The 121,896-nt window shown below is 38.2% G+C and overlaps 11 protein-coding genes and 3 pseudogenes across 12 annotated transcripts; 10 read left to right on the top strand and 4 right to left on the bottom strand.

Moving 5' to 3' along the window:
- Positions 1–3,277: 3,277 nt before the first annotated feature.
- On the top strand, positions 3,278–6,781 carry LOC149040253 (uncharacterized). The gene is made up of 2 exons (XM_089183086.1): positions 3,278–3,293; positions 4,501–6,781. Exons 1-2 carry the CDS (start codon positions 3,278–3,280, stop codon positions 5,604–5,606), a joined length of 1,122 nt encoding a protein of 373 aa, XP_089039212.1. The 3' UTR covers positions 5,607–6,781.
- A 2,235-nt stretch (positions 6,782–9,016) lies between these two features.
- LOC149040252 (ZP domain-containing protein-like) lies at positions 9,017–14,419 on the bottom strand. Its single transcript, XM_089183027.1, has 4 exons — positions 14,282–14,419; positions 11,900–12,482; positions 11,372–11,673; positions 9,017–10,454 (listed from the first exon to the last, which is right to left on the bottom strand). The coding sequence occupies exons 1-3, from the start codon at positions 14,304–14,306 to the stop codon at positions 11,376–11,378; spliced, it is 906 nt and encodes a 301-aa protein (XP_089039153.1). The 5' UTR covers positions 14,307–14,419; the 3' UTR covers positions 9,017–10,454; positions 11,372–11,375.
- Positions 14,420–28,518: 14,099 nt separating this feature from the next.
- LOC149040251 (EGF-like repeat and discoidin I-like domain-containing protein 3) lies at positions 28,519–35,320 on the bottom strand (the record flags this gene model as incomplete). Its single annotated transcript, XM_089181538.1, has 4 exons — positions 28,519–28,713; positions 29,032–29,357; positions 29,650–29,791; positions 34,934–35,320. Coding segments are annotated over 4 exons (1,050 nt in total), but the record flags the coding sequence as incomplete, so codon positions are not given.
- Positions 35,321–40,721: 5,401 nt separating this feature from the next.
- Positions 40,722–42,705, top strand: LOC149040250 (zinc finger MYM-type protein 1-like). Its single transcript, XM_089183016.1, has one exon. The coding sequence runs from the start codon at positions 41,354–41,356 to the stop codon at positions 42,512–42,514; it is 1,161 nt and encodes a 386-aa protein (XP_089039142.1). The 5' UTR covers positions 40,722–41,353; the 3' UTR covers positions 42,515–42,705.
- Positions 42,706–49,618: 6,913 nt separating this feature from the next.
- Positions 49,619–50,056, top strand: LOC149040249 (low molecular weight phosphotyrosine protein phosphatase-like). Its single transcript, XM_089181537.1, has one exon. The coding sequence runs from the start codon at positions 49,619–49,621 to the stop codon at positions 50,054–50,056; it is 438 nt and encodes a 145-aa protein (XP_089037663.1).
- A 3,478-nt stretch (positions 50,057–53,534) lies between these two features.
- Positions 53,535–57,096, top strand: LOC149040248 (uncharacterized). Its single transcript, XM_089182998.1, has one exon. It carries the CDS (start codon positions 54,364–54,366, stop codon positions 56,059–56,061), a length of 1,698 nt encoding a protein of 565 aa, XP_089039124.1. The 5' UTR covers positions 53,535–54,363; the 3' UTR covers positions 56,062–57,096.
- A 1,142-nt stretch (positions 57,097–58,238) lies between these two features.
- On the top strand, positions 58,239–59,696 carry LOC149040247 (low molecular weight phosphotyrosine protein phosphatase pseudogene; annotated as a pseudogene). Its single transcript, XR_016179900.1, has one exon. The product of XR_016179900.1 is annotated as a low molecular weight phosphotyrosine protein phosphatase pseudogene (transcript).
- Positions 59,697–65,215: 5,519 nt separating this feature from the next.
- On the top strand, positions 65,216–66,913 carry LOC149040246 (uncharacterized). The gene has a single exon (XM_089183017.1). The coding sequence runs from the start codon at positions 65,219–65,221 to the stop codon at positions 66,911–66,913; it is 1,695 nt and encodes a 564-aa protein (XP_089039143.1). The 5' UTR covers positions 65,216–65,218.
- Positions 66,914–74,933: 8,020 nt separating this feature from the next.
- On the top strand, positions 74,934–78,401 carry LOC113677148 (uncharacterized; annotated as a pseudogene).
- Positions 78,402–79,695: 1,294 nt separating this feature from the next.
- LOC149040244 (low molecular weight phosphotyrosine protein phosphatase-like) lies at positions 79,696–90,637 on the top strand. Its single transcript, XM_089183045.1, has 2 exons — positions 79,696–80,009; positions 89,698–90,637. Exons 1-2 carry the CDS (start codon positions 79,696–79,698, stop codon positions 89,858–89,860), a joined length of 477 nt encoding a protein of 158 aa, XP_089039171.1. The 3' UTR covers positions 89,861–90,637.
- LOC149040245 (uncharacterized) lies at positions 86,610–89,452 on the top strand. Its single transcript, XM_089182997.1, has one exon. It carries the CDS (start codon positions 86,715–86,717, stop codon positions 88,413–88,415), a length of 1,701 nt encoding a protein of 566 aa, XP_089039123.1. The 5' UTR covers positions 86,610–86,714; the 3' UTR covers positions 88,416–89,452.
- A 13,887-nt stretch (positions 90,638–104,524) lies between the features above and the next one.
- LOC149040243 (uncharacterized) lies at positions 104,525–106,529 on the top strand (annotated as a pseudogene).
- Positions 106,530–110,416: 3,887 nt separating this feature from the next.
- LOC149040242 (ZP domain-containing protein-like) lies at positions 110,417–115,988 on the bottom strand. The gene is made up of 5 exons (XM_089183022.1): positions 115,610–115,988; positions 115,102–115,243; positions 112,718–113,300; positions 112,189–112,490; positions 110,417–111,854 (listed from the first exon to the last, which is right to left on the bottom strand). The coding sequence occupies exons 2-5, from the start codon at positions 115,124–115,126 to the stop codon at positions 111,802–111,804; spliced, it is 963 nt and encodes a 320-aa protein (XP_089039148.1). The 5' UTR covers positions 115,127–115,243; positions 115,610–115,988; the 3' UTR covers positions 110,417–111,801.
- Positions 115,989–117,047: 1,059 nt separating this feature from the next.
- Positions 117,048–120,608, bottom strand: LOC149040241 (EGF-like repeat and discoidin I-like domain-containing protein 3). Its single transcript, XM_089181536.1, has 6 exons — positions 120,569–120,608; positions 119,957–120,282; positions 119,492–119,588; positions 117,783–118,108; positions 117,302–117,443; positions 117,048–117,109 (listed from the first exon to the last, which is right to left on the bottom strand). The coding sequence occupies exons 1-6, from the start codon at positions 120,591–120,593 to the stop codon at positions 117,048–117,050; spliced, it is 978 nt and encodes a 325-aa protein (XP_089037662.1). The 5' UTR covers positions 120,594–120,608.
- Positions 120,609–121,896: the final 1,288 nt, after the last annotated feature.

Here is a 121,896-nt window from a genome sequence, read left to right as displayed (position 1 = left end):
CACATCAATTGTTGAACAGTTTGCATTTTTGAGCGTTCACTTTAAGCGCTGATAGACCGTTATGGCACATGATTGTGCGGCTGCTCTCAGAGTCACATTTTTAAAACCACTCGAATTTCTTTGAGAAGTTGAAGTGTTTTAAAACCTCTCCGGAAAGGTTTAAAAGTTGTTCATACAGTCTACGATACATTTATTCACTAGCAGTATGATTTAGCTCTGTGATTTAGTGATTTTAACAGAAGCATTTGCAGAAATGAGGTCTGATTTCTCATTGCCACACACAAATTACTGAGGCTGATCAATATGGCCTTGGACGACGTAGGACCTGACTCGCTTTGCTCGCTGAATAATTCCAACTGCTTCGACTGCTGACACTGTGTACATGTTTCATGTTATCTTATTCATGACATATGACGTAACCGGCTTTGATAGGTATCGAATTACACTGACTGATTACAATTTTATGTTTCTACACGTATGGCTTGACTTGCTAGGAACAGGTTTTAGGCTGGATGATAAGTGGTAAGAAACAACAAAAGAGTGTCTCTTCAATTTCTGCTCCTGCTTCCCGCCCTCGTGTGGATCCCCTCTCCCGCCCTCTTCTGACCTCAATTTTCCCGAGCTCCTGTCTCTCTGTCTCCCTTTACGTTAGTGGTGCAAGGTATTCTTATCCAATAAATATCCTTCATTTGAAAAGAAGCACAGACTTTTCGTTGGTTACAACATCACAGGATTCAAACAATTTAATAAAATTCGGTGTTTATAGCTTCGTTAGCCAAGAACTTGAAAGAAAGATCGTCGAGATGTTCTCAAGTTGGTTGATTCCCAATGCGCGTGTGCGATGAATAAGTTGTATGGTAACCGGTCAAGTCGCCCGAAGTCATGTCGTCCGAAACCAGAGTCATATCGCCCGAAATTCATAGTCATGTCGCCCGAAATCCTAAGTCATGTCGCCCGAAATTTTATCGAGTGTTTAATCTTGAAGAAAAGTAACAATCGCAAGGAATAAACTCATAAAATGTTTTCGTCCGCTAACCTATACAAATATGAGGTTACAAAAAGACTCAAATATCGCTGTTCATTTCGGCGTTGTTCGTTGCTATGAACTAAACTGCTCATTCTACAATACAGATTGAAGAAAAGTAACAATCGCAAGGAATAAACTCGTAAAAATGTTTTCGTCCGCTAACCTATGCGAATATGAAGTAAAACAAAGACTCAAATATCGCTGTTCATTTCAGCGTTGTTCGTTGCTATGAACTAAACTGCTCATCCTATGGTGCAGATTCTAGTAATCATATGAGCAGAAATTACCTATCCCTACAAGCGATTTACGGGAACTAATGTGGCTCATATTTAAGGAAAATTCTTTCAAGTTGAATGAAAAGCACTTCGTACAAACTCGCGGCATTGCTTTGGGAATTTAAAATGGCAGTCGTTTTTTCCGTTATTTTCATGGCGGACCTTGAAAAACGATTGTTAGCAGCTAGTCCACTTAAACCACTCGTCCGAACTTTTGACAACGTAACAAAATGTGAAAAAACCGCAGGATTTAAGATCACCCCAATAACATAATATAATATATAATGGTAATTGAAGTGGAATGCAATTTGGTCTGAAACCATACGCGTGATTTGCCTTGAAATCACAAGTATAATTTTAGACCAAAACGTCACACTAAGTTCAATTACCACTTTATTTCATCTTTGTTGATATCATAAGATTTAGTCTCTGAAAACAAAGTGTCTCTTAATTCCCTGCAATTGGATTGATTTCTTTTAGACAAGTCCTGAAATTTGATTATTATATACTTTATCACTTCCATTTTGAAATCACAAGATTCACTCACTCGATACAAAATTTCTCTCATTTTCCTTCAATTCGATTGATTCTTTAAACAAGTCTTGAAATTTGATTGGTTGTTGTGTTTTAGTAGAGCGGTTTCATTGGCTGGGATAAAGATGCCATTTAGGGAATAAAATGGTGCGATTTATGAATAAATCGCACCGATCACGGAGAGTCAATCAGATTGCAAGGATCACAAGTGATTTTTAAATGAATTTAATGAAGGATTTTATTCCCCGAAATATCGCTTCAAAAAACGCCTTATTACAGTAAATACTATCGTTACCCCCGTTGAAGTCGGCGACATCTTTGCACAATTACGCAGCATCTTTAAAAACCAGATAATTTGGTCTCATTACCTGAGTTGATAATGTAAATTGGCTATTGAAAAAGTTTCTAAAGCAAACGTTCAGAGTGTTAATCCTTTTTCAGAGCGTCAGTCGGTAGAACTAAATTATCTTAATACACTAATAGTACAGTAATATACTTTCGACGCAGCATCGCCATTACCCCTTTTATTCATGTGTTATTTGAATATCAGGCATCCAGTACTGGACGGACTGTCTATCATGTAGTGGCTGGTAAGGAACATTCGAGGTTAAAAAACAAGTTACTAAATCGCGATCGAAACTTAAAACTTGCGATAGCGACCCAGTTAAAACTCGCGATCCCAACATATAACGCCCTATGCCGGAGAGAGGAAATGTGCACGAAAAGAAAGCGACATAAAACGGGATCAACGCCGAATCCGAGCGGTAAAACGACTCGCACTTTTCCCGTTTAAGTATGAGTCGGCTATAGATCCCCCGAAGAATACTTAATTTAAATGTATAAGCTCGCATGGTGCGCTTTTGTGCTTGCTTGGATTTTACAAATGACTTTCCTTTCCTTGTACTGGTTCGAGTGCTTTATACATGTTTTAATTGTTTTTGTCGAGAATGAACCAGGTCAGCCTCCCCCGCTCGACGTTACAAGTTGGATGGTGGATTTTAAGAGCATGCACAAGATCAATTCTTCTTACCCTATTTTACTTTTTTTTCAGTTTTTTCCTTTTTATCATTCGAAGGCTCGGCAGGTAAACCGTTTTGGAGACTTGAGTGCTTAGCTTATCCATATTTGTTTCTCAATGGCCATATTTCGGAATCTCTGCGTCGAAAATTTTCCTATGTACACATCGGAGTTTAACGAAAGATTTCATACAATTGTTTTCATTCGTTAAAATACTTGTGTTTTTTTATGTGTTTCACCACAGGCGGTCCAAGCTCACGTCTCGAGAAAAAGCCAACGATGAATTCATGAACGCGTCACGCGTTGTGTGACTCGTTGTTAAGTTACGGGAGGAACCGTTGAAAATTTGAACACGTTATAAGGAATAGTATGGGGAACGAAATATGGTCGATTTACAACGATAAATATTTCATCGTCTTTCGACATGGATAGCAGTGATGGTAAAGCAAGCTTAAAACAGCAGAAATCGCCAGAAACTACGACGTATACACAGGGCATGAGTAAGTTTTATTGATTTTACGTGTAAAATATTCATATTTCGAAATATTTATCGTTGTAAATCGACCATATTTCGTTCCCCATACTATGCCTTATAACGTGTTCAAATTTTCAACGGTTCCTCCCGTAACTTAACACCGAGTCACACAACGCGTGACGCGTTCATGAATTCATCGTTGGCTTCTTCTCGAGACGTGAGATTGGTCCGCCTGTGGTTTCACCATGAAATGCAGTGTTTTCATTCGTTATCAATCCCTAATAGTTATATCAATCAGCTTTTTTATACATAAATAGGCTAAAAAACTTGCAACAGATAGAATGTAATAAAAAGTTGTGTCAATCATGGAAATTGGATTTACAAGCATTAAAAAGTATTTACTGTTACATACTTTTGTTCAATATCATGAGTAATTCGGTGTTTAAAAATTATGAATAAAAAAATAATTATTTATAAGGTATCATCATCTCAACAATACCTTTATTTCCTTATTGCAGTTCTCTGAAGCTTTGGCTATAAATATTTCTGCTACAGAACTGCAAACAGAACTTCGATAGAGTGATGATTTTTTTAAACATTATATTCACGTTTACTCTGAACCCACACGGGTTAAAATGTCTCATGAACCTTACGTCTATTCTCACTTTTCGCTCTTTGTATACGTAAAATATGAACATGTACATTTCTATAACAAGAACAATTGCCGTTCGAAATGAACCAATTAAACGCTCAAGCATATCTATCCGAGCTTAAATTGAATCTGTTCAGATGAATCAACAGTTCATGAAGAACTCTCTTCTGAGGGCATGTCTCAATCGTGCAATGCGCATGTCGGTCCTGAATGCACTCTTTACCCTCCCCTCCGATACACACTGGCTGTTGATTAATATGAGGGAGGGAAGGTATGGTAGTTGTTGTCACAGTAAGCGGCCCTCTATCCTACACTAGTCAGATGTTCGATTTCATCCGAACTCTCGGCATCTACCGGGTTCGTTCAGAGGATGTGGCTGAGCTGGAAGACATCGGATGTAAAAAAAAGAATAAATTGAAATGAAGTGTAACAATTTCATGATATGTTGAGCTACGTATATTAGGTTATGTATGTTAGGCTATGTATCTTAGGCTATGCGAGTCCCGTTAAAATCGTTAAGGAATCAGTGCGGTGATGGGTTTGTTTTTCCAAGAAGAACGAGTAAAAATCATTTCCGGTGTCTGTCGCGTCAATCGTGTCGCCTTCGATGTCACACAAGCGATATGCAGCAGAGGGCTTCTACTCCTGGAGTGGCCCAATGTCGATACAGGAGAGGAGAAACTTGACTTACTGCATGACAGGAGACTGGCTCTATTACTACGTGAACAAGGTATGGAGCAGTGTGATCTATCATGGACAATTGGTCAGGATGGTGAAAAGGAGCACAGGATAAAAAATCCACTAGATATCGCTACTAACTCAAGCGGGCAATATATTGTAGCCGACTATGACTTGACAATCAAGGCGTTTGACAATAGTGGCAAATTTGTGAAGTGTTTCAGACTTCCTCCTTTTATTGATGACAATGGTAAAGAGCTATCTACGGAAAACTGGAAGGTTAAACTGGCGACAGACATAAACGACAACATTTATGTGCTGGTTGAAGAAAAGAATCATCAGCGTTGGATTTTTAAGTTCGATAAAGCCGCTGACCAGTATCACAAGTTTCGCGAGAGGACAATGGACCTCGAGTGCAATCTGTGTAAACTGTCAGTTAGTGATAGTGGCAAAGTGATGGTATTGAAAGGCAATTATACAAAGGACTATCATTTTGTGGATCTATACGAGACTGATGGCCAGTTTGTTTGCAGTTTTGGAGAACAAAATTTGAAGAGCCCGCGAGACATCAGCACTGTAAGTGATGGCAGAGTTATGGTGGTGGACCAAACGCCTTCCCATTGTGTACACATATTTAGCGAACTCGGTGATCATCTAAGTAAGTTTGATCTCAAAGGGTTTGTTCACTTTCCAAACATTGCATTTCACAGGGAAAGTCAACAAGTCGTCTTGGCTAGTACTGACGATGAAAAGGAGCTCCTTTGTATCGGAATATACACCAAAGATGGTGAGTTTGTACGAGGCGTTTTTATCTACAAAAGTGGCTATTTCCTGTATAAGATTGCAGTGAGCACTGAAGGACGCATTGCAGCTCTAGGACCTTCATACGTCAAGCTAGAGTCCGGCGTCATGGATTATAAAATAGGATATCGATTGATTGTTCTATAAAACAGATGCAAATGTTCTTGACTTGTTTCCACGTTCATTTTGCGGAATCAACTCAGGCCTGAGAAAATAACCTCCTTACTTTCTCTTGGTTTGGGCGTAAAGTTTTGAACAATCCTACTTTCAAGAGAGGTCTACTGCAAAGTGTATAATCTGATTTCGTCTTTTTTCTGGATTGTTTGCTATGTGGGTTTTCTTTTTTTCCTTAAGAAATTACTTATAAAACAGTTTAACACATAATACGTTTTAGGTAAGACACAGAATCATATACCTTGTTGGCGACGTTTTTATGCCACTTAGTCGAGTTTTTCACTTTATGTCTTTTTAGACCCTGAAACATACTCAAACGAATGTAATGTAGTTTCGGTTTTTCTTGGTGAACAAATCATATCAATGTAGGAATTTTTTTCTTTTGTAACAATCTCATTCATGGTTCTAGGCTAATCATCACTGACCCTCAACCTCATGATTTTAAGTATATTTTTTTCCAAGATGTGATTATTAATTCACGATTGTAGCTTCCAATCATTTTTTTATACCGAGATAAAACTAGCATGTAGCGGATATATTTGACTATTCTCATTTTTTGTCGGATGACGTGAGGTTATTGTAAGGAGAAGCTGAATGTGATTCCCTTCTGTTAGTGAAAGAGCTGATAGACAGTTTTCTTTGGGTATATGTGTATGATTTGATATTTTAATAAGCGTGTTCATAGACCCTGTATAATTTCAGCCGTGGCATTCACCGTAATGATTCGATTTAGCGCTCGGGGCGCTTATTTACTTTTGGTACCTCAAAGGAGGGCGCTCATTCGAGGCAAGGCGGTAATTATGGACAGGGCGCTTATCAAGGACAGGGCGCTTACCGATATTTCTTTTTTGGAAAAAGCAGAATGAGCAAAATAAAGCTTTAATGATTTTATTTGAAGAGAACCAAGAAGACTGGAAAAGGACTTGTTGTCTCTTGATCCTTCCTGACTAGAGCGACCAGCCTAGCAATCGCTGCCTTGCGTTCACCTTATTCTCTGTTTTCCCGTAGAGGGTCACATTTATGACGAGATCATTCGTTTGAAGGAACTGTGCACTCACGTGGACATAATATAAATGAAAGACTGAGACGAAGACCACTGTTTTTGCAATGAGGCTTTAAGTGAGAAATCAAAGGAAGATGAACCCCCACGGTTGATCTCAACAGTTCTATCACTAATGCAGAATAGGGGTAGCCTTTACTGCAGGCGTCTTATGAGGGCGAGTTAACGTTAACTAGCTCGCGATCGTTTATTCAACCGGTCATGTTTTGTTTGATGCAGGGAGGGGGGCGGGGAAATCTTCACTCTTCCGCCCCCACCCTCTTCTTATTTTTGACCATCGACCGCCCCCTTGGTACAAGTTTCTTTCCCTCCCCAGTCTTATAAACAGGTTTAGACCTTTATACCCTTAAAGTGACTAGCATCTAATTTCTCTTTACGGTATCAGCTCTGAATCACACATTAAGGTCTTGAGAATAAAGGAAATGGTCTCCAGGGAAGGAATCTTTTGATTAGCAAACAAATTCTCCTTGTCAGCACATTGGGAAATATATAAAGAATAGTGAGGAGAATTTTCATACTAATGTGAAAGGTTAAGCAGTTTGGCGAAAAAGTCGTAGAGCAGATTCCAGACCGTTGGGAAGACAGGTAAACTAAAACAATCCCCCTTCCAAGAGAACTTTAAATATTTTCCGCAGTTCTTGTCAACTGGGACAGAGTAAGAGGAATCTCGTAAATCTTCAGATGTCGTGTAACACCCACGTGTCATAAGACAGACCGCTGAAGTCAAGCTTTCTAATTTGAAATGATTGTTTACTGATACATGGATTCAAGTTCTTCAAATTATGGATGACGCTATATTCTTCTGTTCTATTTTTGAAATGATGGTTACTAATAAATTTACTTAGGTTCTTCAAATTGAGGTTAACTCCATATCCTCCTGTCCTCCTTTTGCGAAAAAAAATCGTGGGAATGAATTCTCATGGACATTTTTGAGATTTCCATATAACTCCTTTTCTGTTAAGTTTCTCCATCACTTAATCAACGATCCGTGTTTCCTTCGGATAAGACAGAATTTCCTTTAGAAGAAGCTCTTAATCGTGTAGGGGCGGTCAACAAACTCACATTAAAATCTCTGTACTATTTTAGGAATGTATGCATGACAAGCGATATGGCTACGAGATCATTATAAGTAGACAAAAGATTTTTATTCTTCTAACGCGTGTGCGAGATCGTTCTGATTGCAGAGAACGATTTCAGAGAACGCCGCCGAGTTTTCTCAAAAAAATGCGGAGGAACAAGAATTTGTTAGGATAAACGGCTTCGAATCCCGTTGGTCTGACTTTTCATCAGATACCGGCAATCTATCGTGGGTGGCAAGTACCACCTTTGATAAAGGGAAAGAGGTAAAGATGATAGGAACAGCAAGAATCTTATAGCACAAGTGAATAAAATGTAGGTTACAAATGGAAATGTAAACAAAGTTCCGTTTAGCGTGAATGCCTATAAGGGGGGCCGTAGAATAAAGTTTTCAATTGCAAGGAATGGGATTGCCAGTAAACCAAATAATTACGAAACGGGTAAACGATTAAATGAAAACACTTTTGATGATGCATTTCGGGAACAATTGATAAGGAGCTAACGTTCATTTTCCATTTAAAGCGTGAGCAGTGAGCGAAGCGAAGGCCTGCACCCACCCCCCGGCGTTATTTCCCACAAATGGCTCACAGGATCTTGGGTGAAAGAAAATTAGACTGAAATGGAGCACTCAAAACTATGGTTTGATCGCGTTCTGCAATTCGCAGTGTTTCGAAAGTTACCTGACTTATCAACAATTTAAGAGACGTACACTAAAATAGTAGGTTTTAACTGTAAGTCCGTATTGACAATCTTTCTATAATTTGCAGTTTTTGAACAGCTCAAAATTTAAAGACACGTCACAAAACATCTTTCAGCTATGAACGGCACCGTGCTATCGCGATACAAAGCCTAGTGAACGATTTCGATGACTTTAAAAGTCCACAAGGAAGGGAAAAAGTAGATGACAAATCTCTCTCAAGGATCACTTATAACATTACGAATACGTTGTGCAAATACTTGACTGCCACTCTGATTTGGGCAACGTTGGAGACTCCTTAACTAAGTGGAAAACCAAGTGAGTAGGTAAACAAGGAAATGAGGCTGATGATTGCTGAACCTAAAGCTGGCGAGATAACATCTCTATTGTATGTTAAGAAATATATTCTAATTACGAGAAAAGCTCAAATGATTTACAAATGATAACGACAAAGACGAAGGTAATGATTCAACCTTTCCCGCTTTTTTTTTCCAACGACTCAACGAGTCATTTTACGTCTTGAATGTGATCTAACAAATGAGGGCAAAATTCTGTTTCTTCAATTTATTTTACTTTCAAGCAACAGCTCCCTAGCAGGATACCTAAGTATTAACTGAACACCACATCAAAAATATCTTGAGCAGAGAGTTTCCGAGATGAAAACATCTTATCCATTATGGTCAACCTTATGCTCTCGTAACATCCAATCACTCGTGTATGTAAGAGCACTATGTCTGTTTTTATGTGTAAGTTAATACCCACATCATTTCCCTTTACCATTTCTTTAAAATAAAATATTAAACTTGAGAAAAAGGCTCTGTCAACCAGCTGATGTTCCTTATTAACTCTTCATCACTACCGTAAAACTTAAAACCTCGATTCAATATCCCGTACTTCAAAAGCTTAATGCAGTTATTTTTCAATTTTCAAAGACTGGCAAAAACAGAAGCTTCAATCAATCTTGGATTATTTTCTTGTGCTAGCGCCTTAATAGGAAAGTTCTAATTCTTCGTGTCCAGTAACCTTCTGCTTGCCGTCCCATCACAGCACTATATGCGGCATCATTAACGTTTAAAGCTGCTGGCTCATTAGTAAGATGTCATACTATTAATTCTTAACTTGATCACCTGCAATGCCTCTAAGGATGGCCAATCCTAAACCATCTTCATTTCCTAGAAAAGTGCTGCTGAGTTTTTCTATAACTCGGCAAACTAGCATTCAGTGGTTATCGTCTCTTGTAACGCGCATTTTAACGTTAAAAGAGAAAAGTATTTAAACCATCTTAGCTCCTCTAAAGACGGGTTTAAAAATCCTTTCAGTCACAATCCCTTTTCGACTAACAGCTGATTGAAGAGCCAGTTCTGTCATCCCGTACTACAAAAGGAGAACTGAAAAATATAGGCGCAGGCACCCTTACATAAATCAAATCTTTTCGACAGTCCTGTTTGAGTTAGATCAGTGAGTAATCTCAAAAACCGAACTTAAATATCAAAACTGTTTGTAAGTTACATTTGTTTGCTGTTGATGTTGTTCCGCATATTTTTTTCGTCAGTTTTTGAGATTATTCAGCGTCTTAAAATAAGAGGTATGCTTGAGCTAGAGAAGTAGAAGGATAACAGGATTTAGCACAAATACGTTTCTTCAGTTACCTTGAAGTAATAATATAAAAATTACGAAAAAGAAAAAAAACAATTACGTGAAAAGCGAGTGCTTTTTAATGGTCGGTTCGCCACCACAGAAATTATTTCTGTAAAAGTAAGTAAATTCAGGTAATTGTTTTAAAGATACGGCTTCCAGAATGCGAAAATAAGTAAGATGTAGCCTTTTAGAAAAATGGGCACGAACTTGTGAAACACCCTTTACACGAATATCCAGCTCAAACATCCTTCAGTGGTTCAAGTCCAGGTCAAGTCCAAGTGTAAATGAGTTTGAAGCTACTTGTGATGATTGTCAGCGGACAGAGCCTCCGGAATGTGAGGACTGGAACCTAGGGACGTCACAGAAAAGGGGGAATATAAACTTAATTCCAAAGAAATTTCACTGCAAAGTTGAAAAATCCTCACTTGCGAAGCGTCATACTGTAACATGCTGGTTTAAGATGTCGTAACAATAAGTTTGTAAAATTTAAAAAACGATCTCTGGCTAAAACTTTTAAAATACGAGCTTTCGGCTGTTTGCGCTACAGCCTTCAACGGGTAAAATGATAAAAAGGTAAGAAATACTAGGTGTGAAGTACAAAGTAAAAAATTAAAAATGCTGATAACTAAGAATGTTTGTTAAAAAGAATGTTGTATTGTCCGGGCAAAGGACAGGAATTGTTGTCCGCATTGGGAGTTAACTTGGAATGCCACGCTTCTAGTGTTTTTCTTGTTCTAAAACTGCCTTTGTCAATAATAGATGCATTATCAAAGTCTATTGCGTGACTATTGGCCCAGACGTGATTGGAAATTCTTGAGCCTTTTGCCGCGGTTTTCACATTTCTGAGGTGTTCTAGTTATCAAGATAGTTATCAGCATTTTTAATTTTTTACTTTGTACTTCACACCTAGTATTTCTTACCTTTTTATCATTTTACCCGTTGAAGGCTGTAGCGCAAACAGCCGAAAGCTCGTATTTTAAAAGTTTTAGCCAGAGATCGTTTTTTAAATTTTACAAGATGTTTTATCCTGGCTGCGGCCCCTCTATCTTTTCAAATAAGTTTGTAATTAGGTCGGGAAAAAAATATACAAACAAAGAAGGGTGAATCATTTTGGGAATGGGGAAAGTTATCAGAGATATTTTTCACAACTCAAAAATCTTGAGGGGCCTTTCAAGAGGGATCCATGGGGTACTACGGGCCAGGGATAGAATTTATCCTCAGGATGCATCCCTAATATTTGTCCCCGGAAACAGCTCATCTACGTACCAGTCTAATCCAGAATTCTCCCGCGGTTCTCCTTTCTTTTCTCGTGCGTCAGGTGCAGGGGTCCTTGCGCAAAAGAGTACACGTCGTAAGTCACGTTATCACTCAGCTCACGTTTTCCTCGGCCACTTGAAGGACATTTCATCGAGCATTTGGAACCTGGGTTGGTTGTACTGCATACAGTCACTTGGCAGTGGACGAAAACAAAGGGATGAGCACTAATGAACTTAAAGGCTTCCACGCTGAACCGCTGAGCACGAGAAGAAGGCGATGAATGATATTTCACTGTTACGTCACTTGGGCAGCTAAAGTGAAGCAAATTTCCCTGATCAAGGTGAAATTATGCCTAAGAATATCCTTAACAAAAGTTTTTTTTTTAACTTATGTTGTTGATCACCATGGAATTCAAGATTACGAAGTGTGTCCAATTTTACTTACTTGTCATTAACTATTAGTTGCTTAGGAAAACGTCTCAAGTGATCGCAAAAGGAGTAGAAATCAAGTGTCCAAGACAGTTACTACTAGACATACCCTTTCTTTATAAATTCATATTTCAGAGAATTCTTTTGATCCTGGGTGGGCGTGGCATAACATCGATCAGCTCTGACTGACAGCTTTTTGTCATCTGTTGCCACGGATACCTCAAAGAACAATCGTCTGTGCAGCCCCACAGCAACAGGGAAATCATCTTTCGTGTAAGGATTCACAAATGTCTTGTTATGAAACATTCTCAACGACAGTGTCAAGTTCCCTTTGGCCTTTTCACGGAGTTCAAATGTTGTTTTAATTGGCGTCCAACCAAGCGATGAAACTGTACCATGCATTGAGTAATAGCAGCTGAACTGCACTTTTATATCATGTAAGCGTGTCACGGCACTTTTAGTGGCCACGGGTATTATCAATGTGTTGGAGTAGATGATAGCTGTAGGTGTATACCTGCTGGCAGTTTTACAGCCCGTCAATGATGTTGTAACGCTAAGGTGGGTCCGTCCTTCTTTGCCTTTACATTTGGTGTCCAGGAGTCGAAGATTCTTTAAATCAAAACCTCGGAGGAGTGTCTTTGAGATGACAATGGTCATATTTTTATCGCCGCAGAAGACATTTACTCCAGAAGCTTTTAGTGGAAATATAAAATATACAAGAATAATAGTTTAATCATGTAAAATTTTAGAGTCTGATGGTATATACAATTTCGACTGGAAATATATATAAACAAAAAACAAAAACAAAAAACAAAAAAAACGGAAATGACTGATTTGAAACAAGTAAACAACATAGGCATGCGTAGCATGCAAGAGTCAATTTTTTTGCTGTGTAGGTTGAGAGAAGACAGTTTTTATCTAATGTTTTCATTTTTGTAACTGAAAAGAGCATCTTTCAAAAGAACAAAAATAACGCATTACTTCGCCTTAAGAAAAAGACAGAAAAAACCTAATTTATCTGAACTTCTATAGATATTTTCTGTTCTATTACCTAAATATTTCTAAGAAAAAATTAAATCGGTGCCACGCTTACTAATGTCTACTTTGCCGCCGTTGTTCGGTCTTATCACACAACGTCCTCCGTTTCCCATTGGAGAGAGAGCGCGTTGCGTGACGAGACCAAATAACCGTTGCGAAAGAGACTACGCTCACCGCCGTTCCTCTAACATAGAGAAAGTCAAAATTATTTGTCTACAGTAAGCTGCCTAAAAAATAAAATTCCGCGTAATTTCAGAACGAAAAGAAAACTGAAACTCTGTTGTTCCTTTATTAGGCCATGAGCAAAGATATATTGCGATCTCGAACAAGTGAAAATACACTGAACAAGAGAAAACAATAATATTTCAAAGAGGGCTCCTTGATTGGTCGTTGCCCATCTAGACTTTGCCCTGTGTGTGAAAAATATGTAATAAAATGCAGGTTGTTTTAAAAGGAATTAACACGCGATTGGGCTAAGTTCAAGGTAGCTAAAGGCGAATTTTATTCGTAGAAAAAGTCAAAACGCGGGAGTAATGGAAATGATGGAAACTAAAGGCCCACCTAAATGTGGGACAACAGAGCGGCACCACCAGACAATAGATTCTCATAGATTAGAGCCCAGCTGTTCTAAGGCCGATGAGCACGAACCCAGGGTTAAATTTTAATCTTGTATCTTTATTACTTTGTTCAAATGCCCTTTTGGATAATTTTCTCTATTCTTTTTAGAGCATCCTATCTTAAGATTGTACACAAATTACATTAAAATGAATTTTTTTTTAAAGCTTTCAGATTTGAAATCAGTTTTCACATTAACCCTGGGCTATCTTAACCCAGCTTTGAACAACCCGGCCCACGACTCACTACACTTTTTTTTTGGCTCTTGTGCGTGCAAGGTTAAGCAGCCCAGGCCAGCCCAGCTCATACCCACTCCCAGCACCGGCGTAAGAGCAGGTGGCAAGAGAGTGCTGATTTCGCACTTACTTCGCTGTAAGACAGATCAATGCCTTTGTTGAGATCCTCCCCTTTTGGGGGCAAAGCTAGCTTTTCTTTGATCGACAGAGTGGGCGTGCTTGCAAGAGCATTCTTGCTGACCACATTATCCATAAGATACATGCTATAGGCAAACGTTTTAGCAATACTAAAGTCCTTGAACTTGAGGGAAAACAAGCGGGTGGTAAAACTAAAGGCTTTCCTCATCCTGTCATAAATTTCCTGTTCCATGTTGCGGCCAGCCCAGGACTGACTGACCGGCCACAAAAGGATGACATTCTGGAATCTCCACTAAAGCTTAATAGCAACATTAATGACCAAAAAAAAAGTTCTAACATTTTACAATTTAGCGTTTCCTCCAGAATCCATATTTCACCATTACACTGGTAATCGAAATATCCACGTTTCAACCTTCCTTCCCTTCCTTTTCAGTGCCAAAACAAGTGTAAGACAACAATCATACCTGCTGAGCAACCATACAACTCCATTCTTAGTGATATATGACCATACCATGCGGTTGGTCGGAGTTTAATGTAGCGAGCTTTAATGGGTGGGTTTAACTGGTGATAAACAATGCTGTCCGCGTCTTTATTTCCTTTGAATACCTACAAATACAGGCAAGTACAATTAATAATCAGTTACCACAGTCACGCCATTCCTGCTGGATTATGCATGATTCTCCAATAGTTTTAACTACCTTCTGAAATCGTAGCGTGATTATTGCACTTAATGTAAACATGCAAGAGAAAGTCAAGGAACTCCAATTTTGCCGCAAAGCCAGGCTAGATATGTGGCATAATTAACTTTTTCCATAGTAGAATGCATGATCAAAGGCTTAGCCCCTTGTTACTAGCAGATGACTTAATTAAGAGCTACTTGCATCATATTATAACTGTTACCTCAGTCTATACTGTGAAGACATAAGGATATTTTTTTAACAGTTTTAAATCAAGTAACTGCTTCTACATTTACCTTAGGTGAACTCTGCCCTGGTACTTTATAGTAGTAAAAGTTCACTCCATCTTCACTGTACTGTAGTTTGTATGCTGTTACCCACTGGCTGTGAGCATTCCTTCCCTGTGTTGCTATACTTGTTAATTTGGTGTACCTGCCAAGAGCCACCTGTATCCATTGATTTCCATTATTCTTCCCAGCTGACCATCCTCCTTGCTTGCCTCCACCAGCCTTGAAGTTCAATCTTCCCTGGATTGCTGCATGATTTCTATCCCACTCTGAAGATGCAGTGACTTGAGAGTTTTTAATGCGTCCACTTTCCAAACCAAGAGATGCTGAACACTCTTTACAGAAATAAAGAAGGAAAAAAAACAGTTTATTTGTATGTGTTACGTACTGAGGTATGAAGGTATGTTTGAGGGTAGGTACATATAGTTCTATTGAAAATTTAAAAGTTACACAAAATTTGGATCAAGGAGAAATTTTCTATGTATGTCATAATGCAGCATCTAACAATCTAGAGATTCTTGCCATATCCATGTTTCAGCATTATACTAGTTATAATCAAAACATGTGTTTCACCCTTCCATTTTTAAGTGCCAAATAAGTTTATGTAAGACAACAATCATACCTGCTGAGCAACCATACAGCTCCATCCTTAGTGATATATGACCATACCATGCTGTTGGTCGAAGTTTGATGTAGCGAGCTTTGATGGGTGGGTTTAACTGGTGATAAACAATGCTGTCTCTGTCTTTATTTCCTTTGAATACCTACAAATACATGCAAGTAAAATTAATAATCAGTTAACACAGTCATGTCATTTTTTATGTCAGTTTCAACGTACATTTAAAATTGCAACATGTTGATTGCACTTGTTGTAAATATCCAAGAGAAAGTCAAAGGCTAGATATGTGGCATAATTAATTTTTTTTAGCTCCTTGGTATTTGCAGATGACTTAATTATGAAATACTTGCAACATATTATAACTGTTACCTCAGTCTATACTGTGAAGACATAAGGATATGTTTTTAACAGTTTTAAACCAAGTAACTGCTTGTACATTTACCTTAGGTGAACTCTGTCCCAGTACTTTATAGTAGTAAAAGTTCACTCCATCTTCACTGTACTGCAGTTTGTATGCTGTTACCCACTGGCTGTGAGCATTTCTTCCCTGTGTTGCTATACTTGTTAATTTGGTGTAACTGCCAAGAGCCACCTGTATCCATTGATTTCCATTATTCTTCCCAGCTGACCATCCTCCATGCTTGCCTCCACCAGCCTTGAAGTTCAATCTTCCCTGGATTGCTGCATGATTTCTATCCCATTCTGAAGATGCAGTGACCTGAGCGTCTTTAATGCGTCCACTCTCCAAACCAAGAGGTGCCAAACATTCTTTACAGAAATACAGAAGGTAAAAGAACAGTCTATGTGTATGTGTTTATGTACTGAGGTATGTAGGTATGTTTGAGGGTAGGTACATACAGTTCCAGTAAAAATTAAAAAATTACACAAAATTTGGATCAAGCAGAAATGTTCTACACACCTCAATATGTAGTATCTAACAATCTACAATTTTTTGTTATATCCATTTCAGCATTATACTGTTTATAATCAAAACATGTGTTTCACCCTTCCATTTTTCAGTGCCAAATAAGTTCATATAAGACAACAATCATACCTGCTGAGCAACCATACAGCTCCATCCTTAGTGATATATGACCATACCATGCTGTTGGTCGAAGTTTGATGTAGCGAGCTTTGATGGGTGGGTTTAACTGGTGATAAACAATGCTGTCTCTGTCTTTATTTCCTTTGAATACCTACAAATACATGCAAGTAAGATTAATAATCAGTTACCACAGTCATGCCATTTTAAAAGGTAGTTTAAACTTACATTTAAAATTATAACATGTTGATTGCACTAGCTGTAAATATGCAAGAGAAAATCAAAGGCTAGATATGTGGCATAATCAACTTTTTTCATAGTAGACTGCATGATCAGGGGCTTAGCTCCTTGGTATTTGTAGTTGACTTAATTATGAAATACTTGCAACATATTATAACTGTTACCTCAGTCTATACTGTGCAGACATACAGATATATTTTTAACAGTTTTAAACCAAGTAACTGCTTCTACATTTACCTTAGGTGAACTCTGTCCTGGTACTTTATAGTAGTAAAAGTTCACTCCATCTTCACTGTACTGTAGTTTGTATGCTGTTACCCACTGGCTGTGAGCATTCCTTCCCTGTGTTGCTATACTTGTTAATTTGGTGTACCTGCCAAGAGCCACCTGTATCCATTGATTTCCATTATTCTTCCCAGCTGACCATCCTCCTTGCTTGCCTCCACCAGCCTTGAAGTTCAATCTTCCCTGGATTGCTGCATGATTTCTATCCCACTCTGAAGATGCAGTGACTTGAGAGTTTTTAATGCGTCCACTTTCCAAACCAAGAGGTGCTGAACATTCTTTACAGAAATAAAGAAGGAAAAAAAAACAGTTTATTTGTATGTGTTACGTACTGAGGTATGAAGGTATGTTTGAGGGTAGGTACATATAGTTCTATTGAAAACTTAAAAGTTACACAAAATTTGGATCAAGGAGAAATTTTCTATGTATGTCATAATGCAGCATCTAACAATCTAGAGATTCTTGCCATATCCATGTTTCAGCATTATACTAGTTATAATCAAAACATGTGTTTCACCCTTCCATTTTTAAGTGCCAAATAAGTTTATGTAAGACAACAATCATACCTGCTGAGCAACCATACAGCTCCATCCTTAATGATATATGACCATACCATGCTGTTGGTCGAAGTTTGATGTAGCGAGCTTTGATAGGTGGGTTTAACTGGTGATAAACAATGCTGTCTCTGTCTTTATTTCCTTTGAATACCTACAAATACATGCAAGTAAAATTAATAATCAGTTACCACAGTCATGTCATTTTTTATGTCAGTTGCAACTTACATTTAAAATTGTAACATGTTGATTGCACTTGTTGTAAATATCCAAGAGAAAGTAAAAGGCTAGATATGTGGCATAATTAATTTTTTTTAGCTCCTTGGTATTTGCAGATGACTTAATTATGAAATACTTGCAACATATTGTAACTGTTACCTCAGTCTATGCTGTGCAGACATAAGGATATGTTTTTAACAGTTTTAAACCAAGTAACTGCTTGTACATTTACCTTAGGTGAACTCTGTCCCGGTACTTTGTAGTAGTAGAAGGTCACTCCATCTTCACTGTACTGCAGTTTGTATGCTGTTACCCACTGGCTGTGAGCATTTCTTCCCTGTGTTGCTATACTTGTTAATTTGGTGTAACTGCCAAGAGCCACCTGTATCCATTGATTTCCATTATTCTTCCCAGCTGACCATCCTCCATGCTTGCCTCCACCAGCCTTGAAGTTCAATCTTCCCTGGATTGCTGCATGATTTCTATCCCATTCTGAAGATGCAGTGACCTGAGCGTCTTTAATGCGTCCACTCTCCAAACCAAGAGGTGCCAAACAGTCTTTACAGAAATACAGAAGGTAAAAGAACAGTCTATGTGTATGTGTTTATGTACTGAGGTATGTAGGTATGTTTGAGGGTAGGTACATACAGTTCCAGTAAAAATTAAAAAATTAGACACAATTTGGATCAAGCAGAAATGTTCTACACACCTCATCATGTAGCATCTAACAATCTACAGTTTCTTGTTATATCCATTTCAGCATTATACTGGTTATAATCAAAACATGTGTTTCACCCTTCCATTTTTCAGTGCCAAATAAGTTCATATAAGACAACAATCATACCTGCTGAGCAACCATACAGCTCCATCCTTAGTGATATATGACCATACCATGCTGTTGGTCGAAGTTTGATGTAGCGAGCTTTGATGGGTGGGTTTAACTGGTGATAAACAATGCTGTCTCTGTCTTTATTTCCTTTGAATACCTACAAATACATGCAAGTAAAATTAATAATCAGTTACCACAGTCATGTCATTTTTTATGTCAGTTGCAACTTACATTTAAAATTGTAACATGTTGATTGCACTTGTTGTAAATATCCAAGAGAAAGTTAAAGGCTAGATATGTGGCATAATTAATTTTTTTTAGCTCCTTGGTATTTGCAGATGACTTAATTATGAAATACTTGCAACATATTATAACTGTTACCTCAGTCTATACTGTGCAGACATAAGGATATGTTTTTAACAGTTTTAAACCAAGTAACTGCTTGTACATTTACCTTAGGTGAACTCTGTCCTGGTACTTTGTAGTAGTAGAAGGTCACTCCATCTTCACTGTACTGCAGTTTGTATGCTGTTACCCACTGGCTGTGAGCATTCCTTCCCTGTGTTGCTATACTTGTTAATTTGGTGTACCTGCCAAGAGCCACCTGTATCCATTGATTTCCATTATTCTTCCCAGCTGACCATCCTCCATGCTTGCCTCCACCAGCCTTGAAGTTCAATCTTCCCTGGATTGCTGCATGATTTCTATCCCATTCTGAAGATGCAGTGACCTGAGCGTCTTTAATGCGTCCACTCTCCAAACCAAGAGGTGCCAAACATTCTTTACAGAAATACAGAAGGTAAAAGAACAGTCTATGTGTATGTGTTTATGTACTGAGGTATGTAGGTATGTTTGAGGGTAGGTACATACAGTTCCAGTAAAAATTAAAAAATTAGACACAATTTGGATCAAGCAGAAATGTTCTACACACCTCATTATGTAGTATCTAACAATCTACAGTTTCTTGTTATATCCATTTCAGCATTATACTGGTTATAATCAAAACATGTGTTTCATCCATCCATTTTTCAGTGCCAAATAAGTTCATATAAGACAACAATCATACCTGCTGAGCAACCATACAGCTCCATCCTTAGTGATATATGACCGTACCATGCTGTTGGTCGAAGTTTGATGTAGAGAGCTTTGATGGGTGGGTTTAACTGGTGATAAACAATGCTGTCTCTGTCTTTATTTCCTTTGAATACCTACAAATACATGCAAGTAAAATTAATAATCAGTTACCACAGTCATGTCATTTTTAATGTCAGTTTCAACTTGCATTTATTAGTCAACTGAGTATCTTTCCTTCGTCTGAAGAACTTACATGGCCAACTAAATATGTTTCTGATAACAAGATACATCATTCAATAACTCGACTTAATGCATGTATGAAGCTGCTTCGGCTAATATATTTCACCACATATGCTTGTGCTGCCAGTTGCATTGTTCTCTGTGGTGATGTGGAGCTTAGTCCTGGACCTATTGCAGTTAGCGATACACCAAAGTGTCCTCTCTGTCTCAAAATTACAAAAACAGATGATGCTTGTCTTCCCTGTACTTCATGCAAGAAGGATTTTCATCTAATGAGTCTTGGTCCTGATTTTGACTCTTCGGGCCACTGTCATATGAGCAGCTCTGATAACAACATGTCACTCGATGATCTTGGTGAAGATGAGATTGATCTTCCTTTAAAACTTCAAGAAATTGTCAATAATCGTGGCTTGAAATTGATACATCAGAACATTTAAAGCCTACCATGGAAAATCAACCAACTACGCCTTCTGTTAAGCAAACTCAAATCTAGTATTCACATCTTTGGGCAGACTGAAACTTGGTGAAAGCACTCAATTCCTGACAATGAATTATCAATTCCTGGTTATAAACTGTTTAGAAAGGACAGACAGGGGAAAGGTGGAGGCGTAGCAATATGTTCGCAATGATGTTATGGTTGACAGAAGAGAAGACCTTGAAAGGCCTGACATAGAAGGCCTTTGGCTTGAAGTTTCCCTTCCAAAGTCGCGTAGTTTACTAACCAGTTGTTTATACCAACCTCCAAACTCATCTAACCACTATGATAAAGGTTTCTGTTCAAAAATGAATAACACTCTGAACACTGCTGTCTCAAAGGGTCAAGAAGTGCTTTTACTTGGAGATTGGAACACCGACTTTGCATCAAAATGCTCAACTATCCCAGAATGTAACCAACTTAAATCTTTATTTATATTGTTGCAGTTTACTCAAATAATCAAGGAGCCTACAAGAGTCACTGCAGAATCTAGAACTATGATTGATCTGATTGCTACAAACCATCCACAAAACATTAAAGACTCTGGGGTCGTCACCGGTACTAGCTTAAGCGATCATGAAATGTCTTTCTGTGTCAGAAAGATAAATTGGAAAAAGACTCCATAACAACTTAAAACATTTCGAAATTATGCAAATTACGACCCAGATAAATTCCTTGAGGACTTGAAAAACACAGACTTCAATCTCCCGAGTGAAAACGTTAACAATAAGGACGTTAATGAGCTTTGGCAGTCCTTCAAAGATAAGTTTACCAACATAGCAGAACGTCACACCCCACTATTGTAAAACGCGTTAAGGGCTTAAACAATTATTTCCTTGGCTCAATACTTCTATCAAACGTCAAATGAGACAAAGGGATTATTTACAGAAAAAAGCTCACACCACAGGACTTCCCTCAGACTGAAAAGATACCACTTACAAAGAAATTGAGTTACCAATTTAATCAGAAAGGAAAAGGAAAACTACAATCGAAGGCTGATCAACGAGAATGCTGGCGATCCCAACTCATTCTGGTGAACAGTTAAGAAAATCCTGCTCTCCGAAAGCAAAGAACCATCACCAAAACTCAAAAGTTGATGGTCAAGTAATAACTGAAAAAAGCTCAATTGCAAATTCTTTCAACAATGTCTTTGTAAATACAGCTATCAACCTTTGCAAATCATTTATAAATGCTGCATCGAACCTCTCGTCAAGTATATCTTTAACAAAAGCTACAAACTCTACTTTTCTGTTTACAAATATTTCTCAATCTACTGTTCTGTCTGAAATCCAACCACTTAAATCAGGCAAAGCTGTGGGCTTAGATAATATTCCACCAAGACTTCTAAAGGACACTTCTGCAATAGTCACTAAACCTATTACAGCAATAATTAATGCTTCACTGTCAGTCTCAGAGCAAAGTTCCAGACGACTGGAAAGCTGCTTATGTTATTCCATTATTTAAGAAAGGGAGGAAAGACAATGTTGACAATTATCACCCCATATCTATCTTACCTGCAATATCAGAGTTACTTGAATGAGTGGTGCATACTCAACTGGTAAGTTATTTACAAGAAAACCATCTACTTAGCCCATTCCAATGTGGATTTTGCAAACAACACTCAACAACATTTGCAGCTCTGTCCTTCGTGGACACAATCCAGCAAAATATTGATCAGGGTTTTATGATGGGAGCAGTTTTTATGGACTTGCGTAAGGCATTTGATACAATAGATCATTCTATTTTGTTGAGAAAACTGCACTTTCTTGGAATCAAAGGCAAAGAGCGAAACTGGTTTGAAAATTATCTGTCTGGCCACACCCAAGTTGTTGGCATTGGTGGTGCCTCGTCTGATTCTCTACACATAACATCTGGTGTTCCACAATGTTCCATATTAGACTCTCTACTCTTTGTTATTCTTATCAACGATTTGCCCCTCTGCATTAAGATTTGTAATATGCTTATGTACGCAGATGATACGTTCTGTTTTGTGCTGGATATAACTCTAAAGTCATCGAAGACAGTCTGAATGAGGGCCTGAATACAATGGGTGAATGGCTTCAAGTGAACAGCTTGTTTCTAAATACTACCAAGACTGAAGCCATGCTATTTGGAATTCATTCTAAACTGTCCAAACATTAAGACTTTGATATTACTTTTCATGGACAAAGTTTAAAACGGGTAAACATATTCACTTATCTTGGTATTATATTTGATGAGACTATTTCTTGGGCTCCCCACATTCAGCACATTTTATCTAAAGCTAAGAAAAGATTAGGTATGCTATCTCTATTATGAAGAGATTTAACTTGTCATGCTGCCAACAATTTATATCTATCATTTATCTGTCCAATTTTTGACTATGGCAACACTGTATGGAACTGTTGTGGAGTGGGCAATGCCAGACTGCTGGATAATTTTCAAAGAAGGGCATCCAAAATTGTTTCAATATCTATGGATAGTGACAAAGCTTTAATAGATCTTAAATGGCCTGAGTTACAGTCGAGAAGAGACGAACATACTTTTAAATTAGTTAATAAATGCATTTCTGGTAACTGTCCTCAATTTTTTAAGCAATATTTCAATTTTAATAATACCAGAACAAGACAGAGAAATTTACTTCATTTGCCTTGCGTTAGAACTGAAACAGCCAAGAAATCTTTTTATTATCATAGATGAGTTGTTTATAATATTCAAGTTAATTAGAATTTTTTATAATATTTTATTTCGACTAGATTCTTATTGTTTTGTGTGTATTTATAGATTTTTATACCACTCTATATATATAGATTTTTATAGTATTGTTCGATATTTAGATAGCACATAAATTATTAGTCTTGCCGCTGTTATTATTATTGGTAGTATTATTTATATTGACTTTAGCATTATGCATTTGATTTATTTTATGATCCTATTCACCAGGGCTCCTCTTGATAGCAGAGCTGTACTTTCTGATGGGACTACCCTGGTGTGGGGATTGTTATTTATTTTAAATAAAAGGGGTCATTATACATTTAAAATTATAACATGCTGATTGCACTAGCTGTAAATATGCAAGAGAAAATCAAGAAACTTCAATTTTGAATGCCAGGCTAGATATGTGGCATAATCAACTTTTTCCATAGTAGAATGCATGATCAGGGGCTTAGCTCCTTGGTATTTGCAGATGACTTAATTAAGAAATACTTGCAACATATTATAACTGTTATCTCTATACTGCACAGACATAAGGATATGTTTTTAACAGTTTTAAACTAAATAACTGCTTCTACATTTACCTTAGGTGAACTCTGTCCTGGTACTTTATAGTAGTAGAAGTTCACTCCATCTTCACTGTACTGCAGTTTGTATGCTGTTACCCACTGGCTGTGAGCATTTCTTCCCTGTGTTGCTATACTTGTTAATTTGGTGTAACTGCCAAGAGCTACCTGTATCCATTGATTTCCATTATTCTTCCCAGCTGACCATCCTCCTTGCTTGCCTCCACCAGCCTTGAAATTCAATCTTCCCTGGATTGCTGCATGATTTCTATCCCATTCTGAAGATGCAGTGACCTGAGCATCTTCAATGCGTCCACTCTCCAAACCAAGAGGTGCCGAACATTCTTTACAGAAATACAGAAGGTAAAGGAACAGTTTATGCCTATGTATTTATTTACTGAGGTATGCAGGTATGTTTGAGGGTAGGTACATACAGTTCTATTAAAAAGTTAAAAGTTACACAAAATTTGGATTAAGGAGAAATTTTTTTGTATGTCATAATGTAGCATCTAACAATATACCGTTTCTTGTTATATCCATTTCAGCATTATACTGGTTATAATCAAAACATGTGTTTCACCCTTCCATTCTTAAGAGCCAAATATTTTCATGTAAAACAACAATCCTACCTGCTGAGCAACCATACAGCTCCATCCTAAGTGATATATGACCGTACCATGCTGTTGGTCGAAGTTTGATGTAGTGAGCTTTGATGGGTGGGTTTAACTGGTGATAAACAATGCTGTCTCTGTCTTTATTTCCTTTGAATACCTACAAATACATTCAAGTAAAATTAATAATCAGTTACCACAGTCATGCCATTTTAAAAAGGTAGTTTAAACTTACATTTAAAATTATAACATGTTGATTGCACTAGCTGTAAATATGCAAGAGAAAGTTGAGAAACTCCAATTTTGAATGCCAGGCTAGATATGTGGCATAATTAACTTTTTCCATAGTAGAATGCATGATCAGGGGCTTAGCCCCTTGGTATTTGCAGATGACTTAATTAAGAAATACTTGCAACATATTATAACTGTTACCTCTATACTGAGCAGACATAAGGATATGTTTTTAACAGTTTTAAACCAAATAACTGCTTCTACATTTACCTTAGGTGAACTCTGTCCCGGTACTTTGTAGTAGTAGAAGGTCACTCCATCTTCACTGTACTGCAGTTTGTATGCTGTTACCCACTGGCTGTGAGCATTCCTTCCCTGTGTTGCTATACTTGTTAATTTGGTGTAACTGCCAAGAGCCACCTGTATCCATTGATTTCCATTATTCTTCCCAGCTGACCATCCTCCATGCTTGCCTCCACCAGCCTTGAAGTTCAATCTTCCCTGGATTGCTGCATGATTTCTATCCCATTCTGAAGATGCAGTGACCTGAGCATCTTTAATGCGTCCACTCTCCAAACCAAGAGGTGCCGAACATTCTTTACAGAAATAAAGAAGGTAAAAGAACAGTTTATGTGTATGTGTTTATGTACTGAGATACGTAGGTATGTTTCAGGGTAGGTACATACAGTTCTAGTAAAAATTAAAAAATTACACAAAATTTGGATCAAGCAGAAATGTTCTACACACCTCATTATGTAGTATCTAACAATCTACAGTTTCTTGTTCTATCCATTTCAGCATTATACTGGTTTTTAATCAAAACATGTGTTTCATCCATCCATTTTTCAGTGCCAAATAAGTTCATGTAAGACAACAATCATACCTGCTGAGCAACCATACAGCTCCATCCTTAGTGATATATGACCATACCATGCTGTTGGTAGAAGTTTGATGTAGCGAGCTTTGATGGGTGGGTTTAACTGGTGATAAACAATGCTGTCTCTGTCTTTATTTCCTTTGAATACCTACAAATACATGCAAGTAAAATTAATAATCAGTTACCACAGTCATGCCATTTTAAAAGGTAGTTTAAACTTACATTTAAAATTATAACATGGTGATTGCACTAGCTGTAAATATGCAAGAGAAAATCAAGAAACTTCAATTTTGAATACCAGGCTAGATATGTGGCATAATTAACTTTTTCCATAGTAGAATGCATGATCAGTGGCTTAGCTCCTTGGTATTTGCAGATGACTTAATTATGAAATACTTCCAACATATTATAACTGTTACCTCAGTCTATACTGTGCAGACATACAGATATGTTTTTAACAGTTTTAAACCAAGTAACTGCTTCTACATTTACCTTAGGTGAACTCTGTCCTGGTACTTTATAGTAGTAAAACTTCACTCCATCTTCACTGTACTGTAGCTTGTATGCTGTTACCCACTGGCTGTGAACATTCCTTCCCTGCGTTGCTATACTTGTTAATTTAGTGTAACTGCCAAGAGCCACCTGTATCCATTGATTTCCATTATTCTTCCCAGCTGACCATCCTCCTTGCTTGCCTCCACCAGCCTTGAAGTTCAATCTTCCCTGGATTGCTGCATGATTTCTATCCCACTCTGAAGATGCAGTGACTTGAGAGTCTTTAATGCGTCCACTTTCCAAACCAAGAGGTGCTAAACATTCTTTACAGAAATAAAGAAGGAAAAAAAAACAGTTTATTTGTATGTGTTTATGTACTGAGGTATGTAGGTATGTTTGAGGGTAGGTACATATAGTTCTATTGAAAATTTAAAAGTTACAAAAAATTTGGATCAAGCAGAAATTTTCTATGTATGTCATAATGTAGCATCTAACAATCTAGAGATTCTTGCCATATCCATGTTTCAGCATTATACTAGTTATAATCAAAACAATCATGTTTCACCCTTCCATTTTTAAGTGCCAAATAAGTTCATGTAAGACAACAATCATACCTACTGAGCAACCATACAGCTCCATCCTTAGTGATATATGACCATACCATGCTGTTGGTCGAAGTTTGATGTAGCGAGCTTTGATGGGTGGGTTTAACTGGTGATAAACAATGCTGTCTCTGTCTTTATTTCCTTTGAATACCTACAAATACATGCAAGTAAAATTAATAATCAGTTACCACAGTCATGTCATTTTTTATGTCAGTTTCAACTTACATTTAAAATTGTAACATGTTGATTGCACTTGTTGTAAATATCCAAGAGAAAGTCAAAGGCTAGATATGTGGCATAATTAATTTTTTTTAGCTCCTTGGCATTTGCAGATGACTTAATTATGAAATACTTGTAACATATTATAACTGTTACCTCAGTCTATACTGTGCAGACAAAAGGATATGTTTTTAACAGTTTTAAACCAAGTAACTGCTTCTACATTTACCTTAGGTGAACTCTGTCCCGGTACTTTGTAGTAGTAGAAGGTCACTCCATCTTCACTGTACTGCAGTTTGTATGCTGTTACCCACTGGCTGTGAGCATTCCTTCCCTGTGTTGCTATACTTGTTAATTTGGTGTAACTGCCAAGAGCCACCTGTATCCATTGATTTCCATTATTCTTCCCAGCTGACCATCCTCCATGCTTGCCTCCACCAGCCTTGAAGTTCAATCTTCCCTGGATTGCTGCATGATTTCTATCCCATTCTGAAGATGCAGTGACCTGAGCGTCTTTAATGCGTCCACTCTCCAAACCAAGAGGTGCCAAACATTCTTTACAGAAATACAGAAGGTAAAAGAACAGTCTATGTGTATGTGTTTATATACTGAGGTATGTAGGTATGTTTGAGGGTAGGTACATACAGTTCCAGTAAAAATTAAAAAATTAGACACAATTTGGATCAAGCAGAAATGTTCTACACACCTCATCATGTAGCATCTAACAATCTACAGTTTCTTGTTATATCCATTTCAGCATTATACTGGTTATAATCAAAACATGTGTTTCATCCATCCATTTTTCAGTGCCAAATAAGTTAATATAAGACAACAATCATACCTGCTGAGCAACCATACAGCTCCATCCTTAGTGATATATGACCATACCATGCTGTTGGTCAAAGTTTGATGTAGCGAGCTTTGATGGGTGGGTTTAACTGGTGATAAACAATGCTGTCTCTGTCTTTATTTCCTTTGAATACCTACAAATACATGCAAGTAAAATTAATAATCAGTTACCACAGTCATGCCATTTTAAAGGTAGTTTAAACTTACATTTAAAATTATAACATGTTGATTGCACTAGCTGTAAATATGCAAGAGATAATCAAGAAACTCAAATTTTGAATGCCAGGCTAGATATGTAGTAGACTGCATGATCAGGGGCTTAGCTCCTTGGTATTTGCAGATGACTTAACTATGAAATACTTCCAACATATTATATAACAACAATCTATACTGTGCAGACATAAAGATATGTTTTTAACAGTTTTAAACCAAGGAACTGCTTGTACATTTACCTTAGGTGAACTCTGTCCTGGTACTTTATAGTAGTAAAAGTTCACTCCATCTTCACTATACTGCAGTTTGTATGCTGTTACCCACTGGCTGTGAGCATTTCTTCCCTGTGTTGCTATACTTGTTAATTTGGTGTAACTGCCAAGAGCCACCTGTATCCATTGATTTCCATTATTCTTCCCAGCTGACCATCCTCCATGCTTGCCTCCACCAGCCTTGAAGTTCAATCTTCCCTGGATTGCTGCATGATTTCTATCCCATTCTGAAGATGCAGTGACTTGAGCGTCTTTAATGCGTCCACTCTCCAAACCAAGAGGTGCTGAACATTCTTTACAGAAATAAGGAAGGAGAAAGAAAAGTTTATTTGTATGTGTTTATGTACTGAGGTATGTAGGTATGTTTGAGAGTAAGTACATAATAGTTCTATTGAAAATTTAAAAGTTACACAAAATTTGGATCAAGCAAAAATTTTCTTTGTATGTCATAATGAAGCATCTAACAATCTAGAGATTCTTGCCATATCCATGTTTCAGCATTATATTAGTTATAATCAAAACATGTGTTCACCCTTCCATTTTTAAGTGCCAAATAAGTTCATGTGAGACAACAATCATACCTGCTGAGCAACCATACAGCTCCATCCTTAGTGATATATGACCATACCATGCTGTTGGTCGAAGTTTGATGTAGCGAGCTTTGATGGGTGGGTTTAACTGGTGATAAACAATGCTGTCTCTGTCTTTATTTCCTTTGAATACCTACAAATACATGCAAGTAAAATTAATAATCAGTTACCACAGTCATGCCATTTTAAAGGTAGTTGAAACTTACATTTAAAATTATAACATGTTGATTGCACTTGTAAATATGCAAGAGAAAGTCAAAGGCTAGATATGTGGCATAATTAACTTTTTCCATAGTAGAATGCATGATCAGGGGCTTAGCCCCTTTGTATTTGCAGATGACTTAATTAAGAAATACTTGTAACATATTATAACTGTTACCTCAGTTTATACTGTGCAGACATAAGGATATGTTTTGAAAGTGTTAAACCAAGTTACTGCTTCTACATTTACCTTAGGTGAACTCTGTCCCGGTACTTTGTAGTAGTAGAAGGTCACTCCATCTTCACTGTACTGCAGCTTGTATGCTGTTACCCACTGGCTGTGAGCATTCCTTCCCTGTGTTGCTATACTTGTTAATTTGGTGTAACTGCCAAGAGCCACCTGTATCCATTGATTTCCATTATTCTTCCCAGCTGACCATCCTCCTTGCTTGCCTCCACCAGCCTTGAAGTTCAATCTTCCCTGGATTGCTGCATGATTTCTATCCCATTCTGAAGATGCAGTGACCTGAGCATCTTTAATGAGTCCACTCTCCAAACCAAGAGGTGCCGAACATTCTTTACAGAAATAAAGAAGGTAAAAGAACAGTTTATGTGTATGTGTTTATGTACTGAGGTATGTAGGTATGTTTGAGGGTAGGTACATACAGTTCTATTGAAAATTTAAAAGTAACACAAAATTTGGATCAAGCAGAAATTTTTTTTGTATGTCATAACGTAGTATCTAACAATTTAGAGATTCTTGCCATATCCATATTTCAGCATTATACTGGTTATAATCAAAACATGTGTTTCAACCTTCCATTTTTCAGTGCCAAATAAGTTCATGTAAGACAATGTTTAATCATACCTGTTGAGCAACCATACAGCTCCATCCTTAGTGATATATGACCATACCATGCTGTTGGTCGAAGTTTGATGTAGCGAGCTTTGATGGGTGGGTTTAACTGGTGATAAACAATGCTGTCTCTGTCTTTATTTCCTTTGAATACCTACAAATACATGCAAGTAAAATTAATAATCAGTTACCACAGTCATGCCATATTTAATGTCAGTTTCAACTTACATTTAAAATTGTAACATGTTGATTGCACTTGTTGTAAATGTGCAAGAGAAAGTCAAGGAACTCCAATTTTTAATGTCAGGCTAGATATGTGGCATAATTAGCTTTTTCCATAGTAGAATGCATGATCAGAGGCTTAGCCCCTTGGTATTTGCAGATGACTTAATTAAGAAATGAATAAAGGGGTAAATTACCTGTTAATTAAGAAATACTTGCAACATATTATAACTGTCACCTCTATACTGCGCAGATATAAGGATTTGTTTTTAACAGTTTTACACCAAGTAACTGCCTCTACATTCACCTTACGTGAACTCTGTTCACCTAAGGTATTCTGTCTAATTGAGTGTTGCTTAAACAAAGCAAATATATATATATATATAGATATATAGTTATTAAGATATATTAATTTAATCCCTAATTAACATCCTAACAAATCAGTATGCATATTCTCCATACTGTTTGCTATACTTTTCCTAAGGTTCTGACAAGGAGAATTTGTCTAACAATCACAAGCTAGTTTACTTGGCGATCATTTCTTTTATTCCCATGACCTTAGTGTGTGATCCAGAACTGATATTGTAAGGAGAAATTAGATGCCAGTCACTCTTAGGGGTTTAAAGGTTAAAGACTTTTCCAACACAAGGAGAGCAAAAAAAATTCCCTTTCTATCTTCTGGAGATTTAAACCACTGAGTGCACACTAGTAATAATTATTTGAAGGATGATATAGTTAAAGCGCTGGGTCTTTCATTAATACCCAGTCATGGTTACTTGCAATCCATTAGCCAGAAGGTTGGGGTGTCATGTGGGACTTTGAAGGAGAGAAAAACACCAAAGAAAAGATAATCAATCAAAAGGTTATTGCTAAGTGCAAGCTGCTTGTAAAGTTCACTGGATGAAAAAGCAGTGATGGCCAGCTGAATTTTTGGCCTGCAATGACATAATAAAGCACACTCAGCACTAATCTGAGGTTACATTGTAAACTCGCTTGAGAATAGACAAACAATTCTGAGTGATAGTCACTAATTAAAATCAACTCTGGATTGTACAAGGCTGTGCTCTAACGGCGCCCGGTCGCCTGAGGCGACTAACATTTGGCCTCGGGCGACTGAAAATATTTTCTTGGTCGCCCGGCCGGGCGACTGGCTGGTGTTGGTTTCTTGATTTACAGTCAAAAAAAAAAAAAAAAGAAAATGTTGTTCAATCGGGCGCGCGTTGATAATCAAAGGTCGTTCCACGTGAATTTACGTGTAACATAATCATCGACTTTGATCGTGACAAGCTGCACAGTTTTCGATTTTAACCGCTTTTCCAAATAGTATTATAATTTTTCCTTTAAATTAGGATGGCTCGTTAGTTAGTTTTTGAAAAGCAATTGTTACTTCTGCTCTGACAGGCGTAAAGTACGGTCGACGATTAATAAATCGCTAAATGAACACGGGAGTCGTTCTTTTAAAAGAAAATGTTGTTCCATCGGGCGCGCGTTGATGTTCAAAGGTCGTTCCACGTGAATTCACATGTAGCATAATCCTTGACTTTGAACTTGACTAGCTGCACAGTTTTCGATTTTAACGGCTTTTCCAACAGCATTAAAATTTTTCCTTTAAATTGGGATGGCTCATCAGCTAGTTTTTCAAAAGAAGTTGTTACTTCTGCTCTGATAGGCGTAAAGTACGGTCGGCGATTAATAAATCGCTGAATAAACACGGGAGTCGCTCTTCTATGCTAATTTAATATTTTAGCCGGCTTTTTACTGCCGTGTCTGCGAGGCAAAAAAATAACTAAAGATTGTTTTTCCAGTAAAACACGATGTATAAAAAAGAAAAGATACGTTTTTTTTATGATTGTTTTAGAAACGGATATAAACTCTATAAGTCCCGCATTGTCCTTGGTGTCGTGACAAGTTATTACGTATCACGCACTAAAAATAAAATCGACCGAATCCACAAAATTAGAATTTCTAAAGAATTAAGTATACAGAGTTCAAACGTAATAGTGTTTTGCTAAGCTTACATAATGCTTTGAATTGAACTTCAATGAGACAGTTTTAGGTTTATCAGATTATCTTTGGTATATGTATACTATTCATTTTTCAAAAAATAGTTTTGCACTGCTTCTGTAAGTGTGAATTAAATAATTATTTGACTATAAGTGATGATAGGTTTTCAGGAGGTCAAAGGATACGATGTTTCATGAACATAAAAACAATAAATAAATGCACATCGGTTCTATTTGACTCGTTACGAAAACAGTTTGTTTAATTTTTAACCCTTTCCCGTCCGACCGTGCCATATGGCACACGCGTGTACCACCCCTCAAATTCCCAAGCGTGCCATATGGCACTTTACATAGTAGCCAATTCTAACCAATAAAAAATGCTTATTTTTATTGTTTCTTCTAGCCTATTGTATTTTAACCAATAGGGTTAGAGTAAAAGCTCAGTTCAAGCCAACTTTCAGGGGTGGTGTTCATATGAATTTATTGAGAAATTGCGAGTCGAAATTTGTTTGTGAAGTTTTAAAATGGCGGCGCTTTTTGATTCAGATAGCGAGGAAGAAGAGTTCATTGGCTTCACTATTGAACCGGGGTTTGAAAGAAATTATCCCGAGTCAGAATCTGACATTTCTGTTTCGTCAGTTGACACGGAGGATTTGTCAGATCTCGATCTTAGCGATCAGGAAAGTGGCGAAGAAGACGAACAAGAGTGGAACGACGATCCTGGTCCAGTTGTTGTGAATCCGTTCGTCGCGAATACCGGCCTGGTCAGGGACGTTCGAGGTTATTCGACCATAAACTTTTTTAACCTAATGTTTAAGGACAGCAATTTTGACAGAATTGCAGAGGAAACGAATCGTTATGCGCGGCAAGCGATGGAAACAAAACCGGACCCTGCTTGGCGTGAAACCGACGCCGAAGAAGTGAAGGCATTCTTCGCACTGAATATCCTGTTTGGGATTAAACAATTGCCCGAAGTATACTCATACTGGTCCAGAAATCAGCTTCTCGGAGTCCCAGAAGTGCAAAAGATTTTTCCGAGGAATCGTTTTGCCAAAATATCGCAATATCTTCATCTAAACGATAAGAGAAGAGAATTGCCACGTGGGCACGCAAACCACGACAAATTGTTCAAAGTGCGACCTCTTCTCGATTCTGTTGTAGAGGCTATTAAAAGCGAATACAGGCCGTCGAAAAATGTTTCGATCGACGAGGCAATGATTCCTTTTAAAGGAAGACTTTCCCTTTAACAGTACATGCCCTTAAAACCGGTAAAGAGGGGAATCAAAGTGTGGGAGTGTGCAGATTCGTCGAACGGCTTCATTGGCGCGAAATTCGAAAACTCGAGCTTGTAAAAATTTGATTTTTTGTAATGATTTTTTGAAGAATTGACCACCGAGTCGGTCCAAAATAGCATTAATAATTCTTTATCACTTATTTTCTTCATTCAATAGATTAGTTAGATGTAGTTTGTCCTGAAATGTAACAATTTTCTGTGAGTTCATGAGCAACATGGATGGTTTTTGTTGAGATTTCTATTCACTTAATTTGAGCTCTTGATATTTGCTGAATGCATGCATAAAAGAAAATATTTTTGGCAGCAATGGAAAGTTTATTATCTTAGGAACAAAGTTTCTCTCTATTGTTTCTTGAATAAATGAGTAGTTTCTGATATATTGATTAAAATTTGAAGTGGTGTTACTTTGTGTTGATTTTGGTTCCCTTGCCTTGGGCAGATGGGGTAGTATTACACACTGCCACCCTTGGACGGGAAAGGGTTAATAATTAACTGACTGATTTATTAATTTGGGCGACCAACTAGGAGGCCCGGGCACCTCAGCTAAAATGTTTGGGAGCCCGAAGGGCTCCCTGAAATTTTGATTTGGGCGACCATCTTTTAGGCCTGGGCACCCAAGCTAAAACGCTTGGGAGCCCGAAGGGCTCCCTGAAATTTTCCTTAGAGCACAGCCTTGATTGTATGAATTTAGAGGTCAGAAAAATAGCATATAAGGGAACTTTATTGCCATCATTCATCTAACAATCATAAGGCCATCAAATTAGAAACACAACATGAAAAAGTTCTTTCTTTTTTTGGTCTATCACACAACAAGATAAATGGTAATTTGTTTCATGATTTAAGAGGCTTTCCTCCTTCAAGTTTCCTTTTTTCTTCATGCTTAGGAATAGACAGCACAATCACCTACATGCCAACATTTTTGGCATCACTTTGATGCCAATATATTATTCAATTCATGTAATAATGATTTAACTGCGACAAAATATAATTTTAGTTGTGAAAGTAATTATCAGTTATAAGTTGCCTAAAAAATAATGATAATTGAACTCTGTGTTGTGCAATTTGTCTAGGTAATCACATGATTTTGAGTGCAATTTGGAATAAATAAGCACAAGTGAATTTTTTTAAAGACTAACAAAATTGCACTAGCCTGTAGGGTGAGTGCAATTTGTGGTCTTTGAAAAAATTAGGTCTGAAATCAGGTGCATGATTTGAAATTGGACAAAAATTGCACAACATGAAGTTCAATTACCCCTTAATTACCTAGTCCAGTTTGAAATTGCAGTCCCTCAGATAAGGATTTTTGTCTACAAATATTTTTATTGATCTAGTAGTGAGCTGGTTTGTAGAAGGTTACAAAAGTTGTTTTTCATTTTCTTGCAATTTGATTGCTTTCTTTGTAAACAAGTCTTGAAATCTGATTGGTTGTTGTGTCTTGGTAAGGCTTCCTTATTAGCAGGGAAAATATGTGATTTAAAGCACATGAATTAATTGCACCAATGAGAGCCAATCAGATTACAAGGATCATCAGTAATTTTAAACTAGATGAAATAAAGTCTGTAAACGAAGCACCCTCAAGAATGTTATACAAGACTGCATCCAGTATTATTTATGAAAAGACAGCCTATTTAATATTCTCCTTGTGACCCAAGCCATTTTCAAAGGAAACGGCATGAACTTCAACAGATTTTCCTTCATTTAAAGGTTCATTTTCTACACATACCAAAAGGATACACCTGAAAATCATTCAGTAGGTGACACATGGCAGTAGACATACCTTAGGTGAACTCTGTCCTGATACTTTATAGTAGTAAAATTTCACTCCATCTTCACTGTACTGCAGCTTGTATGCCGTTACCCACTGGCTGTGAGCATTCCTTCCCTGTGTTGCTAGACTTGTTAATTTGGTGTAACTGCCAAGAGCCACCTGTATCCATTGATTTCCATTATTCTTCCCAGCTGACCATCCTCCTTGCTTGCCTCCACCAGCCTTGAAGTTCAATCTTCCCTGGATTGCTGCATGATTTCCATCCCACTGTGAAGATGCAGTGATTTGAGCATCTTTGATGCGGCCATTCTCCATACCAAGAGTACTTGAACATTCTTTACACGACAAAAATAAATGAATAAACACATATTGTTGGGAATGTAAGAGGAATAAAATTATTCATAGCCCTGCAGTTGCTGCTTTAATAGAATTGTATTTCTTGACTTCAGTGGCAAGGGTAAATTTGTTTACAACAATTTATTAAGCATGCATATCAAGCTGTGTTGTGGGTTTTCTCCTTTTCTGCAAGATTACATCAAAAATAAACAATCATTGATTTCATTGATTAATAGTGCCTTTGGCATCTTTAAATTTAAAATGGTATGCTTAGTTTGTAAGAATAATTTTTAACTAGACTGCAATGGAAAATGTAAAAGAAATTTCTTCTCAAACATTAGCCCATTGTTTCGTGTTTATGAATCAGTTCAAATAGGTGATTTAAAGTGCAAATTTTCCTTCTCAAGCACAGTGATGTTATTAATAATAATCTTGAATGCTTTCATTATTTTGAAAACTTGTTTGATCTATCTGCAGTCTGCAGTATACCTTTAGTCCTGACCATTTTCTGAGCACCAAACATCATCAATTCCAATTGTAGATCAGGTTACTTTCCAGATCAACATGTTGAAAACTGTATTAACCATAATTATATGTAGCAGACAGCATTAAAGTTTAATTGTACCATCTGTACATGTAATGTTAACCCTTAAACTCTCAAAATGTTTAATTTAACTTCTATTTGTAACATCCATATTTATAATCATTATTACTTGGATATAGAACATTGCTTAGGCAAATTATTTTTCAACTAAAACTGTGGTTTTTTTTTTCTTCTGTTCTCTATTGTTGAGCTCAGTGACATGTCTGACTAGGACAGATCAAAAACTACAGTACATGCATTAAATTAAAGTTTGGTTGTCATTCACTTTCATTCTAAAGCACATCATGACTTGTTATGACAGGTTCAGTACACATCCAAAAGTCAAGAAAAATACGATCTTTCCACAATTTACAGCCACAAAGTCAATTTTATGTGTACATGCCACCTAAAAACAACATTTCGATTTGATATTTTCATTATTATCTTTTTTCTCTCTTTTTTTGATCGATTGGATAATTGGACTCCTTAGTATAATTCCGAACGCACAGTGCCTGTATCACTCGAGCACTCATAAGGTTTCAAATCAGACACATAACGCGTTTGGCGATACCGCAAATAACAAAAAACTGAGAGTAAACGTACAGTTTAAATTACATTACCCACGCAAACACCTTTCCTAATTGCGGCTTCGACATTCAGCGATTCCAGATATTTTCATTACCTCAACAACTAACTCACTTACATCTTTGTATGGTCCAGTACTAGCTGGCATGGATTGCTAAAGTTTGTTTCATTTAATTTATCGATATGTGCCACCGTTTCGCTCGAGCCCCTTGCACACATTGCCTCCACGAACATACATCGGGTTGATCTTTCGAAATCGATAAGCAATCGGCCAAACCGAGTATTACAACCGAGCTCATTCCGAGAAGGAATGTTGATCCGATCGATGTTAACGCCAAACCTACTTTACTTGGATGGATCCATCGAAGGAAAAGGGCTTCATTCAAATTTGAACTCGAAAAACAAACACAGGTCGTAAAAGAAAGTATAAACGATCATCTAATCCGACTTGCCAAATAGGGTCGTTGAGAAACCTTTTTTTAGAATGATAGTTTCACTTTTGTTTTTTTCTTGTGTCCTATTTGAGCTTCCTTGAATAACTGCTCCTCTGCTTGTTTTTTAGGCTTACTACTTACCATGACCGCAACTGATTGAGATAAAAAGCGACGGAAGCGCCAGGAGTATAAACGGCCAGTTGTACATGTAAGTAGAAACCATCCCGTAAGAACGGATGCAAAGTGCTCGCGATTCGGCTTTGAATGAATGTAAAGAAACCACTCTGAGTTACTTCAGTTCAAAATAATTTTAACGCAGAAGGGAAGAGTTTACGGAAATTTTACTCAGACAGCCTTGTTTGACATAGCCCGCTGATATGTTACCAACGGGTTTATTCCTGTCCTGAAAAGTTAATCAGTCAAACGTTCATGCGTCGATCAATTCGAAGCGTCAGATGCAAAGGGCAGCCCCCGGGCATTTGAACTTTTCAAGATTGGTTCGCTCAAATTCCCGCCTCCTAAAGTCAAAGTTATTTTTTAATTCCTCACCCAAATGCTGGATCTGATCTTCCCTTTTTTAGTATCTTATCATTAAGAGCCTCCATATCAAATTACAAACCACGCTTATTCCGCTGGAAAGACTTTAGAGTTCTGGTTTAAGCTTTTCACCCCACCCTGGTACGGACAACAATCAAATGTTCAGCGGCGGGGAGGGGGGGGGGGGAAAAGATGTTGAAGCTTCGAATTGATCGACGCATTACCGAGTCTGAGGTGCGATTTTGTATGAAACAACTGGTGATTACACTCAAGAAAATTAAACGAATACTAAACATTAACTTACTAGTTTCTGAATTCATTTACGAGAAAAAATCAAAATATATTTGAAAACATTTTGACGACGTTTAGAACATCCTGGGCGCGACCATCTCATTTAAGGTAAAGGTTTCTACATATGTTATGGTAATCTAAATAAAATTATTCCGTTTTTTCCCTTTTTCACTGTTTGTACATATTTCAAAGCAATAGATGCCAGCTGAATAACGGCGGCGTAACATATACAGAGAAGATGACGGATTTTTTCCATGTAACTCGCAAGGAATAAATGTATTTTAGATATGACTAGAGCACATTGTAATTATTACAATTGGTAAGCCCCGGCTCAAAATGTTTCCGACTAAAAAATTTTTCGTCGTCTGTTATACAAAAACGTATATCAAAAAGATCAATACTGGCTAAAAAAATGAAAAAAATGACGGTAAACATTTTTCACCGGAAATTACACTTTTAATTCGGTGGATATTAGAACCTTAACATCATTTTAAGAGGAGAATCCTACAAATGTGATTTCTGAGGGTCATATATAGTAACTACCCTTGTGGCAGTTGAATCGAAACTCTCCCATCAGAAACGAGAAATTTTCTAATATTTAGAAAAAAAAAAAGCAACAACAAAGAAATTCCGGGAGCTCTTTTACCCATGGCCGTTCTGCACATTTCCATATTCTCGTTTTTATATTTGTTGTTTTGTTTTATTTTCTTTCCTAACAGTCCAAAAACATGCAGAACTTTTTAAAGGTACTTTGCCAATTTCTACTGATATCTGCCAGAATAGGAGTGGTTTGGCTGCGTACGTGTTCGATGACCTCAGGTTTCTGTGATCATTGTTTACCCACCTAAATTCAGGCTGATGAGATTAGTTGAGTTGTTATAACCAGTTTCTCACCGTTAGGATTCTGGCAAACGGGATAACTGGTAGAATTGGAAGAATATTGATGTCGTGTTTGCATTTTTGGTGCAATGAACGAGTCAGTTGCCAAAGCTGCTTTCTTATGGAGTGGTGACTCTCCATGCCTCGTAAGAAGAGGCTAGATTGAAACATCCTTTAGTGAACTAGAGGCTCAATTGCGCAAATGGAGCTCTTTTTTTTTCTGACGCCAGAGGACAGAATTTTTCTGGGAAAGTTGAATCCTTTTTCAGATAGCTGACTCATTTTCTCATTCTTGTGAGATCTGTTGTGGTAGGGTACGGGTGGCCCCAGTAATTTGGATTGACGATTGTCTAAATTGCGAATGACACTTCTGTGACTCATGCTAGAATTACTTATTGTTTTATTTCGTGTCATAAAATTTTTTCTGCTTTCCCAGCCCTTTCGTTCTTGGTTCTATTGGCATTGCTATATTCAACAAAACTGTTTTTACCCCCCTCCCCCCCCCAAAAAAAAAAATTCGTATCATCAACTGAGTTGCTATCGTGGATTGGCCTCCGTAAGGAGTTTCGAAGCTGAGGTTTCATAGCGTTAGCCCTTCGGCAGAACGAAGTTTTGCATTAGAGGTGGAGGATAAGTTTAACTGAGCTGACTGACAAGTTATGAAAATTTTATGGCCCTATGAATCTTTCTGTACATGTTATGAGAAATATAAGTTGAAAGTTGGGACAAACTTATTCAATATTCTTAAAAACTTCCGTATTTTATGGAATGCTTTTTTATCAAGAGGGTTATCTCATAGATCACGTTTGTAATTGCTGAATTGTAAAGCTGTTTATTTTCCTTGGGAAATTCATAGCTTCTGTTGGACTTTTATCATTCTTGGATTTGTTCAGGATTTAGGGCTGGTTTTTCAGTCCTGGTCTTTCCACTGCTTCGCTTTAGTTGTTTATCGTGTCCAGAAATTTAAATTCATTGCTGTTATGATATTTTTTCCATGTTTTATTGAGTAAATGTTTATGCTTGTGTTCTAAGACAACTTGTTTAACCAGGAGGGGTCACATGGCACAGTTGTCGAGCTATGTAGAAGGAAGGCACTATAAACATCGGACCACATCTTAGAAATGCTGAACCGAGTGATGGTTACAGTACCAACCAGAAATTAGACAGTCGCGTGAATGCTCAGTGCAGAAGCAAGTAAAATGTGTATTTAAGAGCTAAACGCAGTCTATCAGCGGTTCAGGAAATTCTTAAAGTACAGCTCAAGACAGGAATCAATGCCCTTAAGGGGTTTGTGTAATCATTAAAGAAGAACAAAGAGAATCATTTCCGGTGTCTGTCCCGTCAATTGTCTCGCCTAAAGTTTCACGCAGTAGGAGTTTACTGCTCCTGGAATGGCTCACAGTTGATACATGAGAAGAAAAAGTTGACTTGCTGCATGATGTAAGAATAGCTAAGGCATTGCGTAAACAGGATATGGAGCATCGTAATGTATCATGGATACTTGATCAGGATGGTGAAGAGGAGCACTGGATAGAAATGATTCGTGAGACACGCGGGCAAAATTTTGTAGTGGACTGTAAATTGACAATAAAGGTGTTTGACAACAGTGGCAACTTTGAGAAATGTTTCAGATTTCAAGTTCTTCTCGCTGACAATAAAAATATAAGAAACAGTCTTAAAAATCGCGGTTGTCTGGAGTACATTCCGTACATGGTCTTTATGTTAATTATATACACTTCAATGGCAGAAACGTGCCTAAGACACAAATTATTCATAACAAAAGATAGGTTATGTTCCGTAGCCTTCCTTTGCCAACTGTAAAGTGCAAAGCCGGACGATAACGATATATGTTTGATTTAGCGTATGGGTTTGAGTCTATAAATAACACCTCAGTCTTTCACCCTCTGAGTTCACACGGCTCGCTTTTCAACCCATGCTGTGAGAAGGGATTCCAATCATTCTAGATGTAAATTACATCGTTTGTGTGTAGGGCCATAACCCGATAAATAGTAATTTGGTTGAAGGAACCCGTTCCAAATCCAGTTGTGGTATAACAGTTATTTACGGGTAACAAGGTAAAGAAAGAACTCAGTATAAGTAAAACACATTACAGCTGGGCATAGGCGTACGGGCCGGGGGGGCGGGGGGGGGCTGCAGCCCCCCCAAAATTTTGGGCAATTCAGATTTTTTGGGCAGCAAGAGAAATTTGGGCAAAGCCAGTTTTTAAAGATGTTTTCAAGTTTTTTATTGAAATAGATAGATATTTTCTATTTTTACCTGAATTTAAAAATGGAAAGCCAGTTAAATTCACACGAGAAAGCGGTTGCCTAGCACGTGACGAGCTTCTGGTCATTAGTAAGGGGGGGTTATAGGTTGATATACGTATTTCTATTTTTTGTGTTTGTTCTTGGGCATTGTACTGTACTGTACCGCACTGCACTAGCTGGTGTTGTAAATTAATTAGAATCAATTTCCGCATAGCTTTGTAAAATAATATCGTAGATTATCGACTGGAGACTCTCAGAAGATCGGAGTCACGTGCTAGGCAACCACTGTCTCGTGTGAATTTAACTGGCTCTACCATGGGCTTTAAGTGCCTAAAGCCAGTTAAATTTACGCCCGTAGTTTCGTAAAAAGTTACGCGACCGTGGAAACTGTTAAATTCACACGAGACAGCGGTTGCCTAGCACGTGACGAGCTTTTTTGTACACTATACATACCAAAAAGTTCGGTATCTACGTCCACTGTTACGGGCATGTGCTCAACCTCGCACTTCAGGATACTATGACACAGATTGAACCACTGCAAAACGCTTTGGGGACTATCCAGGCTCTGCACAACTTTTTAGATGCGAGTCCCAAACGACACGCCCTGTTTAGTGACACAGAAGTACAAGGCGAGGATCTGAAACTGACGCTGAAGTCATTGAGTGCCATGCGATGGTCATGCCGGTGGGAAGCCGTAAAAGCCGTATACGGGCAAATAGAACGTATTGTAAAAGCCCTGCTCACGCTGTCTGCAGACAAAGATCCGAAAACCTACTCTGAGAGCAGAGCCTTGTTGACCGCCATTTGTGACTTGGAGTTTATCTTCGGACTGTGTTTGCTGAAAGTAATCCTGAGCAACACCAGTAGTTTGTGTCGATATCTTCAGGGGAAGACGGTTGACGTCATCTCCGCTCGTAGAAATGCCGACATGACCATTCAGACCCTACGCCAGTGTCGGAATGAAGAAAGTTTCAACAGCGTATGGCAGTTAGCATCAGCAATGGGTCTGAAAATTAAGAAGTGGCTGACCAATTCTGAGTTTGAATTACGAGAGGCCAGGGCACCCAGACAGACGCCATCGCTCCGCCTTCAAGCCCTTGTAGGTGAACGACAAACGCAGCTGACACCGGAATCGCACCACTGTATTAACACCTACTATGCTTCCATCGACAAGGTGCTGTCCGTGCTTGAGCTCAGGTTTAGCAGAAATGACCAGGATATCCTCTTTGCTTTGGGAAATATCTGCCACAGTGAAACACCTGATAAAGAAAGCTTCTCCCGCATTGCTAAGTTTTACAACATCGACGGCGAGATTCTGGAAGCCGAGCAGAAAATGTACGCGAGTTTTCGTCATGTACGCGGATTGGGCTACACGACTGTTTCAGAAATGCTAGAGACAATGCGTGAGAATGATCTATTCGATAGGTTTCCAGAGTTTTCCAGTGTGGTGCATATCCTTGCAGTGATACCTGCTACATCGTGTTCAGCAGAGCGATCATTCAGTGAGTTGCGCAGATTGAAAACTTACCTCCGCAGCACCATGGGGCAACAACGTGTCAGTAACATTGCACTTATCAACATTGAAAGGGCGTATGCCAACTCTGTAGTCAACAATGACATGGATCGTATCATTGATATCTTCGGTCGTCGAAATGGCAGAGACAGTTATTTCTTTTAAGTTTTAGTGTTTTTTGAGCTCATATGATAGATTCATAGGTAAGAATATTTTCACTTCATATGTAGGCCATTGTTAGTGCATCGTATGACCCTCGTTTCCTTCCAACTGTTTCGTAAAAATTTGGGCAACTTGTGAGAATTTTTTGGGCAAATGGTTCACCGCCCCCCCTGGCAAAAAAATGCCCGTACGCCTATGTTTAGATGTATTGATAAAATTGCACATTGTAACTGCCATATATCTCTTTGTAATGCGAGGAAATATTTTTGTTTATGCATGACGAGCTTTGCTCAAGAAAAGAATTCTCACCAGGGATGCGTAAAATGATCCATAGGCTTGTCAAAGTAAAGCGAGAGGGCTCAATTAGCAAGTGAAAGCGAGGTGTTTGGCTTCGAGCGTGAAATTAATTGAAGTTAACAATTTAAATGTAAACAGGCGCGAGGATCCGCGCGGCTTGCGCGTTAGGAGTGCTACGTAAATTTAGGACTCTTTTGCACAATTTTCTCTTTGGAGATAACTACGCATTCATGGCGTGAATGGCAATTTTCATAATTGTAGAATGATTCAGCGACAAGAACGGCTTAGCTAAGCCGTAGTGTGTCATGGCATTTGAGGATAGCCTGGTTGTAGTGCGTGACATGACTATCAAGTAACAGTTATTGTACCCAGCATGTTTTGTTCGTGATCTACAGATTTATTGGTTTGTGACGCAAAGAGCGATTATCTATTCTGTCACGACAATACCAAAATTAAATTGTGTTAGCCTACTTATATTTCACTCTGATCAGACCTTTGACCCTAAGTCAACATGGAAGCCGGTGACGTGAGCCGCTCGGTAAGGACCTTGTTTTCAAGAGAGATTTCGACTGCAGTATGTTCTGGAGATACAAGAGTATCATTTAACACTTGAAACGATTGGGTAGATATTTTGATAATACTTTTCTGGCGTCCATACTGAGGAGCTCTTTCAGTATAAAATATCATTTTAGTAAGTCCCAATCATCAGGTTAGCGCGGGAACTTATCCCGCGAAAATTCTGTGCGAAGGTACGAGTATATTCGGCGGTATCTGCGAAAAGGGGCCATCGTTCTTTCCTCAAGGTAAGGTCTTAACTGTGTAAAACTTCGCGAGGAAGAAATTCTACTCGCTGGCCTGTCCAATTTGGCTTTTAGATAAGGTTGTATGCCTGATAATATCTGTCTAGAGCTATATGATGACGCGCGATAAATCTCGCTGCTTAATAACCTTTGAGCGGAAAATGATGATGCCCAAACCATTTAATCAGCAAAGCAAGGTTTACCTTTATTTCTGTGCTTTCGAAGCAAGAGAAGGAATTATTTCTGTGATAGTTCGGTGACAGATGCTTAAAATCACATGGTGTATTATCAAACTGTTGAAACCTAACATGAGCAAGATGAACTAATTATGGAATGAACCCTGACATCACAGCTCAAATATTCCTTCCCTGTAAGATGACGCGCTCTTGGCAGGTTAGTGTGTTTTCTTACTAATCGTACTGTACTATTTCGCAGTTTCGAAAGCAGAATCCTGAAGATACTCTCGTTCTTTTGTTATTTCTTACCCACTCTCTCCTGTAATCAGACTTATCTCCGTGAGGGAAGAACCTTCATTTTTTAATTTTTTTCCCGGTTTTGTCAATCGTATGTGAGCTGTTGTTATCTGAAGGCAGAACCTTTCCTTTTTTTTTTCACCTGGTTCTGTCTCTCTTGGGTAGTCAGTCCTGTTTGGGCTGTTGTTATCTGAAGGCAGAACCTTTCCTTTTTTCTTTCACCTGGTTCTGTCTCTCTTGGGTAGTCAGTCCTGTTTGGGCTGTTGTTATCTGAAGGCAGAACCTTTCCCTTTTTAACTCGTGAATTGCGCGCATGCGCAAGAGCGAGTTATAGATACGATGTGGGGAATGGCATTCGCTCGCTCGCTCGCTCGCTCGATTGGTCGATTCCTGTAAACTTTTTTTAGATTTTAGGCTTTTGAGTGCATTTGATAGTTTTTGGCGAGCAATAAACAGACGAAATGGCGACCTTTGTTGCTAAGAATTGTGGTGGAATGAAAAAGAAGCCAATGATAATCTTAAAAGAGTTTTTTTTTTCGTTTTAGTTTCAACAAGCGGCGCCAGCGACTGGCAGGCATGCAAGGATTCACACTGAAATAACAGAACAATCTTCGTTTTTCATAAAATTGTAATTTACAATCCTTGAACTTGAAAACAATCCGAAGATTCATTGAAAATATCACTCACTGCGAAGCGCTCGGAATTTACAGATGTATAAAAGCTTTTTCTGTTATAGCGTGAGATTGAGGACAAAATTGATCATTACGTTTCGTCGCGTGTGTTTTTCCTGTGTGAAGCAACAAAAGATGCCGGCGACTGACGAAAGAACAAGTTAACACGAAAATCAAATAACACCTAAACAAACAATTTTAGCTACCGATTTTCAGTGAATTTTTAAAGAACAATTTTCTTTTAAGTTTCAAGACAATTTGAAGATTCAACATACCTACAACGTACTAAAATGCGAAAGTTACACACCACAAAATTGATAAACAGGCCTGAAATGAAATTCTATCTTGTTATTGTTTATACGTTGCCTAGCACGTGACTTAAATCTACCCAGGCGGAGATCCAAAATGAGGGTGGCAGGCTTGGTTTAGTTATATCACTCAAAACTCGTTTCCGTTTGTCTTATTTGATAAAGAGGGAATCGTTAATGTTTTCATTAAGACAGTATTGCCTTGATTTTCTAATATTTACAACGAAAGACAGTAAATTTCACTTTTCACCCACATTTACTTCCAACCTTTTCTTTTGAGCCAGAAACAAAAATGATAGACGTTTAAAACACATGACATCATCCACCTTGTCAAATGTAATAGCATGATCATTTCAATTGTAATGCCTTCTTATCCCAACGTTACTTTGTTTCTTTGCTACATTAGCGAACACTGAACTACTGCTCGTACTCTAGATATGACAATCAACCACAAAATTCCCTAAACCAGATAACATTAAACATAATCTAAAAAATCATGTATCAATTCACGAGTTTGCTCACAGAGCACTTTGATTTTCACCTGGTTCTGTCTCTCTTGGGTAGTCAGTCCTGTTTGGGCTGTTGTTATCTGAAGGCAGAACCTTTCCCTTTTTTTCACCTGGTTCTGTCTCTCTTGGGTAGTCAGTCCTGTTTGGGTTGTTGTTATCTGAAGGCAGAACCTTTCCTTTTTTTCACCTGGTTCTGTCTCTCTTGGGTAGTCAGTCCTATTTGAGCTGTTGTTATCTGAAGGCAGAACCTTTCCTTTTTTTCCACCTGGCTCTGTCTCTCTTGGGTAGTCAGTCCTATTTGGGCTGTTGTTATCTGAAGGCAGAACCTTTCCTTTTTTTTTCACCTGGTTCTGTCCCTCTTGGGTAGTCAGTCCTGTTTGGGCTGTTGTTATCTGAAGGCAGAACCTTTCCCTTTTTTTCACCTGGTTCTGTCCTTCTTGGGTAGTCAGTCCTGTTTGGGCTGTTGTTATCTGAAGGCAGAACCTTTCCCTTTTTTTCAACTGGCTCTGTCTCTCTTGGGTAGTCAGTCCTATTTGGGCTGTTGTTATCTGAAAGCAGAACCTTTCCCTTTTTTTCACCTGGTTCTGTCTCTCTTGGGTAGTCAGTCCTATTTGGGCTGTTGTTATCTGAAGGCAGAACCTTTCCCTTTTTTTTCACCTGGTTCTGTCTCTCTTGGGTAGTCAGTCCTATTTGGGCTGTTGTTATCTGAAGGCAAAATCTTTCCTTTTTTTTATTTGGTTCTGTCTCTCTCTTATGACAAACTAATTTTGAATTGCGACATAATTAAATTTACTTGTCTTGATTTTTTTCCTTTGCAGATTTAATTGAACGTTAATTGCGAAAAGCCGTGATGAAAAAGCAATGATTGTTTTAATAGAAAAAGATAGTTTTCCTGTTTAGATGACCAACCAACCTTAACTTAATTACACATCATAAGTGCACGTTCCGTTGACTGGTAATTTTTACGTCGATGTTGTGTTTGCCTTGGTGGTGTCTGTCCTCAAATCCCGTGATTTTTCAATAAAAATAAATAACGAATTTAGGAATAAAATTACCAACGAGTAAAATACCTCTTCTCGTAACGTATTAAATTGCATTTACATTTCCAACTCTTGCTTCAGACACGAGATGTAAAATCGGTCATAGATTGTAAAAGAGATTTGTGAGTAAAGAACTTTTTCTACTTGTCTTTGTTTATTTTCTCGCAGCCTTATACATGAGGTTCGCTGTGTTCGCAGTGGCGCGCCAGGAAACCCCAGCAGGAAAAATTTTTCTAAAGATTTTACTCCTTTAATGATCTCTTTAAAGTATATTACTTCCTTAGCATTTAGCCAATTATATGGTGCCGGCGGAGGGTACAAAATAACTCCATTACATATTTCTTTACAGGCCAATATTATCGGAAAAAACCCAAACAAACAAACAAAATGAGTTCTGTTGCGCTGTGTGATCCATGAGTGTTCTCATCGCGGTTAGGGCTTGCTGTTGTTTGCGGTATTATTTTCCGGAGTGGACATACCATTACTACATATTTGTTAGCGTTTAAAAATCGGAAACACATGGTTTTGGTAAAAAAACTTCATCTTTTTCAACTCTTAACGACTGTCGAGTTGTGTGTATCAACAGAGTGGGTCAGCAAATTTGCATTCTATGTTGCGCAAGGGGCAAGAGAAAATGGTTGACTCCCCGCGAGTGAAGCTGACGCTCTAGGTCGATGTCGATCCATTATTATCCTTTGTAAACAAAATTTCGATCATGGAGTTAAATTATAAAATTACTTTGGCTTACATTGTGCGCTTTGAAGTAAACTTGAGTTGTTAGATCCACGCGAGGGTTTAACCTTGAAAAATGCAATCACGCGAGTGGAGCTGACATTAACGCGTGTCCCTATCTGGAAAACATTCGTATTGTGACAAGAAGGGTCTGCTTAAGGTTTTGGGTTACTCTCGCCATGCAATTTGGACGCCGAAAAGTGCCAAAAAAGTAATTACTGAAAATTCATCCGCAACACCTCGGTCGTTCTGTGGGCGCGAAGTCAGTTCTTCTCTTACAGTTAATAATTGCCAGGCGGATCTCAGATCCGCCTCAGCCTCATTTGCATAAATTCTTTTGGTGAGCAAAGCTCGTCATGCATGGCAAGGTGATACGATCTGACACAACAATAAGCTGAGATATTTGTTTATTCTCATTACCTGTTTACTGGATAATGTATGGGTATTGTAAGGAGAAGTTGAATGTGATTCTCTTGTGTGTGTGAAAGGGCTTGATATCCAGTCTCTCTCACATGTATGTGCGTTATTTTATATTTTAATCATGGTGTTCCTGCCTTTCGATGATTTTAACATTAGCCGTTGTCCGTCTGTTAAGCATAATGCGTGGACAGTTACGGCTGTGATAGGCCTAATGTTTGCTTAAGTAGTTTTGAACACTTATGCTTTTCTTGTCGAATGTTTTATTAATCAAATTTATTATTTCATTTAGCTGTTGTTTCCTGCGTGACAATTTTTAAATAAGACTAATTTCTGCTGTGAACTTTGTCGCGTGACAAAATCAAATGGTGAAAAATTAGTATGATGATCCTTGGAGATCAAATTAAACTTGTCAGTAAATGCTAATTATTTCAAAGCTGGCAGAGCACGTGGGTGAGATGATGTGAATCCTTTGTTCTGCTTGGCTACTCAAGCGGGCAAGATGGAACTCTTGCTCGCTAATGAAAAGTGTAATTTTTTTGTATTTAGTGGAAACTGAAATATGATCAGTAAATCTTATCACTCGCTGAATTTGTTCTTGTTTTCCCTTATGTTCTTCTTTTTTGTATGATTTCGTTGAACTTCGAATACGACTCTTACCCCACAGCCTCCAACTTCCCGTACCACGTTCTCCCATCTCTAGTTCGTTTGCAACCCTTTGTTTCCCAACTCCTGCCCCTCTTTGTATTACTCCCGTCTTCAGTTTGATTGAAAGGACCATTAATTGAACTAATTTCATATCCATCATGTTAAATTTTCGCTCTTCGCCGGAAGCAGCTGTTGTCGTGAGCTGTATGAAAGCTAGCTCCAACGAGCGATTCAAGTCACTACTCATCCATTGTTAAACCGTTTGCATTTTTGAGCGTTCAGTTTAAGCGCTGATAGACTGTTATTGCACATTATTGTTCGGCTGGTCTCCAAGTCACACTTTAAAACTACTCTGATTTCTTCGAGAAATTGAGATCTTTTTAAAACCTCTGCAGAAAGTTTTAAAAGTTGTTCATACATTCTATGATACATTTGTTCACTAGCGGTATGATTCAGCTATGTGATTGTGTGATTTTAACATAAATATTTGCAGAAACGAGGACTGATTTTTCATTGCCACATACAAAAATACTGAGGCTGAGCAATATGGCCTTAGACGACGTTGGACCTAACTCGCTCTGCTCGCCGAATAATTCCGACTGCTGACACTGTTTACATGTTTCATGTTCTCTCATTCATGACGTATGACGTAACCGACTTCGAGAGGTATCTTACTACACCGGCTGATTTCAATTTTATGTTTCCTCTCGAATGAAATTATCTTTAATGCTTCGGTAGACCTTAAATGGAATTAAGTGGGAAAAAAACCCTTTGCTGGGTACAGGTTTTTCATTGGTTGATGAGCAGTAAGAAACAACAATCGAGTGCCTTTTCGATTTCTGCTCCCGCTTCCTGCCATGTGTAGATCCCTTCTTCCGCCCTCTTAAGCTTCTGCCTTCTGTTCTCCGAGCTTCCTCTTTCTTACCCTCCACGTTTGTGGTGCAAGGCACTCTACCCAATGAGTATCCTTCATTTGAAAAGAAACATAAACTTTTCGTTAGTTACATCACAGGATTCGAACGATTTGAATAAAATTCGGTGTTTATAGCCGTCGTTATTCGAGAACTTGAAAGAAAGAGCGTCCAGATGTTTTCAGGTTGGTTGATTCCCAGTGCGCGTACACGATCAATAATTTGAAAAATTTTCCCTTCTGACAAGCTGCAAATTAGGATAGAGGCACTTTACCATTTATTCGCCTTGTTGCAATCAAAGATGGCGGATTCTAAATATCGAAAAATCCTGTTCGTTTGTCGATGGAGCACTTGTCGTTCTCCTACAGCTAAAGCGATTTTAAGGCACCTTATACAGGAACGTGAAGATAGGAACGGTTGGGAGATTGAAAGCGCTGGAACTCATGTTGTCCGTGAAGGACTCCCATCGAACGAACGAGGGTTGCAAGTGTTGAAGAAACATGGAATTGTTAGCAACCACCGAGCAAGACAAGTAAACGAGGATGATTTTCGTCGTTTGGATGTAATGTTGGCCTTTGATAAGAGCAATGTACGAGGTCTTAATGAAACTTTTAAGCCAAATGACGGCACTGCGCGATTACACGTTTTTTATAAAATAGAACAACAGTTAACTCGGCGATATGCGAGACAGCAGCGTGCTGTCCACTTACACAGGCATGACGTGTTAACTTTCCAGTAATGCTCAAATCGAGCTGGTGATAACCGATTACGTTCGAGAATTTTGTTGTAGTTTTGATTATGGATGAAATAACTGGTAATTACTCGCAAGAAAAGTAAACGAACACTTTACATTAACTTTACTAGTTTCTTAATTCCTTTACGTGAAAAAAAATGTTGCAATCAAAATCTATTTGAAAGCATTTTGACGACGTTTAGAACATACTTCGCGCGACCATCTCATTAAAGGTAAAAGGTTTCTACATATGTTATGGTAATCTAAATCTAATAATGTAATTTTTTTCTCTTTTACCGTTTTTACATAATTCAAAGCAACAAATGCCAGCTGAATAACTGACGCGTAACATATGCAGAGAAGATGACGGACTTTTTTCATGTAACTCGCAAGGAATAATTGTAATTTAGGTATTACTAGACGACTTTGAAATCGCAACCTATAAGCCCCGGCTCAAAATGTTTTCGACCAAAATGATTGTTATGTAAAAAAGTTATTAGCCGTCTGTCATACAAAAACGCCGTATATCAAAAAGATCAATATTGGCTAAAAAATGACGGTAAACATTTTCAACGGAAGTAAGAGTTTTAATTCAGTGGATCTTAAAACCCTAACATCATTTTAAGCGGGAATTCCTAGAAACGTGATTTCTGAGAGTCATATATAGTAGCTACCCTTGTGGCAGCTGAATCGAAATTCTCCCGACAGAAACAAGTACTTTCAAATATTTAGGGAAAAAAAAACTATTTGAGGAATGAGAAATTCCGGGAGCTCTTGTACCCACGGCTGTTCTGCACATTCCATAATCTCGTTTTTATCTTTGTTGTTTCGTTTTATTTTTTTTCCTAGCAGTCCAAAAACATGCTGAATTTTTTAAAGGTATTTTGCCAATTTCTTCTGATATCTGCCAGAATAGGAGTGATTTGGTTGAGTACGTGTGCGTTGACTACAGGTTTCAGAAATCATTGTTTCATGACCCACCTAAGTTCAGGCTGATGAGAGTAGTTGAGTTGTTACAAGCAGTTTCTCACAGGGAAGATACTGGCAAGCGAGGTACCTGGTAGAATTGAAAGAATATCGCTCTCGTGTTTGCCTTTTTGGTGCAATGAACGTGTCAGTTGCCCGAAGCTGCTTTCTTATGGAGTGGTGACCCTCCATGCCTCGTGTAACGATAGGATTTTTAGTTATCGAGTTCTTTCATGCTTACGCTTTAAAATACAATATTCAACGTAGAAAGCTTAGTTCAGCAAAGCATAAACGCCACCAGTTCTCCTTCAGTCACCCGTAAACAGTTGTTGTTAGTGTTAAACTGTAACAGCCACCTGTCATGTCCTTTTGTGTAACTGTTATCCACCGGAACTCTTTAAAGTAATTAATGTTGCAAAAGGCGAAATTCCTACTTAGCCAATAGTGTAGTAGATTACATGATCCTTTAGATTATTCATGGCATTACGTTATCCATGTACGTTAGGTTTAAATAGGACTGTTCTGTAAAGCTTAGCGGTTAGGAAGAGAGTAAGAGAAAGGTGAGAGAAGAACGGGGTTGAACCAGCCCTGGCCAGGTCCGTTCTGGTCAAAATTGTAGTAGAGCTTGCAGAATAAATCTACGTTGGAGCCAGCCCTGTTGTTGTTAGTCATTCTCTCAAGGATAGTCAGCAACCGTAATAGATTCCGGTTACCTTCCCGCAGCCAGCGAGTGCCCCCAAGGAAAGCCTTTACCCAGAAGAGTTTTTAAGAGTTGTCCCCGTCCGTCCGTTCATTTGTGAAGGCAAAAACCTGTTTTCACACTCGTAAGTAGAGGCTATAGATTGAAACATCCTTTCGTGAATTATGGCTCTATTGCGATAATGGAGCTCTTTTTTTCTGACGCCAGAGGGCAGAATAATTCGTTTGGGAACGATAAATCCTTTTCAAATAGCTGATTCATTTCCTCATTCTTGTGAGATCTTCTGTGGTAGGGTGACGACAGTAATTTGGATTGACGATAGTCTAAATCGCGAATGACGCTTCAGTGACTCATGCCAGAGTTTCTTATCGTTTTATTTCCTGTCATAACGATTTTTTCTGCTTTCTCAACCCTTTCTCTCTTGGCTCTATTGCATTGCTACATTCGACAAAACCCATTTGACCCCCCTCCTCCCCCCAAAAGAAATCAGTCTTATGAATCAACGAAGCTATCTCTCGAGCCGGAGTTCTTGAGTCTTTTTTCTCTTTTTATTTTTTGCTTCACTATTTTCCTCCTTTCACACCTTAAGTACTTTTTTGGAGACCTCGAGGAAATTCGTTGACATGCTTAGTTCGCTGCTTTGTGTGAGAGGGTAATTTGATATGATCAACTGAGTTGATATCGTAAATTGGCCACCGTAAAAAGCGTCAAAGCTGAAGTTTCGAGCGTTAGCCCTTCGGCAGAACGAAGCTTTGTATTAGAGATGGAGGAAAAGTGTAACTGAGGTGACTGATAGGCTATAAAAAATTTTATGGCCCTGTGCATCTTTCTGTTATGAGAAATAAAAGTTTAAAGTTAGGACAAACTTATCCAATATTCTTAAAAATTGCAGTAATTTACGTAATGAATTTTCATTAGGAGGGTTATCTCATGGATAAAGTTTGTAACTACGGAAGTGTACAGCTGTTTATTTTCCTTGTGATTCTCATAGCCTCAGTCTTTTGGACTGTTACCATTCTTGGATATGTTCAGGATTTAGAACTGGTTTTGCCCTGGCCTTTCCACTGCTTTGCGGTGGTTATTTATCGTGTGGAGAAATTGGAATTTATTGGTGTTGTGATATTTATTTTATGGTTTCCTGAGTAAATGTTTATACTTGTGTTCTAAGACTTCTTTAACCAAGAGGAGTGACATGACACAGTTGTCGAGCTATGTAGAAGGAAGGGACTATCAACATCTGACCGCATCTTAGAAATGCTAAACCGAGTGATGGTTACAGTACTAAACACGTTAGATAGTCCCACGGATCCTGCAGTAGCAAGTAAAGTGTGTATTTAAGAGCTAAATGCGGTCTGCAGTGGCATGAAAGACCAGGAGAAAACCAGTTCTAAATCCTGAACCTATCCAAGAATGATAACGGTCCATGCAGAAGCTATGAATATCACAAGTTTTTCGATTCAGAAAAAGAAACTCACGGTTTTTTCCCTATCTTGCTATATATTAGTTAATGTTATGAAGAGCAATAACTATTGTTGATTGGTTAAGCTTACTTTAAAAAGAGACACGCTGCTGAAAAAGTGAAGTGATCTGTGTTGTGTTTTGCTCTGAGTGGCTCGCCTTGCATTTTCACTTTCTAATCATCTGATTACACTGCACTACTTAATGATTCATAAAACACTCAAAAGAAGCCAACATCAGTGACGTGCATGAGAGACATATTACTTCATAACAAAATACGGGTTATGTTCCGTAGCCTTCCTTTGTCAGCTGTATAGTGCAAAGCTGGGCGATAACGATATCTGGTTTGAAATCATAATTTAGCGTATGGGTTTGAGTCTATAAATATAAACTCAGTCTTTCACCCTCTGAGTTCACACGGCTCGCTTTTCAACCCATGCTGTGAGAAGGGATTCCAAAGATTCTTGAAGTCAATTAGATTGTACGTGTGTGGGGCCGAAACCCGATAAGTAGCCAAATACTAATTTTGTTGAAGGAACCCGTTCCAGCTCCGGTTGTGGTATAACAGTTATTTACGGGTAACAAGGTAAAGAAAGAACTCAGTATAAGTAAAACACATTACAGCTGGGAACAAAGCTAACAACTAAGGAAGATTCATGAACAATAATCATCCTTTTTTGCCTCGGGCATCAAATAACATTTCCATTGAGAAGTCGAATGATGCCGTGACGTGATTGAACATTTCAATGATAACAAGTAACATTTTATTAAATAAAACAAAGGGAGCTTTAGATTGTAATTTTATTGATACCTGTCAGGGATTTCTGATGCTCACATTATCATTCGTTGGCGAAAGGAAGAACTTAAGAGCACAACAGCCTATTTGAGTGTCTGCAATGAGCAACATAACTTTTCAAAGACAAATATGTTTTTCCAACAAAGGATTATTTGAAGAGGCTATAAATCTTCACGCCATCATTCCTTGATTGCTTTCTCTTTGTTATGCTTTGTTTTGTTTTATTTTCTGGGCTGAAAGCTATTATCATTCCAAAATTGCAATCATTCTTAAAATTTTGCCATCATTTGTTTTTTCTTTCGCTTTCATCGACGCTTGAGGAGTTACTTATTGTGACGATTCGCTGAAAAAAGCTCCCAATTTCTTCTGATTACTAAGTTCCAAGCTGTCATTATGTCTGTGATCATAACAGCAGTTTTCAAAGCGACTATTGGATGGCTTGTGGATAAAGGCAGAGATGAGGCAGCAAAAAAGCTTAAAGATTGCGACGTAACAGATCAACAGTTTCGCAGCATCATCATGCGAGAAATCGATGACATGAAGTCCAAGCTGGATGGATCATCAAGGAAAGATTTATTAGCGAGTATTGGATTCTTTAAAGAAGGAATCGAGTCGCTGTATGAAGCATTTGAAGAGAAAAGGTCGAGGAGTGAGTATGGCGCGGATACAGCACAAGCAGCCTGTGCGGAAGCTGTGTCGCTCACTGAAGGAATGAAAGACTTGGAGCTTACTGAATCTGCCACAAGACAGCTTACCAATGCAAAGAAGAGATTTAAAAGTGCTCGTAAAATGGCAACAATTGCTTTTTCAAATAAAGCACTATCAACAACTGACCGCATCTTAGCAATGCATTACCGAGTCATGGCAACAGTATTAGAAACAATAGACCATCCCGCAGATGCTGTAACACCATGTAAGGCGTGTATTGAAGAGCTAAACGGTCTTCCCGTGGTTCAGCGACGTTTTCAAGAACAGCTCAGGACAGGTATCATGGCAGTGAAGAGTTTATTTAACAAAGAAGAAGGACGGAAAGTTATTTCCGGTGTCTGTCTTGTCAACCGCGTCGCCTACGATGTCATACAAACAGTACACGTCGAAAAACCATTTACAAATGAACCATTTGTAAAAGAATTATTACCACCATTGTCCATGATTGATACAGGGAAGGAGAAAGTTGATCTGTTGCGAGACCGGAGAGTAAGAAAAATACTTTGTAAACAGGGTATGGAGAACTGTAGTGTATCATGGATAGTTGGTCATGATGGTGAAAAGAAGCACAGGTTAAATAACCCGCTTGGTATCGCTACCAACTCAAGCGGGCAATATATTGTAGCAGACAATTTTTCGAAAATCAAGGTGTATGACAGCAGTGGCAAGTTTTTGCAATGTTTCAGTCTTCCTCCTATAATTGATGACAGCCGTGAAGAGCTATCGATTCAATTCGGGGTTCGGCTAACCACAGACATGAATGACAACATTTATGTCCTGGTCCAAGAAATAAGTGGTGAGTACCCATTCTGGATTTTTAAGTTTAACAAAACCGCTGATCATCATCACAAGTTTCGCGTCAGGACAATGGACCATAAATTTGAGCGGTGTGAACTGTCGGTCAGTGATAGTGGTACAGTGATGGTACTGAGGGGAAACTGGAGCGAGGCACATATTGTGGATGTTTATGAGACTGATGGTCAGTTTGTTTGCAGTTTTGGAGAACAAATCTTGACGAACCCCTGCGACATCACCACTGTAAGTGATGGCAGAGTTATGGTGGTACAAGGCTATCCGTCACGTGTTCACATACTTAGCGAACAAGGTGACCATCTAAACACGTTTGATCTGCAAATATCTATGGCGTTTTCAAAAATTGCATTTCATAGGGCAAGTCAACATGTCGTGGTGGTCGGTGATAAGGACTATAATTCAGACATCTTGCATATAGAAATTTACACCAAAGATGGTGAGTTTGTGCGAAGTACTCCTGTCAATATGGGACAGTCCTATTTTCTGATAGGGATGGCAGTGACCACTGAGGACCGCATTGCACTAGTAACTTGGCTTGATGGTTTAGGACACAAAGTAATCATTATTTAAAAATCACGCTTAGTTTACAGACTAAGTGCTTTGCATCAATAATCATGCAATTAACATAGTAAGCACAATGCCTTTATTTTCCACACAGCATGATGTAACTTAAGACTAAAGTTTTATGTCCAAAATGAAAGCTTTTATAGCCTCAATTTATTAACTTTTGATGCGTTGGAATATAATTGAACTAATGCGATGCAGTTTTGAAATTTTTCTTGGAAAATAAGTATTACATCATTGATCATGTAGGAAGTTTATTGATGGCTCTAGGCTTAGCTAGAGATATGATGCCTATTTGGAAACCAGCTTGTGGTCCTCACCTCTTTAGATGTGTTAATAAAATTGCACATTGTAACTGCCATATATCTCTTTGTAATGCGAGGAAATATTATTTTAAGTCATGGCAAGGTGACACGTCTGACACAGCGATAATCTGAGATATTTGTTTATGATTCTCTTTACCTATTTACTAGATAATGTAAGGATATTTTGAGGAGAAGTTGAACTGATGTGATTCTCTTGTGTGTGTGAAAGGGGTTGATATCCAGTCTCTCTCACACGTATGTGCGTCATTTTATATTTTAATCATGGTGTTCTATCTTTCGATAATTTTAACATTAGCCTTTATCCGTCCTTTCCGCGTAATGCGTGGACAGTTACTGCTGTGATAGGCCCAATGTTTGCTTAAGTAGTTTTGAGCACTTGTGCTTTTCTTGTCGAATGTTTCATTAATCAAATTTAGTATTTTATTTGGCTGTTGTTTCCTGCGTGACAGTTTTCAAACAAGACCAATTTCTGCGGTGAACTTTCTCGCGTGATAAATTTAGATGGTAAAAAATGTGTATAATCATCCTTGGAGATCAAATGAAACTTGTCAGTAAATGCTAATTAATTCATTGCTAGCAGAGCACGCGGGTGAGATGATGTGAATCCTTTGCTCTGCTTGGCTACTCAAGCGGGCAAAATGGAACTCTTGCTCGCAAACGAAAATTGTAAATTTTTTGTATTTAGTGGAAACTGAAATATAATCAGTAAATCTTATCACTTGCTGAATTTGTTCTTGTTTTCCCTTATGTTCTTCTTTTTTGTATGATTTCGTTGAACTTCGAATACGACTCTTGCCCCACAGCTTCCAACTTCCCGTACCACGTTCTCCCACCTATTGTTCTTTTGCAACCCTTTGTTTCCCAACTCCCGCCCCTCTTTGTATCACTCCTGTCTTCGGTTTGATTAAAAGGACTATTAATTGAACTTATTGCATATCCATCATGTTAAATTTTCGCTCTTCGCCGGAAGCAGCTGTTGTCGTGAGCTGTATGAAAGCTGGCTCCAACGAATGATTCAAGTCACTACTCATCCATTGTTAAACCGTTTGCATTTTTGAGCGTTCAGTTTAAGCGCTGATAGACACATTATTGTTCGGCTGGTCTCGAAGTCACATTTTAAAACTACTCGGATTTCTTCGAGAAATTGAGATCTTTTTAAAACCTCTGCAGAAAGTTTTAAAAGTTGTTCATACATTCTATGATACATTTATTCACTAGGGGTATGATTCAGCTATGTGATTATGTGATTATAACATAAATATTTGCAGAAACGAGGACTGATTTTTCATTGCCACATACAAAAATACTGAGGCTGACCAATATGGGCTTAGACGATGTTGGACCTAATTCGCTTTGCTCGCCGAATAATTCCGACTGCTGACACTGTTTGCATGTTTCATGTTCTCTCATTCATGACGTATGACGTAACCGACTTCGAGAGGTATCTAATTACACCGGCTGATTTCAATTTTATGTTTGCTATCGAATGAAATTATCTTTAATGCTTCGGTAGACCTTAATTGGAATTAAGTGGAAAAAAATCCATTTGCTGGGTACAGGTTTTTCACTGGTTGATGAGCAGTAAGAAACAACAAACGAGTGCCTCTGCTCCCGCTTCCCGCCCACATGTAGATCCCTTCTCCCGCCCTCTTAAGCTTCTGCCTTCTGTTCTCCGAGCTCGTTCCTCTTTGTTCCCCTCCACGTTTGTGGTTCAAGGCACTCTTACCCAATAAGTATCCTTCATTTGAAAAGAAACATAAACTTTTCGTTAGTTACATCACAGGATCCGAACGATTTGAATAAAATTCGGTGTTTATAGCTGTCGTTATTCGAGAACTTGAAAGAAAGAGTGTCCAGATGTTTTCAAGTTGGTTGATTCCCAGTGCGTGGGCGATGAATAATTTGAATAATTTAATCTTCTAACAAGCTGCAAATTAGGATAGAGGCACTTTACCATTTATTCGCCTTGTTGCAATCTAAGATGGCGGATTCTAAATATCGAAAAATCCTGTTCGTTTGTCGAGGGAGCACTTGTCGTTCTCCTACAGCTAAAGCGATTTTAAGGCACCTTATACAGGAACGTGAAGATAGGAACGGTTGAGAGATTGAACGCGCTGGAACTCATGTTTTCCGTGAAGGACTCCCATCGAACGAACGAGGGTTGCAAGTGTTGAAGAAACATGGAATTGCCAGCAACCACCGAGCAAGAAAAGTAAAGGAAGATGATTTTCGTCATTTCGATGTAATATTGGCCTTTGATAAGGGCAATGTACAAGGTCTGAATGAAACTTTTAGGCCAAATGATGGCACTGCGCGAGCGGAAGTAAAACTGTTTGGAACATATGACCCCAAAGGAGAGTTGAATATAGACGATCCTTTGTTTGGAGACATTTCAGATTATGAAATGATGTTCGATCATGTTTATAGATGCTGTGTGGAGTTTTTGAAACACTGTTAGAGAAGAGAAGAACTTACTGGTTTATCAATCATAATTTTAATATCTTCGAATTAGACGCACTGAAGGGAAATAATTAGTTTTTAGGGATGACGATGGGTGTATTTAGATGTATTGTGACGCTCTGAATACCACAGCACGAGTGAATAATGGACGAAACATCGAAATTGCAATATGTTTTCTATCCATGCATGATTTACACTCACAACTGAAAACAGACCAAAACACTGGTCAAAGTTCTTTCAAGTTTCGTTTTTTTTTTTTCGCTTTTTAGATAGAGAAAGCTTTTAAGTTGTGTGCCTGCCAAAATAAATACTGTGAAAACCAGCTTTTGTTATTTTCAGAATTTATACTTTATAAGCTCCACAGTGACATGTAGTTTTTCATGGTCTATTCTAAATTATATAATAAGCTCAGTTATGCACGCATTTTAATTGGTTCTCACTTATGATCTATTGGAGGACAGACGTATTTCGTCATCATTAACACTTTTTTAAATTCTTTATTGTATAAAACAAATAGATTCCGAGTTGTCGTGCTTCTGTTCAGTAATAGATCACAGAGGACGTCAAAATGTGGTAAGAACAAAGTGGCACACGAGGCGCAGCCGAGTGTGTCACTTTTTTGTTCTTACCACATTTTGACGTCCTCTGTGATCTATTACTAAACAGACGCACGGCAACTTGGAACCTATTTGTTAAGTACCGCGCTTAAGACGATTTTTCCAGGAGTTACCCCGTTTTGTGGACAGTAATCTCTTTCAAATTTTGCTCCATCAATTTTTTTTCAAACGATCTTTCGCATCTTACGGACCCTTTGCCGCCACGATGACTTAAATAAATTTCAGAAAAAGATTTAAACGACATGGCTGGTTGATTATTTCACCGCAGGCTACTGAATAAGAAACAAAAGCAACGCCACTAATTTGTTTTGCCGCACACGGAGACTTTGACAACTTAACGCACAGGAAAAAAACAGCAGGATTTAAGATCACCGCAATAACGAAATTTATTATGGTAATTAACTACCACTTTATTTCAAATTTGTTGAAATCACGAGATTCAGTCGTTGGATACAAAATGTCTCTCATTTTCCTGCAATTTGATCGATTTCTTTAACAAGTCTTGAAAATTGATTATTATATAGTTTATTACATCCATTTTGAAATCACAAGATTCAGTCGCTCAATACAAAATTTCTCTCATGTTCCAGCAATTTGATTGATTTCTTTAAACAAGTCTTGAAATTTGATCGGTTGTTGTATTTTTAGTAGAGCGGTCTCATTGGTTGGGATAAAGATGCGATTTAGGAAATAAAATGGTGCGATTTGTCTATCAGATTGCAACGATCACAGGTGATTTTTAAAGAAATGTAATGAAGGATTTTATTCCCCGAAATATTCCATCAAAAACATCATAGTACAGTAAATACTATCGGTTCACTCAGTAAAGATGGCGACATTTTTGCGCAATCACGCAGAATATTTAAAAACCAGATAAATTGGTTTTATCAACTGAGTTGATAATGTAAATTGGCTGCTGAAAAGAGTTTCTAAGGCAAACGTTTACATCGTTTGTCCTTCGTAAGAGCGTCAGTTGACAGAACCAAATTATCTTGTAATACCCCATGACGCAGCATCGCCATTACCCTTTTTATTCATGTGTTAACTAATTATCAATCATCCAGTACTGGACGGACTGTCACTTCATGTTGTGGCTTTTGAGGATCATTCGAGTTTTCGATCGCAAGTTACTAACTTACGATCGAAACTTACAATTTGCGATGCATTATAATTCAAGATCCCAACATATAACGCTCCATTACGGCGAGAGGACTTGTACATGAAAAGAGATGGACTCAAAACTGGATCAACACCGAATCCGAGCGGAAAAACGACCTCCACTTTATCCGTTTTAAGGCAAGTACGTATGAGTCGATGAGTCGGCATAAGCTCGCTCATAATACGCTTTTGTGCTTGCTTGGATGGTACGAAAACCTTTCTTTTCCTTGTACTGGTTCTAGTTCTTTAACCATGTTTGAAATATTTTTGTCGAGAATATACCAGTTCAGCCTCTTCCGTGAAACGTCACAAGTTTATGTTAACAACATGCACAAGATTAATTCTCTTTACACTATTTTACTTTTGTTTTTCAATTTCTTTCCTTTTTTCATTCGAAGGTTTGGCAGGTAAACCATTTTGGAGACTTGAGTGTTAAGCTTATTCATTTTTGTTCCTCGATGGACACATTTCGGAATCTCTGTGTTGAAATTTCTCCCCTGCACACATCATAGTTCAAAGAACGATTTTTCACAATCGTTTTTATTTGTTAAAATAATTGTGTTATATTATGTGTTTCACCAGAACTGTTCACGATGAAATGCAGCGTTTTTAATTCGTTATCAATTCCTTTGTAGTTAAATCAATTAGTTTTTTCTGTGGAAATTGTTTTTCCATTTAGTACATAAATACGTAGAAAAACTTGCAACAGATAAAATATGGTAAAAAGTTGTGTTAATCATGGAAATTGGATTTACAAGCATTAAGAAGTATTTACTGTTATATACATCTTTTCAATATCATGAAGAAAATTCCGTGTTTGGAAATTATGTATAAGAAAATAATTATTTATAAGGTATCATCATCTCAACAATATCTTTCTTTCGTTATTGCAGTTCTCTAAAGCTTTGGCTATAAACATTTCTGCTCCAGATCTGCAAACAGAACTTCGATAGAGTGATGATTTTTTTTAAACATTATATTCACGTTTGCTCTAACCCCACACGGGTTAAATGTCTCATGAAAATTACGTCTATTCTCACTTTTCGCTCTTTGTATACGTAAAATATGAATATGTACATTTATATTATAAGAACGCTTGCAGTTCGAAATGAATCAATTAAATTCTCAAGCATATCTATCTGAGCTTAAATTGAGTCTGTTCAGATGAATCAACAGTTCATGAAGAACTCGCTTCTGTGGGCACGTCTCAATCGTGCAATGCGCATGTCGTCTCTGGATGCACTCTTCACCCTCCCCTCCGATACACACTGGCTGTGGATTAATACTAGGGAGAGAGGGTATGGTAGTTGTTGTCACAGTAAGCGGCCCTCTATCCTGCACTAGTCAGATGTTCGATTTCATCCGAGCTCTCAGCATCTGCCGGGTTCGCTCAGAGGATGTGGCCGAGCTGGAAGACATCTGATGAAAAAAAAAGAATAAGTTGAAAATCAAGCATAACAATTTCATGATATGTTAGGCTACGAATGTTAGGATATGCAAGGTCTTCATATAAACACATACACACAACCCACAATTCCTCCATTCGCTCTGATGAAGGGCTAATTCTCGAAATGTTATCTTCGAAACTCTTCACGGTGGCTAATTTACGTTATCAATTCAATTGATAATACTAAATTACCCTATGCAAGGTTTGACTGGTCTTCAGTCTTCCTCGTGGCGCTGGTGGCCATCACAGAAACCCGTAGGCGGAGGTGTGATGATAAAGTCGAGTGGAAAAGAGGAAAATGGCTTCTACCCTCCTTGTTCCAGCGGGGTTTATCATTACCTATTAATTTTCGGTTCTTTTTGATAAACAAAGCTTATCAATTTAGGAATCTCATTCATGGTTCAAGGCTAATCATCACTGACCCTCAACCTCATAATTGTAGGCATATTTCTTTTTAAGATGCGATTATTAATTCACGATTTTAGCTGCCAATCATTTTCCTATACCGAGGTAAAACCAGCATGTGGCGGATATCTTTGTTAATTCTCTTTGTATATTTTTGTCGGATGACGTGAGGTTATTATAAGGAGAAGCTGAATGTGATTCCTTTCTGTTAGTGAAAGGGTTGATAGACAATTTTCTTTGGGTGTATTTGTATGATTTGATATTTTAATAAGCGTGTTCCTGGACCCTGTATAATTGCAGCAGTGGCATTCACCGTAATGATTCGATTTAGCGCTCGGGGCGATTATTTACTTTTGGCACCTCAAAGGAGGGCGCTTATTCGAGACAAGGCGGTAATTAGGGACAGGACGCTAATTAAGAAAAGGGCGCTTACCAGTATTTCTTTTTTAGAAAAAGCAGAATATGCAAAACAAAGCTTTGATGTTTATTTGAAGAGAATCAAGAAGACTGGAAAAAGGACTTGTTGTCTCTTGATCATTCCTGATTAGAACGACTAGACTAGCAATCGTCACACGGAAAACATGTCTTATTGACAAAACGATGGTCTCCTAGATTCGTTAATCCCAAATAGACCGTACTTACCACGCTGAAGTTGCAGTTGGGTAAAAATGAGATATGGACACGCGTGCAGGGCTGCTTACGAAAATTTTAGACACGGCTACTGCGTCATTTTACTCGCTTAAACGGCGTGCAATTTCACTCGCCAGCGTTACATTTTATTCAGCGCCGAGCTCGACACACTTCTTTGTTCTCTGTAATACGTGCGTTTGTTTTTATCGTGCAATTTGAGCGATAGAAAATTTTAATTAGGCGTGCAAACCATGAACACCGGCTCCGTTCCGAAGCCGGCGTGTCATTTTTCTCGCTGCCGTTCGTTCACATTATTCTCTGTTTGCCTGTGGAGGGTCACATTTATGACGAGATCATTCGTTTGAAGGAACTGTGCACCCACGTGGACATAATATAGATGAAAGACTGAGACGAAGACCACTGTTCTTACAATGAGGCTTTAAGTGAGAAATCAAAGGAAGATGAACCCCCACGATTGATCTCAACGTCCATGTATTCTAACAGTGCTATAACTGAAGCAGAATAGGGGTAGCCTTTAGTGCAGGCGTTTTATGAGGGCGAGTTAACCTTAACAAGCTCGCGATCATTTATTCAACCGGCCTTGTTTTGTTTGAATCTATTAATTGACCGTGTTTAAATAAAAATAAAGTGAAATGAAAAATGAAATGTTTGATGCAGGGAAGTAGCTATAGCCGTGAGCTAAATGAAAGCTGGCTCCAACGAATGATTCAAATCACTACACATCCATTGTTGAACCGTTTGCATTTTTTGAGCGTTCAATTTAAGCGCTGTTAGACCGTTATTGCACATTATTGTTCGGCTAGTGTCGGAGTCACATTTTAAAACTAATCGAATTTCTCCGAGAAGTTGAAGTCTTTCCAAAACCCCTGCGGAAGGGTTTAAAAGTTTTTCATACATTGTATGATACATTTGTTCACTAGCAGTATGATTTAGCTTTGCGATTGTGTGATTTTAACAGAAGCATTTGCAGATGCGAGGTTTTTTTTTTTTCATTGCCACATACAAAAATGCCGAGGCTCATCAGTAAAGACGAACTCAAGGAATGAGAATTTTGTAAATTGAAAATTACGCCCATGATTGTTTTTGTAATCATGATTCAACCCATTTTTCCATCTTAAGCCTCAGCGCCAACCCACTGTGCGATATTTGTTCAGGAATTGTCGATTCCTTTATTTTCATTGATTAATAAAGTCGGTTCTTCTTGTTAGTAAAGGGCTATTGTGTTCAGATGACAAACAAAATAATTCATAGTTGCTTCTAGATATGGAATTTCTCTTCTGGAGTTCAACTCGACATCTCACTCGTGAGCTATCGAGTTGAACACTCGAGGAGAAATTCTTCTTGAAATGTAGACTACGTTCTTAATTACAGTTCAAATTAATCATTGTAATTATATTCACACCTGTCTGTTTTGTTTTCAGCTTTCGTTGATTTCCTAGCTACGTGTGGCGTCTCTCCGTTTGAATTATTTCTCTGTATCTTAAACTACTCGAAAAATTTAGCTTCACTTTCTCCCGTTCATTTTCTGGAAAAAATTTATTGCTAATCTTGGCATGGTCGCGTATTATTATTTTGCTTTCCATGATGGAACTCTTTCTAAACAATTTTCAGTTTAAAGGTTTACTTTCAATACAGCCAAAAAGAAAATGAACTGATCCTCTTTAATTAGTCAAAGAATAGAACTGGCTCAAAACATCATGAGATCAATTGTATTCACAGTCATATTGTATTCATAGCTATCTGTTACGTTTCCAGCTGTCGTTTATTTGCCATGAATGATGTTTCCTTGAGGTGCATTTTTTTCGCTGTGTCTTCAGTTGCCTGAGGAAAACAACTTAAGAATTGTTGTAAGTTGAATATTTCTTAGGGTTCCTTCATTTTAGCTCTCTAACTTTGAACACATTTCGACAAAATTGTCTTCATTTCTGTCGCCGAATATTTACCGGTTAGTATACACACTTATAAAACCTAGTTGTGAATGGGCCTTCCATTCCTTCGCGCCGGAAAAATCGAGAAAAAATTTTAAATATCAAAGGAGTCTTCATAAGCTGCAAAACGTTTTCAATAATTTCCTCTGTGTTTTGTTCTCAGTCGCTATCATGTCTGAGATCATAACAGCAGTTTTCAAAGCGACTGTTGGATGGCTTGTGGATAAAGGCAGAGATGAGGCATCAAAGAAGCTTAAAGATGGCGACGTAACAGATCAACAGTTTCGCGGCATCATCATGCGAGAAATCGATGACATGAAGTCCAAGCTGGATGGATTATCAAGGAAAGATTTGTTAGCGAGTATTGGATTCTTTAGAGAAGGAATCGAGTTGCTGTATGAAGTATTTGAAGAGAAAAGGTCGAGGAGTGAGTATGGCGCGGATACAGCACAAGCGGCTTGTGCGGAAGCTGTGTCGCTCGCTGAAGGAATGAAACACTTGGAGCTTACTGAATCTGCCACAAGAAAGCTCTCCAATGCAAAGAAGAGATTCGAACGTGCTCGTGAAAGAGCAACAGATGCCTTTTCTAATGAAGCGCTATCACCAAATGACCGCATCTTAGCAATGCAGTACCGAGTCATGGCAACAGTATTAGAAACAATAGACCATCCCGCAGATGCTGTAGCACCATGTAAAGTGTGCATTGAAGAGCTAAACGGTCTGCCCGTGGTTCAGCGAAGTTTTCAAGAACAGCTCAGGACAGGTATCATGGCAATGAAGAGTTTATTTAACAAAGAAGAACGAAGGAAAGTTATTTCCGGTGTCTGTCTTGTCAACCGCGTCGTCTACGATGTCACACAAACAGCGCACGTTAAAGAACCATTTACAAATGAACCATTTGCAAAAGAATTATTTCCACCATTGCCCATGATTGACACAGGGAAGGAGAAAGTTGATCTGTTGCGAGATCGGAGAGTAACAAAAATACTTTGTAAACAGGGTATAGAGAACTGTAGTGTACCATGGATGCTTGGTCATGATGGCGAAAAGGAGCACAGGTTAAATTTCCCGCTTGATATCGCTATCAACTCAAGCGGGCAATATATAGTAGCAGACAATGACTCGACAATCAAAGCGTATGACAGCAGTGGCAAGTTTGTGCAATGTTTCAGACTTCCTCCTCTTATTGATGACAGCGGTAAAAAGCTATCGATTAGATCCTGGAGGGTTCGGCTAGCCACAGACATGAATGACATCATTTATGTCTTGGTCGAAGAGAAGAGTGGTGAGGACTCACACTGGATTTTTAAGTTTAACAAAACCGCTGACGAGCATAACAGTTTTCGCGTCAGGACAATGGGCTACGAATGCAAACTGTCAGTCAGCGATAGTGGTAAAGTGGTGGTACTGAAGAGAAACTCTGGAGAGAGTTATGGGATTGTGGATGTTTATGAGGCTAATGGTCAGTTTGTTTGCAGTTTTGGAGGACAAATCTTGAGATTCCCGTGCGACATCACTACTGTAAGTGATGGTAGAGTTATGGTGGTGAAAGGATGGCTTTCGACGCCAGGTGTTCACATATTCAGCGAACAGGGTGATCATCTAAACAGGTTTGATCTGCAAAGGTTTCTGAAATCTCCAAAAATTGCATTTCACAGGGAAAGTCAACAAGTCGTCGTGGCCGGTAATGAGGAATCAGACATCTTGTATGTAGAGATATACACCAGAGATGGTGAGTTTGTGCGAAGTACTGTTATCCATATGGGAGAGTCCTTTATTCCGAATGGGATTGCAGTGACCACTGAGGGACGCATTGCAGTAGTAACCTGGATTCCAGGTTCATCAAGAAAAGTAATCATCATTTAAAAAACGCACTGATTTTCCATTCTTACTTTCACGTTTAGTTTACTAACTGATTATTATTACTTAATCATAATAATAATAATAATAATAATAATAATAATAAACACAAAGCCTTTATTTTTCACAGGGCCTGATATAGCTTGAGACAAAAGTTTTATGCCCAGAATGAAAGCCTTTATAGCCTCAATTTATCAACTTTTGAAGCGTTGAAATTTAATCGAACAAATATGATGCAGTTTAGAAAATTTTCTTGGAAAATAAGTATTACATCATTGATCATGTAGGAACTTTATTGACGGCTCCAGGCTTAGCTAGAGATATGATGCTTATTTGGCAATCAACCTAATGGTCCTCACTTCTTTAGATGTATTAATAAAATTGCACATTGCAACTGCCATATATTTCCTTGTAATGCGAGGAAATACTTTTTTTATGTCATGGCAAGGTGACACACCTGACACAGCAATAAGCTGAGATATTTGTTTATTCTCATTACCTGTTTACTGGATAATGTATGGATATTGTAAGGAGAAGTTGAATGCGATTCTCTTGTGTGTGTGAAAGGGCTTGATATCCAGTCTCTCTCACATGTGTGTGCGTCATTTTATATTTTAATCATGGTGTTCCTATCTTTCGATAATTTCAAAACTAGCCTTTATCCGTCTTTTAAGCATAATGCGTGGACAGTTACTGCTGTGATAGGCCTAACGTTTGCTTAAGTAGTTTTGAATGCTTGTGCTTTTCATGTCGCATGTTTCATTAATCTAATGAAGTATTTAGCTGTCGTTTCTTGCGTGACAATTTTGAGGCAAGACCAATTTCTGCAGTTAACTTTGTCGCGTGACAAATCTAGATGATAAAAAATTAGTAGAAAGATCGATCCTTAGAGATCAATTAAACTTGTCAGTAAATACTAATTATTTCATAGCTGGCTACTCAATGTTAGGGGAAAAATTCATGTGTTTTAGTTCGTGTAATGTTAGTTCAAGTTTTGTTTCAATTCAAATTTTATTTTTCAAGTTTCAATTTATTTCTTGTATTCTGTTTGTTCTTTGACTCGACCGGTCGAGCTATAAAGAACGATGAACAAATTGCTCCATTCAAATTGTTGTTACCATTGTGTAAATTATAGCCAAAAATTGAATTGTTGACGTATCATAAAATGATATACTTAGGGTTTTTCGTGGGTTTTTGGGCATATATATTCGCTAATTTTCCATATGTATTCGTATACTTTCATATTTAAAATATTCGGGTTCATTCGGGTTTTCCTTCTAGTAAGTTAAAAAAAATAATTAAATAAAAAAAATACTTAAAAAGCCACAGCAGTTTTTGAGTAGTAAACTAAGACATTTTTGCTTTGTTCTTGCTTTCATTGTATACCTGTATATTAGTACTTTTGTTGTTCATTACTAGTGAAATATTAAGTAAATATAAGTGTTCATGGTCTTTTTGGAAAAATTGATTCTCACGGTAGTTAGCATATATATATATATATATATATATATATATATATATATATATATATATATATACTCGTAATATTAATTTCCTTTCATACGATAATTTCCACACCAACCTTACATAGATAAGGAGAAATTTTTCATCACTTTTCCGCTTTTATTTCCTAAGCTGCTCTACTTTAATTAAGATAGGTATATTTTCTATACCAGAGCTGTGAATTCTCACCCAAGTTTCCTATTTTTGATGGCCTCGAATTTGTTGTATCCGTCCTTTAAATTTTGAAATTCTTTTCATCGTAGAAACAGCGGGAACATTTAAGTAGTTTTCGTTTAACTTCAAGGAGACATTTTCTGCTTCTTTGTGTCCTTGTTCAAATATTGTAATTTGTGTTACAATAGCACCTCACACCAGTTAGTTTTTAAACAAGTACCTTGTACAGCTTTTACTACAATTAGCTAATCTTTTACTGTGACATGATTTATGTTAGAGTGCTCTTCGAATAAAGTCTGCTGTGGAACCAAAACGCTGTCTCATCCTTGACGTCCGTATAAGCTCGCTCGAAGTAGATCTCAGTGTACTAGGAAATCGTGAGGAGTTTCCGCTCTCGCAAGCCGAGTGATCTCTACCGAGTTATTTCCCCCGTTTTGTACGTTTTCCGCAAAGTCCAGTTTATTGCACGAAAACCTATCGTCACAAATTTCACGATTCATTCGCTCATTACAAAATGTCTCTCATTTTCCTGCAATTTGCTTGATTTCTTCAAACAAGTCCTGAAATCTGATTGGTTGTTGTGTTTTAGTAAAGTGGTCTCATTGCCTGGGATAAAGATGCGATTTGTGAATATATCACACTGGTCACGGCAAGTTGATCACATTGCAAGGATCACAAGTGATTTTTTAAAGAAATGTTGTAAAGGATTTTATTCCCCGAAATATCGCATCGAAAACACAATAGTACAGTCAATACTATCGTTTCACTCAGTAAAGGTGGCGACATTTTTGCGCAATTACGCAGAATATTTAAAAACCAGATAATTTGGTTTTATCAGCAGAGTTGATAATGTAAATTGGCTGCTTAAAAGAGTCTCTAAGGCAAAAGTTTACAGCGTTAGTCCTTGGTAAGAGCGTCAGTTGATAGAACCAAATTATCTTGTAAATACCCCATCGACACAGCATCACCATTATCCCTTTTATTCATGTGTTATTTAATGCATGCAGTACTGGGCGGACTCTCTTTCATGTACTGGCTGCTAAGGAACATTCGAGTTACAACTTACGATCGCAACTCAGTTATAACTCGCGATCCCAACAAAAATACCCTATGCCGGCGAGAGGACATGTGCACGAAAACAGATGGACACAAAACGGGATCAACACCGAATCCGAGCGGAGAAACAATCCGCACTTATCCAGATCAAAGTCAAGTATGAGTCGGCTATAGATTCCGCGAAGAAGACTTAATTTTGCTGGATAAGCTTGCACATAGTGCGCTTTTGTGCTTTCTTGGATGGCACGAAAGACTTTCCTTTCCTTGTACTGATTCTAGTGCTTTCGACATGTCTGAAATGTTTTTATCGAGAACCAGGTCACCCTCTTCTGCTTGACGTCACAAGTTGGATGGTGGTTGTTAACAGCATGGACAAGATCAATTCTTTTTATACCATTTTACTTCTTTTTTTCATTTTTTCTTCCTTTTTTCATCCGAAGGCTTGGCAGGTAAACCATTTTGGAGACTTGAGTGTATCGCTTATTCATTTTTGTATCTCGATGGACTTATTTCTCAATATATGTGTCGAAACTTTTCCCCTATATACATCAGAGTTTAACGAACAATTCTTCACAGTCGTTTTTATTCGTTAAAATACTCGGGTTATATTATGTGTTTCACCATGAAATGCAGTGTTTTTCATTCGTTATCAATTCCTTTACAGTGATATCAATTAGCCTTTTCTATGGAAATTGTTTTTCCATTTAGTACATAAATAGCTAATAACAGAGAGAATATGGTAAAAGTTGTGTCAATCATGGAAATTGGATTTACAAGCATTAAGAAGTACGTACTGTTATATACATCTGTTCAATATCATGAGGAAATTCGGTGTTGGGAAATTATGAATATAAAAATAACTATTTGTTAGATATCATCATCTCAACAATACCTTTATTTCGTTATTGCATTTCTCTGAAGCCTTTGCCATAAATATTTCTGCTCAAGGTCTGCAAACAGAACTTCGATAGAGTGATGATTTTGTTAAACATTATATTCACGTTTACTTTGAACCCACACGGGTTAAAATGTCTCATGAAAATTACGTCTATTCTCACTTTTCGCTCTTTGTATACGTAAAATATGAACATGTACATTTATATAACAAGAACGCTTGCAGTTCGAAATGAATCAATTAAACGCTCAAGCATATCTATCCGAGCTTAAATTGAGTCTGTTCAGATGAATCAACAGTTCACGAAGAACTCGCCTCTGAGGGCATGTCTCAATCGTGCAATGCGCATGTCAGTCCTGAATGCACTCTTTACCCTCCCCTCCGATACATATTGGCTGTTGATTAATACTAAGAAGGGAACGTATGGTAGTTGTTGTCACAGTGAGCAGCCCTCTATCCTGCACTAGTCAGATCTTCGATTTCATCCGAGCTCTCAGCATCTGTCGGGTTCGTTCAGAGGATGTGGCCGAGCTGGAAGAAATCTAATGAAAAAAAAAGAATTAGTTGAAAATCAAGCGTAACAATTTTATGATATGTTAGGCTATGTATGTAAGGCTAAGCAAGGTCTGCAATTGCAACATCTGCATATAAACACACACACACAACCCACAAATCCTCCATTCACTCTGACGAAGGGCTAATTCGCGAAACGTTATCTTTGAAACTCTTCACGGTGGCTAATTTACTAATTTAATACTGAATTACCCTATGCAAGGTTTGACTGGTCTTCAATCTTCCTCGTGGCGCTGGCAGCCATCACAGCAACACGAGGGCAGAGGTGTGATGATATAGTCGAGTGGAAAAGAGGATTTATCATTTCGGATATTCAGCGGGGTTTATCATTGCCTATTATTCGTTTTTAAATCTTACTTAGCAGATATTTGGCAGTCTTCACAAAAGTGAGTTTTGCATCATGATGGCACATTGGAATGAAAGCTATTTCAGCGCGTTAGCGTGGCTGTGTTGATAACGAAAAAATTTTGTTATGCACCGTGGTCATAAAATAGCTCTGTAACCCTTGACTGTGGTTTCGTTTTATCAACAGCTCGTATAAGCGGTAGACTAACTGAATGTGTGGGTAACTGACTATTTTTAAGGTGCGAATGAATTCTCCGAAGTTTTAATCAGTGCTGTTAGTACTAACAAACAGAGAACCGTAAAACAAATCGCTTTAACTGCTTCACGCTCTTTGATCTGAGGTAAGGTCAGTCGGCGCGAAGAGTCCCTAAGAATCTTGCAAGTTCGGTTAGAATTTGCCAGGTTAGAACGATTTCGTAGAGTTGAATGGCTGATCTGGAAATCAAACACAATGCTTGGAGAGGATGAAAAAAATCGAGAACGGACAGAAAAAGACAAACAGACAGTCCTGCGGATGCTGTAGTAGCGAGTAAAGTGTGCATTTAAGAGCTAAACGCGGTCTGTCAGTGGTTCAGTAAGTCTTAAAGTACAGCTCAACACAGGAATCAATGCCCTTGAGGGGTTTGTTTAATCAGTAAAGAAGAACAAAGAAAATCATTTCCGGTGTCTGTCCCGTCAATCGTGTCGCCTGAAGTGTCACACAAGCTATATGCAGTAGGTGTTTACTGCTCCTGGAATGGCTCAGAGTTGATACAGGAGAGGAGAAAGTAAACTTGCTGCATGCGTAAGGATAGCTTAGGCGCTGTGTAAACAGGATACGGAGCATCGTAATGTATCATGGATACTTGATCAGGATGGTGTAGAGGAGCACTGGATATAAATGATCCGTGTTATATCGTTACCAGCTCAAGCGGGCAAAATATCGCAGTAGACTGTGACTTGACAATCAAGGTGTTTGACAACAGAGGCAAGTTTGAGAAATGTTTCAGAATTCCAGCTCTTCTTGCTGACAAAGAAAATATAAGAAACAGACTTAAAAATCGCAGTTGTCTGGAGTACATTCTGTACATAGCCTTTATGTTAATTATATACATTCTGGTGGTATCAGACGCTGATATAGGGTTTATAGGTAAACTGGATGGCAACTCTCTAGTTTCTTGTCAACACGATTTTTAAGATGTTCGAAAGGGGAAAGCTTCTAGCCTGATTACTGCAGGAATATTGGCTCTCTGAACCGGGGGCTCGTTTTTTCACATGAAGACACCTATTACTCAGTGAGCCTAACAGTTTCAAAAGGAGGTCAGTGATTGTTTAATTTACGCCTCTGAAGACGCACTGATACAAAAAAGGAACCTTGACGGTTAAAAATCAGTGAGTGGAATGCAGACCTGGCAATGTAGTAAGTTGTTTTCATGATTTCTGACAAAAGCAGTACTTCTCCCTCTTCCTCCCCGTATATATCACTAATGGCAGCAAAATCTAACAAGAATACAATGCACAACAAACTCAACTGTGACCTTGATTTAAGTATTTTAACTTATGACATGACAATAAGTGATGAAAATTTCGAAAATTTTGTTTCAACCTAAATGGGACGCAATAGGCGGGCGCACGTGGGACAACCACAAACAAAATTCAAGATTCCTTCAATTTTTTCGAGTCAGAACAAGAAACTCACAGTTTTATTTCCTTATCTTGCTGTTTATTCGTTGATATTATGAAGAGCAACACCTATTGCTGATTGGTTAAACTTACTGTTAAATGAAACACGCTGCTGCAAAAAGTTAAGTGATTTGTGTTGTGTTTTGCTCTGAGTGGCTTGCCTCGCATTTTCACTTTCCAATCATTTGATGACATTGCAATACTTACTGATGTAGAAAACACTCAAAAGTGGTTAACAGCATTGACACGCATGAGAGATATATTATTCATAACAAAATATAGGTTATGTTCCTAGCCTTCCTTTGTCATCTGTAAAGTGCAATCTAAGCGATAACAATATCTGGTTTGAAATCATGATTTAGCGAATGGGTTTGAGTCTATTGACATAAACTCAGTCAGTTTCACCCTCTGAATTCACACGGCTCGCTTTTCAATCCACACTGTGAGAAGGGATTCCAAAGATTCTAGAAGTAAATTAGATCGTAAGTGTGTTAGGCTGAAACCCGATAGATAGCCAAATACTAATTTTGTTGAAGGAACCCGTTCCAGCCCCACTTGTGGTATAACAGATATTTACGGGTAACAAGGTAAAGAAAGAACTTTAAGTGAATGCAAGAACTTCAAAACACATTAAAGCTGAGAACAAAGCTAGCAACTAAGGAAGATTCATGAACGATTATCATCCTTTTTTACCTCGGGTATCAAACAACATTTCCATTGGGAAGTTGAATGATGCCGTGACGTGTTTGAAGTTTCAACGATCACGTGTAACATTTTATTCAAAAAAAAATTTTAAAAAAGGGCTTTAAATTGTACTTTTTTCTGAGATAATGAAGGCCAAGGAAGAAAAGAGTAAGGTCACTTTGATAGCTATTTTAGATTTATTGTGTTGTTTGTAAGTTTGTGTTCATCATGTGGGTCACGGTTCACCAAGACATTGTCATCATGCGCGTATTCATAATTTTTCATTTTTAAAATTGCTACAGTTCATCATGCATGGCACGTCAAAGTTCGTTAAATTGTTCTTTATTATCGGCGAGAAAAAGTGAACCAGGAGATAAGGAGCAGAAGACTGGGAAAGAACACCTGGTGTACATGTCGTTACGAGAATAGTTATCTGTCGTCCCGAAAGTTGTATTCCCAGTGATATCCATTTGTTAGGGGTGACACTTTCTGTAATGCTGCATACATCGCTATACGTTCAGTGTTACTTTAATAAAACCCAAAAAAGTCAAAACAAACAAACGAGAGAGAAAGGAAAACGAAAAAAAAATACACAAACAGAAAAAAGACCCGGCCAAGTGAAACTCGGTCAATAAACATTTTAACTGATGACATGACCATAAGTGATGAAAATTCCCAAAATTTGTTTCAACCTAAATGGGACGCGATAGACGGGCACACGTAGGACAACCACAAACAAAATTCAAGATTCTTTAATTTTTTTCAATTCAGAACAAGAAACTCACATATTTTTTTTATCTTGCTATATATTAGTTGATGTTATGAAAAGCAATAACTATTGTTGATTGTTTAAACTTACTGTAAAAAGAGACACGCTTCTGAAAAAGTGAAGTGATTTGTGCTGTGTTTTACCTTGAGTGGTTTGCCTTGCGTTTTCACTTTCTAATCATCTGATTACATTGCACTACTTAATGACGCATAAAACACTCAAAAGAGGCTAACAGCAGTGACGTGCATGAGAGACTTATTATTCATAACAAAATATAGGTTATGTTCCGCAGCCTTCCTTTGTCAACTGTAAAGTGCAAAGCTTGGCGATAACGATATCTGTTTTGATTTAGTATATGGGTTTGAGTCTATAAATAAAAACTCAGTCTTTTACCCTCTGAGTTCACTCTGCTCGCTTTTCAACCCATCCAATCATTCTAAAAGTAAATTACATCGTTTGTGTGTAGGGCCATAACCCGATAAATAGCCAAATACTAATTTGGTTGAAGGAACCCGTCTCAGCTCTAGGTGTGGTATAACAGTTATTTACGGGTAACAAGATAAAGAAAGAACTATAAATAAAACATATTACAGCTGAGAACAAAGCTAACAACTACGGAAGATTTGTGAACAATTACCATTCTTTTTTGCTTCGGGCATCAAACAACATTTCCATTGAGAAGTCGAGTGATGTCATGACGTGATCGAAAATTTCAATGATCACGAGTATCATTTTATTACACAACACAAAAAGAGCTTTTAATTGTGCATTTACTGATGTCAGTCAGGGATTTCTGATGCTCACATCATTCGTTGGTGAAAGGAAGAAGTTAAGACCACAACAGCTTATTTAAGTGTCTGCAATGAGCAACATAGCTTTTCAAAGAGAAATATGTTTTTCAACAAAGGATTCTCTGAAGAGGCTATAAATCTTCACGCCAGGCTTGATTGCCTTCTCTTTGTTATGCTTTGTATTTTTTTTGGGCTGACAGCAATTCTCATTCCAAAATTGCAATCATTCTTGAAATTTTGCTATCATTTGCTATTTTCTTTGCGTTCATCGACGCTTAAGAAGCTGCTTATTGTGAAGACTCGCTAAAAGATGCTCTCAATTTCTTCGGATTACTAAGTTCCAAGCTGCCATTATGTCTGTAATCATAACAGCAGTTTTCAAAGCGACTATTGGATGGCTTGTGGATAAATGCAGAGATGAGGCAGCAAAAAAGCTTAAAGATGGCGACATAACAGATCAACAGTTTCGCGGCATCATCATGCGAGAAATCGATGACTGAGGTCCAAGCTGGATGGATTATCAAGGAAAGATTTGTTAGCCAGTATTAGCTTCTTTAGAGAAGGAGTCGAGTTGCTGTATGAAGTATTTGAAGATACAAGGTCGAGGAGTAAGTATGGCGCGGATGCAGCACAAGCAGCTTGTGCGGAGGCTGTGTCGCTCACTGAAGGAATGAAACACTTGGAGCTTACTAAATCTGGTACAAGAAAGCTCGCCGATGCAAAGAAGAGATTTGAAAGTGCTCGTGAAAGAGCAACGGATGCCTTTTCTAATGAAGCGCTATCACCAAATGACCGCATCTTATCAATGCAGTACCGTGTGATGGCAACAGTATTAGAAAAAATAGACCATCCCGAGGATGATTTAGCACCATGTAAAGTGTGTATTGAAGAGCTAAACAGTCTGCCGGTGGTTCAGCAAAGTCTTCAAGAACAGCTCAAGACAGGTTTCAGGGCAGTGAAGAGTTTATTTAACAAAGAAGAACGACGCAAAGTTATTTCCGGGGTCTGTCTAGTCAATCGTGTCGCCTTCAATGTCATACGAACAGTACCCGTTAAAGAACTATTCCCAAAATGGCTCATGATTGATACGGGAGAGGAGAAAGTTGATCCGCTGCGAGATGCGAGAGTAAGAGAGATACTTTGTAAACAGGGTATGGAGAACTGTAGTGTACCATGGATACTTGATCATGATGGCGAAGAGGAGCACGGGTTAGAGGTGCTGAGTGATATCGCTACCAACTCAAGCAGGCAATATATTTTAGCATACTTTGACTTGACAATTAAGGTGTTTGACAACAGTGGCAAGTTTGTGCAAGGTTTCAGACTTCCTCCTCTTATTGATGACAGCGATAAAGAGCTATCGATTAAAAACAGGGTGTTTCGGCTAGCCACAGACATGAATGACAACATTTATGTCTTGGTCAGGGAAGAGAGTCGTATGGGCTCATACTGGATTTTCAAGTTTAACAAAACCGCTGACCAGCATCACAAGTTTCGCGTCGAGAGAATTATCTTCGACTTTAACCTGTGTGAACTGTCAGTCAGTGATAGTGGAAAAGTGTTGGTGCTGAAGGGTGACTCGAGCAAGAAATATTGGATTGTGGATGTTTATGAGACTAATGGTCAGTCAGTTTGCAGTTTTGGTCAACAAATCTTGAGTTACCCGTGCGACATCACTACTGTAAGTGATAGCAGAGTTATGGTGGTGGGAGGATGGGGTCCGAGAGTTGTTCACATATTCAGCGAACAAGGTGATCATCTAAACAAGTTTTATTTGCAAAGGTTTGTATTCTCTCCAAAAATTGTATTTCACAGGGAAAGTCAACAGGTCGCCGTGGTCGATCCTGAGAATTTTTTAGAAAGATGGTGAATTTGTGCGAAGTATTTCTATCCATATGGGAGAGCCATTCTCTTTTCCGCAAGAGGTTGCAGTGACCACTGAGGGATGCATTGCGGTATTAACCCGGTGTCCAAACAAAGTAATCGTCATTTAAAAAACGCACTGATTTTCCCTTCTTACTTTCACGTTTAGTTTACCAACTAATTATTATGAACGATAAATTGGTGCTTTGCATCAATAATCATGTAATTAACATAATAAGTACAATGCCTTTATTTTTCACATGGCATGATGAAACTTGAGACTTGAGTTTCATGCCCAAAATAAAAGCTTTTATGGCCTCAATTTATTAACAAATGCGATGCAGTTGAATTTTCTTGGAAAATAAGTATTGCATCATTGATCATATAGGGACTTTATTGGTGGCTCCAAGCTTACGCTAGAGATATGATACTTATTTGGAAACCAGCCTTGTGGTCCTCACTTCTTTAGATGTATTGATAAAATTGCACATTGTAACTGCCATATATCTCCTTTTACTGGGAGGAAATATTTTTGTTTATGTCATGGCAAGGTGACACGATCTGACACAACAATAAGCTGAGATATTTGTTTATTCTCATTACCTGTTTACTGGATAATGTATGGATATTGTAAGGAGAATTTGAATGTGATTCTCCCCTGTGAGTGAAAGGGCTTGATATCCAGTCTCCCTTAAATGCATGTGCGTCATTTTACATTTTAATCATGGTGTTCCTGCCTTTCGATGATTTTAACATTAGCCGTTGTCCGTCTGTTAAGCATAATGCGTGGACAGTTACTGCTGTGATAGGCCCAATGTTTGCTTCAGTAGTTTTGAACACTAGTGCTTTTCTTGTCGAATGTTTTATTAATCAAATTTAGTTTTTTATTTAGCTGTTGTTTCCTGCGTGACAATTTTTAAACAAGATCAATTTCTGCTGTGAACTTTGTCGCGTGACAAAATCAAATGGTGAAAAATTAGTATGATGATCCTTGGAGATCAAATCAAACTTGTCAGTAAATGCTAATTATTTCAAAGCTGGCAGAGCACGTGGGTGAGGTGCTGTGACTCCTTTGCTCTGCTTGGCTACTCAAGCAGGAAAAATGGAACTCTTGCCCGCAAACGAAAATTGTAAATTTTTTGTATTAAGTGGAAACTGAAATATAATCAGTAAATCTTACCACTTGCTGAATTTGTTCTTTTTTTCCCTTATGTTCTTCTTTTTTGTATGATTTCGTTGAACTTCGAATACGACTCTTGCCCCACAGCTTCCAACTTCCCGTACCACGTTCTCCCACCTCTAGTTCTTTTGCAACCCTTTGTTTCCCAACTCCCGGCCCTCTTTGTATTACTCCCGTCTTCGGTTTGATTAAAAGGACTATTAATTGAACTAATTGCATACACATCATGTTAAATTTTCGCTCTTCACCGGAAGTAGCTGTAGCCGTGAGCTGTAGGAAAGCTGGCTCCAACGAATGATTCAAGTCACTACTCATCCATTGTTCAACCGTTTGCATTTTTGAGCGTTCAGTTTAAGCGCTGATAGACTGTTGTTGCACATTATTGTTCGGCGGGTCTCCAAGTCACATTTTAAAACTACTCTGATTTCTTCGAGAAATTGAGATCTTTTTAAAACCTCTGCAGAAAGTTTTAAAAGTTGTTCATACATTCTATGACACATTTGTTCACTAGCGGTATGATTCAGCTATGTGATTATATAATTGTAACATAAATATTTGCAGAAACGAGGACTGATTTTTCATTGCCACATACAAAAATGCTGAGGCTGAGCAATATGGCCTTAGACGACGTTGGACCTAACTCGCTTTGCTCGCCGAATAATTCCGACTGCTGACACTGTTTACATGTTTCATGTTCTCTCATTCATGACGTATGACGTAACCGACTTCGAGAGGTATCTTATTACACCGGCTGATTTCAATTTTATGTTTCCTCTCGAATGAAATTATCTTTAATGCTTCGGTAGACCTTAAATGGAATTAAGTGGAAAAAAACCCTTTGCTGGGTATATGTTTTTCACTGGTTACCATTTATTGATGAGCAGTAAGAAACAACAAACGAGTGCCTTTTCAATTCCAGCTCCCGCTACCCGCCATGTGTAGATCCCTTCTTCCGCCCTCTTAAGATTCTGCCTTCTGTTCTCCGAGCTTGTTCCTCTTTGTTACCCTCCACGTTTGTGGTGCAAGGCACTCTTACCCAATAAGTATCCTTCATTTGAAAAGAAACATAAACTTTTCGTTAGTTACATCACAGGATTCGAACGATTTGAATAAAATTCGGTGTTTATAGCTGTCGTTATTCGAGAACTTGAAAGAAAGAGCGTCCAGATGTTTTCAAGTTGGTTGATTCCCAGTGCGCGTACGCGATCAATAATTTGAATAATTTTCCCTTCTGACAAGCTGCAAATTAGGATAGAGGCACTTTACCATTTATTCGCCTTGTTGCAATCTAAGATGGCGGATTCTAAATATCGAAAAATCCTGTTCGTTTGTCGAGGGAGCACTTGTCGTTCTCTTACCGCTAAAGCGATTTTAAGGCACCTTTTACAAGAACGTGAAGATAGGACCGAATGGGAAATTGACAGCGCTGGAACTCATGTTGTTCGTGAAGGACTCCCATCGAGCGAACGAGGGTTGCAAGTGTTGAAGAAACATGGAATTGTTAGCAACCACCGAGCAAGACAAGTAAGCGAGGATGATTTTCGTCGTTTCGATGTAATGTTGGCCTTTGATGAGGGCAATGTACGAGGTCTTAATGAAACTTTCAAGCCAAATGACGGCACTGCGCGATTACACTTTTTCATAAAATAGAACAACAGTTAACTCGGCGATATGCGAGACAGCAGCGTGCTGTCCACTTACACAGGCATGACGTGTTAACTTTCCATTAGTGCTCAAATCGAGCTGGTGATAACCAATTACGTTCGAGAATTTTGTTGTAGTTTTGATTATGGATCAAATAACTGGTAATTACTCGCAAGAAAAGTAAACGAACACTTTACATTAACTTTACTAGTTTCTTAATTCCTTTACGTGAAAAAAATTGTTGTAATCAAAATCTATTTGAAAGCATTTTGATGACGTTTAGAACATACTTCGCGCGACCATCTCATTAAAGGTAAAAGGTTTCTACATATGTTATGGTAATCTAAATCTAATAATATATATATTTTTTTCTTTTTTACAGTTTTTACATAATTCAAAGCAACAGATGCCAGCTGAATAACTGACGCGTAATATATGCAGAGAAGATGACGGACTTTTTCCATGTAACTCGCAAGGAATAATTGTAATTTAGGTATTACTAGACGACTTTGAAATCGCAAGCTATAAGCCCCGGCTCAAAATGTTTTCGACCAAAATGATTGTTATGTAAAAAAGTTATTAGCTGTCTGTCATACAAAAACGCCGTATATCAAAAAGATCAATATTGGCCAAAAAATGACGGTAAACATTTTCACCGGAAGTAAGAGTTTTAATTTAGTGGATGTTAAAACCTTAACATCATTTTAAGCGGGGATTCCTAGAAACGTGATTTCTGAGAGTCATATATAGTAGCAACCCTTGTGGCAGCTGAATCGAAATTCTCCCGACAGAAACAAGAACTTTCAAATATTTAGGGAAAAAAAAACTATTTGAGGAATGAGAAATTCCGGGAACTCTTGTACCCACGGCTGTTCTGCACATTTCCATAGTCTCGTTTTTATCTTTGTTGTTTCGTTTTATTTTTTTTCCTAACAGTCCAAAAACATGCTGAATTTTTTAAAGGTATTTTGCCAACTTCTTCTGATATCTGCCAGAATAGGAGTGGTTTGGTTGAGTACGTGTGCGTTGACTACAGGTTTCAGAAATCATTGTTTCATGACCCACCTAAGTTCTGGCTGATGAGAGTAGTTGAGTTGTTACAAGCAGTTTCTCACAGGGAAGATACTGGCAAGCGAGGTACCTAGTAGAATTGAAAGAATATCGCTCTCGTGTTTGCCTTTTTGGTGCAATGAACGTGTCAGTTGCCCGAAGCTGCTTTCTTATGGAGTGGTGACCCTCCATGCCTCGTAAGTAGAGGCTATAGATTGAAACATCCCTTCGTGAACTAAGGCTCAGTTGCGAAAATGGAGCTCTTTTTTTCTGTCGCCAGAGGGCAGAATAATTCGTTTGGGAACGATAAATCCTTTTCAAATAGCTGATTCATTTCCTCATTCTTGTGAGATCTTCTGTGGTAGGGTGACGCCAGTAATTTGGATTGACGATAGTCTAAATCGCGAATGACGCTTCAGTGACTCATGCCAGAGTTTCTTATCGTTTTATTTCATGTCATAACGATTTTTTCTGCTTTCTCAAACCTTTCTCTCTTGGCTCTATTGCATTGCTATATTCGACAAAACCGATTTGACCCCTCTCCTCCCCCCAAAAGAAATGAATCAACGAAGCTATCTCTCGAGCCGGAGTTCTTGAGTCTTTTTTCTCTTTTTATTTTTTTCTGCACTATTTCCCTCCCTTCACACCTTAAGTACTTTCTTGGAGACCTCGAGGAAATTCGTTGACATGCTTAGTTCGCTGCTTTGTGCGAGAGGGTAATTTGATATGATCAACTGAGTTGATATCGTAAATTGGCCACCGTAAAAAGTTTCAAAGCTGAAGTTTCGAGCGTTAGCCCTTCGGCAGAACGAAGCTTTGTACTAGAGATGGAGGAAAAGTTTAACTGAGGTGACTGATAGGCTATGAAATTTTATGGCCCTGTGCATCTTTCTGTTATGAGAAATAAAAGTTTAAAGTTAGGACAGACTTATCCAATATTCTTAAAAATTGCAGTAATTTACGTACTGAATTTTCATTAAGAGGGTTATCTCATGGATCAAGTTTGTAACTACTGAAGTGTACAGCTGTTTATTTTCCTTGTGATATTCATAGCCTCAGTCTTTTGGACTGTTACCATTCTTGGATATGTTCAGGATTAAGAACTGGTTTTGCCCTGGCCTTTCCGCTGCTTTGCTGTGGTTATTTATCGTGTGGAGAAATTGGAATTTATTGGTGTTGTGATATTTATTTTATGGTTTCCTGAGTAAATGTTTATACTTGTGTTCTAAGACTTCTTTAACCAAGAGGAGTGACATGACACAGTTGTCGAGCTATGTAGAAGGAAGGGACTATCAACATCTGACCGCATCTTAGAAATGCTAAACCGAGTGATGGTTACAGTACTAAACACGTTAGACAGTCCCACGGATCCTGCAGTAGCAAGTAAAGTGTGTATTTAAGAGCTAAATGCGGTCTGCAGTGGCATGAAAGACCAGGAGAAAACCAGTTCTAAATCCTGAACCTATCCAAGAATGATAACGGTCCATGCAGAAGCTATGAATATCACAAATTTTGTCTACCAGCATATAGATGTTGCTGTTCATTTCTGTGGCTTAATTAAGTGTCACCCTGTCACCTTATCAATCGATAGATATTTACCATTGTCAAAAAGAAGAGCTGGAATCAATGCCCTTAAGGGGTTCGTTTGATCAGTAAAGAAAAACAAAGAAATCATTTCTGGTGTCTGTCCCGTCGATCGTGTCGCCTAAAGTGTCACACAATCTATATACAGTGGGGATTTACTGCTCCGGAATGGCTTACAGTTGATACAGAAGAGGAGAAAGTTAACATGCTGCATGACGTGAGGATAGTTAAGGCGCTGCGTAAACAGGATATGGAGCATCGTATTGTATCATGGGTACTTGATCAGGATGGTGTAGAGGAGTACTGGATATAAATGATCCGTGTTATATCGTTACCAGCTCACGCGGGCGAAATATTGTAGTAGACTGTGACTTGACAATCAAGGTGTTTGACAACAGAGGCAAGTTTGAGAAATGTTTCAGAATTCCAGCTCTTCTTGCTGACAATGAAAATATAATGAAGAGTCTTTAAAATCGCGGTTGTTTGGAGTACATTCTATACATGTGTTAATCTGATATACGCTCTGATGGTATCAAACGCTGATATAATAGGGTTTATAGCTAAACTGGATGGCAACTCTAAAGTTTCATCTCGTCAACCGTGATTGTTAAGAAGTTCGAAAGGGGAAAGTTTCTAGCCTAGTTACTGCAGGAATATTGGCTTTCAGGGGGCTCAGCTTTTCACATGAAGAGACAATTATTACTCAGTGAGCCTTACTGTTTTAGAAGGAAGTCAGTGATTGTTAAATTCATGCCTCTGAAGGCATACTGACACAAAAAAGAAACCTTGACGGTTGAAAATCAGGGAGTGGAATGTAGACCGGGCAATGTAATAAGTTGTTTAATTCAGGGTTTCCGACAAAAGAAGCACCTCTTCTTCTTCCTCCCCATATTTATCACCAATGACAGTAAAATCTAACAAGAATACGATACATAACAAACTCGTCTGTGACCTTAGTTTCTGTTATTTTAGTCTGTTTCCTCTAAGTAAAGATCGAAATCCATCTTTGGGTGATGCTTTGATCAATTCTGAGAAAATGAAAGCCAAGGAAGAAAAGAATAAGGTCACTTTGATAGTTATTTTGGATTTGTTGTGTTGTTTGTAAGTCTGTGTTCATCATGTGGGTAACGGTTCACTAAGGCATTGTCATCATGTGCGTATTCACAATTGTTCATTTTGAAATTGCGACAGTTCATCGACGTGATGAGAGTTAGTTACGTTGCCTTTAATTTCGGCGAGAAAAAGTGAACCAGGTGATAAGGAGCAAAAGATAGGAAAAGAACATCTGGTGCATATGAAGCTACGAGAATATTTATCTGTGAATGAATGTGAAATTTACCTAAATGTTATATACCCAGTGATATCCATTTGGGAGGGGTGACACTTTCTGCAATGCTATATACATTGCTGTACGTTCAGTGTTACTTAAATGAAACCCCCCAAAAATAAAAAAACACACACACGAGAGAAAAAAAAAAGACGATAAAAAAAAGACACAAACAGAAAAAAAACCCGGCCAAGTAAAACTTGGTTAATAAGTATTTTAACTTATGACATGACCATAAGTGATGAAAATTCCCAAAATGTTGTTTCAACCTAAATAGGACGCGATAGACGGGCGCACGTCGGACAACCACGAACAAGATTCAAGATTCCTTTAAGTTTTTCGATTCAGAACAAGAAACTCACGGTTTTTTCCCTATCTTGCTATATATTAGTTGATATTATGAAGAGCAATAACTATTGTTGATTGGTTAAACTTACTGTAAAAAGAGACACGCTGCTGAAAAAGTGAAGTTATCTGGGTTGTGTTTTGCTCTGAATGGCTCGCCTTGCATTTTCACTTTCTAATCATCTGATTACACTGCACTACTTAATGATGCATAAAACACTCAAAAGAAGCTAACATCAGTGACGTGCATGAGAGACATATTACTTCATAACAAAATACAGCTTATGTTCCGTAGCCTTCCTTTATTAACTGTATAGTGTAAAGCTTGGCGATAACGATATCTGGTTTGAAATCATGATTTAGCGTATGGGTTTGAGTCTATAAATATAAACTCAGTCTTTCACCCTCTGAGTTCACACGGCTCGCTTTTCAACCCATGCTGTGAGAAGGGATTCCAAAGATTCTTGAAGTCAATTAGATTGTACGTGTGTGGGGCCAAAACCCTATAAGTAGCCAAATACTAATTTGGTTGAAGGAACCCGTTCCAGCTCCAGTTGTGGTATAACAGTTATTTACGGGTAACAAGGTAAAGAAAGAACTCAGTATAAGTAAAAGTAAGGAAGATTCGTGAACAATGATCATCCTTTTTAACTCGTGAATTGCGCGCATGCGCAAGAGCGAGTTATAGATACGATGTGGGGAATGGCATTCGCTCGCTCGCTCGCTCGCTCGATTGGTCGATTCCTGTAAACTTTTTTTAGATTTTAGGCTTTTGAGTGCATTTGATAGTTTTTGGCGAGCAATAAACAGACGAAATGGCGACCTTTGTTGCTAAGAATAGTGGTGGGGTGAAAAAGAAGCCAATGATAATCTTAAAAGAGTGTTTTTTTTTTTCGTTTTAGTTTCAACAAGCGGCGCCAGAGACTGGCAGGCATGCAAGGATTCATACTGAAATAACAGAACAACCTTCGTTTTTCATAAAATTGTGATTTACAATCCTTGAACTTGAAAACAATCCGAAGTTTCTTTGAAAATATCACTTACTGCGAAGCGCTCGGAGTTTACAGGTGTTCAAAAGCTTTTTCTGTTATAGCGTGAGATTGAGGACAAAATTGATCATTACGTTTCGTCGCGTCTGTTTTTCCTGTGTGAAGCAACAAAAGATGCCGGCGACTGACGAAATAACAAGTTAACACGAAAATCAAATAACACGTAAACAAACAATTTTAGCTACCGATTTTCAGTGAATTTTTAAAGAACAATTTTCTTTTAAGTTTCAAGATAATTTGAAGATTCAACATACATACAACGTACTAAAATGCGAAAGTTACACACCACAAAATTGATAAATAGGCCTGAAATGAAATTCTATCTTGTTATTGATTATATGTTGCCTAGCACGTGACTTAAATCTACCCAGGCGGAGATCCAAAATGACGGTGGCAGGCTTGGCTTAGTTATATCACTCAAAACTCGTTCCCGTTTGTCTCATTTGATAAAGAGGGAATCGTTAATGTTTTCATTAAGACAGTATTGCCTTGATTTTCTAATATTTACAACGAAAGACAGTAAATTTCACTTTTCACCCACATTTACTTCCAACCTTTTCTTTTGAACCAGAAACAAAAATGATAGACGTTTAAAACACATGACATCATCCACCTTGTCAAATGTAACAGTATGATCATTTCAATTGTAATGCCTTCTTATCCCAACGTTACTTTGTTTCTTTGCTACACTACAGCGAACACTGAACTACTGCTCGTACTCTAGATATGACAATCAACCACAAAATTCCCTAAACCAGATAACATTAAACATAGTCTAAAAAATCATGTGTCAATTCACGAGTTTGCTCACAGAGCACTTTGATTTTCCTCGGGCATCAAACAATATTTCCATTGAGAAGTCGAATGATGCCGTGACGTGATTGAAAATTTCAATGATAACAAGTAACATTTTATACCTGTATATATTCTGATACCTGTCAGGGATTTCTAATGCTCACATTATCATTCGTTGGCGAAAGGAAGAACTTAAGACCACAACAGCCTATTTGAGTGTCTGCAATGAGCAACATAACTTTTCAAAGACAAATATGTTTTTCCAATAAAGGATTATTTGAAGAGGCTATAAATATTCACACCATCATTCCTTGATTGCTTTCTCTTTGTTATGTTTTGTTTTGTTTTATTTTCTGGGCTGACAGCTATCATCATTCCAAAATTGCAATTATTCTTGAAATTTTGCCATCATTTGTTTTTTCTTTCGCTTTCATCGACGCTTGAGGGGTTACTTATAGTGAAGATTCGCTGAAAAAAGCTCCCAATTTCTTCAGATTACTAAACTCCAAGCTGCCATTATGTCTGCGATCATAACAGCAGTTTTCAAAGTGACTATTGGATGGCTTGTGGATAGAGGCAGAGACGAGGCAGCAAAAAAGCTTAAAGATGGCGACGTAACAGATCAACAGTTTCGCGGCATCATCATGCGAGAAATCGATGACATGAAGTCCAAGCTGGATGGATTATCAAGGAAAGATTTATTAGCGAGTATTGGATTCTTTAGAGAAGGAATCGAGTTGCTGTATGAAGTATTTGAAGAGAAAAGGTCGAGGAGAGTGTATGGCGCGGATACAGCACAAGCGGCTTGTGCGGAAGCTGTGTCGCTCGCTGAAGGAATGAAACACTTGGAGCTTACTGAATCTGCCACAAGAAAGCTCTCCAATGCAAAGAAGAGATTCGAACGTGCTCGTGAAAGAGCAACAGATGCCTTTTCTAATGAAGCGCTATCGCTAAATGACCGCATCTTAGCAATGCAGTACCGAGTCATGGCAACAGTTTTAGAAACAATAGACCATCCCGCAGATGCTGTAGCACCATGTAAAGTGTGCATTGAAGAGCTAAATGGTATGCCCGTGGTTCAGCGAAGTTTTCATGAACAGCTCAGGACAGGTATCATGGCAGTGAAGAGTTTATTTAACAAAGAAGAACGACAGAAAGTTATTTCCGGTGTCTGTCTTGTCAACCGCATCGCCCACGATGTCACACAAACAGTACACGTTAAAGAACCATTTACAAATGAACCATTTGCAAAAGAATTATTACCACCATTTCCCATGATTGATACAGGGAAGGAGAAAGTTGATCTGTTGCGAGACCGGAGAGTAACAAAAATACTTTGTAAACAGGGTATGGAGAACTGTAGTGTACCATGGATACTTGGTCATGATGGTGGAAAGGAGCACAGGTTAACTTACCCGCGTGATATCGCTACCAACTCAAGCGGGCAATATATTGTAGCAGACATTGACTCGACAATCAAGGTGTATGACAGCAGTGGCAAGTTTGTGCAATGTTTCAGTCTTCCTCCTCTTATTGATGACAGCGGTAGAGAGGCATCGATGTATATGTGGTTTCGGCTAACCACAGACATGAATGACAACATTTATGTCCTGGTCGCAGAAAATAGTGGTGAGGACCCATACTGGATTTTTAAGTTTAACAAAACCGCTGATTATCATCACAAGTTTCGCGTCAGGACAAAGGGCTATAAATTTGGATGGTGTGAACTGTCGGTAAGTGATAGTGGTACAGTGATGGTACTGAAGAGTAAATGGAGCAAGACACATCATACTGTGGATGTTTATGAGACTGATGGTCAGTTTGTTTGCAGTTTTGCAGGACAAATCTTGAGGCGCCCATGCGACATCACCACTGTAAGTGATGGCAGAGTTATGGTGGTACAAGGGCATCCGTCATGTGTTCACATATTGAACGAACAAGGTTACTATCTAAACACGTTTGATCTGAAAATGTCTATGAGGTTTTCAAAAATTGCATTTCACAGGGCAAGTCAACATGTCGTGGTGGTCGGTGGTGAGGACTATGATACAGACATCTTGCATATAGAAATTTACACCAAAGATGGTGAGTTTGTGCGAAGTACTCCTGTCAATATGGGACAGTCCTATTCTCTGCTGGGGATGGCAGTGACCACTGAGGGCCGCATTGCAGTAACAACCGAGCTTAACGGTTTAGAAGCCAAAGTAATCATTATTTAAAAATCACGCTTAGTTTACAGACTAAGTGTTTTGCATCAATAATCATGCAATTAACATAATAAGCACAATGCCTTTATTTTCCACACGGCATGATGTAACTTGAGACTAAAGTTTTATGCCCAAAATGAAAGCTTTTATAGCCTCAATTTATTAACTTTTGATGCGTTGGAATTTAATTGAACTAATACTATGCAGTTTTGAAATTTTCTTGGAAAATAAGTATTACATCATTGATCATGTAGGAACTTTATTGGTGGCTCCAGGCTTAGCTAGAGATGTGATGCCTATTTGGAAACCAGCTTGTGGTCCTCACCTCTCTAGATGTGTTAATAAAATTACACATTGTAACTTCCATATATCTCTTTGTAATGCGAGGAAATATTATTTTATGTCATGGCAAGGTGACACGTCTGACACAGCGATAAGCTGAGATATTTGCTTATGATTCTCATTACCTATTTACTGGATAATGTATGGATATTTTGAGGAGAAGTTGAACTGATGTGATTCTCTTGTGTGTGTGAAAGGGGTTGATATCCAGTCTCTCTCACACGTATGTGCGTCATTTTATATTTTAATCATGGTGTTCCTATCTTTCGATGATTTTAACATTAGCCTTTATCCGTCTTTTCAGCGTAATGCGTGGACAGTTACTGCTGTGATAGGCCCAATGTTTGCTTAAGTAGTTTTGAGTACTTGTGCTTTTCTTGTCGAATGTTTCATTAATCAAATTTAGTATTTTATTTGGCTGTTGTTTCCTGCGTAAAATGTTTTCAAACAAGACCAATTTCTGCGGTGAACTTTGTCGCGTGATAAATTTAGATGGTAAAAAATGAGTATAATCATCCTCGGAGATCAAATTAAACTTGTCAGTAAATGCTAATTAATTCATTGCTAGCAGAGCACGCGAGTGAGATGATGCGAATCCTTTGCTCTGCTTGGCTACTCAAGCGGGCAAAATGGAACTCTTGCCCGCAAACGAAAATTGTAAATTTTTTGTATTTAGTGGAAATTGAAATATAATCAGTAAATCTTACCACTTGCTGAATTTGCTCTTGTTTTCCCTTATGTTCTTCTTTTTTGTATGATTTCGTTGAACTTCGAATACGACTCTTGCCCCACAGCTTCCAACTTCCAAGTGCAAGTGGTTGCAAGTTTTGAAGAAACATGAAATTGCCAGCAACTACCGAGCAAGAAAAGTAAAAGAAGATGATTTTCGTCATTTCGATGTAATATTGGCCTTTGATAAGAGAAATGTACGACGTCTGAATGAAACTTTTAGGCCAAATGATGGCACTACGCCAGCGGAAGTAAAACTGTTTGGAACATATGACCCCAAAGGAGAGTCGAATATAGACGATCCTTTGTTTGGAGACATTTCAGATTATGAAAAAATGTTCGATCATGTTTATAGATGCTGTGTGGAGTTTTTGAAACACTGTTAGAGAAGAGAAGAACTTACTGGTTTATCAATCATAATTTTAATATTTTCGAATTAGACGCACTGAAGGGAAATAATTAGTTTTTAGGGATGATGATGGGTGTATTTAGGTGTATTGTGACGCTCTGAATACCACAGCACGAGTGAATAATGGACGAAACATCGAAACTGCAATGTTTTCTATCCATGCATGATTTACACACACAACTGAACACAGACCAAAACACTGGTCAAAGTTCTTTCAAGTTTGGTTTTTTTTTTTTGCTTTTTAGATAGAGAAAGCTTTTAAGTTGTGTGCCTGCCAAAACAAATACTGTGACAACCAGCTTTTGTTATTTTCAGAATTTATACTTTATAAGCTCCACAGTGACATATAGTTTTTCATGGTCTATTCTAAATTATATAATAAGCTCAGTTATGCACGCATTTTAATTGGTTCTCACTTATGATCTATTGGAGGACAGACGTATTTCGTCATCATTAAAACTTTTTTAAATTCTTTATTATATAAAACAAATAGATTCCAAGTTGTCGTGCTTCTGTTCAGTAATAGATCACAGAGGACGTCAAAATGTGGTAAGAACAAAGTGGCACACGAGGCGCAGCCGGCACGGCAACTTGGAACCTATTGGTTAAGTACCGCGCTCAAGACGATTTTCCAGGAGGTACCCCGTTTTGTGGATAGTAATCTCTTTCAAATTCTGCTCGATCAATTTTTTTTCAAACGATCTTTCCCATCTTACGGACCCTTTGCCGCTACGATGACTTAAATAAATTTCAGAAAAAGATTTAAACGACATGGCTGGTTGATTATTTCACCGCAGGCTACTGAATAAGAAACAAAAGCAATGCCACTAATTTGTTTCGCCGCACACGGAGACTTTGACAACTTAACAAAAAGGAAAAAAACAGCAGGATTTAAGATCACCGCAATAACGAAATTTATTATGGTAATTAACTACCACTTTATTTCAAATTTGTTGAAATCACGAGATTCAGTCGTTGGATACAAAATGTCTCTCATTTTCCTGCAATTTAATCGATTTCTTTAAACAAGTCTTAAAATTTGATTGGTTATTGTATTTTTAGTAGAGCGGTCTCATTGGTTGGGATAAAGATGCGATTTATCCGGTTACGGAGATTCGATCAGATTGCAACGATCACAGGTGATTTTTAACGAAATGTAATGAAGGATTTTATTCCCCGAAATACCATAGTACAGTTAATACCATCGGTTCACTCAGTAAAGGTGGCGACATTTTTGCGCAATCACGCAGAAAATTTAAAAACCAGATAATTTGTTTGATCAACTGAGTTGATAATGTAAATTGGCTGCTGAAAAGAGTTTTTAAACGTTTACGGCGTTAGTCCTTCGTAAGAACGTCAGTTGATAGAACCAAATCATCTTGTAATACCCCATCGACACAGCATCACCATTACCCCTTTTATTCATGTGTCATTTTAATATCAGGCATGTAGTACTGGGCGGACTGTCTATCATGTAGTGGCTTTTAAGGAAAGTTGAGTTTTCGATCGCAAGTTACTAACTTACGATCGAAACTTACAATTTGCGATCGCAACTCCGCTATAATTCAAGATCCCAACATATAACGCTCTATTACGGTGAGAGGACTTGTGCACGAAGAGAGATGGACTCAAAACGGGATCAACACCGAATCCGAGCGGAAAAACGACCTTCACTTTATCCGTTTAAAGGCAAGTACGTATGAGTCGGCTTAAGCTCGCTCATAATACGCTTTAATGCTTGCTTGGATGGTACGAAAACCTTTCTTTTCCTGGTACTGGTTCTAGTTCTTCAACCATGTTGGAAATATTTTTGTCGAGAATAAACCCAGGAAATAAAATAAACCCGAAATAAAATCCAGGCTGGATGGATTAGCAAGGAAAGATTTGTTAGCAAGTATTAGCTTCTTTAGAGAAGGAATCGAGCGGCTATATGATGTATTTGAAGACACAAGGAGGGATGAGCTTAGTAAATCTGCCAGAAGAAAGCTCACCAGAGCAAAGAAGAGATTCGAATTTTCCCTTGAAAGAGCAACAGATGCTTTTTCTAATGAAGCGCTTTCACCAAATGACCGCATCTTAGCAATGCTGTACCGAGTGATGGCAACAGCATTAGAATCAATAGACCATCCCAAGGATGTTGTAGCATCATGTAAAGTTTTTATTAAAGAGCTCAACGGTCTGCCAGTGGTTCAGCAAAGTCTTAAAGAACAGTTCAAGACAGGAATCAGGGTGAAGGGTTTATTTAACAAAAAAGAACGACTCAAAGTTATTTCCAGTGTCTGTCTTGTCAATCGTGTCGCCTACGATGTCACACAAACAGTACTCCCGAAAGAACCATTGCCACAATGGCCCATGATTGATACAGGAAAGGAGAAAGTTGATCTGCTGCGAGACGGGAGAGTAACAAAAATACTTTGTGAACAGGGTATGGAGAACTGTAGTGTACCATGGATACTTGGTCATGATGGCGAAGAGGAGAACAGGTTAAATGTTCCGGGATGTATCGCTACCAACTCAAGCGGGCATTGTCTTGTAAAGGACGATGGCTTGACAATCAAGGTGTTTGACAACAGTGGCAAGTTTGTGCAACGTTACAGACTTCCTCTTCTTATTGACGGCTCGCTGGTTGATCTGGCCACAGATAAAAACGACAACATTTATGCCCTAGTCGAAGAAGAGTCGAGTCGCGAGCGCTGGATTTTTAAGTTTAACAGAAACGTTGAACAGCATCACAGGTTTCGTGTCAGGGCAATGGAATTCGACTTTGACCTGTGTAAACTGTCAGTCAGTGATAGTGATAAAGTGGTGGTATTGAAGGGTGCCAAGAAAAGCGAATGTTCTGTTGTGGATGTATATGAGACCGATGGTCAGTTTGTTTGCAGTTTTGGAAGACAAATCTTGAGTTACTCGTACGAAATCACTGCTGTAAGTGATGGCAGAGTTATGGTGGTGGAAAAAGTGGATCCGTCGCGTGTTCACATATTCAGCGAACAAGGTGACCATCTGCACAGTTTTAATCTGGAAAAGGATCTGAGATCTTTACAAATTGCATATCACAGGGAAAGTGAACAAGTCGTCATAGCTGGTGTTAAGGGTAATATTTTGTATATAGAAATAGACGCCAATGACAGTAAGTTGATGCGAAGTACTTCGATCCATTTCGGAGAGTTCATCTGGGCTCCGCTTGCGATTGCAGTGACTTCTGAGGGACGCATTGCAGTATCAATCCTGTTTCAGTATATGAAAACCAAAGTAATAATTATTTAAAAAACGCACTGATTTCCCTTCTTACTTTCACTTCTAGTGAATAGGCTAATTATTATTATGGATAAATTGGTGTTTTGCACAATAATCATGCAATTAACATAATAAGCACAATGCCTTTATTTTTCACACAGCATGATGTAACTTAAGACTAAAGTTTCATGCCCAAAGTGAAAGCTTTTATAGCCTCAATTTATCAACTTTTGATGCGCTATTATTTAATCGAACAAATGCGATGGAGTTTTGTAATTTTCATGGAAAATAAGTGTTACATAATTTATTACACCCATTTTGAAATCGCTGGTGGTCCCTGATTGGCTCTAATTGGTGCGATTTATTCACGAATCGCACCATTATTTGCTTCAAATCGCATCTTTTTCCCAGCCAATGAGAAGGCTACACTAACAAAAAAACTACCAATCAGATTTCAGGGCTTGTTTAAGGTAACCGATCAAATTGCAGGAAAATGAAAGACAAATTGTGGCAAATTTTGCAAATTTTGTCTCCAAAACTCCTATTTTTTCCCCCCATAAAATGGATGAATTTAATTTCAAGCCGGCTCGGTACTGCATCAATAAAATAATTAAACCGACCAAACCTGTATTTGAGCGATTTCAAAATGGATGTAACAAAGTGGTAATTGAACCTCGTGTCGCGGAATTTTGGTCTGAAATCATACTTGTGATTTCAAATCGAACTCGCGCCGTGCGCTTGTTCGATTTTGAAATCACAAGTATGATTTCAGCTCAAATTGCACTCCACTCAGTTCAATTACCATAATTAATCATGTAGGAACTTTATTGGTGGCTCCAGGCTTAGCTAGAGATATGATGCTTATTTGGCAACCAGTTTTGGGGTCATCACCTCTTGAGATGTATCAAGAAAATTTCACATTGTAACTGCCATATAACTTCTTTTAATGCGAAGAAATAATTTTTTTGTGTCATGCCAAGGTGACACGTCTTACTCAGTAATAAGCTGAGACATTTGTTCATTCTTGTTACCTGATTACTTGGTGATGTATGGATATTGTAAGGAGAAGTCGAATGTGATTACCTTCTGTGAGTGAAAGTGTTGATATTTTTTATTTTAGTCATGGTGTTCTTATCTTTCGATAATTTTAACATTAGCCTTTATCTGTCTTTTAAGCATAATGCGTGGACAGTTACTGCTGTGATAGGCCCAATGTTTGCTTAAGTAATTTTGAACAGTTGTGCTTTTCTTGTCGAATGTTTCATTAATTAAATTTAGAATTTCATTAGGCTCTTGTTTCATGCGTGACGATTTTCAAACGAGACCAATTTCTGAGGGAACTTTGTCGCGTGACAAATTTTTAGCTGGTTAAATACTAGTATAATGATCCTTGGAGATCAAATGAAAATCTGGCAGTAAATGCTAATTATTTCATAGCTGGCAGAGCATGTGGGTGAGATGATGCGAGTCCTTTGCTCAGCTTGGCTACTCAAGTGGGCAAGTACACCGTTGATGAAAAGTGTAATTTTTTTTGTATCTAGTGGAAACTAAAATATGGTCAGTTATCATCAAATCTTACCACTTGTTGAATTTGTTCTTGTTTTCCCCTAAGTTCTTCCTTTTTTTATATGATTTCGATGAACTTCGAGAACAACTCTTACCCCACAGCCTCCAACTTTCCGTACCACGTTCTCCCACCTTCCGTTCTTTTCCAGCCCTTTTCTTCCCAACTCCCGCCCTTTTTTGTATTACTCCCGTCTCCAGTTTGATAATCAAAGTCCTCTGTGAGCAAACTCGTGAATTGACAGGTGACTTACATGATTTTTTGGATTACGTTTAATTTTATATGGTTTAGGGAATTTTGTGGTTGATTGTCATATTTAGAGTACGAGCAGTAGTTCAGTGTTCGCTAATGTAGCAAAGAAACAAAGTAACGTTGGGATAAGAAGGCATTACAATTGAAATGATCATGCTATTACATTTGACAAGGGTGGATGATGTCGTGTGTTTTAAACGTATATCATTTTTGTTTCTGGTTCAAAAGAAAAGGTTGAAGGTGAATGTGGGTGAAAAGTGAAATTTACTGCCTATCATTGTAAATATTGGAAAATCAAGGCAATATTGTCTTAGTGAAAACATAAATTATTCCCTCTGAGACAAATGGGAACGAGATTTGAGTGATATAACTAAGCCCAGACTGCTGCCGTCATTTTGGATTTCCGCCTGGGTAGATTTTGGTCACGTGCTAGGCAACGTGTAATCAAGAACAAGATAGAATTTCATTTCAGGCCTATTTATCCATTTTGTGGTGTATAACTTTCGCGTTTTAGTACGTAATATTTATTTTGAATCTTCAAATTGTCTTGAAACTTGTTCTTTGAAAATTCACTGGAAATCGGTGGCCAAATTATTTGTTTAGGTGTTATTTGATTTTCGTGTTAACTTGCAATTTTGTCAGACGCCGGCACCTTTTGTTGCTTCACACAGAAAAAAACAAACGATACGAAATGTAATGATCGATTTTGTCCGCAATCTCACGCCATAACAGAAAAAGCTTTTGAACACCTGTAAACTCCGAGCGCTTCGGAGTAAGTGATATTTTTAATGAATCTTAAGATTGTTTTCAAGTTCAAGGATTGTAAATTACAATTTTATGAAAAACGAAGGTTGTTCACTCATCTCAGTGCGAACCTCGCACGCCTGCCAGTCGCTAGCGCGGCTTGTTGAAACTAAAACAAAAAAAATAAACTCTTTTAAGATTATCATAGGCTTCTTTTTCACCCCACCAATATTCTTAGCAACAAAGGTCGCCATTTCGTTTGTTCATTACTCGCCAAAAACTATCAAATGCACTCAAAAGCCTAAAATCGAAAAAAGTTTACAGGAGTCAACCAATCGAGCGAGTGCCATTCTCCACATCATATCTACAACTCGCTCTTGCGTACGCGCGCAATTCACGAGTTAAAAAGGACTATTGATTTAACAAATTGCCTCTCCATTACTTTTAGTTTTCGCACGTTGTCGGAAGTAGCTTTAGTCGTGAGCTATACTAAAGTTGGCTCCAACTAATTATTCATATCCACTGTTGAACCGTTTGCATTTTTGAGCGTTCAGTTTAAGCGCTGATAGACCGTCATTGCACATTATTATTCGGCTGATCTCGGAGTTACATTTTAAAACTACTCGGATTTCTTCGCGAAGTTGAGGTCTTTTTAAAACTTCTCCGGCCGGAAAGATTTAAAAGTTGTTCATATATTCTCTGATACATTTATTCACTAGCAGTATCGTTTAGCTTTGTGATTGTGTGATTTCAAAAGAAGCATTTGCAGATGCGAGGTTTGATATTTTTTTATCGCCACATACAAAAATACTGATTGAAGGCGGTAAGTTTCTAAAGAAACTGTGATGCTGCGTCGGTGGAAGAGTATGGCAGGTAATTTAGTGTTAACTACTACTTTGAAAACGTAAATTGGCCACCGTAAAGAGTAAAAAGCTGACGTTTTGAGCGTTGGCCCTTAGTCCATCGCTCAGACGAAGGGCTAAGTCAATTTACGTTTTTAACTTAGTTGTTAGCACTAAATTGCCTACAAAAATACTGCGGCTGATCAATATGGCCTTGGACGACGTTTGACGTGACTCGCTTTGCTCGCTGACTGCTGACGCTGTGAACATGTTTCATTTTATCACATGCATGACCTACGATGTAATTGACTTCGAAAGGTATCTAATATTGGCCTTTGACGAGAGCATTGTTCGGGATCTGAATGAAACTTTTAAACCAGACGGCATTGCGCGGGTGGAGGTAAAACTGTTTGGAACATACAAAAAGGGAGAGGAGAGTTGATAATACACGATCCTTACTATGGAGACATTTCAGATTATGAAGTCATGTTCGAGTTTGTTTATATGCTGTGTGGAGTTTTTGAAACAGTGTTAGAGAAGAGAGCGACTTACTGGTGTTCCAATCACCGAGTCAGTAATTTTAATGCCTTCGATTCAGACGCACTGAAGAGAAATACTAAGTTTTGAGGTATGACGACTATACTATGAAGTTCTGACTGCCACAGCGCCGCGAATAATGGACGAAACATCGAAACTATACAATATGTTTTATATCCATGCATGATTTACACACACAATTGAACACATACCAAAGCGCCATGCCATATACTTGAAGGAACTGTACATAAAGTCGATTTACTGTAGATCTTCTGAAAGTTTCATTTAAGGTCACTGTCAATAAAATCTGGTCAAAATTCTTTCAAGTTTCTTTTTTTCTTTTGCTTTTTAGATCAAGGAACCTTTTAAGTTGTGTGCCTACCAAAACAAAAACTGTGACAACTTTTGCTATTTTCGGAATCTATACTTTATAAGCTGCAGTGACATAGAAGAAATGCAAAATGGTTTCCGTGTTTCCATAGCCTGATGTAAACACGCGGGAGGTTGGGAGAACACGAGATAAGCGTAGGAAACCACGACGCGAAACGGAGTGGTTTCCAGCTTATCCTGCAAAGTTTTACATCAGGCTATGTAAACACGGAAACCATTTTACATTTCTTTTATAAAATAACTAATGAAAGAGGAACGAAAACCGTGTTTTCATACGCTCATGTAAAATGGTTTTGTGGCCAATCAGAGCGCGCGTACTATTTGAATTATTTTATAAATAGGTCATGGTTCATGGTTTGTTTTATAAGTACCTCGCTTAAGACGATTTTTCCAGGGGGCACCCTATTTTGTTGACAGTAACCTCTTTGAAAGTTTTGTTACATCAATTTTTTTTTTCAAACTTTCAATCTTTAGCATCTTACGGACCCTTAACCTCTACGATGACCAAATGAATGTCAGAAAAAGGTTTAAACGACAAGGCTGGTTGATTATTTCACCGCGGGATACTAAATAAGAAACAAAAGCAGCGCCACTAATTTGTTTTCCTGTACACCAAATCTTTGACGACGAAATAAAAAGGAAAAAATCGCAGGATACAAGAGCACCACAATGACTTGATTTATAATGATAATTGAAGTAAGTGGAATTCAATTTGGTCTGAAATCATACGCATGATTTGCCTTGAAATCACAAGTATGAGTCTAGACCAAAATTGCACGACATGAAGTTCAATTGCCACTTTATTTCATCTTCTTTGAAATCAGAAGATTCAGTCGCTGGATACAAAATACCTTTCATTTCACTGCAATTTGATTGATTTCTTTGAACAATTCTTGAAATCTTATTATTATATTACTTAATTACAATTATTTTGAAATCCCACGATTCAGTCGCTCATTACAAAATGTCTCTCACTTTCCTGCAATTTGATTGATTTCTTCAAACAAGTCCTGAAATCTGATTGGTTGTTGTGTTTGAGTAAAGCAGTCTCATTGCCTGGGATAAAGATGCAATTTGTGGATATATCGCACTGGTCGCAGAGAGTTGATCAGATTGCAAGGATCACAAGTGATTTTTAAGCAAATGTATTAAAGGATTTTATTCCCCGAAATATCGCATCAAAAAACACCATATTACAGTAAATACCATCGTTTCACTCAGTAAAGGTGGCGACATTTTTGCGCAACTACGCAGAATATGTAAAAACCAGATAATTTGGTTTTACCAGCTGAGTTGATAATGTATTGGCTGCTGAAAAGAGTTTTTATTAGTAAAATTAGTAACGCAAGTTACTAATTTGCGATCGAAACTTACAACTTACGATCGCAACAAAAATGCCCTATGCCGGCACGTGCACATGTGCACGAAAACAGATGGACACAAAACGGGATCAACACCGAATCCGAGCGGAGAAACGACCTGCACTTATCCCTATCAAAGTCAAGTATGAGTCGGCTATAGATCCCTCGAAGAAGACTTAATTTTGCTCGATGAGCTCGCACATAGTACGCTTTTGTGCTTTCTTGGATGGCACGAAAGACTTTCCTTCGTTGTACTGATTCTAGTGCTTTTTTAGAATGAACCAGGTCACCCTCTTCTACTTGACGTCACAAGTTGGATGGTGGCTTTTAACAGCATGGACAAGATCAATTCTTTTTATACTATTTTACTTCTTTTTTTCATTTTTTTTCCTTTTTTCATTCGAAGGTTTAGCAGGTAAACTATTTTGGAGACTTGAGTGTTAAGCTTATCCATTTTTGTTTCTCGATGGACGTATTTCGGAATCTCTGTGTCGAAATTTTTCCCCCGTATACATCAGAGTTCAACGAAAGATTCTTCACAATCGTTTTAATTCGTTAAAATAATTGTGTTATATTGTGTGTTTCACGATAAGATGCAGTGTTTTTCATTCGTTATCAATTCCTTTACAGTTATATCAATTAGCCTTCTCTATGGAAATTGTTTTTCCATTTAGTACATAAATAGGTAGAAAAACTTGCAGCAGATAGAATATGGTAAAAAGTTGTGTCAATCATGGAAATTGGATTTACAAGCGTTAAGAAGTATTTACTGTTATATACATATGACCAATATCATGAAGAAAATTTGGTGTTGGGAAATTATGAATATAAAAATAATTATATATAAGGTATCATCATCTCAAAAATACCTATATTTCGTTATTTCAGTTCTCTGAAGCTTTTTCTATAAATATTTCTGCTCCAGATCTGCAAACAGAACTTCGGTAGGGTGATGATTTTTTAAAGCAATTTATTCACGTTTACTCTAAACCTACACGGGTTGAAATGTCTGATGAAAATTACGTCTACTCTCACTTTTCGCTCTCTCTACAGGTAAAAAGGGGAACGTGTACAAATATTTAATAACAACGCTAGCAGTTCGAAATGAATCAATTCATCGCTCAAGCATATCTATCCGAGCTTAAATTGAGTCTGTTCAGATGAATCAACAGTTCATGAAGAACTCGCTTCTGTGGGCACGTCTCAATCGTGCAATGCGCATGTTGTCCTGGATGCACTCTTCACCCTCCCCTCCGATACACACTGGCTGTGGATTAATATTAGGGAGGGAAGGTATGGTAGTTGTTGTCACAGTAAGCGGCCCTCTATCCTGCACTAGTCAGATATTCGATTTCATCCGAGCTCTCAGAATCTGCCGGGTTCGCTCAGAGGATGTGGCCGAGCTGGAAGACATCTGATGAAAAAAAAGAATACGTGGAAAATCAAGCGTAACAATTTTATGATATGTAAGGCTAGGCAAGGTCTGCATTTGCAAGATCTGCATATAAACACACACACACAACCTACAATTCCTCCATTCGCTCTGACGAAGGGCTAATTCGCGAAACGTTATCTTTGATACTCTTCACGGTGGCTAATTTACGTTATCAATTCAATTGATAATACTGAATCACCTTATGCAAGGTTTGACTGGTCTCCAGTCTTCCTCGTGGCGCTGGCAGCCATCAAAGCAACACTAGGGCAGAGGTGTGATGATAAAGTCGAGTGGAAAAGAGAATTTATCATTGCGGGTATTCAGCGGGGTTTATCATTGCCTATTATTCGTTTTTAAGTCTTACTTAGCAGATATTTGGCAGTCTTCACAAAAGTGAATTTTGCATGGCACAAAAAATTGGAATGAAAGCACGGAGCAGCGCGCTAGCGTGGCTTTGTTGATAACGAAAAAAGTTTGTTATGCACCGTGGTCATAAAATTGCTCTGTAACCCTTGACTGTGGGTTCGTTTGATTAACAGCTCGTATAAGCGGTAGACTAACTGAATGTGTGGGTAACTGACTATTTTTACGGTGCGAATGCATTCTTTTTAAGTTTTAATCAGTGCTGTTTGTACTAACAAACAGAGAACCGTACAACAAATCCTTTTAACTGCTTCACGCTCTTTGATCTGAGGTAAGGCGGTCAGTCGGCGCGAAGAGTCCTTAAAAATCTTGCACGTTCGGTTAGAATGTGCTAGGTTAGAACGATTTCGTAGAGTTGAATGACTGATCTGGAAATCAAACACGATGTTTGGAGAGGATGAAAAAAATAGAGAACGGAGTCAAACTAAGGACGATAGAGTTAAACAGGTTGAATGTAGAAGATAAACTTATATACAAAGTAGAAAACAAGTGTATGCTATTCAGTTGTAGCAAGTCAAACGTATCTTGAAGAGGAGCTCTAACCCTAACCCTAACCCTAAGCAACTGAAATGACTTCCCATGCGCATGCGCATATTCAGTACAAACGGACAGCACTTTCTACAGGTAGTTTGAGAGAAACCAACCTTGGATGTGTGCGATTTTGTTGACTTCTTCACTATTTTGGGCAGAAGCACCGGAGCCGAAGCACTGGAAAGAAAAAGACAGATAATGATTCGTGACAAAATACTATTTAGTGCTGGCTGTGAAAAAATATCAAAAAGCTACTTTGAAACCATTGTGGTATATGTGACCTAGAATAAAGTTCTACGATCTCCTGGGTCGGCAGAAGTTTGAGCTGTAGGTCTGATGGTCACCTTGGGCCTTAATGGCCATCATGCCATCTTCGTTTGAGTAAAGAAACCGGTTTCGCTCTACATAAGTATCTTTGTCACTTTAAAACTGAACTTGGAATCACTGTCGATGTGTGAGCAAATGTATTCCTACCCCTCCCCTAACCCAACGACTGTCAACTGATAACAGGTTAATGTTAGGGTAAAATCTATCGAGATCAACTTTGCGCAGCCAAAATGAAACTACAATTTTCAAAATTGTCACTCAGGCCGATGAAGACATTCAAATCAAACGCACTTCTTACATTTGATTTGAATTTTTTGATCGGAAGTCGTGAATTAACGCTTAATTTATAGGAAGATGAGACGAAATGGCTAAAATGGATTTAGAGTGAACTAGAATGATTAGAGTTTTGATGCAGAAATGAAAGAAAAAGATGAAAAGAAAAAGTGAAAGTTACTATGTATTACCCTGCTTCATTAGAGCTTTAAGACTTTGTTGTATTCTTACGCCTACAAGAAGGAGCTGACTTACATTGTGGAGTTGTTCAAGGTTTTCTATTTGATAAAGAGAGGAGAAAAGAGGACAACAAAAAGAAAAGACAGAGTTAGGGTACCAAAAATGGAAGGGTAAGAGAGGACGAAAAAGGAAAAACATCAGGACGGCCGTCTTTTTCCGGTATCCGGGCAGGAAGAAAAAGAGGAAATTGAAGAAAGTGAAGTTGAGATTATTAATAAAGTATAATAGAGGAAAAATCGCCAAACTAGAATGAGGATCCAAAATTTAAGGAGTACGAACAGGTTCAGCAACAGCAATAGAGAGCTCTCCCAAAGTTTCGTTTGTCACTGTCACATTTTGCCATGCGGATACTTCCCTTCTGAAGATGAGAGAAAAAATCTAGACACTGCAAAAGCCTTTCGTCACGCAGTAGATCAACCTCGTGATTACGTGACCTAATTGTTTTGTTCATTTGATCGTCCCAGTTGTTTTCTTGGATATACCCACCCCTAAAACTTTCTTGAAGCCCTCATTAAGTGCAAGAGATGGGAAATAATTAAATTAAATTGAACTTGGATAAAGCTATGATATGAAAGGTAACCTTTTGGTTTAATGAACCTTTTCATTTCTTTGTTATCAAAACTATGAGGTGAACGTTAGGGAAAAAAAGGAAAACCCTTTCAAACAATCTTAAAAATGTCGGTGATTTCAACAGAACTTTATCTCAAACGATTATCACTCGGTGACCCAGACAGATTCAAAACGTAATCACCTTAAGATTATTTAATTTTTTGCCGATTAATTTGTGGTACTAAAGACAAAGAAACTGAATTAAACCTTGGCGAGTGAAAATCAGTGAAATGAATGGACACTGAGTGACGTAGCAAGTTTTTTAAGAGTTTCTGACAAAAACCGCTTTTTCCCCATTCCTCCACGTTGACATCTTTGGTGGAGGCTTAGTCTAACGAGAAATACATGCAGTAACTTAGTTATGAGATGCCCCACACCATTTCCTATCATCTCTAGTTTATGATAAAGAGAAATATTTTGTTACCCTTTTAAAACAATTCTGAGTTGATAAAAGCCATGAGAGAGAAGAATGAATAGCTATTGAATAATAATTGCGATGTTTCTGTGTTGTTTATCAGTTTGAGTTCATCTTGTGAGTCACGGCACAGTTATTCATTGTCATCATGTGATTATTCACATATATTGAGTTTCTAATCAATGATCAGGTTTAAAACTGTTTATTTCTGTTGTGACTATTTATAGCTTCTGGTGGACTGTTATCATTCTTGGACATGCATAAAAGCTGGTACTGATTTTGACTAGCCTCTTTGACTGTTTCGCTCCATTTGTTTTGCAGTTGATGATGTTTGCGTAGTATTCGAAGACAACTTCTTTAACCTCAAGGGTCACAAGGCCCAGTTTTTAGGCCAAGTAGAAAGAGGAGACTTGAGTAAATATGAATATAAATTAAACTTTTAGATTTATGGAGCTTTAGCACACCTCTTAAGAAATTCAAGAGCTGCACAATGGACATAACAATAAATTCTCACCGGCAGTTTTGCCAAGTTTACCCAACTCAAACAAAGCCACCAGTCATTCCGCTAATTTCTGAAATACCAACGCGTATAGCAAAGATGAGAGTAGTGTGAAGATTGGTGATAAGTTGAAAGAGTGGCTCAGTAAATTTATTCCTCGAGTTTGCAGAGACTTGGTAGAGGCAAGAGGCGAGAGGTGATTATGACTTGGGCCTTCTACAATGAAGAACCACTTCTGTCGGAGGCCAGTTTCAGTCGCAACGCAATTCGTCATATAGAGCAGAGACAAAACATATCCTCTAAAGTAGTTGACCTCTTAATCGTTATCCAATCTCCGAGGTGAAAAATACTTTAAAGACATTTTTAACTTAACATAATTAATCTGATTACTTTCTTCGTTGTCGGTAATGTTTTTCAATCCCTGCCGGTGTTTTTATCTTCGCTTTTTTCTTGTTGAGGTTTCTGTTAATAGCTTCCGAATCTGAAACAGCTTCCCAACGTGCAATGTAACTTTCCGAATTCAAAATAAAACGACCGTTATTTCGGTTCCAAGGTCAAAAGTAGAACATCACGAGGGGCGGGATGTATAATCTGTAGAACGAAATAACATTGTGGGGGAAATAATTTGCCGAGAACGGTACATGGAGAGGCTGTTTTCTTTTTTTTTTCCTTCAGTTGAAAATGCCTAGACTTGCCTTCTCATTTTTAACATGATGGCCTTCCTTTCGCTTTTTTTTTGTTTATTGGTTTCTTTCTTTTTAAATTTTATTTCATTTTCTACCTCTTATGTCACTACTCCAAACTCTTCAATCCATGATCACAACCGAAACCTATATCGCACCGGTGTAATCACTAATTAAACCGCAGTGTTGACCTTGGTTTCGAGTGACGCGGCAACCGGCTGCGCTGCAGATTGACACAACTGCCAATAGTGTTGCTGACGGCTGAGGAATTCGATAATCCTAATGTTACACTCACTTGCTGTAATCAAGGAACTTCTATCGAGTCACGTTAAAAACGTATTTTTCCTCTGATTTTCCTTAATTGCTATCATGGCTGTGATCCCCATTGCAGTTTTTCAAGCGACTTTTGGATGGCTTGTGCATAAAGGCAGAGATAAAGCAGTCGAAAAGCTAAGCGATGTAACACATAAACAATTTCGTAACATCATCTGAGTGAAATCGACGACATGAGCTCCAAGTTGGATGGATTGTCAAGAAAAGATTTGCTAGCAAGTATCAGCTTCTTTAGAGAAGGAATCGAGTTGTTGTATGAAGGATTTGACGAGACAAGGTCAAGGAGTGAGTTTGGCGTGGGTACAGCACAAGCGACTTGTGCGGAAGTTGTGTCGCTCACTGAAAGAATGCGAAATTTAGAATTTACTGAATCTGCTACAAGAAAGCTTTCTAGTGCGAAGGAGAGATTCGAACGTGCCCGTGAAATGGCAACAATAACATTTTCAAATGAAGCACTATCAACAACTGACCGCATTTTAGCAATGCAGTACCGAGTGATGGCAACAGTACTAGAGGCAATAGACAATCTATCGGATGCTGCAGCGCTGTGTAAAGTATGTATTAAAGAGCTAAACGGTCTGCCAATGGTTCAGCAAAGCTTTAAAGTACAGCTCAAGACAGGAATCAGTGCGGTGATGGGTTTGTTTTACCAAGAAGAACGAGTAAAAATCATTTCCGGTGTCTGTCGCGTCAATCGTGTCGCCTTCGATGTCACACAAGCGATATGCAGCAGAGGGCTTCTACTCCTGGAGTGGCCCAATGTCGATACAGGAGAGGAGAAAGTTGACTTACTGCATGACAGGAGACTGGCTCTATTACTACGTGAACAAGGTATGGAGCAGTGTGATCTATCATGGACAATTGGTCAGGATGGTGAAAAGGAGCACAGGATAAAAAATCCACTAGATATCGCTACTAACTCAAGCGGGCAATATATTGTAGCCGACTATGACTTGACAATCAAGGTGTTTGACAATAGTGGCAAATTTGTGAAGTGTTTCAGACTTCCTCCTTTTATTGATGACAATGGTAAAGAGCTATCTACGGAAAACTGGAAGGTTAAACTGGCGACACACATAAACGACAACATTTATGTGCTGGTTGAAGAAAAGAATCATCAGCGTTGGATTTTTAAGTTCGATAAATCCGCTGACCAGTATCACAAGTTTCGCGAGAGGACAATGGACCTCGAGTGCAATCTGTGTAAACTGTCAGTTAGTGATAGTGGCAAAGTGATGGTATTGAAAGGCAATTATACAAAGGACTATCATTTTGTGGATCTATACGAGACTGATGGCCAGTTTGTTTGCAGTTTTGGAGAACAAAATTTGAAGAGCCCGCGAGACATCAGCACTGTAAGTGATGGCAGAGTTATGGTGGTGGACCAAGCGCCTTCCCACTGTGTACACATATTTAGCGAACTCGGTGATCATCTAAGTAAGTTTGATCTCAAAGGGTTTGTTCACTTTCCAAACATTGCATTTCACAGGGAAAGTCAACAAGTCGTCTTGGCTAGTACTGACGATGAAAAAGAGCTCCTCTGTATTGGAATATACACCAAAGATGGTGAGTTTGTACGAAGCGTTTTTATCTACAAAAGTGGCTATTTCCTGTATAAGATTGCAGTGAGCACTGAAGGACGCATTGCAGCTCTAGGACCTTCATACGTCAAGCTAGAGTCCGGCGTCATGGATTATAAAATAGGATATCGATTGATTGTTCTATAAAACAGATGCAAATGTTCTTGACTTGTTTCCACGTTCATTTTGCGGAATCAACTCAGGCCTGAGAAAATAACCCCCTTACTTTCTCTTGGTTTGGGCGTAAAGTTTTGAACAATCCTACTTTCAAGAGAGGTCTACTGCAAAGTGTATAATCTGATTTCGTCTTTTTTCTGGATTGTTTGCTATGTGGGTTTTCTTTTTTTCCTTAAGAAATTACTTATAAAACAGTTTAATACGTTTTAGGTAAGACACAGAATCATATACCTTGTTGGCGACGTTTTTATGCCACTTAGTCGAGTTTTTCACTTTATGTCTTTTTAGACCCTGAAACATACTCAAACGAATGTAATGTAGTTTCGGTTTTTCTTGGTGAACAAATCATATCAATTTAGGAATTTTTTTCTTTTGTAACAATCTCATTCATGGTTCTAGGCTAATCATCACTGACCCTCAACCTCATGATTTTAAGTATATTTTTTTCCAAGTTGTGATTATTAATTCACGATTTTAGCTCCCAATAATTTTCTTAAAACTAGCATGTGGCGGATATATTTGTCTATTCATTTTGTCGGATGACCTGAGGTTATTGTTAGGAGGAGCTGAATGTGATTCCCTTCTGTTAGTGAAAGGGTTGATAGACAATTTTATTTGGGTGTATTTGTATGATTTGATATTTTAATAAGCGTGTTCATAGACCCTGTATGATTTCAGCCGTGGCATTCACCGTAATGATTCGATTTAGCGTTCGGGGCGCTTATTTACTTTTGGTACCTCAAAGGAGGGCGCTCATTCGAGGCAAGGCGGTAATTATGGACAGGGCGCTTATCAAGGACAGGGCGCTTACCGATATTTCTTTTTTAGAAAAAGCAGAATGAGCAAAACAGAGCTTTGATGATTTTATTTGAAGAGAATCAAGAAGACTGGAAAAAGGACTTGTTGTCTCTCGATCCTTCCTGACTAGAACGACCAGCCTAGCAATCGTCACACGGAAAACATATCTTATTGACCAAACGATGGTCTCTTAAATTCGTTCATCCCACATAGACCATACTTACCACGCTGAAGTTGCAGCTGGGTAAAAATGAGAGATGGACACGCATGCAGGGTTGCACGCAAACGCTGCTTACGAAAATTTTAGACACGGCTATTGCGTCACTTTACTCGCTTAAACGGCGTACTATTTCACTCGCCAGCCTGCTGTTTTATTCAGTGCCGAGCTCGACACCCTTCTTTGTTCCATGTAATACGCGCGTTTGTTTTTATCGTGCAATTCGAGCAATAGAAAATTTTAATCGTTGTGCAGATGATACCGGCTCCGCTCCGAAGCCGGCGTGTCATTTTTCTCGCTGCCTTGCGTTCACCTTATTCTCTGTTTTCCCGTGGAGGGTCACATTTATGACGAGATCATTAGTTTGAAGGAATTGTGCACTCACGTGGACATAATATAAACGAAAGACTGAGACGAAGACCACTGTTTTTGCAATGAGGCTTTATTCAACCGGCCATGTTTTGTTTGATGCAGGGAGGGGGGCGGGGAAATCTTCACTCCTCCACCCCTACCCCTTCTTATTTTTGACCGTCGACCGCCCCCTTGGTACAAATTTCTTTCCCTCCCCAGTCTTATAAACAGGTTTAGACCTTTATACCCTTAGAGTGACTAGCATCTAATTTCTCTTTACGGTATCAGCCCTGAATCACACATTAAGGTCTTGAGAATAAAGGAAATGGTCTCCAGGGAAGGAATCTTTTGATTAGCAAACAAATTCTCCTTGTCAGCACATTGGGAAATATATAAAGAACAGTGAGGAGAATTTTCATACTAATATGAAAAGTTAAGCAGTTTGGCGAAAAAGTCGTAGAGCAGATTCCAGACCGTTGGGAAGACAGGTAAACTAAAACAATCCCCCTTCCAAGAGAACTTTAAATATTTTCCGCAGTTCTTGTCAACTGGGACAGAGTAAGAGGAATCTCGTAAATCTTCAGATGTCGTGTAACACCCACGTGTCATAAGACAGACCGCTGAAGTCAAGCTTTCTAATTTGAAATGATTGTTTACTGATACATGGATTCAAGTTCTTCAAATTATGGATGACGCTATATTCTTCTGTTCTATTTTTGAAATGATGGTTACTAGTAAATTTACTTAGGTTCTTCAAATTGAGGTTAACTCCATATCCTCCTGTCCTCCTTTTGCGAAGAAAAATCGTGGGAATGAATTCTCATGGACATTTTTGAGATTTCCATATAACTCCTTTTCTGCTAAGTTTCTCCATCACTTAATCAACGATCCGTTCGAATTTCCTTTAGAAGAAGCTCTTAATCGTGTAGGGGCGGTCAACAAACTCACATTAAAATCTTTTTTTAAGCAAATGAAGATCATCGCAGTATATACTCAACTTAAGCAGTTGAGAAATAGGGCCTGAAAAAAATTCAGGCCTGAACGGGAATCGAACCCATGACCTCTGCGAATACCGGTGCAGCGCTCTAACCAACTGAGCTATCAAGCAGACTGGAAGCTGGTCAATTGTGAGCTTGTTGTCTTCATTTGCTTAAAAAATGTATTTTCCGCAGTACAAATATGACTTTCATGTATTCTTATCACACCTTCTCCATCTACGGGTATATAACAAACTCACAATTGACCAGCTTCCAGTCTGCTTGATAGCTCAGTTGGTTAGAGCGCTGCATCGGTATTCGCAGAGGTCATGGGTTCGATTCCCGTTCAGGCCTGAATTTTTTTTTTCAGGCCCTATTTCTCAACTGCTTAAGTTGAGTATATACTGCGAGGATCTTCATTTGCTTAAAAAATGTATTTTCCGCAGTACAAATATGACTTTCATGTATTCTTATCACATTAAAATCTTTGTACTATTTTAGGAATGTATGCATGACAAGCGATATGGCTACGAGATCATTATAAGTAGACAAAAGATTTTTATTCTTCTAACGCGTGTGCGAGGTCGTTCTGATTGCAGAGAACGATTTCAGAGAACGCCGCCGAGTTTTCTCAAAAAAATGCGGAGGAACAAGAATTTGTTAGGATAAACGGCTTCGAATCCCGTTAGTCTGACTTTTAATCAGATACCGGCAATCTATCGTGGGTGGCAAGTACCACCTTTGATAAAGGGAAAGAGGTAAAGATGATAGGAACAGCAAGAATCTTATAGCACAAGTGAATAAAATGTAGGTTACAAATGGAAATGTAAACAAAGTTCCGTTTAGCGTGAATGCCTATAAGGGGGGCCGTAGAATAAAGTTTTCAATTGCAAGGAATGGGATTGTCAGTAAACCAAACAATTACGAAACGGGTAAACGATTAAATGAAAACACTTTTGATGATGCATTTCGGGAACAATTGATAAGGAGCTAACGTTCATTTTCCATTTAAAGCGTGAGCAGTGAGCGAAGCGAAGGCCTGCACCCACCCCCCGGCGTTATTTCCCACAAATGGCTCACAGATCTTGGGTGAAAGAAAATTAGACTGAAATGTAGTACTCAAAACTATGGTTTGATCGCGTTCTGCAATTCGCAGTGTTTCGAAAGTTACCTGACTTATCAACAATTTAAGAGACGTACACTAAAATAGTAGGTTTTAACTGTTAGTCCGTATTGACAATCTTTCCATAATTTGCAGTTTTTGAACAGCTCAAAATTTAAAGACACGTCACAAAACATCTTTCAGCTATGAACGGCACCGTGCTATCGCGATACAAAGCCTAGTGAACGATTTCGATGACTTTAAAAGTCCACAAGGAAGGGGAAAAGTAGATGACAAATCTCTCCCAAGGATCACTTATAACATTACGAATACGTTGTGCAAATACTTGACTGCCACTCTGATTTGGGCAACGTTGGAGACTCCTTAACTAAGTGGAAAACTAAGTGGGTAGGTAAACAAGGAAATGAGGCTGATGATTGCTGAACCTAAAGCTGGCGGGATAACATCTCTATTGTATGTTAAGAAATATATTCCAATTACGAGAAAAGCTCAAATGATTTACAAATGATAACGACAATGACGAAGGTAATGATTCAACCTTTCCCGCTTTTTTTTTTCCAACGGCTCAACGAGTCACTTTACGTCTTGAATGTGATCTAATAAATGAGGGCAAAATTCTGTTTCTTCAATTTATTTTACTTTCAAGCAACAGCTCCCCAGCAGGATACCTAAGTATTAACTGAACACCACAACAGAAATATCTTGAGCAGAGAATTTCCGGGATGAAAACATCTTATCCATTATGGTCAACCTTATGCTCTCGTAACATCCAATCACTCGTGTATGTGAGAGCACTATGTCTGTTTTTATGTGTAAGTTAATACCCACATCATTTCCCTTCACCATTTCTTTAAAATAAAATATTAAACTTGAGAAAAAGGCTCTGTCAACCAGCTGATGTTCCTTATTAACTCTTCATCACTACCGTAAAACTTAAAACCTCGATTCAATATCCCGTACCTCAAAAGCTTAATGCAGTTATTTTTCAATTTTCAAAGACTGGCAAAAACAGAAGCTTCAATCAATCTTGGATTATTGTCTTGTGCTAGCGCCTTAATAGGAAAGTTCTAATTCTTCGTGTCCAGTAACCTTCTGCTTGCCTTCCCATCACAGTACTATATGCGGCATCATTAACGTTTAAAGCTGGTGGCTCATTAGTAAGATGTCATACTATTAATTCTTAACTTGATCACCTGCAATGCTTCTAAGGATGGCCAATCCTAAACCATCTTCATTTCCTAGAAAAGTGCTGCTGAGTTTTTCTATAACTCGGCAAACTAGCATTCAGTGGTTATCGTCTCTTGTAACGCGCCTTTTAACGTTGAAAGAGAAAAGTATTTAAACCATCTTAGCTCCTCTAAAGACGGGTTTAAAAATCCTTTCAGTCACAATCCCTTTTCGACTAACAGCTGATTGAAGAGCCAGTTCTGTCATCCCGTACTACAAAAGGAGAACTGAGAAATATAGGCGCAGGCACCCTTACATAAATCAAATCTTTTCGACAGTCCTGTTTGAGTTAGATCAGTGAGTAATCTCAAAAACCGAACTTAAATATCAAAACTGTTTGTAAGTTACATTTGTTTGCTGTTGATGTTGTTCCGCATATTTTTTTCGTCAGTTTTTGAGATTATTCAGCGTCTAAAAATAAGAGGTATGCTTGAGCTAGAGAAGTAGAAGGATAACAGGATTTAGCACAAATACGTTTCTTCAGTTACCTTGAAGTAATAATATAAAAATTACGAAAAAGAAAAAAAACAATTACGTGAAAAGCGAGTGCTTTTTAATGGTCGGTTCGCCACCACAGAAATTATTTCTGTAAAAGTAAGTAAATTCAGGTAATTGTTTTAAAGATACGGCTTCCAGAATGCGAAAATAAGTAAGATGTAGCCTTTTAGAAAAATGGGCACGAACTTGTGAAACACCCTTTACACGAATATCCAGCTCAAACATCCTTCAGTGGTTCAAGTCCAGGTCAAGTCCAAGTGTAAATGAGTTTGAAGCTACTTGTGATGATTGTCAGCGGACAGAGCCTCCGGAATGTGAGGACTGGAACCTAGGGACGTCACAGAAAAGGGGGAATATAAACTTAATTCCAAAGAAATTTCACTGCAAAGTTGAAAAATCCTCACTTGCGAAGCGTCATACTGTAACATGCTGGTTTAAGATGTCGTAACAATAAGTTTGTAATTAGGTCGGGAAAAAAATATACAAACAAAGAAGGGTGAATCGTTTTGGGAATGGGGAAAGTTATCAGAGATATTTTTCACAACTCAAAAATCTTGAGGGGCCTTTCAAGAGGGGTCCATGGGGTACTGGGGGCCGGGGATAGAATTTATCCTCAGGATGCATCCCTAATATGTGTCCCCGGAAACAGCTCATCGACGTACCAGTCTTATCCAGAATTCTCCCGCGGTTCTCCTTTCTTTTCTCGTGCGTCAGGTGCAGGGGTCCCTGCACTAAAGAGTACACGTCGTAAGTCACGTTATCACTCAGCTCACGTTTTCCTCGGCCACTTGAAGGACATTTCATCGAGCATTTGGAACCTGGGTTGGTTGTACTGCATACAGTCACTTGGCAGTGGACGAAAACAAAGGGATGAGCACTAATGAACTTAAAGGCTTCCACGCTGAACCGCTGAGCACGAGAAGAAGGCGATGAATGATATTTCACTGTTACGTCACTTGGGCAGCTAAAGTGAAGCAAATTTCCCTGATCAAGGTGAAATTATGCCTAAGAATATCCTTAACAAAAGTTTTTTTTTTTAACTTATGTTGTTGATCACCATGGAATTCAAGATTACGAAGTGTGTCCAATTTTACTTACTTGTCATTAACTATTAGTTGCTTAGGAAAACGTCTCAAGTGATCGCAAAAGGAGTAGAAATCAAGTGTCCAAGACAGTTACTACTAGACATACCCTTTCTTTATAAATTCATATTTCAGAGAATTCTTTTGATCCTGGGTGGGCGTGGCATAACATCGATCAGCTCTGACTGACAGCTTTTTGTCATCTGTTGCCACGGATACCTCAAAGAACAATCGTCTGTGCAGCCCCACAGCAACAGGGAAATCATCTTTCGTGTAAGGATTCACAAATGTCTTGTTATGAAACATTCTCAACGACAGTGTCAAGTTCCCTTTGGCCTTTTCACGGAGTTCAAATGTTGTTTTAATTGGCGTCCAACCAAGCGATGAAACTGTACCATGCATTGAGTAATAGCAGCTGAACTGCACTTTTATATCATGTAAGCGTGTCACGGCACTTTTAGTGGCCACGGGTATTATCAATGTGTTGGAGTAGATGATAGCTGTAGGTGTATACCTGCTGGCAGTTTTACAGCCCGTCAATGATGTTGTAACGCTAAGGTGGGTCCGTCCTTCTTTGCCTTTACATTTGGTGTCCAGGAGTCGAAGATTCTTTAAATCAAAAGCTCGGAGGAGTGTCTTTGAGATGACAATGGTCATATTTTTATCGCCGCAGAAGACATTTACTCCAGAAGCTTTTAGTGGAAATATAAAATATACAAGAATAATAGTTTAATCATGTAAAATTTTAGAGTCTGATGGTATATACAATTTCGACTGGAAATATATATAAACAAAAAACAAAAAAAAAAACAAAAAAAACGGAAATGACTGATTTGAAACAAGTAAACAACATAGGCATGCGTAGCATGCAAGAGTCAATTTTTTTGCTGTGTAGGTTGAGAGAAGACAGTTTTTATATCTAATGTTTTCATTTTTGTAACTGAAAAGAGCATCTTTCAAAAGAACAAAAATAACGCATTACTTCGCCTTAAGAAAAAGACAGAAAAAACCTAATTTATCTGAACTTCTATAGATATTTTCTGTTCTATTACCTAAATATTTCTAAGAAAAAATTAAATCGGTGCCACGCTTACTAATGTCTACTTTGCCGCCGTTGTTCGGTCTTATCACACAACGTCCTCCGTTTCCCATTGGAGAGAGAGCGCGTTGCGTGACGAGACCAAATAACCGTTGCGAAAGAGACTACGCTCACCGCCGTTCCTCTAACATAGAGAAAGTCAAAATTATTTGTCTACAGTAAGCTGCCTAAAAAATAAAATTCCGCGTAATTTCAGAACGAAAAGAAAACTGAAACTCTGTTGTTCCTTTATTAGGCCATGAGCAAAGATATATTGCGATCTCGAACAAGTGAAAATACACTGAACAAGAGAAAACAATAATATTTCAAAGAGGGCTCCTTGATTGGTTGTTGCCCATCTAGACTTTGCCCTGTGTGTGAAAAATACGTAATAAAATGCAGGTTGTTTTAAAAGGAATTAACACGCGATTGGGCTAAGTTCAAGGTCGCTAAAGGCGAATTTTATTCGTAGAAAAAGTCAAAACGCGGGAGTAATGGAAATGATGGAAACTAAAGGCCCACCTAAATGTGGGACGTCAGAGCGGCACCACCAGACAATAGATTCTCATAGATTAGAGCCCAGCTGTTCTAAGGCCGATTAGCACGAACCCAGGGTTAAATTTTAATCTTGTATCTTTATTACTTTGTTCAAATGCCCTTTTGGATAATTTTCTCTATTCTTTTTAGAGCATCCAATCTTAAGATTGTACACAAATTACATTAAAATGAATTTTTTTTTAAAGCTTTCAGATTTGAAATCAGTTTTCACATTAACCCTGGGTTATCTTAACCCAGCTTTGAACAACCCGGCCCACGACTCACTACACTTTTTTTTTGGCTCTTGTGCGTGCAAGGTTAGGCAACCCAGGCCAGCCCAGCTCATACCCACTCCCAGCACCGGCGTAAGAGCAGGTGGCAAGAGAGTGCTGATTTCGCACTTACTTCGCTGTAAGACAGATCAATGCCTTTGTTGAGATCCTCCCCTTTTGGGGGCAAAGCTAGCTTTTCTTTGATCGACAGAGTGGGCGTGCTTGCAAGAGCATTCTTGCTGACCACATTATCCATAAGATACATGCTATAGGCAAACGTTTTAGCAATACTAAAGTCCTTGAACTTGAGGGAAAACAAGCGGGTGGTAAAACTAAAGGATTTCCTCATCCTGTCATAAATTTCCTGTTCCATGTTGCGGCCAGCCCAGGACTGACTGACCGGCCACAAAAGGAAGACATTCTGGAATCTCCACTAAAGCTTAATAGCAACATTAATGACCAAAAAAAAAGGTTCTAACATTTTACAATTTAGCGTTTCCTCCAGAATCCATATTTCAGCATTACACTGGTAATCGAAATGTCCACGTTTCAACCTTCCTTCCCTTCCTTTTCAGTGCCAAAACAAGTGTAAGACAACAATCATACCTGCTGAGCAACCATACAACTCCATTCTTAGTGATATATGACCATACCATGCTGTTGGTCGGAGTTTAATGTAGCGAGCTTTAATGGGTGGGTTTAACTGGTGATAAACAATGCTGTCTGCGTCTTTATTTCCTTTGAATACCTACAAATACAGGCAAGTACAATTAATAATCAGTTACCACAGTCACGCCATTCCTGTTGGATTATGCATGATTCTCCAATAGTTTCAACTACCTTCTGAAATCGTAGCGTGATTATTGCACTTAATGTAAACATGCAAGAGAAAGTCAAGGAACTCCAATTTTGCCGCAAAGCCAGGCTAGATATGTGGCATAATTAACTTTTTCCATAGTAGAATGCATGATCAAAGGCTTAGCCCCTTGTTACTAGCAGATGACTTAATTAAGAGCTACTTGCATCATATTATAACTGTTACCTCAGTCTATACTGTGAAGACATAAGATATTTTTTTAACAGTTTTAAACCAAGTAACTGCTTCTACATTTACCTTAGGTGAGCTCTGTCCCGGTACTTTATAGTAGTAGTAGGTCACTCCATCTTCACTGTACTGCAGTTTGTATGCTGTTACCCACTGGCTGTGAGCATTCCTTCCCTGTGTTGCTATACTTGTTAATTTGGTGTAACTGCCAAGAGCCACCTGTATCCATTGATTTCCATTATTCTTCCCTGCTGACCATCCTCCTTGCTTGCCTCCACCAGCCTTGAAGTTCAATCTTCCCTGGATTGTTGCATGATTTCTATCCCATTCTGAAGATGAAGTGACCTGAGCGTCTTTAATGTGTCCACTCTCCAAACCAAGAGGTGCCGAACATTCTTTACAGAAATAAAGAAGGTAAAAGAACAGTTAATGTGTATGTGTTTATGTGCTGAGGTAGGTAGGTATGTTTGAGGGTAGGTACATAATAGTTCTATTGAAAATTTAAAAGTTACACAAAATTTGGATTAAGCAGAAATTTTTTTTATATGTCATAATGTAGCATCTAACAATCTAGAGATTCTTGCCATATCCATATTTCAGCATTACACTAGTTATAATCAAAACATGTGTTTCACCCTTCCATTTTTAAGTGCCAAATAAGTTCATGTAAGACAACAATCATACCTGCCGAGCAACCATACAGCTCCATTCTTAGTGATATATGACCGTACCATGCTGTTGGTCGAAGTTTGATGTAGCGAGCTTTGATGGGTGGGTTTAACTGGTGATAAACAATGCTGTCTCTGTCTTTATTTCCTTTGAATACCTACAAATACATGCAAGTTAAATTAATAATCAGTTACCACAGTCATGTCATTTTTTATGTCAGTTTCAACCCGCATTTGAAATTGTAACATGTTGATTGCACTTATTGTAAATATGCAAGAGAAAGTCAAAGGCTAAATATGTGGCATAATTAACTTTTTCCATAGTAGAATGCATGATCAGGGGCTTAGCCACTTGGTATTTGCAGATGACTTAATTAGGAAATACTTGCAACATATTTTAACTGTTACCTCAGTCTATACTGTGAAGACATAAGGATATGTTTTTAACAGTTTTAAACCAAGCAACTGCTTCTACATTTACCTTAGGTGAGCTCTGTCCCGGTACTTTGTAGTAGTAGAAGGTCACTCCATCTTTACTGTACTGCAGTTTGTATGCTGTTACCCACTGGCTGTGAGCATTCCTTCCCTGTGTTGCTATACTAGTTAATTTGGTGTAACTGCCAAGAGCCACCTGTATCCATTGATTTCCATTATTCTTCCCTGCTGACCATCCTCCTTGCTTGCCTCCACCAGCCTTGAAGTTTAATCTTCCCTGGATTGCTGCATGATTTCTATCCCATTCTGAAGATGCAGTGACCTGAGCGTCTTTAATGCGTCCACTCTCCAAACCAAGAGGTGCCGAACATTCTTTACAGAAATAAAGAAGGTAAAAGAACAGTTTATGTGTATGTGGTTATGTACTGAGGTAGGTAGGTATGTTTGAGGGTAGGTACATACAGTTCTAGTAAAAATTAAAAAATTACACAAAATTTGGATCAAGCAGAAATGTTCTACGCATCTCATAATGTAGTATCTAACAATCTACAGTTTCTTGTTATATCCATTTCAGCATTATACTGGTTATAATCAAAACATGTGTTTCACCCTTCCATTTTTAAGTGCCAAATAAGTTCATATAAGACAACAATCATACCTGCTGAGCAACCATACAGCTCCATCCTTAGTGATATATGACCATACCATGCTGTTGGTCGAAGTTTGATGTAGCGAGCTTTGATGGGTGGGTTTAACTGGTGATAAACAATGCTGTCTCTGTCTTTATTTCCTTGGAATACCTACAAATACATGCAAGTAAAATTAATAATCAGTTACCACAGTCATGCCATTTTAAAGGTAGTTTAAAGTTACATTTAAAATTATAACATGTTGATTACACTAGCTGTAAATATGCAAGAGATAATCAAGAAACTAAAATTTTGAATGCCAGGCTAGATATGTGGCATAATCATTTTTTTCCATAGTAGAATGCATGATCAGGGGCTTAGCTCCTTGGTATTTGCAGATGACTTAACTATGAAATACTTGCAACATATTATATAACAAGAATCTATACTGTGCAGACATAAAGATATGTTTTTAACAGTTTTAAACCAAGTAACTGCTTCTACATTTACCTTAGGTGAACTCTGTCCTGGTACTTTATAGTAGTAAAAGTTCACTCCATCTTCACTGTACTGCAGTTTGTATGCTGTTACCCACTGGCTGTGAGCATTTCTTCCCTGCGTTGCTATACTTGTTAATTTGGTGTAACTGCCAAGAGCCACCTGTATCCATTGATTTCCATTATTCTTCCCAGCTGACCATCCCCCTTGCTTGCCTCCACCAGCCTTGAAGTTCAATCTTCCCTGGATTGCTGCATGATTTCTATCCCATTCTGAAGATGCAGTGACTTGAGCGTCTTTAATGCCTCCACTCTCCAAACCAAGAGGTGCTGAACATTCTTTACAGAAATAGGGAAGGAAAAAGAAGAGTTTATTTGTATGTGTTTACATACTGAGGTATGTAGGTATGTTTGAGGGTAGGTACATAATAGTTCTATTGAAAATTTAAAAGTTACACAAAATTTGGATCAAGCAGAAATTTTCTATGTATGTCATAATGTAGCATCTAATAATATACCAATTCTTGTTATATCCATGTTTCAGCATTATACTGGTTATAATCAAAACATGTGTTTCACCCTTCCATTCTTAAGTGCCAATTAAGTTCATGAAAGAGAACAATCTTACCTGCTGAGCAACCATACAGCTCCATCCTTAGTGATATATGACCGTACCATGCTGTTGGTCGAAGTTTGATATAGCGAGCTTTGATGGGTGGGTTTAACTGGTGATAAACAATGCTGTCTCTGTCTTTATTTCCTTTGAATACCTACAAATACATGCAAGTAAAATTAATAATCAGTTACCACAGTCATGCCATTTTAAAAGGTAGTTTAATCTTACATTTAAAATTATAACATGTTGATTACACTAGCTGTAAATATGCAAGAGAAAATCAAGACACTCCAATTTTTAATGCCAGGCTAGATATGGAGCATACTTAACTTTTTCCAGAGTAGAATGCATGATCAGGGGCTTAGCCCCTTGGTATTTGCAGATGACTTAATTATGAAATACTTGCAACATATTATAACTGTTACCTCTATACTGTGCAGACATAAGGATATGTTTTTAACAATTTTAAACCAAGTAACTGCTTCTAGATTTACCTTAGGTGAGCTCTGTCCCGGTACTTTGTAGTAGTAGAAGGTCACTCCATCTTCACTGTACTGCAGTTTGTATGCTGTTACCCACTGGCTGTGAGCATTCCTTCCCTGTGTTGCTATACTTGTTAATTTGGTGTACCTGCCAAGAGCCACCTGTATCCATTGATTTCCATTATTCTTCCCAGCTGACCATCCTCCTTGCTTGCCTCCACCAGCCTTGAAGTTCAATCTTCCCTGGATTGCTGCATGATTTCTATCCCATTCTGAAGATGCAGTGACCTGAGCATCTTTAATGCGTCCACTCTTCAAACCAAGAGGTGCCGAACATTCTTTACAGAAATAAAGAAGGTTAAAGAACAGTTTACGTGTATGTGTTTATGTACTGAGGTAGGTAGGTATGTTTGAGGGTAGGTACATACAGTTATAGCAAAAAATTAAAAATTAGACAAAATTTGGATCAAGCAGAAATGTTCTACGCATCTCATAATGTAGTATCTAACAATCTACAGTTTCTTGTTATATCCATTTCAGCATTATACTGGTTATAATCAAAACATGTGTTTAACCTTTCCATTTTTCAGTGCCAAATAAGTTCATATAAGACAACAATCATACCTGCTGAGCAACCATACAGCTCCATCCTTAGTGATATATGACCGTACCATGCTGTTGGTTGAAGTTTGATGTAGCGAGCTTTGATGGGTGGGTTCAACTGGTGATAAACAATGCTGTCTCTGTCTTTATTTCCTTTGAATACCTACAAATACATGCAAGTAAAATTAATAATCAGTTACCACAGTCATGTCATTTTTTATGTCAGTTTCAACTTACATTTAAAATTGTTACATGTTGATTGCACTTGTTGTAAATATGCAAGAGAAAGTCAAAGGCTAAATATGTGGCATAATTAACTTTTTCCATAGTAGAATGCATGATCAGGGGCTTAGCCCCTTGGTATTTGCAGATGACTTAATTATGAAATACTTGCAACATATTATAACTGTTACCTCAGTCTATACTGTGCAGACATAAAGATATGTTTTTAACAGTTTTAAACCAAGTAACTGCTTGTACATTTACCTTAGGTGAGCTCTGTCCTGGTACTTTATAGTAGTAAAAGTTCACTCCATCTTCACTGTACTGCAGTTTGTATGCTGTTACCCACTGGCTGTGAGCATTTCTTCCCTGTGTTGCTATACTTGTTAATTTGGTGTAACTGCCAAGAGCCACCTGTATCCATTGATTTCCATTATTCTTCCCAGCTGACCATCCTCCTTGCTTGCCTCCACCAGCCTTGAAGTTCAATCTTCCCTGGATTGCTGCATGATTTCTATCCCATTCTGAAGATGCAGTGACCTGAGCATCTTTAATGCGTCCACTCTCCAAACCAAGAGGTGCCGAACATTCTTTACAGAAATACAGAAGGTAAAAGAACAGTTTATGTGTATGTGTTTATGTACTGAGGTATGTAGGTATGTTTGAGGGTAGGTACATACAGTTCTAGTAAAAATTAAAAAATTACACAAAATTTGGATCAAGCAGAAATGTTCTACACACCTCATTATGTAGTATCTGACAATCTACAGTTTTTTGTTATATCCATTTCAGCATTATACTATTTATAATCAAAACATGTGTTTCACCCTTCCATTTTTCAGTGCCAAATAAGTTCATAAAAGACAACAATCATACCTGCTGAGCAACCATACAGCTCCATCCTTAGTGATATATGACCATGCCATGCTGTTGGTCGAAGTTTGATGTAGCGAGCTTTGATGGGTGGGTTTAACTGGTGATAAACAATGCTGTCTCTGTCTTTATTTCCTTTGAATACCTACAAATACATGCAAGTAAAATTAATAATCAGTTACCACAGTCATGCCATTTTAAAAGGTAGTTTAAACTTACATTTAAAATTATAACATGTTGATTGCACTAGCTGTAAATATGCAAGAGAAAATCAAAGGCTAGATATGTGGCATAATCAACTTTTTTCATAGTAGACTGCATGATCAGGGGCTTAGCTCCTTGGTATTTGTAGTTGACTTAATTATGAAATACTTGCAACATATTATAACTGTTGCCTCAGTCTATACTGTGCAGACATACAGATATGTTTTTAACAGTTTTAAACCAAGTAACTGCTTCTACGTTTACCTTAGGTGAACTCTGTCCTGGTACTTTATAGTAGTAAAAGTTCACTCCATCTTCACTGTACTGTAGTTTGTATGCTGTTACCCACTGGCTGTGAGCATTCCTTCCCTGTGTTGCTATACTTGTTAATTTGGTGTACCTGCCAAGAGCCACCTGTATCCATTGATTTCCATTATTCTTCCCAGCTGACCATCCTCCTTGCTTGCCTCCACCAGCCTTGAAGTTCAATCTTCCCTGGATTGCTGCATGATTTCTATCCCACTCTGAAGATGCAGTGACTTGAGAGTTTTTAATGCGTCCACTTTCCAAACCAAGAGGCGCTGAACATTCTTTACAGAAATAAAGAAGGAAAAAAACAGTTTATTTGTATGTGTTACGTACTGAGGTATGTAGGTATGTTTGAGGGTAGGTACATATAGTTCTATTGAAAATTTAAAAGTTACACAAAATTTGGATCAAGGAGAAATTTTCTATGTATGTCATAATGTAGCATCTAACAATCTAGAGATTCTTGCCATATCCATGTTTCAGCATTATACTGGTTATAATCAAAACATGTGTTTCACCCTTCCATTTTTAAGTGCCAAATAAGTTTATGTAAGACAACAATTATACCTGCTAAGCAACCATACAGCTCCATCCTTAGTGATATATGACCGTACCATGCTGTTGGTCGAAGTTTGATGTAGCGAGCTTTGATGGGTGGGTTTAACTGGTGATAAACAATGCTGTCTCTGTCTTTATTTCCTTTGAATACCTACAAATACATGCAAGTAAAATTAATAATCAGTTACCACAGTCATGTCATTTTTTATGTCAGTTTCAACTTACATTTAAAATTGTAACATGTTGATTGCACTTGTTAT

The sequence above is a fragment of the Pocillopora damicornis genome, chromosome 9 (genome assembly GCF_964200805.1).
Source record: "Pocillopora damicornis chromosome 9, jaPocDami1.2, whole genome shotgun sequence".
NCBI lineage: Eukaryota > Metazoa > Cnidaria > Anthozoa > Scleractinia > Pocilloporidae > Pocillopora > Pocillopora damicornis.
The sequence above is the reverse complement of the archived record's forward strand: the minus strand, read 5'-3'. Positions and strand labels throughout refer to the sequence as shown.

Coding starts and splice junctions, on each gene's coding strand:
- LOC149040246 (XM_089183017.1), top strand. CDS start 65,219: ATGTCTGAGATCATAACAGCAGTTTTCAAAGCGACTGTTGGATGGCTT.
- LOC149040242 (XM_089183022.1), bottom strand. CDS start 115,126: ATGGAGTTGTATGGTTGCTCAGCAG. Junction 112,491..112,717: donor TATGAATTTATAAAGAAAGG/GTATGTCTAGTA, acceptor GCTTCACTTTAG/CTGCCCAAGTGACGTAACAG. Junction 111,855..112,188: donor GAGAATTCTGGATAAGACTG/GTACGTCGATGA, acceptor TGACGTCCCTAG/GTTCCAGTCCTCACATTCCG.
- LOC149040252 (XM_089183027.1), bottom strand. CDS start 14,306: ATGGAGTTGTATGGTTGCTCAGCAG. Junction 12,483..14,281: donor GTTGTATGGTTGCTCAGCAG/GTATGATTGTTG, acceptor TTCCACTAAAAG/CTTCTGGAGTAAATGTCTTC. Junction 11,674..11,899: donor TATGAATTTATAAAGAAAGG/GTATGTCTAGTA, acceptor GCTTCACTTTAG/CTGCCCAAGTGACGTAACAG.
- LOC149040241 (XM_089181536.1), bottom strand. CDS start 120,593: ATGGAGCTGTATGGTTGCTCAGCAG. Junction 117,444..117,782: donor CAGGACAGAGTTCACCTAAG/GTAAATGTAGAA, acceptor ATGTATTTGTAG/GTATTCCAAGGAAATAAAGA. Junction 117,110..117,301: donor GCTGTATGGTTGCTCAGCAG/GTATGATTGTTG, acceptor AATTTTTACTAG/AACTGTATGTACCTACCCTC.
- LOC149040245 (XM_089182997.1), top strand. CDS start 86,715: ATGTCTGCGATCATAACAGCAGTTTTCAAAGTGACTATTGGATGGCTT.
- LOC149040249 (XM_089181537.1), top strand. CDS start 49,619: ATGGCGGATTCTAAATATCGAAAAATCCTGTTCGTTTGTCGATGGAGC.
- LOC149040248 (XM_089182998.1), top strand. CDS start 54,364: ATGTCTGTGATCATAACAGCAGTTTTCAAAGCGACTATTGGATGGCTT.
- LOC149040244 (XM_089183045.1), top strand. CDS start 79,696: ATGGCGGATTCTAAATATCGAAAAATCCTGTTCGTTTGTCGAGGGAGC. Junction 80,010..89,697: donor GGTCTTAATGAAACTTTCAA/GCCAAATGACGG, acceptor TGAAACTTTTAG/GCCAAATGATGGCACTACGC.
- LOC149040250 (XM_089183016.1), top strand. CDS start 41,354: ATGACACAGATTGAACCACTGCAAAACGCTTTGGGGACTATCCAGGCT.